The sequence below is a fragment of the Lampris incognitus genome, chromosome 17, assembly GCF_029633865.1.
Source record: "Lampris incognitus isolate fLamInc1 chromosome 17, fLamInc1.hap2, whole genome shotgun sequence".
Classification (NCBI taxonomy): Eukaryota; Metazoa; Chordata; class Actinopteri; order Lampriformes; family Lampridae; genus Lampris; species Lampris incognitus.
The window spans coordinates 30,112,465-30,234,964 of NC_079227.1; the positions used below are offsets into that span (position 1 = coordinate 30,112,465).

Consider the following 122,500-nt stretch of genomic DNA (forward strand, 5'->3'; position numbering starts at 1 on the left):
AAGATGTACATGGGGGAGGGGGAGTAGCCGGAGATGTGGAGAACGGGGGGGGGGGCTCGGGGTTTATCCACTTGATAACAGACCCCCCTCTCTCTCTCTCCTAGGCCAGGCTGCTTCTCAAGACCCCGACTTAGCCGACCACCACCGGGACCCAGTGGAACATAGATAGGCTGGGATGTCCGCCGGGGTCTCAAACACAGCGCGTCCCCCCCACTCCCCCCTCCGCTTTGTTTCTGCAGTGGGTGCTACTGAGCTCGAGGCCGCGAGCCCGCTGAGAAAAGTGAAATGGATAAGTCAGACCGAGGATCTGGGCAGCCGGCCAGCGCTGCCAGTAACACGGCCCCCACCACCGCGGCACCGAGCCCTGCTTTTACTGCTAATCATAATGGCCCCCGGTTGTGATGTCATCTCTGGGTGGGCAGTCTGCACCGTAGTCCTCCCTGGGTTGGTACGGGTCAGGGCAGACCGCTTTCCCGCTCCCTCCCTCCCCCTGTACTGTATGCCACTCTCAGACTCGAGGACATGTAAAGTGTACATAAATAGATGTAGATGTTTTTCATGCTGCGCAACATCTTAACGAAATGCTACGCACATCCCCCCCCTCTCTCTCTCTCTCTCTCTCTCTCTCTCTCTCTCTCTGTGTTTACACGTCCCCTCCCTTCCTCTCGACTGCACTCTCCACTCATTATTTTTCATTTCACCCTCAAACGTACAATTCTGTGTATTTCACACACAAAAAGCCCCCCCCCCCCCTTCATATTAAGCATGGCTTGGCCCATTTAAGACAGTAGTTAGTCCTTGAACGACGTTCCGCATGTTAGGCCTTCACCAAAGCAGCCAAACGCAGAAGAAGAAGTGAAGTCGGCAGAACAAGCTCGTGCGTATCTTTAGCAGCGGACGTGTCAGCATCAGATCTAAAGCTGTCAAGCTCAGCCACGTTTCCCCGTCTGGCGGCGCTGTTGCGAGCGCTGACACACTGGCACCGGCGACTCGCTGGCTTTTCAAATGCGTCCTAGGAACAAGCGCTTGTCAACAAGGGTGTCAATCAAACAAAAAAAAGACAGCCCTCAGGATTGCATCTCCGTGACAGATACAGCCCTGTCCAACGCAGAGACGACCACCCGACCCCCCCCCCCTCACGGTGATCAGCGTCACGCAGCCCTCCCAGCACCACGGCCAGCTCCACAGACAGCAACGACCGCCAAGCACCCTTTTCCCGGAACACCGTGAGCGGCCACCGTGGGAGGGGGCCAGTAAATAGATTTGGAGGGTCACCGGGGACGATGTCACCATAGTGTGTGAGAGGGCAACATCAGAGGAAGGCATGCCTATTTACCAATGCGGTGGCCGACATGGCAGGGGGAACACGGCGTGGCAATTTCGTAAACAAAGCAGACAAGCATGGCCTTCTGTCGTGGGGCCAGCATGCAGCCACCCCTCCTGTGAAGCCTGTTTAAAGTTAGCTGCACACTCCTGTCATGGTTTGCACAGGGGGACAGCAAAGCCACACAGGCCACTGTCCAGGCAGGCACCACACAGGCCTGCCTGGACGAGGCTGGATGACAGCAAGTGCTCAAAACGCCGCATTTGACTCCATAAAGCGGCTTTACGCACGTGAACTCAGATCACGTCAGCACGTAACAGGAGCCAGCGCGGGATATTCTCCTTTCGCTGTCCTCCAAATCCTATTCACTCCTCGCCGTAATTGGATTGCTTCTCTACATCCCTTATGTTTCCATTCAAGAGAGCCTCTTCTTCCTCTTTTCTTTTTTTTCCCCCTCTCTCTCCCAGAATTCCTCTCATCTGGCAACTCCTGAGCTGACCTGATTTCTGGACCAGGTCCGCTGAGAACAGTTTCTCGAGCACCGTCTCTGTGCGGACCGTGGTTCTTTGAAAATGTTCAACGCAGTTGTTCTCAAACAGTACCGCGAAACGCCCCACAGGAAAACTGGGCAACGGGACAAGGCAAACAGAGTGCGTGCGCGCGTGCTGACACACGCACTCACGCGCAATTTTATGTCAATCTCTCTCACTATCGCCGAGATACTCACGCTCTCACATACGCACACAAGCACACAGCCGGTTTTGCAGATAGGGACGGCACGTCGTTTCCGCGCGGTTACCCGTCCTGCACGGCTGCTCGCTGTGCGAAGCAGCCGCGCGCATCCGTCATGACCGACAGCTTTCTATGAAGTCGGGTGACAGCGGTTCAGAAACAATACGCATGCTTCTTCTTTTCTTCTTCTTTTTTAAGCGAAGGAATGTTTGCTCACCTGAGTCGAAATGGGAGGTGAGGGCAAAGCCGGGGCTGAAGAAGACCGATGACATCGTCACCAGTAACACCAACATCTTCCCTCGCCGTGTGGACGCCAGTGTTGCCGACAAGGGAGGGGAGGAGGGGGGGGGGGGAGGAACTGCAGGTTTTTTTGGTGTTTAAAAAAACAAAAAAAACAAACAAACTAGGCAACACTATTTCTTGAACAAAGCTTCAGTTTTTGCCTTTTCCCAGCGGCCGTCCATTTCTTCACAGTCAAACCAGCAGGCAGGGAGAAATATGCGGACGGACAGGCGATCACCTCCTCCTTTTCCTCTGTTGCAGAGAGATTGCAGAGAGATGAATTCATTGCACGTCAAGGGCAATTGCATCCTTCCTTCAGCCTTCTTCAAGTCCGGCTGTAAGGTAGCGGCCGCAGAGGGGGCCGGTTAAGTTGAACCGGCGCTGTAGAGATCCCCCCCCCTCCTCCTCCTCCTCTCTCTCTTTGCAGCAGATAATGGACAGGTCAGAAACAACATCCCATTCACTTCCAGAACTATCTGAATGCCTCGTCTAATGCCGAGATATAAACATTGATTCTTGTAGAAAAAAATAACCAACTCTTGCTGGGTGATGTATGTTTCCCCTCAGAGATGCTGCGCTGATAGCGGGAGCTGTCCGGGTGCTGACAGCAAGAGCGCCATCTTGCTCGGCAATGCCCCCAAACAGAATATCTGAGTGGGTTTTTTTTTTCTTCTTCTTAGGCTGCAAGCGTGTGTTTGTGTGCCTGTGTGTGTGTGTGTGGGGGGGGGGGCTAGCGGAGGATGCAAGACTCGTGTGTAGCTATCATCTATACTTTTCTGTTTCAATGCTTTCGTCTGTAACGTAAAATGACTCGCCTTTGCAGGATACAACGTGGCCGGGAAAGCACCACTTCATTTTATTTTATTTTTCATATTTGTTGTGCATCATGTCGTGGATGCTGCAGAAAGCCTCGGAGGCTGCAGGCTGATTCCATCTCAGCAAGCACACAGAACAAAGCAAAGGACTGAGTATGAATTTTGCATGATCAATGTCTGTGTGTGTATGTATATATATATATATATAATATATATATATATATGTTAGTGTGTGTGTGTGTGTGTGTATGACGTTCAAACTTTCAGACGCTGTGCGCGTAGTCATAACGTGCTTGCCCCCTCCGTCCTGACTATCTAAAACACCTCTCATGAGCCGACTGTGATGTAATGGCAGGGAAAAGGCACGCAGAAGGGCTGCTGGCCCCCTATCTCTCTCTACAGCATACAGTAGATCCCCACTGTAATCCTACTGTTCATACGGGTTGGATGAAGCCCCCTCCCCCCACCCCTACATCATCCCTCCCCTCCCCTCCCCACCCCCCACCCCCTTTCCCGGTCCTATTCGCCTTCCTGGCAGCAGCGGGGAATCAACTTTCTCCCTGGGCGGCGGGGTAATTCTTCACATGGGCGGATGTGCAGACATGTCCTCGTCCGAGCCGTCAAAGAAATCAAAACACGACAGTAACACAGGAAATGCCCAAGCCATTTTTTTTCTTCCTTTGGTTAGATTCCCCCATGTGTTGCATCATAACCACCACCCCCCCGCCCCGTTCTAGAGATGCACGAGTGTGCAATGTACCGTACATCATTAACATATATGATGAATTCCGAGTGGCCGTGTACCGTGGTAAACAGCGCGTCGGCACGAGGAGCACGTGCAAAGTGGCCCTGGTGGACTAACGGAAGCGCACAAAGCAGAAAACAGCACAAGTTTCTCGGTTTGGTTGACGTGTCATGTGAGGAACCAACCCAGTCGCACGGACTTTCGTGATGGCATCACGTTAATTAATTATGACCTGATTTACGTGATGTGGTCACGATCTGATAGAACCCTAACCCTAACCTTCGTGACCACATCACGTAAATCAGGTCATAATCGTGATGGTATCACGATCGAAAGTCCGTGCAGTGACTGGGTAGTGAGGAACACAACATTCAAGCGCATGCGTTTCGTCCACGTGCTCAAGCTGCTGTCCATCTTTGTTACGGAATCTCCTTCAAGATGAATAGGACGAGGAGGTGGGTGATTTATGGCTTGTCATCTCTGTCCCGGATACTATTTAAGACCCATTTACTTTGCAACGGAGCCGGTTTCTGACACACGGGCTCCTATTTCTGGACCTTTGATTGTCTCCAGCACGAGCGTGCTCCTCTTAAACCCCCGTTCCCTTCCCCTGCTACTCCCTCTCGCTGCTCCGTCTTATCACTTCATATTTTTCGCTCTCGGAGACACTGTGCTGCACGTCGGCCGTTTCCCTGGAAACAGAAAGGAGAGCAAGATGGATTTCTGAAGCAGAAACGCGGACGGGATTGCTTCCCACCCCCCCACCCCCTCAATCATTTTGCAACCTGCATCAACTATTTAGTGGATAAAAACCCAAAACATCATTAATTATAGTAAATAACAAGACATTTATGTTTTCATCTATATGTAAATTCACTGCACCCCGAGGACCTCATCCCAGTCAGGAATCACTCGCAAAAGCCATCGTACACGGGCCTCGTGCATCTCTACACGTGCGCATCCGGGTCCGTTTCCTGTGGACGAGCGGTAACGCAGTCGGATCAGATAGCAGGCAGCAGACGGTAACACCGGCGTTGGAATCCGAACAGACCCCCGTAAACAACTCCATCCTTAGCCCCCCCAACCTCTCAGATCTGGTCCCAGTGGTAGCTGGAGGGGGGAGGATAACAGCGGCCTTGGGTAGACTCTCATGCAAAACTTTTAACAGCTCCCCCTGGAGCCCCGGTCATTCTGCACCTGGGCAGCTGCAGCTGCTAATCACCCCCCCACTTTCTGGTTTCACCATAGAGAATGCCTTGGGACCCCAGCCCAGCCAGCTACTAGCTCAGGCTGGATAAACTCGTCTTCCCCTCAGGAGCCCCTGCAGCTTTGCAAGCCAACATTATGCAGTGGCGCTAATGTAAAAACCAACAAATGCAAATACCCCGGTATTTATGTTCGATGATGGTTCCCGGCGGTATACATTTACTAAAAAAAAAATCAGGGTATAGATTTAACATATGGACATGAATGTGCAAAGTTAATAGAGTGCTCGAGGCTGTGGTTAATACATTCCATGTCTCCTCTTTAATAATCTGCTCTTATCATACGAATGTGGACAACCCGGTCCAGAGGAAGAGGCTGGGAACCGGTTACAACAAGCTCGTGTAGTGCATAAATCCGAGCGCACAACCTAATAAAACATCCTGAACAAGATGAATTACTTGCCGATACCGGGGCCCACTGGGCAGCAACAATCAGCAATAATAAGTCTGCAGAGGACGCGAGACCTTCTGCTCGTGTTATGAATGGGTCTGATGGTCCGGTAGGGACGCTTTACATGAAAAATCACCCGTTGTGAGCAAATAATTAGGAGAGAGGAAGGGGGAATAACGAGGAGGTCCAATGGCTTGAGCGCATCTGTTCTTGTGTGTTTTGTGCAGCCGCGTGTCAGTTTGTGTGTGTGCACGTGCACTTTTTTTTTGGGGGGGGGATATCTCTGCATCCTGCAGGCCCTGGAAGAAGTAGCATCGGTGGGGATTTGAGACTGATTAACTCACAGACACAAAGTCTGCTAGGGGAAGAAGAGTTATGTGGATTATATTCTGTCAGGGGCGGTATGGTGCAGTGGTTAGCGCGGTTGCCTCACAGCAAGAAGGTCCTGGGTTTGAGCCCCAGGTTAGTCCAACCTTGGGGGTCGTCCCGGGTCGTCCTCTGTGTGGAGTTTGCATGTTCTCCCCGTGTCTGCGTGGGTTTCCTCCGGGTGCTCCGGTTTCCTCCCACAGTCCAAAGACACATAGGTCAGGTGAATCAGCCATACTAAATTGTCCCTAGGTGTGAATGTGTGTGTGTGTGTTGGCCCTGTGATGGCCTGGGAGCCTGTCCAGGGTGTCTCCCTGCCTGCCGCCCAATGACTGCTGGGATAGGCTCCAGCATCCCACGACCCCAATTGGGATAAGCGGCTTGGATAAAGGATGGATTGGTGCAGCATCAGCAGTAATGTGGACGTTGTTCCGGACCGTTGTGGTGAAGAAGGAGCTGAGCCGGGAGGCAAAGCTCTTAATTTAACAGCCAATCTTCGTTCCAACCCTCACCTATGCTCATGAGCTTTGGGTAGTGACCGAAAGGGTGAGATGGCGGATACAAGCGGCTGAAATGAGTTTCCTCTGTAGAGTCTCTGGGCTCAGCCTTAGAGACAGGGTGAGGAGCTCGGACATCCGGAGGGAGCTCGGAGTAGAGCCGCTGCTCCTTCGCATCGAAAGGAGCCAGTTGAGGTGGTTCGGGCATCTGATTAGGATGCCTCCTGGGCGCCTTCCTTTGGAGGTTTAGCGGGCACGGCCAACTGGGAGGAGACCCCGAGGTAGACCCAGAACTAGCTGGAGGGACTACAAGTCCCATCTGGCCTGGGAACGTCTTGGGATGCATCCCCCAGGAGGAGCTGGAGGGCGTTGCTGGGGAGAGGGACGTCTGGAGTGCCCGACTTAACTTGCTGCCACCGTGACCTGACCCCCAGAGAAGCGGCTGGAGATGAGATGGGATGAGATAATGGATGGATGGATATTCTGTTAGACTGTTATGTGTGTGTGTGTGTGTGTGTGTGTGTGTGTGTGTGTGTGTGTAACTGCATTCCAGCCATATCAAACGTGCCTAGACCACACTAGGGCAACGCTGTCAGCAACCTTATTATCTGGCCTCTGCAAATGGCAGCTTGTTACCATGCTGAATTTGATCCGAGCGCTCCTTCTTGCTTGTTTACAAGTTTGTTTTCGCTAACAAGACCTCCCAGGAGACTTCTCATTCAGCGGCCCGGTAAGAGTCTGACAATTTTATAAAAGCAAATGTACACCGAAAAAAATGCAAGGAGTCAAACGTGCACAAGCGTATTTCAAAGCACCGCAATTCAAAAGACATTTCACATGCAGTAAACCCAGTGGCTGCATTGTGCGCTTACACAGAGACTGGGTACACAGCGCTAAGTGTTCACACTTCAGTAAGAGGTTGTCAACACAACTCCAGCGCGTTAATCCACCACTTTAATGGGTGTCTCTTAAACGTGACGCCTCCACTGAATGGGTCTTTATGGAGCCAATTTCAATTAGGCCCCACGGCTTATCACGCTTGTCCAAGATCACCCCATTTGGACTTGTTAATGGGATTAACGCCACTCGCTTCGCTCAGTTTTGACATTCCGCCGTATTAAAAGGAGCGGCGAGATTGCTGGGATGGGGAGGTTTTTGTTGAACGTGGACACACGAGTCCCGTTGTATCGTTATTTTTGGTCGGCGTGGCTGCTGCTGAGAACGTTGAACCACTGGATCAATGCTGCGTCAGAGCCATCTTACTTGAACGTTTGAATTGTGGCCCGTCAGAAGCGTCACTCGGTATACGGACCTGACACAAAGAGGAGCTTGAAAGGCCCCCTAATAGCCTCTAAAGGAAACACCTCTTTTGTGTTCACACAAACACATGGCAGACTTGGCACACAGCTGTAGAAAAGAGAACACTTACTGCGACAAAGAATTGTATAAATGCTGTTTAAACTGCAATACAACAATCTGTTTCAATGGGATCAATGCACTCATTTACAGTGACCCACGAGACGGCATTGGATTGCGGGTCTGGCTTCCTTGTGCGGCTACACACAGCTGTAAAGCACTTGCATACAACTGCTTTGGTGAATATCCAGCCCTAAAAGTCACTTTCAAACTCACTAGGGCCCTGTAAGGTGCCCTGGATTAGCGATGACAGAAGTCAAGGGGATAGCAGGGATCACTTTGTTGTACAGATGCAGTCAGGGGTACGAGGGCTTTTGTGGCGTGCAAGGCCTTGTTGGAAACCTAGTGCGCCTTTCGTGGGGCAAGGCCACCAGTGGCTGGTTCTGTGTTGCAGAAGACAGCAGCCAGTCTTAAAGGGGTCTGATCCCAGCAGGAGGCCTCGGTGGGAACTGATCTGATGTACGATAGGGTGCAAGCAGTACACAGTGGGGTCTGTGCATGCAGTCCAAATAACTTCGATACCCTGCATACACGTCCTCTTCTATGAACAGACATTTTTTCCTCTAATATAAGAAAACATACGAAAGTAGGCATACATTAACAAAAAATAAGGATTGTTTGGTGTACAACCTGCTCAAATCGACTTAAATTTACTAGTCAAGTACAATTTCATTGGTGCATCATACTAGGTACCATGGCTTTGGCGCACGCTTTTAGCTTGATTTGAAATATGGCATATAGTGGGGAGGCCTCATTACTCATCTATGACAGAGCATTGGGGCCACATTGAAATCCAAGATTTCGAGAATAAAGTCGTAATTTTATGAGGAAAAAAAAGTCATAATAATAAAAACAGCCCCTAAAGGACAGGGGGATTCGCTTTCAAACACCGTACACAAATATGCGGATCCACTGGGATATGGGGGCTCGAACATACAGCAGTGCAGAGGAGGCGCAGCGGGAGCTGAAGAGACACGGACTCCCCGTGGAGGAGCCAGAGACAGCCGAGGGACAGAGCAGCCCAGAAACTTTGTGAGCTGTTGGTATGGCAGCACACAGCGGGTCTCAGTGAGGAGGGGCTGGCCGCGGCCCAGAGAGCGAGGGAATAACCCCAGGGGCTCCGGAAAGGGGCGCTCTGAGCGAATTTGAACGGGGACTTGAATTACACGAAACGGTATGACTTTTTCAATTTCCGAAACTCTAAAATCGTCACGATAGCTTTACTATATTTTGGCCGTGTATTGTTCAGTGTGTGTATGGGAGTGGTGGTGTTGTTTTCAATACGGGACACGTTGGACTCGGGGCGGCACGGTGGCACAGTGATTAGCGCGGTTGCCTCACAGCAAGAAGGTCCGGGGTTCGAGCCCCAGGTTAGTCCAACCTTGGGGGTCGTCCCGGGTCATCCTCTGTGTGGAGTTTGCATGTTCTCCCCATATCTGCGTGGGTTTCCTCTGGGGGCTCCGGTTTCTTCCCACAGTCCAAAGACATGTAGGTCAGGTGAACCGGCCATACTAAATTGTCCCTAGGTGTGAATGTGTGTGTGTGTCGGCCCTGTGATGGCCTAGCGGCCTGTCCAGGGTGTCTCCCCGCCTGCCCCCTAATGACTGCTGGGATAGGCTTGAGCATCCCCGCGACCCTGAGAGCAGGATAAGCGGTTTGGATAATGGATGGATGAAAAGTCATAATATTATGAGGATTAAGTATTCCACAGGTCCACACACACACCGGGGAGGTCAAAACTAAAGGTTCCATGTGTTATTCCACCAATCCAACTGAACGTTATGGCTTTTTTCTCATAAAATTACGCCTTTATTCTCATAATATTACCCTATTCTCGAAATCTCAGAATTTTTCTTCTCGATGTGGTGCTAATACTCCATCGTACTCATCCAAACACAGTTTGCCAGAAGTGTTCTAGTGCTCATTCATTATTGAAGACACACGTGAGCTCAAGTTATATAACAGTGCGGCGCTGTTTACTCTGCAGCGCACAATTTCCATCAATTCCACTCGGTCTCTTTCTCTCTTCTAGATGTTTGTGGTAGTGGAGTGTGGTTCAGCCTCGGCTGCAAGCGGAGAGAGAGGGGGTGCGGTCGACCTCAGGTGTGTGTCAATCTGACAACCTGCCCTTTATATTCTGCAGTGAAGCCGGGTACTGGACTGACACACTGACAACGCAATCAAGCGAACATAGGCGAGACGGAGGCAACAGAGACAAGATAAGCTAGGAAAAAGAAGTCTCCAGCACCGCCGAGCACCAGCCCGCGCAGTGTGTGGGGAAAAGACACTGGGTTTTGTAAACAGTGTAAATAAAGGAAAGCTTGTATTTTCACTAAACTGTATCTGTCTTCCATCTCACAACCTCCCCACTGACAACAGTCCTGTCACAATGTCATACTTAAGCGTGTGACAAAAAATGAGCAACCTGCATCACCTGCTTGGCGTGGCCTTAGCTCTAAATGATTTATCACAAGGGAGGCAATGCTCTGGTCAAAATTGTAATAATGGGTAATGTGCGAATGTGAGTATTTAAAAAAAAATCTCCCTCTCACCCGTGTTTGGGTGGTGTGTATCTTCCTCAAGCTCGGGTTCTCTACCAGAGGCCTGGGAGTTTGAGGGTTCTGTGCAGTAGCTTAGCTGTTCCTGGGACCACACTCCTCTGGACAGAGACCTCAGATGTTGTTCCTGGAATCTGCTGGAGCCACTCTTCCTGTTTTTTTTTGGGGGGGGGGGGGGTCACAGCCCCTAGTGCTGCTCCTACTACCACTGGGACTACTGTGGATTTCACCTTCCACATCTGATCTACTTCTTCCCTCAGCCCTTGGTATTCCTCTAGCTTCCCTTGCTCTTTCGTCCTGATGTTGCCATCGCTCGGGAGTGCTACATCGATCACTACTGCTGTCTTCTGTTCATTGTCGACCACCACAATGTCTGGTTGGTTAGCCAACACTTGCTTGTCAGTCTGGAACCTGAAGTCCCACAAGATCTTAGCTCTGCCATTACCACCTTTGGCCGTGTCTCCCATTTGGACTTGAGGACTTCCAGTCTGTATTCAGTACAGATGTTCCTGTACACTATCCCAGCCACTTGGTTATGCCTTTCGGTGTATGCTTCCCAAGCTAGCATTTTACACCCTGCTACTAAGTGCTGGATTGTCTCAGGGGCGTCTTTCCACAGCCTTCATCTTGGGTCTTATCTGGTGTGGTAGACCCTGCCCCAACCAATCTGGTTCTGAGTACCTGTTCTGGTGCTGCTATGATTAGAGCCTCTGTGCAGTCCTTCAGCCCAGCCTTTTCAAGCCACTGCTAGGATTTCTAGATATCAGCCATGTCTTCTACCTGCCGATGGCACATCCCATGGAGGGGCATAGCCTTCCCTTCCATATCTCTTCTTCTTTTTCCTCTGCACTCTGTCTTCTACTGCCTGAGGTACTCGATCAGCAGTACGTCCTGGGGGCCCTCTTTCTGATGTACTCATGAATGTTCCTTGTTTCCTCCTGGATAGTGGCCCTGACACTCACTTACCCTCGGCCCCCATCTTTTCGCTTATCATAGTCTCAGGCTAATGGACTTCAGGTGGAACCCTCCGTGCATTGTGAGGAATTTCCATGTCCTGATATCTGTGGCCTTTACCTCCTCCTTTGGCCATTTTATTCCAGCTGGGTATCTGATGACAGGTAGGGCATATGTGTTGACGGCTTGGATGATTCTTCCCATTGAGCTGGCTCCTCAGGACCTGCCTCACTCTCTGGAGGTATTTGGCTGTAGCTGACCTTCTTGCTGCCTCCTCCTGGTTTCAATTTGCCTGTGGAATACCCAGGTACTTGTAAGTGCCCTGTATGTCTATTATCCTGCCATCTGGTAATTCAACCCCTTCAGTGCTCACCACCTTTCCTCTTTTTGCCACCATTCGACAGCACTTGTCCAGTCCAAATGACATTCCGATGTTGTCACTGTAGATCCTGGTGAGGTGGATCATCGAGTCAATGTCTCACTAATTCCTGGCATACAGCTTGATCCATGTATAGGAGGTGGCTGATGGCAACTCCACTTCTGAAACTGTATCCATATCCACTCTTTGTGATGATCTGGCTGAGGGGGTTCAGGCCTATGCAGAATAGTAGCGCTTCATAAACTTCCCGCATTTGAAGTATATCCCAAGATTGTGAGGGTCAGTCCTAATAAGGATAATCTCATATGCGAGCACTGACTTCAGGTTATGGAGTGAGCTGACTACAAAGCGCTCAGTCATAAGAGAGGAGACCACAGCGATAGCTCAAAATCTTGACAGGGTGACAACACGCTCAAAATGTACTCAAACTCGTACGGCTGACATCATTGTCTTAAACAAACACAAAAATAAAATACAACAGATCTCACTCAATTATTTGGATAACTGTGGCACTGATGTATCATGACTGCGAGTAGTGCGGCCCTCGACAACAGCTTTTATTACAGGAAAAGTCACTGGGAAACTCTAGATGCACTGGACACTATGAATAATTTTCAATAACCGTGCCAAGGCTGACCTCCGGTTCAACCTTACCAACTGGTGGATGCCCTCCATTCAACCCTATCAACAGGCTTAATGCAGGGTCATGGTCCCGTACATCTGAAGAGAGGCCCACCATCTAGGACAGCAGAAGCCAAGGCTCTTACGGAGAATGGGTCCATCGGGGAGGGCAGGACAGGTGCAAGGCAACGGGCAGCTACATCTTCGCTATATATAAGAGACACAGCGAGGTGGGGGAGGTCATCTTCCCCAGGAAAGCTTGAATCTGGTGAGTACGAGCGGAGGTTCAGCTGTGGAGAGAGATCGTTTGAAAGGGGGAGAACAGATTAACGCAATAGGAGCTGAGTTGGCTGACAGTGAGTCTGCTCGTCTGGCTGCACAGTGAACTTCGAGGACCGGTAACAATTTACGATTTCTCAAGAGTTGCTTCTCTCCATGTCGGTATTCCATTAAAAGCGTGGTGGTAGCTTGCCATATGTAAACAAGTACAATCAGACTGTTTTGGGGTTGTGTGTTTTTTTTTGTTGGTGTTTTGAACTTGGCTTCAAAGCACAGCCGTCTTCTTTGATCTCTGAACTGATCTGTCTTCGTGACCCCCCCGGCCAATGAAAAAGTAATGGACACGTCCATCTCGATACAATGTTCTTGAAGTGTAAATGATAACGTGAGACTGGTGGTGGGATGGGAATGACGCAATTCAGGGAAATGCGGCACTACCCTTATGTTGGGTCCTTTCCAACGGCATTTTCACTGCCCCACGCGCTGCATGAGTAAGATGTAAAAGCTTATTTATAAAGCCAACACAGCACATACGCAATTATCTACCGAGCCACGCATCGCTCTCTCTCTCTCTCTCTCTCTCTCTCTCTCTCTCTCTCTCTCTCTCTCTCTCTCTCTCTCTCTCTCTCTCTCTCTCTCTCTCTCTCTCTCTCTCGCTCTGTATACAGCACTCACTCACTCACTCACTCACTCACACACACTCACAGAGGATTTCTGAGATTTCTGCAATTACGTGTCCTCCGAAGTCACCGAGCATCACGACTGATGTCATTATGAGGAATGCTGATAAAATTTTTATGAGCCACCCAGCCATGAGCAAACTGTCTAATTGCTGGCCTGGGTCAGTGAACTTCTATAGATTTGCGGTGGCTCACTGTGCGAGGCCAACACTAACTGTATTTAAAGGCAACATTGATCGCTTATAAGTGGGCCAAGCGGCGTTTGTGCTGAATGAACAGCAGGGGGAAGAGCCGCGGACGTCTGTTGGACATTTAACCGATCAGACTCGAGGAGAGTCACCTCATCCTCCAGTCCTCATTAAGAGTCAATGTCAGCTAGGCGTCCGGGTAGCGTAGCGGTCTATTCCGTTGCCTACCAACACAGGGATCGCCCGTTCGAATCCGCGTGTTACCTCCGCCTTGGCCGGGCGTCCCCACAGACACAATTGGCCATGTCTGGCGACTCCACATGTATCGGAGGAGGCCTGTAGTAGTCTGTAGCCCTCCCCGGATCGGCAGAGGGGGTGGAGCAGTGACTGGGACAGCTTGGAAGAGTAGGGTAATTGGCTGGATACAATTGGGGAGAAAAAGGGGGAAAAAATCCAGAAAAAAGGGGTCACTGTGGGCTACAAAGTGAGAAAATTATACGATATCTAACACACGGGATATGCATGCACTGTAGAACAGCGCACACACCCGACACAACACTACAGGTGACGTGTGAAGGCGTTAAACCCTGTCTTCTTATCTCGTCTCTGCCCTGCAGGCACCAACACCATGGCGAATGACTTTGGCCCGCAGGTGAAGAAAGTGGCTCTTGCCATGGGCACGTCTCTAACAGACCAAGACGTTGAACGCATGCCACGGGAGATGAGAACTCAGACTGAGTCCGTGTGTATGTGTTACCCTGCTGATAGTATGAGATATTTGGGAGTCTCACCAATCATATGAAGCACAGTGGAAATCCAACACATATTGTTCAGTGTTAGGAGATGTGCACGCAAGTCCCAGGGATATGGCTTGCTAATTGAAAAAAAATTTTTTTTTGTGTGCGTTATTCTTTGGTGCACTGCAGGCAACTTCAACTACTGCAAGTTTCTGGAGTACATGAGGCAGTTTAAGACTTCTGAACAGCAGGAGGAGGCTACTAGGAGGGCCTTTGAAATGCTGGACCAAGATGGAAGTGGCTACATAGAGTGGAACGAGATCAAGTATGGGCTACAAACAAAACCAACTTTACAGGAATATGAAATATCGCTGACCTCAGCAAGCCGACGACAAGAGCAAGTCAAGTGAATGGCTTTGAGTCTCTAACTTGAGCTTCTTTTTTTTTTAACTTTTATTTTCATAGGTACATTCTGTCAACTGTGCCGAACTCAACCCCCTCAGCGCCTCTTTCTGATGAGGAGGCGGAGGCCGTGATCCAGGCAGTGGACACAGATGGAGACGGACGCATTGACTTCAGAGATGAGAACCCCCTTCAGGTTTTCCGTGCACGGAGTGCTTTTATCTTTGCCTCAAAGCTCTCGAGCATTGTTAGAAAAAAAATCTAATTGATCTTAAATGTGCTTAAAGCTGCACTGAGCAACTATCACCACAAGAGGGCAGCAGTTAATAAAACTGCTGTGGTTCCCCGCAGGACCCCAAATGATTAGATATTAGATTATTCTGGTAAGAAAAAATAGTATAAATCCTGGCATTTTGAGTGCACCAGTACTTGGAGTGTACAGGTCCCCAGGAACCACCAGTACTGATTGTTCTCTGTTCTGCCTGAGGCTTCAAATGCATCTGTTGATTCAAGTAAGTAAAGTAAGGAAACTTTATTTATATAACACTTCTCGAAACAGCAGTCACAAAGTGCTTCACAGTTGATAATAAAAATGCGTAGCGGTACACAGCATGAAAACAGCAAGTAAAAAAAAATCAAGTCGGAGCGGTATCAGAGACGGAACAAAAGGTGACTGGAATGAACTGCGTGGCAGAATAGAAAACCAACAGTGCCACTTTTCCCACAGCAACAGATAAAATCTAACACCTTAATGCAGTGCAACAGTCAAACACACAATGTTAAGCTTAGATGAACTCTATCGAGTAGGATTAATTTGGGACTAGTTTGGGTGAACGTCATCTCTGAATGTGGTATACCCTGTAAACCTGTTGAAAACAGCATTAGGCACAAGTACACAATCATATTGTGTTTGCAAAAATTAGAACATGTATGATGTCATAGAACCAGAACTCACACTTATGGGACAGGGCTGAAAACTGTGGTGGTGGGGAGTCAGAATAATGCAAATGCTTTTTTTAGATTTTGCGATATCGTGTGTTTAGGAAAGTAAAAGCGTCTTACTTAAAATGAGATACTATTCCTGCAAGGATCTTCTATTACAAACATCAAATGAGAACAAATAAAGAATGGGTTAGACTTTGCAGCATTTCAGCAACTTAAACCTTTAGAGTCACACAACATGAAATTCAAATGCCTCTCTTTTACTTTGACCTATTTGACTCATATTTGAATATGCAAAATGAGATCCATAAATGAACTGCAAGTATAGCCTCTTTTTCTCTCTCTCTGACACACCTCGCTCTAACACACACACACACACACACACACACACACTAGTTAGCAGCAACGTCTGGCTGCCAGACATTTTGGCCATCTTTTCAGCTGTGCAATGTATGCATCATGACTCATGACCGAAGCGAGTCCCTCATGCAGTTCAGACCTCCACTACTGCTCATCTCTGGCTCAAACTCTCCCTCCTTACTTTACAGAGTTCTCAGACATGGTGAAGTCGGGGAGGAAACCAAGAAAATAGATGCTGCACCATTCATCTTTCATCATCTTTCATCCAAAGTGTTACCAGACAGACACTTTCGTGTGTATGTGTTTATGTGTATGTGTGAGAGAGAGAGAGAGAGAGAGAGAGAGAGAGAGAGAGAGAGAGAGAGAGAGAGAGAGAGAGAGAGAGAGAGAGAGAGAGAGAGAGAGAGAGAGAGAAAGAGATACCCTGAGTAATAGTTGTACTTTCCCCTGAAGACAGCACTTCATTTTCTGGACTGAAAAGCAATTAGTCCCAAAACGCTGTTATTGTTTCACAGAAATGAGGACAGATGGTATGTGCATTGGGTTGGTTGGGGGAGTGCAAAGTTCGGCTGTTTGGCTCCTTTATTGGCTGAATGTACATGACTAAGATGGATCATAAACCCTCCTTAAGTCTAAAGTGTGCTGTCGTATTTGCGTTTAGTACCTATATGTGTTACTTAACACAACTGCCATCCCTACAACAATACAGCTACAATAGATGGCATTACCTGAACACCTTTATATCCATTATTGCTTCATGCACATACACACACACATATTTTTATGTGCATGAAACGATCATTTGTATGAAGCCATTAGTGTACAACTGCAAGCAAACAACAAAGCTGTGGTGGGGGTGGCTGAGCCGGATAAGCACACGTCATAAAGACTCGGGCCTGATTGTGTCCTTTTGCTGCACGTCTCCCCCTTCTCTCTTCACCCTGTTTCTTGTCACTCAGACACATGACATTATGAGGTTGAAGTCTGTTGCACAAGCACACGAAAGAAAGGGAGGAGGTCACTTGACATCAAACTGCTTTGTGTCCAAATACCCATACTACAGCTGTAGTACGTACTATAGAATATCCACTTTAAGACTATACTAGATTAAACTGTGTGTGGAATCGAAAAATCTAGTACACTCAAAATGCCAGGATTTATACAATTTTCACAGAAAATTCAAATATGAATCAATTGGAGCCTATTCCAACATTCAACGGTGTCTCTGCCTGGTTGGCTATGGAGATATAGGTTGCGGGAGCTGTAACCACTTGTCATCACTTCCGCTAGTTGACTGGGCAGAAATGAGCAAAGATACATCAAAATGTATCTTGTTACAAAAAAACAAAAACAAAAACAAACCCTCAAATAAACGTATCAAAATAAAATACTGGAGCCAGTATAGTATCAAGATAAAATACATGTATTTTGTAATTTCACAATATAGGAAAATACATTTGTAACAATGGGCAGAACATTCAGATCTTTATAATGTACACATGGGTCTGGTGAGAGTCTGAACTCTACAGGAAGGAAGAACAGGAAGTAGAATGCTACTGCATGTGCATGCCTGCATTGTGTATGTACATATTTTATCCAGGCATAAACACACTTGCACATACATCACTTTGCTATTCAACCTTTCTTCTCGGACTTGAAATAAACAAATTACTACAAATAACAAGAAGCTGTGTTGGAATGCTTGAATTAAATGTTTCAACGGAGCTTTTTTGCCAACTGCCTGCTTCATTTATAATTAATCTGTCATTTAACTATCAAATATGCAGAGTATAAAAGGACACGCACAAATCCCACTGTAGAGAGACTACTCAGAAAGCACAACACAGCACATCTGTGCCCTCTGTATAACGAGGTACGGACCATGTAAAGTCAACCAGGAGATGAGCTCCTGAACCACAGAAATGCCGTTACCACAGCGGACCTCGTGATACAGCATAACAAAGCATAACCACTAGGCTAATGTTGTTCAAGGGAAGCTAGCCACTATTCGTTTTAAGAGGAACTCATCAACTGAGCAACAACTTAGTTGGGGAGGGCAAAGAATTAGATGGTCAGCATCTATTGATAAGGTTATCGGGAACATAAAATGTGTACAAGCTCCCGATCTCCACCTTCCCATACCATAGCTACCCAACTGACAAGCTAACTTGCTAACCACTAGCTATGCACCAGCCTACAGGGCTCCCTCCAGACTAACTTTTTACATCGGTGGCACTGGTGCGCATAACCTATTCATTTACGTTCACCAGCACATAATTTAGGTAGCCCCCCGCCAACATTTTTCACCGCTGCCACCAATGTAACCAGTTATTTTCTTGCCCGGTGTGGGATTCGATACGTAGTGTACTGCACCACAAGGCGACATCGCAAACCGCTCGGCTAAAGTGTCAGACGGTCAGACCCGTTAGCTAGGAGCTAACGTGTCTTATTAGTAATTTACAGTCGTCACCCTCCCCGGAAGCGCGCCCTCGCGCTTTGTTATTCCCGCGCTCCGAAAAGACTTCTGAGGATCTGCACACTTCCGGATCCCGCCGCTGCCACCAATGTAACCGGTTATTTTCTTGCCCGGTGCGGGATTCGATACGGGGTGTACTGCACCACAAGGGTCAGACCCGTTAGCTAGGGACTAACGTGTCTTATTAGTAGTTTACAGTACATTTTAAGCGTCACCTTTTTTTGTCAGTTCACATACATATTTGTGATTTCTTAACACACTATGTAAATGACCGAAGAGTCCATAGCTGTCTGAGGCACATTTACTGCTCCTTCGTGTCACCACAGCCGACAAAATAGACCTACACAAAAAGGGCGGGAACTCTGCCTTGCTCGAAGAACTGCTACGTTATTTACCTTTATCGCAAAATGTCTACGTACAGCTAGCTACATGGCAGTCTATACAGCTCACCCAGCTTTGCGCCGATCAGCACACCTCTGTCCGGGTCAGGGTTTTCTTGTCTTTCTTTTTTTAAAGGACCACTTCGCCGATTTTCGACCTTATTTCTATCTATCCGAATTTGGGGTATAGTGTGAAAAACGTCTGCAGTTGCTGCCAGTGTTTTCCGCGTCTCCGGGACGTAGTTGCAAGATCTGTTCTTCTTCCGGCGCAAATATCGTCATTTGACGCGCCAGTGACGTAGTTGGTGACGAGGGAGAACCGAACGCCTCCGGGGGCGTGCTCCAGATGTCACTCAATAACGAACCTTCCCCGTTCTCTTCTCCTTGTATTGCAGATTAGCTGCGTTTGTAACAGTGAAAATGGCGTCCCAAAACGTGAGGGCAGAGGATCTGCTGGACGAGGATACATTTTACAGGGTTTTGGCTGACTCAGGTATTCAACCGCATTTGTTCGAGCCAGAGTATGTGACCGAAGTGCTGCGGAGAGAGGCCGAGGTTGGCACTGCATTATCCGAGCAAGAGGAGCTAGCTTGCTGGCTCACTCACTTCTGTAGCTGTGGGGCCACGTGTATCGATTGTTTTTTATCTTTAGCCTTTACCTATGTCGTTCGACATGTGTATATTCTAAAAAGTAATATATATTTTTATAGTTGTGGCAGTTCACATGTTTAGCTTGACGGACGGTCCACTGCGCTGGCCGAGGCAGGAGGCATGTTGCTGAATTGCTTGGGTCCCGGGGGACTTCACAGAAGACCGCCTTGATTACGGCAACACTGTGAGTATAGCGTGGCCTTACAAAACCGCTGCGCGAGTGTGTTGCTCTTCATTTAAGATGTATTTACAGGACCTTTTCTGTTTTATGGAATCATGGAGAAAGTATTGTAGCGAATTTGGGGGACAACGCAACTACAGGAACCGCCGCGGCCGGGAAGCGAACCCGTATCACCCGCACCGCAGGAGTCATCGCTAACCGCTAGACTAAAGGGTCAGACTCGCGAACCATCGGCTAGCGTGTCTTCTTATCCGTGCACGTTACAGTATCTTGAATATTTTTAAAATACAAAATAATTCCACTCTAAAGTATCTCGTTACAAGTTACATTTGATTTTTTTTTTACAAAATACACAAAAGAAATTTAAATACTTTTTTCAAATACGAGTAGCAGAAATACTGTCCATCTCAGCGACTGAGGACAGTATAGGAGAATAACACAGCATGCAAGTTTTGATAGAACAGGACATACTAAACAGTATGTAGTACCGTGTGCAGTAAATACTGTCAGTATGTACATAGCAGAGCATTTGGGTGCAGCCATCGTCTTTTTGCTCATTGGCGATGGTAAAAAAAAATTCTACGTTTTTTGCATGTGTGACATAACTGAGAATAAAAGTACTTGGACAAGTAAGCATTCAGGACTGTACACCTATGGTAGATTTTTTTTGGAGTATATGCATACTTTATCATATTTGCACATAAATGTTGGAGTGCCAACCAGGAATGGTGTCTTTTGTTGAAATGAAGCCATATATTTCAGTATTTCACCTTAAAAAACATTTTATTGTGCAGTTAGTGTTTAAAGGCTAAAATGCCGTCCCGCCCCCACAAAAAAGTCTTAGAAAGTAATTAACACAAAATGACAACTGTTCCTTATCCTCACAAAGATTCCTGCTCTCAATTAAATGCAACAAAGGTAAGCTACAACCCAATTTAATAATAGATTCCAAAACAAACAAGGTAAAATCACAGTATACTTTGATACAGATTTGAAAAATCCTAATCTGAGTCAGAAATTGCACTTTGAAAGATTCCTCAGTCCCCTTTTCAACGGAATACGATCCATTATTTTGGTTTAGTGTATCGTCCCATTTGAAGTCTCATGATTTGCAACTTTAAAGTAAAAAAACAAAAACAAAATTTAAATAAACAAATATTCCCTGATCTGCATATTGTCTTTGGTTATTTTGCCCCTCTACTTCATACCGGAAATGGAGAGTATGTTGTCATCGGTGTGCGACTGTATATCCCAAGCGACTCTTCAGTGGTCTCATATAAGTCCCAGCAGTCACATCTGAGTGAGTAAAGTCCGAATAAAATTGACAGTGTAAAGATCTTCTTTTTTTTTTCTCCGACTCACAACTTTGACCTTTGCCGTCACAGTTTAAAGGTCTGTCCAGCTGCATCCTCTTTTGTGCTGTTGGAGAAACCTCCTCTTGTTTGCTCGCCGGAAACATCTTGTCCTAGCTTCCTGCGCTGCTGTGTGCTTCCTGGACTATGATTCACATTGAAGGCACTGAGGGTCTCACGGATTCCTCGCAATATTCTCATTAACATTGCACTGGATCCGGTGGAAAAAGTACACTTTTGTGCTTTAAAAGTAGCTGTTGTAAAACAATACATGAAGTACTAAGTTATATCTGCAAATCCACATGCCCTTTTGTTTTCAAAAACATACCAGTCCTCATGTTCTGTTCACAAATTGGCAATGGATGTAGTGCTGGCTGGTCACATTGACCCAGGTCACCTTCAGATTCTGCAGCCACACAACTGAAATGCCTATAAACCTCCTCAATATATCTTATCTTCATTTCAGTTACAAATAATACCAACAATATTTACAGTTAACAGTTGCCATTCAATATGGATCATTTTGGCCCAAACAGAACCCAACAATTAAGCTTTAGTCACACGGTTAATTGTATGTTCATCTTCAGTGTTTAACACAAACACATGTGCCAACCACTGTATGACCACACACACATACACACACACACACACCAACAGACAGAACATAATCTGAGTGGACATCAGAATAGAACATGACTACTGTCAGCAGAACTCTAACCAACTATTTAGGGCAGAGCAACAGGGTATTTTAAGAAAGCAGCCAACGGAATAACAGACTTGTCCCTTGTCACCACACTGCCCAACAGTAACACACAACCCCACTCTCAAGACCCAAAGCCTGAATGTAGCATGTGCTTTGAGTCATACCAAACTGATTTAACAAACCCCAGTTAACGTTTCATTAGGAAAAACAAAAACCCGAAATGTGTTCTAAACAGCCATAGCAGCCGTTGCTTTGCTTTGCTTGACAACAGGAAGTATGACAGTTATTCTGAAACAAGGTAGGCTTGTCTAGTCTGATTTCTTGTCGTGGGTGCTTGCCTCATCATGTGTCATGGGGTGGGGTACTGGCAGCAGAAATTAGGGTGGCTTGCAACACTGCAGAAGGGATGACATCATGTCAGGGTTGGCTGCTAATTCACTGCCGCATGTAAAGCTGGATGAGGCCTGCCTGCTGCAGCTGCTGCCACAGCTTCATCTCCAGACGAAAGTCGTGGTTTATGTAGAAGTGCACAGGGTGGTAGCTGGTGTCGAAGTAGTGATCCGAGTACTTGCTGTAGTCCGGGGTCATAAAGCCGTAGGCGCTCACCTTGGTCAACACAAAAACACAAAAGGCTTGGTCCCCTTATTGCTTTTCCCATCAAAACCCAGTATAACAAAAAGTGTTTTACGTTGCTTTGCCCAAGGCCACCTGAGATTCTGAGGGAGGAAGTTGCTTAGGCAAATTTGTAATTTGTGATATTGGGCTATACAAATAATACTGACTTGACCCATTATACCCCCTGCCCACATTGTCTGCAGCACAAGGTTTTGCACCATTCATATGTGGAGATTATGAGAGGGTGTGCCCTGCAAAGACTCACTGACTGACCTTTAAGTGAACTATGGTTGTGGTGGGAGAGAATGTTATGCAATGATGTAAGAGACACTGAAGGCAAATACATGAGAATAAATGCACTCAAACTATAAGACGGGCATGGTCTTGCTAGCAGTCGTCACAAATCTGTTTAATTCAAACACGTCTGTTAATTAGAAATGATGGGTCGATCATACCTTGTCACAGGTGTGCAGAGCAGACAACAACATCACAGCGCCTGTTGATGGACGGTATATGTTTCTGTGTTTACCGCTAACAATTGGAGATCGAAGGAATCTGGGAAAAAAACCCCAAAACATATAAAGCTTAGTTGTTTCTGAATCTGTTTTTTCAATGGCCCCAGACACAGTAATGGTGTATAAATGTGAATCCCCCCCCTTTTTTTTTTAACCCCGAATTGTACTTTTTCCAATTACCCCACTCTTCCGAGCCGTCCCGGTCGCTGCTCCACCCGCTCTGCCGATCCGGGGAGGGTTGCAGACTACCACATGCCTCCTCCCAGACATGTGGAGTCGCCAGCCGCTTCTTTTCCCCTGACAGTGAGGAGTTTCACCAGGGGGACGTAGCGCGTGGGAGGACCACGCTGTAGACACGGTCTATCGTGTCTGCGGGTGGGAAGCCGGATGTGGGTATGTGTCCTGGTCGCTGCACTAGCGCCTCTTCTGGTCGGTCGGGGCACCTGTTCGGGGGGGATGGGGAACTGGGGGGAATAGCGTGGTCCTCCCAAGTGCTACGTCCCCCTGATGAAACTCCTCACTGTCAGGTGAAAAGAAGCGGCTGGCGACTCCACATGTACGGGAGGAGGCATGTGGTAGTCTGCAGCCCTCCCCGGATCGGCAGAGGGGGTGGAGCAGCGACCGGGACGGCTCGGGAGAATGGGGTAATTGGCCAAGTACAACTGGGGAGAAAAAATGGGGGGGGGGGGCACCACTTTAACGAGGTCAGAGCTAGAAAAAAAGGGAGGGGTAATCAATGCTCTAAGGAAGATGTCATGAGAAGCCATCCAGGGTCCCTTGGTTCTCCCCATCTCACTCACTATGAGCCAGACAGTTCCTCATACTCAAACACAAGTTGTTCACAAACAGATAAGCATCACAATCGTCTTTTGCCCTGGTTTGTCAGTGTGTGAGAAGTCCCCACCGTGCAGTCCCGTTTGAGCCACATAACTGGTTTGAAAATCTCTTCTTTAAGCCGTTTGTAATGTGAGCCCTAATCTCCTGATCAGACGCGCCCATCTCTCAGATAATGCACTAACTCACCGGTTCCTGATGTAACGAATGAAATCAGGGTGGAACATCTTGAACTTTTCCGCTGATGCATTTTCTCCAAAGTAGCTCGGTGGACTACGGGGAAAACATCACAAGTGTTGGAAAACCACACGTGCTACTCAGGGCTGAGCTATAACTCAGATCAGAACACACACAAATACACATAGAAAAGACCCATATACACACACTTCCATACAAACACACTAAAACACAACTCCAGCAACGTGGCAGAGTTTGTCAGTGCTGAGCAGCCGCCCAAATAGGAGAGGCCTGCTTACCTGCTGCTGCGCTCGGGCCCCGTGTCTACTGGAGTGTGTGTCACCACGGCCTTTATCAGTATATAGTCACGGGTTTGATCTGGCAAGAATATATACCGTGTCTCCTGTAAGACAGAGAGAACAGAAAGCATGAGAAAGGAAGTGTGCAAGGAAGAGAGGAAGAGAGTAGACAGGAGTAGGATGAGACATGAACACATCACCTGACCACCTGACAGGACTGCCGTCTGTTTATTTCAACAGAAAACTGCTAACATACATGGCAAAACCCAGAGTGGCATTCCATCTAAATTCTTCTATTTTATTCCACTATCCAAACCCAAGTTCTATTTTCCCTTTTTTTTTTTGTGGATTTTTTTCCTCCCCTTTTCTCCCCGGTTGTATCTGGCCAATTACCCCACTCTTCCAAGCCGGCCCGGTTGCTGCTCCACCCTCTCTTGCCGATCCACGAAGGGCTGCAGACTACCACATGCCTCCTCCGATACATGTGGAGTCCTCGAACAGGCGCCCTGACCGACCAGAGGAGGCGCTAGTGCAGCGACCACGACACATACCCATATACGGCTTCCCACCCGCAGACACGGCCAATTGTGTCTGTAGGGATGCCCGACCAAGCCGGAGGCCACACAGAGATTCGAACCAGTGATCCCCGTGTCGGTAGGCAACGGAATAGACTGCCACGCTACCCAGATGCCCCAAATTCTTCTATTTTATTCCATTATCCAAACCCCGAGTTCTGTTTTCCCCTTTTCTATGTCTTTGGTGTGGCTTGGGTGTGGGTTTACAGTTCTCCCTATGAAATGCAGTCCGAGTCTATAGTAAGAAAAAAATAAAGAAAAAACACTTTTGCTAAAAGGCCACTTGGCACTTTTCCCTTTGCTGCTGGGCTGACCTCAGAAAGGGGAGGTCCTCTGTATCCGTGTTGGGCATAGCCCCTCATTGAGTTCCTCATTGTGTTGGTGGAGAAGATGTAGTGGGTGGTCCGTGACCCCACGTCCCGCTCAAAGCCCTGAATGACAGCCCCATTGGTTCTGAGGTGGTGCACGTGCGCACACACACACACACAGAAAAGAAAAGCAAATACAACGTAAGCACAAAAACATATACATGCACAGAGAAACACAAAGAAAAAGACAACAAAAAAGTAGAATTTGTGATATTGGGCTATAGAAATAAAATTGACTTGATTTGACATATGCAAGGCCCAGTCTTACAAGTCCAGATCTTGAATTTGACTCAGTGACAACACGCTCGCTGTCATTGGGGCTTCTGCTCTTTATTTGCCAACAGCAGCTATTCACAGCGGTCTACAACAACACACCTAGGGTTGTGATTTAAGAGCTGGGGTGGGGAAATGACTGGAGGAACACTTTTGGTGAAGGAAACTTCTTCAAACCATCCTCACAGGGAGACCCCTTTATGCTCGAGTGCTCACACAAGGTTAGGCTTAAAGGGTTAGAGTACGCGGCGTCCGGGTAGCGTAGCGGTCTATTCCGTCGCCTACCAACACGGCCTTGGTCGGGCGTCCCTACAGACAACTGGCCGTGTCTGCAGGTGGGAAGCCGGATGTGGGTATGTGTCCTGGTTGCTGCACTAGCGCCTCCTCTGGTCAGTCGGGGCGCCTGTTCGGGGGGGGGGGGGATAGCGTGATCCTCCCACGCGCTACGCCCCCCTGGCGAAACTCCTCACTGTCAGGTGAAAAGAAGCGGCTGGCGACTCCACATGTATCGGAGGAGGCATGTGGTAGTCTGCAGCCCTCCCCGGATTGGCAGAGGGGGTGGAGCAGCGACCGGGACGACTTGGAAGAGTGGGGTAGTTGGATGGATACAACTGGGGAGCAAAATAAAGGTGTGGGGGGTGGTGTTAGGGTACCACGCTACCTGAACACGTAGTCATGACCGTCGATCTCCTGCCCCTTCTTGGAATCATTCAGTATACCGCCATTTCCCACCACGGCGCAGCGGATACACGGGGCCTTGCCGCCCCGTGCCTTCCAGTCATCAAACATCTGCCGGTGTGCAGAGGAGTTGAGAGCAGACACTGCACCCATCACCACTGCGGGCACAGATAAAGAGCCTTGTCATGATTTGGTCACACAATGAGCACCTTCACACACTTCTTAAAAATGCATAAATCTGGGCACACCCTTCGAAAAGATAAAGAAAATAAGATCTACTTCGGTGGAAGCCGCTCAACCAGATTTTTTTACTGTCGGCTTTGTTCACCAGCAGATTGATTGTATTAGTATTGGTCTGAGTAAGGACGCGGCGGCGTTGCAGGCAAACAGAAGGAGGGCATTGTTCTCTGAGCGTGACAGGTGCTTGAACTGTGAGGAAGGTCACATGTCCTTTAAACAAACAGAAACGCAGACCTTCTGCCAGACAACCTTCTGTCTTGTCTCCAGGAAGTGGTATTTTCAGTGGCACATTTGCGAGGAAATATTTGGGACAGCGAGTTTTGAATATAAAAACAATACACATCAGCAGTGGAGGCGGTCTAGGGAAGTCCTCGGTACTTATAACGCGTATGGGTGCATGATGGCGAAATCAACGTGTGTTTTCAAGGCGAAAATTATGCGATTTGTGGCAAATAAACTCAATTATAGTCAGCAGAAAATAGAAAGAGATTAATGGCTCACTGTCGTAGTACCCTTCCCCCGGCCAGCCATGTGCCCCTGGGTAGCGGGATAGGCGCTGGTACTCTTCAGGAGTAGCATACTTGGCCCACTGGAAGAGCGGGACACGATGGAGAAAGCGTTCACGGAAGTCTGTTGCAGACACCTTCTTTCTTATACTGTCTGGACAGTCCTGGGAGGAGCAGATACCACAACCATGTTGTTATCATGGTGCGCACACATGCACAGAGATGCACGCATATGCACCCTAGCGTACTCTCAATCATAGACTTAGTCACATGCGTACTTCATCATCCGTCAGAAACGCAAACATGCACGTAAAAGATGAAGGTCACTGTACCCTACATGCGAGTCTTCGTACCAGTGTTTATTCATGCCTGCATGCACGCTACAAAGCCCTTGCTACTGACCAACAGCATCAGTTCAACTTGGCAACCGCAATATTAGCCCACAGATTCTCACCGGGGGCAATTATTTAGTGATTGAAAAGCTCCACCGGTGCAACACTAATGACAAGAGGGATGCTGAGAGGTTTCATACGGCAACGGAAACACTCGTTCATTTCAGATGGTAACGTGTTGCTGACACACGCCTGAAAACATGTTTATGTAGGAACACAAGGACACACATATATATATATATAGTGTATATACTGTCCCCCTCACAAACAACACAAGAGTTTTCAGTCAGTAGAGACAAAAAGACTGATATTACAGTCAACCCAGTCTGCAAAAAACCTCTTGTTGGCGAACGGTATAATGTACCTTGTCTTAGGTCTCTGTGGTTTTAATCGTTTTACAACCTCCCGTGTACGAGGCAGGCAGTTCCACTTATCTCAAAAGCCTGCAGTGCATTTTATAACAGACGCAGAAGTCTTCAAAACACCGTGCCCTGGCCATATAAACCTCCATTTTTGAGCATACATATGTAGCTGAAAACAGAAACCGCCATATCGCAGCAGCACACAGCTGATTGCTCGCATGAAATGTTTACTGTGCTGAGACAGAATGAAATAACGTCTCTGCTTTAGAGTGCTATGTGGGTTTAATTTGCCTCCATTGCGCTCGGTGAAGCATGTGACATACAGTTTGGCAGTCCTGGGAGACATGACTTCATCTTCATGAACGTTCACTCCCCCCCCAGATTCACTGTGGCATCCGCCCTTTATAAGTTTCCGCTCGCTTCAGAAAAGGTCATCAAGTGACGCTCAATCATGAAGCACCACAAGGCCTTAATGCTCAGTGGTAATCGCCGAGCAATCCAATACCCCAAATTAATTGAAGCAGATCGCAAGGTGGTATGAATTACCGCTTTGATTACTTATGGGCCTGTATAATCCCTTGTTCGTCAACAATATCACTCTGTATCATCTCACACAGCTGACCAGGATCACGTTACCCACCGGCCGGTGTTGCAAAAAAGGGTGCCCATGCTTTGACCACACATCACGCGTGACGGTTTGGGGGCATAAGCACCCCCGCTCAGCAGCGGAGGCTTGCCTACACATTCGATTACAATCTCGATAAGCAGATTTGTATTGAGTTGGTACTCACTGTTTGGAGTGGGAAGTCCTCGCTGCTGTATTTATCGCCGATGTAAGGAGGCTCTGTTATCCTGGCTGCAGGCAGATTAGGGCTTTTTGTAGTGGTCCTGTGATTTTCCTCGGCATTCGACTTGGAGTTAGGCTTTGCGGCATTTCCTTCCGAAGGCTTGGGTTGCCGAGTATTCAGAATTGTACTCTGTATGGCATTTGTATGTTCTTGTTGAACCGTTTCAGAGATTAGCTTTGGATGAGAGCTCGAGGTAGGGGGCATATGGGTCCATTGGTCAGTGTTGTTGCCCAAAAGCTGCTCAGAGTTTTGCAACCTGTTGGCATACAAAGCATTTGATGATCATCATGAAGGCAAACGATTTTTCATCCAACATCCCTCCTCTGACACAATATTCTTCTACACCTCATGCAATCTTTTTTTTTTTTTGCGTTTGTTTGACCCTAATCCCGTAGCTGTTAACACAAAAAGGGACTTTTTAATCATCATGTGGTAGATAAAAACGATTTATGTCTCTGTCAAACACCGCCCAACATAGCACTGCACACTTATTGTCGAAAGGAGGAAGCTGAAGTGAACTAGAAAATGAATATATGTTGTACACATATGAACAGCAACTCTGAGCTCTGCTTCTCATTCAGTTATCAAAACCTGGTTTTGCTATGCAAATTGCTATTGTCTAATCTGATGATTACGGAAATGTGCACAAACCTGATAAAACCCATCGAGAACCGTCTACATATAGCTAAGCCATTGTCTTTTTCACTGCAATGATCTTGCAAATTGTTTTGAATGGCTTGTAACTCATAGGTTAAGTATTAACTGAAACATGGTAATGTTCAACAGATGAAGAGTCCGAGGAGCTAAATTAACCTGGTGATATTCTTCATATGCAGAAACTGACTTGGCCGGTAACACATCTAATTCTGATTCGGGTTTTTATAAGGGGAAGAGAGCTAAAAAAAAAAATCAGAAAACTTCTCAACACTCGAAAGTGGTAGGTCACTTGGTTGTTGTCTAGGTCCGTCAAGACCACAGACTGCAATGTCAAGACACATTATATCATGCAAAATGCACTGGGCTAGAGAGCCATGACAGTTTGGATGTGCATTTAGATAAAACACAGCTCAAGATGACCCACCAGCTCTGGCAGTTCTCAATATGAGAGGCTTGCATTCAAGCTTTTCATTAAGTAGCCTACGTGAAGCATAACAGTGAGAGACATATTTTCCATTTCTCCCTTCCCCCTTGAAGCATTTGAACTTGCTGGCTTTTAAAGCTGCAAGACTGCCCATTATAGCGAGGCTTACATTTCACATATGTGTGCTAAAAGACCACCTCCAGTGAAATAACACTGGAGGCTCTTTTCATTAGCAGAGCTGGAGTACTGTGTGGCTCCTTTGTTTAGACCACAATGACACAACTTGAGGGGGAATAAGTACCGGTTACTGAAAAACCATGGAACTTTTTATTCCCTCTATGATCTAAGAGAATAACGCCTCCTTACAGGATTCCCCTATTAGGAAATACAGCTGACTAGCAATAGAAATGAGTAATGTAACTCCCGTTAATGTTGGATTTAATAAGTGTTGAGGATGTAAAACACAGCTGTTGTGTGACTTGGTTGTGAACAGGACGACGTGGTCGTAAATTTGTATTTGGAAGTAGGCCTTGTGTGGGCTGTACATTTTCAGCTGAGTAGCTAAAATTACATGTTATTTACATCACACGATATCCCGGTTTAACGCTAAATGGTGACATTGTAAAATAGATGCTTTTAGAACCGGTTCAGAAGAGCTAGTTAGCCCGTCTGAATGGCTTTTAGCTAACCAACAAGCCAGAAAAGCCAAACGACGCATCAGAAACACTTACAAACTTTTATCTAAAGGTCCCACTCGCATCCCTTTCGATAGGGTTTCTATGAAACCCCACCTGAATGAAACCACGTGGACAATAGATGATAGAATAAGGGAGAATTGAGGTAGGGGTGCTGATAAAGTATATTTTGCCATATTTTTTTTCCACCAATGAGGATTATAATATCAATGGGGAGGAGGGGGGGGGGGTGAAATCTTTATCATCCTATAATGGCATGTATTTTTAGATTGTACTCGTATACAGGAATTTTGGAGGGGTCACATTGTGGATTTAAAAAAAAAAATCACCATAAATGAAAGGACGTTTGTATTGGATTAGCCTTGCCTTGGCTGCTAGCTGTCGATGAGTCGGGACTGCAGATTCGCTCAGAATGACTGGGAGTCTGTTAGGATAAGATGCTCCAGTTGGTTCTTTCAGAGATCGAAAAATTTCCCACATGAATCGCAGTTTAGAAATCATTAAAACACGAATTAACCGGTATCTGTTACTTGGTCTCATGTCAGCCTGACCTACAACCGTCTCATTTGCACACGATTTTGAGTGTGGTAGCGCGAGCGTTACAGCTAACCCACGCTGATTGGTCGAGAAGGTCATGAATATTAAAATTTAGAGGCCGCGTCTGCATGCGTTACACAGAAATAACAGTGCCAAGGCGATGCACGTTTACAGTGATGTATTATGTACGTACTGCATCATTGTCAAGTTAAATTAATGAAAAGATTTCATCTATATGCTCTCTTGTTGGTGTTTGTTCATGTTCAGAGCCGTTTTTAGCTACTGTAAACTACTAATAAGACACGTTAGCCCCTAGCTAGCGGGTCTGACCCTTTAGCCGAGCGGTTAGCGACGTCGCCTTGTGGTGCAGTACACCCCGTATCGAATCCCGCACCGGGCAAGAAAATAACCGGTTACACTGGTGGCAGCGGTGGGATCCGGAAGTGTGCAGATCCTCAGAAGTCTCTTCGGAGCGCGGGAATAACAAAGCGCGAGGGCGCGCTTCCGGGGAGGGTGACGACTGTAAACTGCTAATAAGACACGTTAGTCCCTAGCTAACGGGTCTGACCCTTTAGCCGAGCGGTTAGTGATGTCGCCTTGTGGTGCAGTACACCCCGTATCGAATCCCTCACCGGGCAAGAAAATAACCGGTTACAGTACCAATTAGATCAGCAGAAGCTGCCACAGTACCTTATAAAACATAATATGACGATGCCGTCAAACTCATGAATATCAGATACCTGTCAATCATGGTCAGCGTTGTTTAGCTGTAATGCTTATTCTGCCACAGAATAAATCAATCAATAAATCAATAGAGATCGCTATTCTGTGTATTCTGCCAAACTCAAAACGGTGTTCACGCGAGGCAGGTATAGATCTGCGTGACAAAAATACTAGCGCTGGATACGTATACTAATTTCTAAACAGGGATTTATGTGGAAGAATTTTAGTACAATTTTAGAATTGTAGCCCAGTAGACTCAGCCATTCTGAGTGAATTGGTACTCCCCGTGTTCAGCAGCGCCAGTAGTGGCTGATCAGGGGTTACCTTGCCCTGACTCACCTGCTTTGTCTCTGGTCGCCATTTCCAAGGAAACGAATCCGGACCACCATATGCCAGGGGATAGATATCTCGAAACTCAAACACAGGATGTAGACAAGCAGCAGGGAGCTGACAGCCAAGAAGCAGAGCACCAGCCTCCTTTGGCGTCCCATGCTTGTCAGGATGAGCCAACCGCTGGCCGGCAGGCTGTGTGCGTGCCCCCTGCCCTCCTCCCACGCTGCAGGGACATTAGGAGGTGAAGGATGCAAGCTGGGCAGAGGCAGGAGAGAGCAGAGGAACTGTCCTTTATATTTGTTTTGTGTGAGATAATGTTTGTATAGTCAGTCACGGGTGGTGGTGGTGGTGGTGGTGGTGGTGGGGGGGGGTTATGGTAGGTAGGGACTTAATGAGCCTCCCTTGGCTCCACTGGGTCTCTCTCAACACACCTAAAACAGAAAGGGAGGGAGAAACAGTGAGAGAGAGAGAGAGAGAGAGAGAGAGAGAGAGAGAGAGAGAGAGAGAGAGAGAGAGAGAGAGAGAGAGAGAAAAGATGGAGGGGGAAACTTTATCTTCCTGTGTCAGCAGAGCTCCTCATAATCCCTTTTTAATGAAACCTCTGCCTGTGTACCCATGGAAAAAAATGCTTGACCGCCATCATCCTATCCTTTCTGCATTCATTTTTTGATTCGTTCCTTTTCTTTTCTTTCTATGTTGACTCCAGCCTCTCTGTTACATGGCAACTGCAGGATACAGAGAGTGGACTGAAATTCGATCAATCTCAAACATGACAAAGTTCAATGGAAAACACAATAGCTGAATAAGGCTGACAGGACAGACCCTCCAAACCGGACGAGAGAGGAGCGTGGATGGCGGCTGCTACTGAGGAAGATGACATAATCATCCCGAAGTACTGTAGAGAAATTTTACGAAATGTGTTCCCATGCTAGGCACAAACTCACAACCTTCACTGCCCATAGGTTCAAATAAGTCACTGCAACGGTGGGAAAATCCAAACTGGTCCTTTTAGGAAATGTTTTCTTATGCATTCTTTCTTTTTGTGATCACTCAGACAAGTTCAGTCTCTTCAGTTCCCACCAGAAATTAGAGTGCCACTCCTTCTCCACCTCTTTCTAAACAGTATAACAATGATGGCTTTATAGATTACTGCCAGGTGGAGTTTTAGTCTCAGTTTTAGAGAAAGTGGTTCTTCACCCTGCCACCTTTGGATTGTTTAACTATTGGTCATGATCCCATTCTCTTTGTAGTTCTGATTTGTTCAGTTTGCAGCGAACCACGTAGGACCCACATGCAGATGTGTCACATTAGACTCATGTATGACAGAGAATTGGCTGGGGTCCAGATTGGGAAGAATAAGTCACCACATATTTGTTGATAACCACACCGCTGCTACTCTGACAGACCTGGTGAATGTGCAAAATGTCTCCAAGTTTGATTTTTTTTTCCAGGTTGCCTTGTCAACCGGGCGGCAAAAATGGTGTGGAGGAGTCCAAGCAAACTAGACCATTCCAGTTTTCACCTTGACAGGTGAGTCAATTGTTTGCAACCGCTCTGCCTTCAGTCTCAAGGAAAAACAATCTCAAGCATAGTCCACAGAACCCTTTCATAAGCCTTCAAGTTATCGTCCTGATAGTAATTCAGAGAATGCCTTCCTACCTCCGTGATGACATCTTGTTAACCAAGTGGGAGTGTTACATTGACAAATTGGGAGGTAAAGTCACTCAGCTTGTTATCGCCTAAAACAAATATAGGCCATTAAGTTCTACAGCATTTTTATCTTAGCTTACTTGTACATCGTGGCATAACCTGATAGATGACTTAGGAACTTTACCACAAGATGGATGTGGCAGTTTTTGTATCCCAGTTGTAGAAAATCACTTGGGAGTGACTGTACGTGTAAACCCTTTGACAAATAGCCAGGCATAGAACTGTTAACATTTAAATGCAAAAGGGAAACTTGTGGTTGAAGCTGTTCCTTCCTGTCAACTTTTGAGTTTTTGAAAAAAAAAATGCAATAAATGCTGCCTGACCCAGGCAGCAATTTAATGTCCCGCACATCTGCTCAGGGGGCAGATACGATGTCTTCAGTGCTTACTATTCAGGATCACACGTTGTTTAGGTGAGATACCACTCACTTTGCAGTTAAGTCCACCCAAGGCGAGACCCAAGTCCAGACTAAGTCTTTAGTCAGTGAGTCTGGGTCAAGTCCAAGACCGAAGCTTATCAAATTTGAGTCAAGTCCAAGACTATAAAGCAAGTCCAGTTCAAGACCAATGGGGCCAAAACACCGGAAGAGAACAAATCCAATTAGACACCATGACTGTAATGGTAGAAGTTTGCCATTATAGTAAGTTAAGGTCCAAAATGGTATTAAGCTCTCATAAGATCTGGAAGAAGAGGGACTAGTCGTCTGTGAGGTTTCTGAGGCGAGCACAGGCTTGTACTTTACAATGTGGTAGTCCGTCATACAATTTGAGGTCCCTTAGCAGTACTCAATGATGGATGACAAGGGAAGTTGGTACCACTTTAGACTACCTGTATAAAGAATTTATAAATGGCTTATAGTTAGGTTATTGATTAGGTTGTAAATGCTTTAATAAACAATTATAAAAAAGTTATAACACAGTTTTCATACATCGATGCAGGCTCACTATTTGGCAAGCGCAAGTTACTGCTGCACTCATCTATCCTGTTAAATCTCGGCTCTTGCTTGATGCTAGCAGACCTTGCTAGCTGCTAACAAATTTTGCTAGCTGCTAGCAGATCTTGCTAAGTAACCAATGAGATCTGAGACTTAACAGTACGGATGGGCTCACTATTTGGCAAGCAACAGGTCACTGTTGCCCTTTTTATCTGATGTGTTATAACAGCTTATTAATGATTTATAAAGTGTTCACAACCGAATTAATAAACCCTTTATAAGGGTCGTCTTATTGTAAAGCGGTACTGGAAAGTTTATTTATATGGCAAGGCAATTTCAGCGGTTTACGTAAAGCCATAAAAATACATTAAATAAGATAGAAATACATTTAGATAACGAGATTAAACTATAAAAACAGAATTAGAAAATATATTTTAAAAAAGAAATCAAAAGATAAAAACACAGATAAGAGTAAACATGGCCAAGGTGCAGGAGTGAATAAAGAAAGGGTCAAGGTGCAAATCAGTAGGCTGAAGATTTACTACAAGGCAAGGGAGAATGTCAGAGTTTTTCTTTTTTTGCATCGTTTTAAAAGTGGTCAGCGTTGAATATGACTGCACTTTCCCTTCCTGTTTGCATTTCGCCCGTGTCACTGCCAAGAATAAAGAAACTGACAGGGACCGACGAACCACCTTCTCCCACATAAACCTATAGCTCGTCACTTTCGGCCAGTTTTTCTTTTCTTTGCTGCCTGTCGAGGAACATGTGCTTGGTGGACTTGATTACGTGGCTTATTTACTGAAAATCTCTCCTTTTGAATCGAGTACGTTGTGCCAACGTGATGTCCAGTGAATAAACAAACAAAAAAGAGTGACACCAAATGCATACTAGTAAACAGCACATCATAGCCCCCAATTCCACCCACTGTCCATCGTGTATATAGCAAGTATATATGGTTGCAAACGCCGACTTGGGCATGCAAAGTGAGGCACACTGCCAACTACTTCCTTTCTGAGCTGTGTGTTATTCAACATTATCTTTATTCCTCATCAAAAGTTGTGGCTCCAGTAACAAGTTCTGATGTTGTGCGTTTGATGAGCTGGTGCGAGTTAGAGGAAACGTTCTTGGAGCTCTGCCAAAAGTTTCAATGGAGACAGACTACCAACATATTTACAAGGGTAATAATGCTCTCCTTTGGCAAAGTGCTGGGGCGGGTTACGATTCACCCTGCGATGGCGAGAGATGGCGAGTGCTCTGAGCTGTGACCAATACCTGCCTACCTACCCACACACACAACCCCCCCCCACCCCTCCCTGTATGTCTCTCTGCTCCTGGCATCTCTGCTGTAGCGTTTAACTCTCAGAGGAGTCGGGGGCCGTAATCAGCAGACAGGTTTAAGCTGGATGGAGGTTTTTTTTTTGGTTTTTTTTTTTACGACTGTGTAAACTGATAGTTTGCCTCTCGTCTCTTCTCTCCCACATCTGGCTGGCTTTACGGTTTAGTTTGGACGGCACCATAAGACAGCCACCCTCATTTGTCACAGCCGCCGCCGGGTGCACGCCGGTACCGAGCGTCACGCTCCACGTGTTCTGATTCTGTTTTCCCGGACCCGGTAATACAATTTGGCAAGGCAGCCTCCATTTTCGTACGGTCTCCCTGATTTTGTTAGGACTTGAACAGTAACAAAATGGCCCGAGGCAGCACACATTCTGCTGGTGAAACCTCTCCTTTTAACCACCGTTCAAATGTGCAGTCTCCAGCTGCACAGCCGGGGCAACAACACAAAAAAATCCCCCCCCTTTAACGTTGTCACATCTGCAAAACGAGGTGAAATAGTGTTGCCGGTGTAAATAATACAGCCGGGTCGTCCGGTGTGAGCCTGGATAGGGAATGGAAGGAATGTCTGGTGAGGAGCCCCTGATAAGCTCAGCTCCCCACGTCTCTGGCAACTGACACAACACATGAAGTTTGATTTTTTTTTTTCCTTTTCCATCAAATAGTTTTCCAGCCAACAAATATTCAAGGCATTTCAACCTCACTTGAATTCAATGTCAGAATATTTCAGCCGAATCCTCGCCGGCATACTGCTTCATCAAATGAAGTCAGGACAGAAAGAATTAAGGAGTTAAGAATTAATGACCAAAACAAAATTAAAAGTAGTGGTTTCATTCAGTCAAGTTGGACACATGACACAGTGAATAAGTGGAACAACTCATGACTGTTCAGTCTCGCTCCTGCCCGGCCAGAGGACTCTGAAACTCACCGTGGCCCTTCCCTCCCTGTGTAACAACACACACTCAGAGCACAAGTTACGCTGCCAGCGCTCCCTTACCAATGTCCCGTCTCCGGTATTCTGCAGAGGCGGCCGGCCGTCTGTCCCTGCGTGGCTGTGATCACCGCAGTGTATTCCTCCAAGTTTAAGAGCTGTGTTGTGTGTCCCTGCTGTGGTGTGCTGTACTCACACAGCCCGGCACAGTATGGGCGGGACGATAGTGAAATGAGCAACAGCTGCTGGCAACTGGTCAACCCCCTCAACCCCACAGTGGGGGAGGAAGACGTGGGGAGAGAGAGCGAGAGAGACAGAGAGAGAGAGAGAGCGAGAGAGACACATTAACACAACATGAGAGAGAGAGAGACGGAGAAAGAGATAGAGAATGTGTGTGTATGTGTGTGAGACAGAGATAGAGACTTTAACAAAACAGAGAGAGAGTGAGAGAGACATTAACACAACATGAGAGAGAGAGACAGAGAAAGAGATATAGAATGTGTGTATGTATGTGAGACAGACAGAGAGACTTTAACACAACATAGAGAGTGAGAGAGACATTAACACAGCATGAGAGACAGAGAAAGAGATAGAGAATGTGTGTGTATGTGTGTGAGACAGAGACAGAGAGACCTTAACACAACATAGAGAGAGAGAGAGACATTAACACAGCATGAGAGATGGGGAAAGAGATAGAGAATGTGTGTGTATGTGTGTAAGACAGAGACAGAGAGACTTTAACACAACATAGAGAGAGAGAGAGAGTGAGAGAGAGACAACAACATGAGAGAGACGGAGAAAGAGAGAGAATGTGTGTATGTGTGTGTGACAGAGCGACAGAGAGACTTTAACACAACATAGAGAGAGAGAGAGAGCGAGTGAGAGAGAAATTAATACAACATGAAAGTGTATGTGTGACAGAGACAGTAACACAACATAGAGAGAGCGAGTATGTGTGACAGACAGAGAAATTAACACAACATGAAAGTGTGTGTGTGTGTGTGTGTGTGTGTGTGTGTGAGACAGAGAGACAGAGCGACATTAACACAACATAGAGAGAGCAAGAGAGAGAGAGCGTGTGTGTGTGACAGAGAGATATATTAACATGAGAGTGAGCGTGTGTGTGTGTGTGTGTGACACAGAGAGACATTAACAACACGAGTGTGTGAGACAGAGACAGACAGACAGACAGACAGCGTGAGTGAGTGAGAGAGCAAGAACAGCCTCTCCAGGTTGCAACTGTTTGCCATAAGCGGAAAGCTTTGCTAGAATCACAATGAGCAGGGACCCTAAACTACAAAACCTGGTACGTGTACACACACATATGTACACACACACACACACACACACACATTCACAGAGAGAAGAGGAGCTGTCAGGCGACAGGCAGGAACATGCAGGCCGGCGGTGGAAGGGGGCGTGCTGCTCTCACTGTAGACGGCTGGCAGCCTGTTTTTGTTTGTTTTTTCGATGGAAAGAAAGCTTCAGTCTTCAGAGAGGAGCCGTCTCTCAAGTGAGTTCACTGTAGGACATCAGAGGAGCAGTCAGATGACCCCCCCCTCCTCCTCCTCCCCTCCTCTCCTTCCTTCTCTCCTTTCCTTCTGTCAGTCACCCTTCACAGAGGCGGTCGCCAGGGTCCGGCGAGCCAAGCGGGAGTCAACAGCCAGCGTGCCTCTCTAGGTTTGGTTTCCCCTGAAAAAGACAGCGAGACAGGAAGAAGGGAAACGTACAGACGGAGAGGAGGGATGCATTACAATACGCACCACTGGTCGCTTTGGCAGGCAAAAGGAAGGCAGCTAGCTGGAGGGCGAGGGGGAGGAGGAGGCGAAGAGGAAGGGGAGGGGGGGTAAAGTGGGTCAGCTCTGGATGTTATTCCAGATGTATAGGCTACCACATCCCTCTGAGGTGCAGCTACGGCCTGCCTTTAGAAAACACGGAAAAAAAACAACAATTAAAAGGACTCGCCGCGTTCCGCCGCAACGTCCATTTCGAAAACCGAAGTTTTCAACCTCGGCAGGCTCGCTAATCAGCGGCGAGACCATGCATGAAAATAAATAAATAAATAAAACAAAAACTTTCCTTTTTGGCAACCACATCCAGAGTGTAAGTCACTCGGATCAGGTTCCAGAGCCAGAGCGGCGCTGGCTCGGCCTTCGGATTCCAGAGGGTATTGACTGGACGTGATTGAAGACGCTTCCACCAGCAGTGAGTTATGGTCCACGAGGCGGAGAGGGGTGGGGAGCAGGGTGGCGGGCCGGAGACAAGCGGACAATTGTTTTCTCTCATTTAAAAAAAAAAAGAAGAAGAAGAAGAAGGACAAACGCAGTCCGGTTCTCAACCAGTCTTTTTCCTCTTTATTTATTTAAAGATCAGTCCCCACTGTTCACAGTCTCACCCGTCACCGCGCACAGCCAGCAGAATAGATTCACCCAATGAGTGACATGTTACAGTCCAGCGCTGAAAGTCTGGGTGCAAAGAGTCATACAAAAACGTATACAAAAATGAAAGAAATATCCACAAACACACAAAAAGTGAAGCGAGAAGCGTGGGACTAACCGGAGCGGTTTGTGCACAAGGTCGAACGGCGACAGGGAAGTTGTATGTGTCTTCCCTCATGCAGGGTTTTATGCCTGGCTGAAAAGAATATAACTTGCAAAACAATGGGGGAGGAAACACACAACCACAAAGACACTTCATACTGGAGGAACGTGGGATAGGAACGAAGTTAACAATGCCAACCATGCTGCCACCCTCTTGGTATGAGCAACAGTCCATCTGAACTGGGCGGCAGTGAGGAAGCCTCGCCATTTCTAGACCCCGGAAAAATGACCTCCGTGACAGCCTCCAAGTCGTGTCATCTCACCTCTACCTTCAGCCGCTTACCGTGAAAACCGGGGCGACGCGAGGCGCCTCACAGGCCTTGACGGCCGAGGGAAAGATTTCTGTCCCGGTAACATTTACATGAAGGCCTGGAAACAGGTCACGACTCGGTTCAACCTCTGAGAGCTCAGCTTGCCTCCTCGCAACGCAAGAAGATGGCAGACATGATAGCACCCCATTTCAATCAATCAGTGTCAGTCAAAAACTGCAAAATCCACAATTGTGGGGCACGCACACACACACACACACACACACCACACACTGTGGACTACATAAACCCTCAAATTCATGACTAAGTTATACTTCACAGAAGGAACCCCTAAGATTGTGGCTCGGAAACCTACATTCAGCATCAGGAAAAAACTACATACTTTACTCAGTCCGTATAAAAATGGCATAGTTATTAAGCATTGAGAAAGAGTAAATCTTCTGCCAAACATTTGTCTTGTCAGGCTTTTTTCTTTCTTTTGGAAAGCTTGCAAACATGCAATCTTGTTGGCTGGCTTTCTGAAACCGTTACTTCAAAATCGTAACCTTGTCCACGGTTTTTGGACAAAATCACTACAAAAGTCAAGAATCATTGCTCAATGGGAAAAAATGTAAAAAAAAAAAGAAGAAAGAAATGGGACCGTCCGAACCACAGAACAGCGCCGTCTGTCACATGATATTACACCTAAATAACAGGTTTACTTCCAGGTTTAGTGTTTCCCACTGCGGCCCGAACGCTTGTTGAAGCCCCCAGTCACCCGCTGAATCAATGCTATGGACTACAACCATGGCCACAGATACTTCTTGTATTTGCGAATGGCACATCCGAATATCTTCATGTATTCTGATTTGTTATGGGTATAGAAATAACACACTGCGTGGAAACTACAAAAATATATTTACAGCAAACACAGTGAAGCCAAGTGTTGTGAAGTGGTGGCTCCTGAGAGTATGGCAGAAGGTCAGAGATCTCATACCCAGCACTGTTTAGGTATAGCGTACAGGTTTGTGTACTTGAGTCTAGTCAAGTTTCCATTTTACTCCATTCAGAGTTTGATGTATTTTGTCAAAGTGGACCCCCCTGAATTTGGTGTTGCGAAACCTAAAGTTTTACTTAATGTGTTGGGCTGGTCACATGAAACCAACAGCGTGTGTGCCCGCTCAACCCTTCTACCACCTTGCTCTGTCCCAGCCTCTGCCTGCTTTCCTAATCCTGTAAACACTTTCCATGCACATTCCTCCACTGCCCCCTCCTTTCTCCTTTCTTCTCTATCCCACATTCACAAACTCTGACTACTCTGCCATCATGGCCTCTCTGCTGTCTTTGACCTCAAACAAGCCTGCAGACATCCCAGTTAGCTTCTCTCCAGTCCTTCAAGTTTCCTAAATCTGCTCTCATTCTTTCTAGCAACATTCTGTCACACCCTCTAAAACTTTAGTGTCTAAGCAATAGCGGCAACTGTCTGCTAAGCTTGTTGTTAAGAGACAATTTTGGTTCAAGACTCGCATACAAACCTCTGAGCTATACAGTGTGGATCAGGGTCGGTCGAGGGAAGTGGTCAGAGCTGTGGGGTTGGTGTAGTGTAATAAGCAAGACCAGACCCCGTAATTAGTACTAGCCCAGAGGGGACACAGAGGACAAAAATCACATCTATGAGAATTGTACAATTGGGGCAATAAGAGCCCCCAAGCTCTAACGGGCATAGCTTGTTAGTGGATAGGTGTAAAAGAGTCACTGGGGAGAACACTCCTGCTCCCTCCCCCTCTTGGTCGGCCTCCTCTGAAAACCCAACACTGCCTTTGTAGGTCTGGGCTGGTTCTTATGAACATCTGGAACTGTTCTCTATGGCATCCGGGGCTCTGTGGGGAGCGAGGCTCTCCCTAGCTTGTACAGACTTCAGAAGGTGCAGTAAAGTCACAAAAATGCAGCTTTCTTCTTCCTGAAGGGAGAGAGTAGGCGAGTCCCTCACTCGCCTCCCAACTGGCTCCAGAGGGGCTGTCGAAGAAAGCAGCCACCTGGTCTGTGCCATTCAAAGAGCAGACAGTCCACAACAAACCTCCTGTTTTACAGCCAACTCAAGCCCCATGCACCCCTTCTGAGTCCCTCTGCATGTTCCACCTGAGGTAGGACGACGTTCGTTCTTTGGAGCACGCTCATTTCAGTCTTTGAATGTTTCCCAAGAGGTCCGTCTCACACAATGGATTGAGTATTGAGAAGAGTAGAGAAATATGGGGGCAGGGTAGTAGGAGAAGATCGACATCCCTCCCTTCTCGCTCATTTCTCCAGCAGTTGCTTCCTCTGCTGTTCCCACAGGGCCTCCAGGTGTTCCGCCCTCTTTAAAGCTGCCTATCAGAACACAGAGTCGGGATTATTCACTTGCTAAATCATTCCTATCCATTTCTGTTTACTTGGCCAATCATGCTCTTTTGCAAGCATACAGCCTTAGGCTTCACAGGCTTCTCACCTCATGCTGCTTCCGAAGGTTATTGACAGTTTCTTCCTTCTTCAAGATGGCCGTCTTCACTCTGGGGAAGAAAGGACAAAATGAAGTGGATACACATTAACACAGCATTGTTACTTGGCATTGTATCTCCTGATCCAATCCACCACATAAGGGAGAAAGAATCAATATTATCTCTTTAAAGTATGTTTTAGAGACAACACTCCATGAGCAGCTACAATACTGAGAAGTCTTCTGCATGTCTCTGAAACACCGCTGACATTGTGAATGTGTCCACCATTGACACTTTTTCCCCCCATTCAATCTGTGAATGTGAAAACTACACCCCTTACTTCCTAGTTTATCTCTATCTATGGTGGGCTATGTCAGAAAAGGCAAGAGAATGTGAATAACAATGCTACATATAGCCGTTGTAGCAAAAGCAAAGAAATGCTATATAAAGATGGTGATTCACAGATTGTCCGCTAGTGACGTTACATGTAGACACTTTTCTTCACATTTTTTGCAGCATTTTAGAGCAACACAGAAGCCCACTGAGGCAAATTTGTAATCTGTGATATTGGGCTATAAAAATTAAATTGACTTGACTTGACTGCTCTGTCTTATGGACATGGAGTATTATCTCTACAAAAATATACCGACAATGTTGAAAATTGTGATTGTTCCCCTTTAAAATACTATTGTATTTCTTAAGAGCATCACAGATACACACGGGATAGAATTCACAGTGAATTCACATCCGCAACCTTTCACACATTACCAAAACTCTTCGTCTGATCCTGTCGACTTTACCTTTGGTGGACCTCAGCCAGCTCTTCCTCTTTCTCCCTGGTGACCCTCTCCACCTCCAGCCGCAGCCGCGCTCTCACCTCCGACACTTCCACTTTCATCCTGCGGTTCTCTTCCTCCGTCGACACCAGGCGCTCCGCAAACTCCTGTCTGATCACCTCCGCCAGGCTGCGGCGCTCCTCTTCCAACTTGTCCCTGGCCTGAGAGGAGGTGCAGAGGAGGTGTCAGGGGACATTCAAGAAGCCCTACTTCAAATATAGGATGCTATATCTAGATTTCCCTGTTCATTCAAATAAAAGGGGAATTTGTTTTGGCTTATTTTTATCTGTTTATATTAAGCCCCTTCGGCTTCCTCAAATTCAACTCCCTTCCTGTTAAGAGCCTTTGTAGGCTCTTTACACGCCACCTCATCAGACACACAGTCATGGCCTGGTAGTACCTCAAGTCTCTAGAACGAAGAGGACAGTGTTGTGTGGTCTTAGGAATTTTAAGGTTCTACAGAGAATTCATAGGGTCCTCAAAACCCTGGCGGACAGCGGTGACTTGCTCCGTTACCTGCGTCACGTCCTCCACCTCCTGCTCCTTTTGTCTGAGAAGGCCCTGTACTCTGATCAGCTCTTCCTCCATCTCCATCTGCCGCTTCCTCAGCTCCAGCTGTTTCTCCATGGCCGCCCTCTCTGACCGCTCCAACTCCCTCAGCTCTGCCTCGTACTTCTCCCTCACACGCTTCACCCTGCCAACGGGAAACAGTTGGTGACATGAAACACTGTGTGCTCGGTGTCGATAGGAACAAGTGTAACATGTAACGCAGACTGGTTATTGACTGCCAGAGGGGAAAAATGAAATGTGTGGTCGACACTACAAACTTAAAGTGTGTGTGTGTGCACACATTTATTTTTCTATAATTGTGAGGACTCTCATTGACGACATTCATTCCCTAGTCCCTAACCTTAACCATCAGAGCTACATGCCTAACTTAGCCCTTAAATTGACCTGAACCTAATACTAAATCCAAGTCCTAACCCTAAAATAGACCCTTGAAGAAGTGTGGACCAGCCAAAATGTCCATACTCTTAAAGTTAAAAATTCAAGTTGATACTCACAAATACACAAGCCAGCAGGTGGGTGCATATATGCATAGGGTATAGTGGGGTACAAACACCTGTTTTCTGCTGCCCTCTCACACTCTTCTTTGGCCCCACTGGTTTCTTCCTCTAACTTCTGGATGGCAAGCTCAATTTCTTTGTCTCTTCCTTGACGCACTTCTTCTTTCAGCTCGCGCTCCCGACTCAGTAACCATGCTTCCTGTGGGGACATGCACGCACGCACGCACGCACGCACACATGCACACACGCACACACACACACACACACGTTTTAAGATAAGACCCCTCCCAATTGGTTTTGGCTACTTTGCTTGGAAACACTCAGTGTGTTTACATGCCGTCAGTAATCAGATTAAAGTGAACAATCAAACTGAGATGATGGTTCGATTAAGGATGTGTTTGCATAACAAGACATGTTCGAACAGCCGAGTTTACAAGACTCATTTGATAATCGAATTATGGAGTGCAAGTTATGTTGCGTGGGCAGACTTTTCAGGAAATGTCTCCGTTTCTTTTTTTTTTCACATGTCCAAAACTTTACGATATCGAGCTTCTTCATCTTATTGAACTTAAATGTTGTTTCAGTCTTGCTCCAGAAATGTGGCTGTTTACTGCTTCTCAAAAAGGAGATAAGAAGGGTATCTGGGTAGCATAGTGGTCTGTTCTGTTGTCTATCAACATAGGGATCCTGGTTCCTATGCCCATGTTACCTCCGGCTTGGTCGGGCGTCCCTACAGACACAATTGGCTGTGTCTGCGGGTGGGAAGCCGTATATGGGTATGTGTCCTGTTCGCTGCACTAGCGCCTCCTCTGGTCGGTCAGGGCGCCTGTTCGGGGGGGGGGGGGTAGCGCGATCCTCCCATACATTAAGTCCCCCTGGCGAAACTCCTCACTGTTAGGTGAAAAGAAGCGGCTGGCGACTTCACATGTATCGGCGGAGACATGTGGTAGTCTGCAGCCCTCCCCAGATCGGCAGAGGGGGTGGAGCAGCGACCAGGACGGCTCCGAAGAGTGGGGCAGTTGGCCAAGTACAATTGGGGACAAAAAGAGGGAGAAAAAAAATCCCCCCCAAACCCCCCCAAAAAATGGAGACAAGGCACACCTTTATTTTCGAGGCGCTTGCAAACGGGATCTGTAACCAAAGACTAAGAAAAGGAAGGCGCAAACCTATTTTATCTTGAAGAGAGCAACTAAGTTTGCCAAAACGCCAATCAATTAACATTTGCATCGGAGTTATGAGTGTGTAGCTTCTTTTTCTTAATCTTTGTTTACTGCTGCTCGCCATGTTATCCTTTCTCTGTCGTTTCCGGTTCAGATGCCAGTAATGGCTTTTGGTGCATGCGCACAACCAATTCCCAGAAAAAAAATCCAATTAAGCTGTATACAAAGCACAGTAAATCAAATATAGTATCTCTATTAATCACATTATGCTTGGGCCAATGTAGACCTTAATTTGAAAGTGAAAGATTGATTATGGTGTTTACATGCCATTTGCAATAATGAAAAAATGATTGCTTTGGTCTGGTTAAGATTGAATTTTTAACTTGCATATAAGCTGACTCACACAGCAGAGTCACTGACAAACAATGGGAGCTCACTGTTCTTATTTTTCTATCCCCTTTCCATCCATCCCTCCTCATTCCATGTGCATCCACCTCTGGGTACTGTTCATGTGACATTTAAAAGGGGAAGATGAGGTTGGGTGTGTATGGCGTTCTCTCACATCACTGCACAGACCACAGAGCCTTGGCACTGCACAATGACAAAAGGCCCCTCATTAAAAAATACTACTGTTTCAAATTAAAGAGTAAACATTTCAACTGTTTGGGCGTCCGGGTAGCGTAGCGGTCTATTCTGTTGCCTACTAGCACAGGGATCACCAGTTCAAATCCCCGTGTTACCTCCGGCTTGGTCGGGTGTCCCTACAGACACATTTCGCCGTGTCTGCGGGTGGGAAGCCATATGTGGGTATGTGTCCTGGTCGCTGCACTAGCGCCTCCTCTGGTTGGTCGGGGCACCTGTTCCGGGTGGGGGAGCTGGGGGACTGGGGGGAATAACGTGATCCTCCCATGTCCCCCTGGCGAAACTCCTCACTGTCCAGTGAAAAGAAGCAGCTGGTGACTCCACATGTATAGGAGGAAGCATGCGGTAGTCTGCAGCCCTCCCCGGACTGGCAGAGGGGGTGGAGCAGAGATCAGGACGGCTCGGAAGAGTGGGGTTATTGGCCGGATACAACTGGGGAGAAAAAGCAGGGGGGGAAACCCCCTCCCCAAAAAAATTCAACTATTTAATTTGTAATTTGCAGCTACCATTACTGAGCACACTGCTAAAGTTGCTAAACCAAGACTGAACGCGTCCCTTGGGCAAAATAATTCACATTTTGCAGTGTATGCGATCTTTCGCAGGACTTCACACAATGATGATTAAGCCTATCATCACCAGGTAAATCTCTCTGTATGTTGCAGTATACCAGAGTTTTAAATCTGGTGTCTGGGGTGACATTCCCGCGCTGGCGCGCTGGGGATGATGCATAGTGATGCCGTTTACGTCAACCAGCAGTGACGGCTTTGCCAGAGCTGAACTTCCGAGTGACGAAAGCGTCTGCAGGCCTCTAACTGGCTTGTCTTCGGGACTTTCTGCCACAAAGCTTTTGGGCTTGGAAACTATGATGGAAAAACCCAAGAAGCGTCCAAGAAAAGTTTCTGATGCTCCAGAGAAAAAAGAAACTCGGCGTTCAGAGGAAGGACTAAAGTCAACTAAAGAAAGCGATCGACGGCGAGGACAACACGGATAATCATCGTGTAGCGTTTCCTCGTTGGAGAGCGTTGAACGAAGAGAAGTAATTACTCTCACTGCCAGAAATGGGGGGAGGGGGAGACAAAACTCCCACACTGCAGGTTTAGACGCCACAACTGGGAAAGGGAAGGGCTGCGAGCAACCGCCAAGGATGTTCCCTATGTGTGCACACAGACACAGACACAAACTCACACACCTCTTTCTTCATGTAGTTTTCTTCCCAGGTCTGCTTTTCGATCTCGAGACGTTCTTGCAGTGCTTTCATCTCCACCTGGCCACGTGGACAACACACTCGGTTAGCCTGCTCCAATCCCTCCCATAATGACAGTTCTAGGAAACGCTCATGATTGACTCTCTCAGGGGTGGGCAACATGATCCAGAAAGGGTCCGTGTGGGTGCAGGTTTTTGTTCCAGCCAAGCAGTTACACACCTTAGTTACATACTTACACATTCTATTTAGTCAACAAGCAGTCTTTGCTCAGGACCTTGATTTGTAGACTCAGGTGTGTGTACCTGCTTGGTTGAAACAGAGACCAGCACCCACACAGGCCCTTTCCGGATCATGTTGCCCACCCCTGCAAGTAGCTGCTTAAAATAATTCATCACATTTAGTGCAATCAAACAGTACGACTGAAGAAAATAGAAAAGAAAAAAGAATCCTTTTGTAAATGTCACTACATTTGTGAGTTATGTTAAGAATGTGCCTCTCAAACCCCCCCCAAAAAAAGAGCTGCTTTGGACCCCGTCACCTGGTGTCTCCTCTCCTGTTCCTCTCTGGTCTTGTCCAGCTCCTCCCTAAGCGCTTGGCCGGCAAGAGAACTGTTGTCCTCCAGTTGCTTCCGTAGGTCCTCCAGCTCTGCTCGCTGTCTGCAAGGGGCAGGGGAGGTGGTGGCGAGCTCAGAAGATGATTCACGACAGTGCATCACTACATCGCAATAATAAACCCTGGGTGCCGCGGCAATGCAGGAGATACGCCATCAGAACCTGTTATCTTCCAGTCTAATTTTTTTTTCTCCAGGGAAATGTCACCGCCATTATTGTGGACCTTCCGTCAGTCTCGAGTGTTACCTGAACTTATCGAAGTAAAACTACAAGAAGGAAAATAACTGCTTTAAAGTTGAGTTTGGACTAGATTGAGCTGTTACTACAATACCCAGAATTCATTATGAACACATCAGTTTGAGGTCCACCCCCCACCCCCGTTCCTTCAGTTGCCCCATTTTATGTTACTTCAATTTTCAACCTATCCACAGCACTTCACAACGACAGAGTGAGTAGACAGAAATGGTGGCATCCTATACCAAACAGTCCCGAGGGCCTATGTATGGAGATAATGTTGAAAAACAATGAAGTTTCTCTTTAAATCTTTATTTCTACTGACAAAGGTGACTTAAGTGTGCCTGTGCAGATTCCCGCTTCGTACGGTTCTGTGGGAGGAATTTGGGGTTGGCCAAATGCCATGATATTAAAAAAAAAAGAAAAAGAAAGATAATGGGATTTTTTTTCACTTTTCTTTCATTGATTTAATTTCTGCCCTGATCTTAAGTCATCACCTGGATCCGCCACTGCCTGCCCGACAAACGGTAGCTTATGGAACATTACCGAACCGAAAGGATGATACAGTGGCATAATGACCGAAAACAACATCGGTTTCGGTTGTTATGCTGCTGTATTGTTTATAAGGGTGGGATACCTGCAGTCAGTTGGGACCGTGGAGGTCACTTAGGTGAGTGATGAAATGTTTCTCGATAAACATGTCCAGATGAGCTGACTCAACCTTCTGTGATTTCTTACCGGGATCATTGGGCATGCATAAGGACATTGTTTCAGGGGCCATTCAGGACTATTGTGACACCGGAGATTTCTGGTGAGGAACTGTTTTAGGTAGACAGTTCCTGGTTTGGTGGTCTGCGCGTGCTTTCAGTCTCATAGTGGCCATCATCTTGAGTCAGTAGTGTTAGAGAGTGTGTGAGATAAAGAGAATAAGTAAGAGAGAGAGCTTTTGGGCATACCTAGCAGCCAGCTGAGTCAGCCTTTCCTTCTCATCAGCCACTTCCTTGTAAAGGCGCCTCCGCTGCTGCTGCAAGGACACCTCCTCCTCTTGGAGATGCTTCTCATATCTGTCTCTCACACACACACACACACACACACACACAGGTCAGTGTGTATGTTTCTGGGTGACGTTTCCTATTTATTACCTCACTTCCTGTGTCCTGCATGAGCCTGACAAAGCTGTGAAAGCAAAATGCGTAGCTCAATAAATGCGATCACTTTTTCAGTAAGTATTCTTGTGGGGTTTGTGGTATTGTGGTGTTATTTTTTCTATTTACACACACACGCACGTACGCACACAAAGTTCAGTGTTAATGCACACAGGCTTAAAGAATAAATAAAAAGAGACAACTAGGGGACCATTTACAAGCCATGCAGATTAGTTGGGATAGTTGGATTCTTGGGATGTGAAAATGATCCGACTCTAACAGTGGCATCTTTTTACAATACATGGTTAAAATCTTCTGACGTATTTTCTTCAAATTCAGCTAGTCAATTATTAAATCCTCCACCTAAAAACAAAACTAGGTCAAATTCAGTGCCGGCAGCTGGGATTCTTAATTCTCTGTCCTCCTTTGCCCCTCTTGCCCTTTCCTCCTCTGTCTGCCTCGCTCTCTTCATCTGTTATTGTCACAGGACTATGATCGGGGAGCCTCTAAAAATAGCCACGAGGGCAGGCATGAGAAACGACAAGCTGTTCAGAGAGAGAGAGGGCCGTCTCTCCACCACCCCAGGCTTTGATGCACTCTGCTTCAACATGGGCTGCTTGGTTTTAAAGCAGTTTACCTCAACGCCACTTTCAGTTCAATTTTTCCCACTGCTTGCAGCGTTCACATTCCGCTTTCAGCTCTCAAATGAAAGAGAAGAGAGAGGTTTTGTACTTTGTGGGTTTCCATGTCTGTGTTCGTATTCGGTGGGCCCATATAGCATGTTTGTCTGTTCCTTAGGGGCGTAATGAAAAAAAAAAATCACAAAATATACAGGTAAAATATATTTTTTGTGGCTTTTTTCACCCTCTTTTTCTCCCCATTTATACCCGGCCAATTGCCTCACTCTTCCGAGCCGTCCCGGTCGCTGCTCCATCCCCTCTGCCGATCCAGGGAGGGCCGCAGACTACGACATGCCTCCTTCTGATACATGTGGAGTCGCCAGCCGCTTCTTTTTAACTGACAGTGAGGAGTTTTGCCACGGGGATGTAGCGCGTGGGAGGATCACGCTATTCCCCCCAGTTCCCCTTCCCCCCTGAACAGGTGCCCTGTCCGACCAGAGGTGGCGCTAGTGCAGCGACCGGGACACATACCCACATCCGGCTTCCCACCCGCAGACATGCCTGACGCCTGATCAAGCCGGAGGTAACATGGGGATTCGAACCGGCGATCCCCGTGTTGGTAGGCAACGGAATATACCACTACGCTACCCGGATGCCCTTCTTGATTTTAAGTTGAAATAGTTACACCCTTACTCTATCTACACACATACATGTATGGCCCTGAGGGCTCCTACGTATTAAGCTTGTTACAGGAAAAACATGAGTAAAAATGTCTAAAAGCTTATTGAGAATGGTATGGTGCAGATGCTTGTAAACTAGTCAAGGCCATTCCACCGTGTGTGAGTGCGTGTGGCTTTGACTACCTCTGCTTAGCTAGCTCCCTCTCTCTCTGACACTGCTCCTCCTTGTCCTTCTCCAGCTGCTGACGAAGCTCCTCGCACTGGTGGACGTACCGCTGGGCCGCCCTCTCGTCCGCCTGCAGCAGCTCCGCCTCGTGGAGTGCCCGCAGCTTCTTCAGCTCCTGCTTGTGCTTGGAGATCAGCTTCTGGATCTCAGGCTCCAGACCTGTAAAAGGGAAGGAAACCACAGAGCTCATGTCAGCTGCTTGGTATGAAAATAGAGACGCGTGTTCCAGGCCTATGAGGCATTCATTGCGTCCTAAACAAAACCTGGAAAATACTGATGAGGAAAAGTTTATGCAATGCTACCCCAAACAGTGTTGGTAGATCTTCATCTGTCTGTTTGAAAGGTTTCATCATTTTATATTCATAATTTCATAGGGTTCTTTCACACTAGGGACCCGGGCGTGGATCCGAGTACACTTGACCCCAAAGTCCAGTGCATTTGAGTAGTGTGAAGACTGCGTACTGTACCTGGGCATGGATCAATGAACTGTGCCTGGGTCCACTTAAAAAGGCGGTCTCGAGTACGTTTCATGTGTACTCTGGTACGGTTCACATCAGGTGTGAAAACCAACTGTACCAAAACAAGGATGTGGACTGATGCCACCTGTCTCTTAATGGCACCTGTCTCCTCCAAAATCGGCATACGTATGTGCACAGTACACATCAATCTTGTATGTAGATATGCAAGCGTACTCGGGTACGGAACAACATTACTAATGTGAAAGCTGACATGGAGGCGGCGTGGCGGCAATCGTACCCAGACATGGTACAAAGCAATTGCATCTAATGTGAAAACACCCTTATATACAAACATGAGAGACTGAACAAGCCATGTCGTCTTTATCAGTTATCCAGTTGATTTATGGTTGCTTTTCCCTTTTCTTCGGTGTTGGCTACAGGACAGCCAACTCTGAATGGCAGGGTGGACGCCATGGTTAAAGGCTGAACATTGCTCAACCCTTCCCTTTCAGTTTAGCAAAGGTTATTTGAAATTATTGAGCGGCCATGCAGAAATCAACCCTAAGGCTCCACATCTCATGACACGTTAACATAGTATACCAGTATTCATAGACGGCTGCGCTAGGGCATCAGGTCAGGGGAAGCTACATTTCCTAGGATTTTCATAAAACAAAGTTCGTTTAACCCAACAGCTAGACAGGCACTTAGAAATAAGGAAGTCCTCATCTTGCTAAAATACAACTCAATGAACCTTATTCAACTGTGAGCGTTTGACTCAAAATTACAATCAAATTTCCTATTGGCCCGTGTGTTGTTATTGGTGAGGTCATCAAACTGAGATGGTGCAGCAGAATAATCCCATTCATTCTTCACACAGACTGACAATTTATCCTGAGGTCAGTTTGCCTTTACTGGTCAGATATGTTTGTTTTGTTATTGTTTAAGAGGATCATAGTCAAACATCTCAGAATGAAAAGGGTGTTTGCGTGGGCCTACAAGCTGTGTCTGGTAGACAGAGGATCTCAAACCCGTATTTATTACAACCTTTTTCCCCCCCACGGCGCCACGCAACTGCTGCCATGGGCTACGCATCGCCGATTGTGCTCACTCGCTCGCTCTCACTCACTCACTCACGACCTGTGAGGGGCGTTTACCAGGACACCCTCGCGACTCGCATCAGCTGCGCCGTGGGTCTGGATGGTTTCGTGATTGTTATTTTACCAACACAGATACATAATTCATAGCGAGTTGAAAATGAAAATAATTATAGCTTTTTCCACCTCAATGACTAGGGTAGTACACCAGATACGAAACGAAATGAACAGCTAAACACGTATTATTTGTACACTAGGATAGTCTACATTGGTTGGTATTGAAATAGAATGAGCAGAAAAAAAATTCATAACAAGAATGCTCAAAAAACAATATGAATTTTGAAATAATAATGACAATAATAATAATTATAATGGGGCGGCATGGCGGCACAGTGGTTAGCGCGGTCGCCTCACAGCAAGAAGGTCCTGGGTAGTCCAGCCTTGGGGGTCGTCCCAGGTCATCCTCTGTGTGGAGTTTGCAAGTTCTCCCCATGTCTGCGTGGGTTTCCTCCGGGTGCTCCGGTTTCCTACCACAGTCCGAAGACATGTAGGTCAGGTGAACCGGCCATACTAAATTGTCCAGGTGTGAATGTGTGTGTGTGTGTGCGTTGTGATGGACGGGTGGCCTGTCCAGGGCGTCTTCCCGCCTGCTGCCCAATGACTGCTGGGATAGGCTCCAGCATCACCGCGACCCCGAGTAGGATAAGCGGTTTGGATAATGGGTGGATAATTATAATGTCCCTGCTTCTGGACCTCCGTCCTGCATCTTTCCCTGATATAAGTTAGGCTAGTAGAAAAGAATTTTAATGTTTGCCAGTAGTAGTTAGTGCCCAAAAAAAAAGTCATGATTTTGTTGAAGGTTACATTTTTCAGTGATAATTTCGGGGAAGCTTAGCCTCTTAATAGCATCGTCTATGCCAGTATTAACGGATAAAACACAATGAAGGTTGTTTTTCTTGGCGTAATTAGTCAGTTTGACTGCCAGCAGGAGCAGCGGCATGTGCTTGGCTTCTGTTGTTTACTGTGGGTGTGAATAATTCAGGACTTCTCAGGGGTTTTCCATGATTACGGACCAAATCAGCGATCAAAGTTGCCATCCTTGCCAACATACTGTGACCAGAGTCCTTTTGAGGGGAATGTGAAAACAACCCTGATCGGGGTTTTTCCACAGTGATCTTTTAATTTTATATAAGACAATAGGGACCAACTTAAATAAACAACAATAATTCAAGATTTTGACCAGAAAGAGTGGTGATTAAGCCTGTGACGACCACAAAAAAGACAAGCAGTTTTTCCTGCAGTAATTTTGTGTCTGTGGTGACAATAATATGGTGACTTTGTGATTAATTTGTTCAATATATTCAAGATCAATCTTACCCATTCTAAGCAGAGACATGCATTACAGTGTAAATATACTGGTGTAAGGAGAGGAGGCATACAGTGACACAGCTGTGTAACACTATTACAGAATACCCGTATTCCAATTCCACACATCATAATTACAGCTCCCAGCCAGAGCTGCAGTTACAGTTTTGGCTGATAATGTTTAAAGGATACCTCTGTTAAAATGCTAGGGGGCCCTCTTTCTAAGTTTGGCAGATGAGGAATGACATGTTAAGTTGCCCTGAGGTAAAATGGAATTACAGGTTTCTTTTTGGAGCTTAGCCACAGCTTTACTCAGATCAGGGAGCCAAAGCAGTGAAAAGAAAACAGTCTAAACCTTGGATTTCCAATATAAGCCGCGGCTCTTTACACAATACCTTTGACGGTGATCTCCTTGATCTTCTTGGTCTTCTCGTCAATCCATTTCTCCCGGCGGATCTTCTCTGTGGCACTCATCAGCTCTTTCAGCTTTTTGATCTCCTGTGGATGGAGCAGGTAGACGGCCGGTCACGGTTTTTGGTTAGGTTGTTACAAGTGGTACTCAGGTGATGACAGCTATTCATACAGTAGCAACATTGCCTTTTTCCTAAAACAAGAAGGAGTGGGTTGTGGGTCGAGGGGTATGTTTTGTTACATTGTGACAACAAAAAGAATAATAACAATTGAAAAAAAATAAGTATGGGCCTGAATTCAAATCAAAATCGTTTTTACTGGATCAAATGGCTCGTTCGGCACTGTCAGGATAGGGCAGCATACAGTAAGTGTTAGCCTAAACAAAATCGCCTATTGCATTGTAAGCAGCAATCTAGGACAAGGTTCAGTTCTGGCGTGAGACTAAAACTACAGACAAACTGGGCAGTGAGGGTTCTCTGGACACTCACATGCAGACAAGACCATCCAACAGAAGATGTGAAAGATGATCAAATGAAAGACAAAAGCACAGGTGGCGTGAGATAGATAGTATTGATGAGGATGTTTGGGTTGGGGTGGGGGGGTAAAGATGTTACCTCGCACAAGGGACCCAGAATTTGCCACACCTAAAGCCAGAGAAAAATGAGACATATAGACAGGGACAGAGAAAGAAAGTAAAAAAAAAAAAAAAAAAAAAGAAGAAAGAAAGAGAGGACAGTTAGAAAAAAGCAGCACTGCAAGGTGGCAAATACAGTTACATGAGCTGCAGAGATGCAAAGCACAAGCAGAGAAGCAGAGATTATTTACATAGAAAGATGTTAACCAAAAACACCGAAAAATAGAAGTCTTCCTTGTGCTATTAATGATTTAGGTTCGCCTCCTGGTGGTTAATGTCAGGCCTGCCGGGGAACCCTGTCCCATCTTACCATTTCGTGCTGCTCTTGCATCTGGGCGATCTTTTTGGTGTACTTCTGGTCCACCTGCTTCAGTTCTCCCACAACTCCCTCACAGCGCTCGCTAAGAGCCTTCTTATCATCGATCAGCTGAAGACAGAGGGGGACAGAGCATGGATACTTGTCAGACCAGAAACAGATATAAACAGCATAGAGGAACATAGAGATACATAGAACATAGAAGTGCTAGGACTGGGTGATATTGACAAAATTATATATCACAATATTTCTGACTAAAAAACATTGATAATGTGATTATTGATTATATGATTAGTTGATTTCACAAGATTTTTAAGCATAAGAAAAATCTGAGAAATGATCATTAGTAATGTGGATATGATGACCAAGCAGGTGGAGGTATTCATTGTTAATTTCACTCAGCTATAACAGTTGAATACAGTAGGTTCAGAAAATTGTATCACTTTACTGTAATGCAGCATTTAAGTTCAAGGGAATGACAACATTTAAATTATATCATAATAATTCGATGACCAAATTCCCAGATGATACCTAGTCTTGTGTCACGATATTGATATTGTGCTATTTAGACTTGAGGACAGACTGCAGTGGAGCTTGGAATTCAGAGAGCCTGTGACTATGTATATACCTGATCGATGAATGCCAAGTGTCTCTGGATGGTGGCTTCATATTGTTCCTTCTGGAGCTGGAAGTTTCGGGTCAGCTCCTTCTCTGTCTCCTTCACATGTCTCACCGTCAGCTCCCTCTGCTGGGCCTGAGACAGAGGAGAGAAGGACAAGAATGATATGAAATAGCCTACAGATATACTGTATGCTCAACACAAATCACTTTATCTTATCCAGCTGGTGTGGGTATAAAAGGAAACCCTCCACATGAAAATGTACAGAATTCACAGAAAACTGCATTTGTGTGTGTGTGTGTGTATGTGCAACTCCCCTACCAGTGCAGTCTGAAGCATATTAACGCTGCGTCTCTTCTCCTCCAGCTCTAGTTTGAGTCTCATCATGGAGCCGGAGATCTCAGCAGCGGTGGCCGAGGCCTGCTCCACACCCAGCAGCTCCTCCTCGGACAGCACTGCCTGAAAACAGAGAGGAGCCCATTCACAGCTAGCCTTCCCAAAAAGTCCATGGTTACTTTTATAAATATTTGTGGTAAAGAGATTTTATAACAGCGAACTTTTATTGGGTTCACTTATTCAGTTGGCCCTTTAATCCATGAACCAAGTCAAATGGCTATCCCAGGTATATTAGTGGCCACCAAAGTATATTGGGTGTCCCATTTTAACAGTTTTCTATTTATCTATTTGTCCAAGATAATGATGCCGTCAATGATCGATTAACCATCAGACAGTCTCCCCTTATCAAACCCTCCCGTCCCTGTTTGCTCTGCATTTGCATGCTTCGCACGAGCAAGAAAGGGACATACCAAATTGCAAGTGCTTTGCAAAGAGAAACACACAAGGTGGAAAAAACGTAGCTACTGTCACTGATGAAAGGCAGTTTGCAGAGAGACAATCAGAACCGTGTGAAGCTACCAAGTTGCAGACACTCACCTCTCTGTGTGATCCTGAGGTGACGGAGCGTGGCCTCTCCTGTTCGGACTTCTCCATCTCATCCAAGAAGCTCATGATGCTCTGTAGCTTAGCTTCAGAGAGTAGGGCGCCCCCGTCTGGTAGGGCTGGGTTATGGCTCAGTTGGCCGTGACGCTCCAGGTTGTCGGTGGTCAGAGAGTTGGACTCTCCGTCCTTTGACAAAAGATGAGAGGGAAGCATGCTACGGTCATGGCAATAATTCAGCTCCCTCAGCAGAGGACAAAGTGCAAGGTCTGCTACAGAACAGCAGCTCTGTGACTGGCCGAGCTCCGGTGTCTCGCACAAGGACACTTCAGCTGCAGGAATTCTCGTCATCAGTGGGTTTGCATCTGGTTTGTTCACCAACTCTGACCACTTTACCACCATGCTACCATTAATTTTTTTATACATGATCAGTCTATTTGGGCTACTTAATTCAAAATTGCCAAAGTGCAAGTGTCTTCTATTCAAAGTAAAACAATTTGGAATCTAAAAAAGTACCACCAAAGGTTCAACTCCACATTATTCCATTAGTTTGGGATTACTAACAGATGGTGCATATTTTCCAGTGCTGTCATTTGAAAACTTGGTTAAAAGCACAATTGTGTGTAACCACACACCTCAAGTGGTAATTATTAGTCAATAACAGTGCAAAGGTGTTGGTGTCACACTCCGGCTATGTGATATTGCTTGCTGCGATCAAGCTACAACATAGTCAGACGTCTCACGACAGCAAAGGCGTTTCCATACTGAAGCAAGGGATTTACATCGTGCAATAAGGATGGTCAACACCGCCCTCTAGTGGAAAACTAATACTGGTTTTCAGGGTGACAAGCGTAAAACTCTACAAGCAACCATACATTAAAATTAATAAATATGCTGTGATACAGCAGGAAGCCTCACCTCGTCTATCCAAGCATATTTGTCCTTGCGGTAGCTCTTGGGCTCTGACAGCCTCTCTGGTTCCTCCTCCAGTAGCTTCAGGGTGTCCAAAAGCTCGTTCAGGGTGGTCTTAGACTGGGCCCTGCTGGAGAGAGCACCCTGACGCTGGTCCTCCATGCTCACTGACCTCTGGAGGATCTCCTGGAGTACCAGAGATGAGACAAACATGTTGATGTGAAAGGGGCCTAAGTCCTGGGTATGATGACTGCCATTCAACATTGGCTCTGGTAGATGAATTTCTACCTATTTTTGATCATTATGTCAAAGGATGCGTCCAAAAAGCCTGCTCCTGCTTTGTTAAAATGTTTTTAATTGGGTCTGTTTCTTCCATTTTTTTCCTTATACTTATCATGATCTATCTATGCTCTCCCACTGTACCTGCTTTTTTCCCCCTCTTGCTTAACCTTTTACCATTTCCTCTACATTTCAAACTTGCTCATGAAAAACTAACTACATTGAATTTTAGTGTACAACATAGGCTATATAGAATCAGGTGTGACTGACTGTTTAAACAAATGATTTATTGGCTGGGCTCAAGATCCAAAATAGTTTTTAAAGAGATATGGATTGCCTGGTTACAAAAGATGTTTCACTTGAATGCACAGAAAATAAGACTAGGTTAAAACCAAGTACATGGCTGGACCGTGTATGGTCAATGTTTGAAATTGTGACCAGTTGTTAGAGGGATAGTCAGTGGTAGTCTCTAGTGTGAATTCCTGGATATTAAATGTTCATCTGCAATTTTCTTTCGTGGTCCCAGTAGTATTTGTTGTTTAAGTGTACTGAAGTAGCATATGACATGACATGGTTAAGCTATGTTTGAGTAAAAAAAAGGTTATAAATGCAGTTGCAAGAACAATACTTTCCACTCATATCTTGGAATTTGATTTGAAAGAGAACTCAATTTAATTGTCATTGTAACTATTCTTATAACCTGAGAATAAAGAAATACCTTATTTGTATTTAAGGAGTAGTAGAAAGACATTATTTGTGTGAAAAGCCTGAAAAGATCGGGTTTGGACTTTCTTGCTTGATCGACTGACTGTATGAATACTACCAATAAATGCTAAAATAAAATGTATCCTATAATGTAGCAGAGGATTACTTTAACTGATATCTTACTGATAAGACATATGTCGTCACCTTCTTAAAATAATGGCCTAAGTCATATTTTCAAGTTTTTAAAAAAACAGAATAAACTGACAAATTTTGTTTCAGTTTCAGTTTATTCTGTTTTTTGAAAAACTTGAAAATATGACTTAGGCCATTATTTTAAGAAGGTGACGATATTTAATAATAATAATTATCTGGCCCTGTGATGGCCTGGCGGCCTGTCCAGGGTGTCTCCCTGCCTGCCGCCCAATGACTGCTGGGATAGGCTCCAGCATCCCTGCAACCCTGAGAGCAGGATAAGCAGTTTGGATAATGGATGGATGGATGTAACTATTCTACTTATCTGGTAACGCCCCCTTCTCTTTCATCCATTTCTATCTGTGGATGTCTCTCGTTCTTCCTAAGACTCACTCTGCATTGACAGGTGAATTTACAAAGAATGCATTGCGGCCGCTGAGAGCACCATGAATTGCACATCACATGCAACTGCTATCTGTCCCGTCTCAAGGTCCGATTCACAAAAGATATTGCGTGAATATTACAGCACAGACACGCCCGTGTTTTGCATGGGCAAAACACGCCAACTCAGCTGCAAAACTCCCAAGTTTTGCAGCTGAGTGCAATTTGCCCTTGTTTTGCATCTGATTGCAGTTCATATGGAAAATGGTGGCTTTGTGCCAGGAACATAGTAGGCAGGCTCAGCATCATCCTTTATGTCATCAAGTATCACATGAATTATTTGACCTGGTAACCTGTATCTGCGAATGATTTCAGTCTAAGTTAAATCAAAAAGTGATATTCTCCTGCAAAATATCCGCTCACGAGCACGCTTGGCTTCAATCACTGCTGCCATAATCACTGGAAAGTCTGCGTGTCAGCTACCACCAACTCCCTGAAGACGCGAATAATTTTAACTCTAACTGCATGTGGCTATTAAAGCTGGTGTTTGTAAATTGGACTTTTTTTTTGCAATGAGGCTAATTTGCATAGAAAGGGGCCAATTTAGTGCAAAATGCATGCATATTACCTAATTTAAATACGAACAAATAGCACAATAGCACTGAGTCGCTGTTTGCTTGACAGCACAGTTAGGGGTCCATTTCACCCTTTGCGGGTGCTTTGAGAATTATTAATTTCTTTTTGTCAGCAAACGCTGTGCAACCCTTTTGTGATTTCGCCAGTGAGTCTTCTGTCAGAGTGATTGTTATTTGGGGTGCTTTAACTCTGCGCTCTCCCTCATGCCTCTCAGTACTCGGCCGACCAATCGTGTAACTTCAGTGACGTCAAAGGTCGTCTGATCCAGTGGCCCAATTGTTAATTTGATCACTCAGTCAGTCACGCTAACGTGGTTGCTCAGTCAGTCGCGTTTGTAGGGCTGGCCCGCCAGCTGGTCCAGCCAAAAATACCATAATGCAAAAGAAGCAATAGGACAATTTACATTCATTACCTGGGAGCACTGGGAACCTCTACAATTGGACAGTGCTGGAGAAATGGCTCTGAAGTTTGTGACATCAACATGGTCAGCCACAACATTCACGTTGGCGTCTGTGGAAATGCACAAACCATGACACAATGAGCAAGCTTAATATGACCAATATCAATGTCAAACAGATTCAAAAATAACTTTTCCCACAAGTGTGGTGTATTGAAATAAAGAAAGAAAGAAAAAAGAAAACTGGGCACAAAACAAACCTGTGTTCTTTGCTTTGACGTGACTGGGTGATGTAGGGTTGTTGTTGCTGGGGGACGTGGGACGATTGTTGGTAGGAGAGATCTTGGGAGTCTTCTTGCGGCCCACCTTGCCGCTCTGCCTGAGGCCGTCCAGCTCTCCCTCAACTACCTGTTGTGCCTCTGCAGCCTGTCGTGCTCTTTTCTGCTGCAATTCCTACAACATCAGAGGGACGTAATGGCTTTGGTTTTGGATAAGTGCAGCCCTGGCTAAAATGCATTTAGACAAATGGCTAAAATTCAGTTAGACGCCTAAAATTCATATACATTTGGTTAAAATTCACTTAGGATATAAATAGCTTTAAAAATTAAGTTCATAATGTTTAAATATGTTAAAAACGTATATGGAAGGATAAAATAGACTTTACAGTTTAAAAAAAGTTAGAGTTTATGCAGATGAGCATAGTTTGCTTAATATGTACAGAACCAAGCACGCGTAGTCAGTCTAAAAACCCAACTCAATTAGCCGCATTATGTCAATCTATGTTTTCCTTTGTTTTAATTGGCATGTTCTGACATGGGGGGGCTTGGTTGTAAGCTGAGTGAATGGTCACCGTCAAGTGAACAGTGCAGATTGTTCCAGAGCAAATGTGTACCTAACTTATTGGTTGACGAACAGTTATCCAAAAGGTTCGGATTTTTGTGATCTGCAAGAGGCAAATATGAGATTGTGTATTGCTTTTCGTACTGTGACTACATGTTATGGTGTAAAAACGCATTGTGTTGCTAATCGCGAGTAGCCATTAGCATTAGCGTAATAGCCGTTAGCTTTGCATTGTGCTGCTAATTGCAAGTGGCCATTAGTATTAGCATAATAGCAGTTAGCTCAGCTATGAAGAATTGGTTAAGACAAGTGTAAACTACTAATAAGACACGTTAGTCCCTAGCTAGCGGGTCTGACCCTTTAGTCGAGCGGTTAGTGATGTCGCCTTGTGGTGCAGTGCACCCTGTATCGAATCCCGCACCGGGCAAGAAAATAACCGGTTACATTGGTGGCAGCGGTGGGATCCGGAAGTGTGCAGATCCTCAGAAGTCTCTTCGGAGGGCGCGCTTCTGGGGAGGGTGACGACTGCAAACTACTAATAAGACACGTTAGTCCCTAGCTAACGGGTCTGACCCTTTAGCCGAGCGGTTAGTGATGTCGCCTTGTGGTGCAGTACACCCCGTATCAAATCCCGCACGGGGCAAGAAAATAACCGGTTACACAAGCTATTGCTAGCTCGCCCCGAAATGGTGTATGGACTTGTTGCTTAGCTGATCTGTTTGATTCAGGAGACGGATGATTTGGGACTGTAAGAGAGGACAGCTCCGTCGGACCACTTTGGAGAACTGTGTTCTGTTGGAGCGCTGTTTGACTGTCGCTGCTGTTTCTTCGCTGCTGTTTCTTCAGCGCTCTGCCAAGCGCCCATCACCCAGTTCCCCCTCGTCTGTCCCCCTCTAAATGTTCCCTGGATCTGTGAGTACTGAGCGCGTGCTTTTTATTTTGCTTGTGTGACCAAGTAGTGAAGCGGCCACTATGGTCTCTAGGCCTCTACGCTCCCAAGCCACGACTCAGGCCTGCTTCAGGGGTTTGGTTTACAAGGGGGTTGACCGTAGGTTGCAGAGTGAGTGTGTGCCTATGATTGATGTTATTTGATATTATTTTGTTTATTCATATATGGGATTTAGTCCTATTTGTCTTTATTCATGATGTGATTTTGAGAAATTCTGTTTTATATAAATAAATAGCCTACCATAATTTGGTATTACATTTAAAGACACCTTTTTGTGCTATAGCTCATAGGTAATTAATGTTTAATAACTGTTAAAAGGATAGATAAAAATTAGGACAAGCGACGAAACCAAAATCTAAGTGATATGTCTTTATTATATATCATAAATTTATTTGGAGGCACCGCCAGTTATTTTAGTTTAAAAGCGAGTACCATTAAAATAGTTTAAGAGCATACAGGTAATAGCGCCATTTATTTTGAAACCCCGGGGCTGTGGGCCCTGCCCACAGTACTACTACACATAACAGATTTTTTTTATAGCTACATGGGACGGGTGTTACATAAGGATGAATTAGAGTTTCTATAAACTAAAGTTTTACATGTTATTGTGACATAAATGTAGCTGATTGGTATCATTACATGGATAGCTGCGAGACGAGTCAGACGAGCCTTCTCTTCACGGACCCGTTTTCTGTCCTCCTCCTTTTTCTTTTTCTGCTGTTGCTGCCTCTCTGGAGACATGTCCTCCTCGGCTTTCTGTTCTTGTTCCTGCAGTTGAAAATAACAAGTGGTTTGTACAACAATAACTAGAGATACGTGTGTGAGTTCGAGCAAGAAAAGTGAACCCCTGGTAATGCCGATATGCTGGACTGTGCTTAAAGCTGCTATGAGGAGTTTTACACTGATTATTTATCGATCTCAATTTCATTCTAATGCCATCAGTGAGAAGCTCAGAAATATATTGATTCCAAATGCTTGTCTCTGGGTGAGATACATTACTTCATTGTTGTATATCATGCAAATCTGTTTTTGCAAAACACCGCTACATCTTTCACCACTACTTCTGTTCTTAAATAAACCATGAGCTACCAGAGGGCGAAAGTACATAGATCTTTGAACATGAGGCAATGCTTATGTGAAATGAAGTCTTTCTTCCGTGAAACACTACCACTTTTGTCCACAGGGGTATACAACAAAGTCAACAAATATCCCAAACTCCTCATAGCAGCATTAAGTTGGTGTGTGTGTGTGTGTGTGTGTGTGTGTGTGTGTGTGTGTGTGTGTGTGTGTGTGTGTGTGTGTGTGTGTGTGTGTGTGTGTGTGTCCATCCATCTATTATCCAAGCCGCTTATCCTACTTAGGTTCGGGGGATGCTGGAGCCTATCCCAACAGTCATTGGGCGGCAGGCGGGGAGACACCCTGGACAGGCCGCCAGTCCATCACAGGGCAAGTTGGTGTGTGTGTGAAACTGATAATCGTTTGAACTGTTGCCTTTAGTTTGCAGAGGTGAAAAAGGAAAATGAAAAAGGAATTTGAGCTTGATTAGGGCCCAGCCACCTGTAGCAGAAGAAAGCCAATGACGGGTGGGTTTGAGAAAGCTGGATTAGGATGGGTACCTTTTTCTTGGTGGCAAGGATGCACTTGAGGGCTGCCTGGCTGGTTTGCCCTCTCCCAACATGGCATCTGTACCAGCGCTGGATGGTGACTGCTGCCTGGTTCACCTGCTGAATGAACCTTCACATACATATACAAAAACAGAAGTTATAACACTTGGCAAACAGAGAATTCTAACAATAAATCTGAGGTCATTCTGTTAGGTCCCCCAAATTCCATTAGCCCTTTTAGTGCTAATCTTGGTGGTCTGTCAGGTAGTTTTAAGCAGGCTGCTAGGAATCTTGGGCTAATATTTGATGCTAACCTCAGTTTTGAAAAATCAAACATGCTATTCAGTCATGCTTTCTCCAAGTCAAGGTAATCTCTAAAATTAGGTAATTTTTATCAATTGCTGATCTACAAAAAGTTGTACATGCTTTTATCTAGTATCAGATTATTGCAATGCACTTTATTCAGGTATCAGCAAGGGCTCCCTCCAGCATCTGCAGCTGGTACAAAACGCCCCTGCTCGGCTCATTACTGGGACAAAGAGCCATGACCATATCACTCCTGTGCTTGCCTCCCTACATAGTCCATGGGCCAGAGCCCAAAATTTCCTATTTCGGTACACTCAAGGTGGCAAAACTTACTTATAATTTTTGAAAGGATCCATGTCTGTAGATGATATTTTGGTATGATAACCATTCCTGAGTGGCAGCTGTATCACAGTTATCAGCTCATGAAGTTAACCACCCCCTAAAGTAAATTGCATTTTAGACGCTGGTGCATATCCTGGTTTAGCCTCATGGTCAGGACATTTTTCAATGTTCTATAATATTGTCTTTGGTATCATTTTAAAGGGGACCTTCTTAGCTTTCATTCAAGCCCTGTTGTGGATATTTCTCACAAATATAGAGGTCACTTGAGCTCTTCAACCCGTCAATAACACACATCTTTCTGCAATGTTCGCCTAAACTATATACTTTCTTTTAGCCCTGTGGCATCTAGGAATATCAGGGACACAAAACACAAAAACTGGAATACTCACAGGACTGTAAAGATTCAGGAAATGTATAATATACCCATACTATTTCATTGTGTGAGGTGATTGTGAACCTTAAATTAGAAGGGCATTATTACTAAGAAACTAACTAGACCAAAGCCAGTTAGTCCATGGGTCAGACCAGATATCGATATCACCCAAGGTGACACAACTTCACTGGTGCCATTTTATTTGGTACACTAACAGAAGTAAAATAATACATGATAACCTTTCCAAATGAGCAGCTATTTCATTTTTCTTTCAGGAAACCTGTTTCTGTGCCTCTCACGATTGTGTATTTGCCCAGATTTTTACAAATATAGCATTTCAACACCCCTGGTACTGATTAGCCTAGCTTAAACTCTGGGACAGTTCTTAGTTGGCCAACAACCAAGGATAACCAGTACTGTGTACTTCCATTCATTGTGCTAAGCTAGGCTAACGTGCAGCCAGATAGCTTTCTACTAAACACATATAGAGGAAACTGGTATCTATCTTCTTGTCTCACTCTGGAGAAGATTGTAAGCTAATTTCCCATAATGTTAGCATGTTCTTTTAATGTATATGTTAATATGATTAGTTAAAGTGGCTACGAGGAACTTTCATCTTGTGTTGATTTTAGCGGCCTCATGTGGACAAAATACAGCTGTTGCATAGCAACTAGGTAATGTATCTATTTGTGGCTATGTAAGATAAATAATGGTAATATGACGCTGGTGAAGCAAAGTAAACTTTGTTTTAGTAGTGTTCATACACCTAAGTTACATGTATTTGTTTGTATGTGGCAGGTGAAAACTGACTGAATATGGCCACTGGTGAACAAGCAAGTTTTTACCCAATACCAAAGCGCCCACGGGTGGAGTGCATTATCCACTGTTCTGATGATACAGATAAGCTGGTTTCACTACAAAGTGTCGACTCATGGAGAACTCTGCTCAGGGCAGCTCACATACGAAATCATGCACCAGTTTTGAAACTGGCAAAAGACATTCCTTAGGGACAGATTCCAGCAATCTACTACCACAGAAAGTGTCGCAGTATCTTCACTATGAAGCAAATTCTTGATGGCCTCCTTGCAAAAGAAAAGAAAAGTTGTGTCTCTGCTGAAGAGAAACAATCTAAGAGAGTAGCTCGACATGCTCCAAGTACATCTAGGACTTATGATGCAGAGTGCATATTTTGTCAGAAAAACAGCAAATATTCCAAGAGACAGAATACGAGAGAAGTACTGGTGCAGTGTCGAGAACTGCGAGCTGATGCAAAGATCAGGAGTGCAGCCACAAAGAAAAGGGACAGCAGAATCCTTGCCATTGTGAGTAGAGACCTTGTAGCAGCTGAAGGGCACTACCACAGGTCATGCTATAGACTTTACACCAAAGAAGAGGTTTCCAAAGGAGAGGTTGCCAGCAATGAAGATGATGATGCTGCAGCCCAGTATGAAGCTGCTGTGAATAAGGCATACAATGAGCTGTTCCTCTTCATCAGGATGGAGCTTTTTGGCAATCCTCAAGTGATGACAATGACTGATCTCTCTTCTAGACTGGTAGCTTCAATGAACTCCCAAGGCATTGCCCAAGTCAAGGAATCAACCAAGAAGCACATAAGGCGAAACCTGGAGAGTGAGTTTGCTGGAGCCTTGCAGATATTCCCTGATGAGAAAGGAAAATTATCTATCTCTATCTCTATCCCGATAACTTGTCCATGAGGGAACTTGCCAAAGAAAATCAGTCTCTCAAAAGGGAGCTGCAGACCCTGAAAAGTGTCAGTGCACAAGATGTTATAGCCAAAGCAGCCATCAAATTGAGAGCAGACATTAAAAGTCAAGATGTTCCTCAAACCTGGCCGCCTGAAGTCAAACCAGAAGCAGAATGTCCTACCATTCCAGAGTCGCTCATTATCTTCCTGTACTCTCTACTCACAGGCTCAAATGATCCTGATCATGCATCCCAGAGAGTGCAGTGCCTTCTGCAGTCATTTGGCCATGACATAGTATATGCAGTGACATGTGGAAATACCAAGCCTTCCAAGCACATTGTTCTGCCATTCAGTGTCAAATCGTTGACAGGAAATGTAGAGTTGATAAACATCCTCAACCGACTTGGTCACAGTGTGTCCTATTCACAGATGGAAGAGATCAACACTGCCCTGTGTCTCCAGAAACTCTCATCATCAGGGAGTGGCATTGCCCTTCCAGCTAACATCCATCCTGGCATATTCACAACTTTAGCCTGGGACAATATCGACCGTCTTGAAGAAACTGTCAGTGGTGAGGGAACATCTCACAGAGTCAATGGGATTGCTGTGCAAGCAAAGCCAGTCAACCCACTTCCTGTCCAACCCATGCCCACTGTTCCCAAAACAAAGAAAAGAAGCATCGATGGACCCCCACCAATGTTACCAACTTACAATGCTGGACAACGGGTAGGGCCACCACAAAGCAAAAAGTCAGATGCCGATACTGCAGCCAATACTAAGCTTGCCAGAGAGAAAAACCTTCTTTGGGTCCTAGCACGCATGTCACAACAAGAAGAACAGTCAGTCAGCAGCTGGACAGGCTTCAACATCCTGACTCGAGGAGAGATGACGGTCATCCCCGACAATATAGGCTATCTGCCTACCATCAATGCTCCAGCGACACAAATGTCTACTGTCAACGAGGTGCTTAACCAGTCACTGAGCATCATGCAGTGCTTAGGCCTGAGGAAGACTGTCTGTGTCTTTGACCAAGCCCTGTATGCGAAGGCTGTCGAGATCACATGGAAACACCATGACAAGTTCCATGATATCATCGTTAGGCTTGGGGTATTCCACACCATCTGCACACTGCTGGCAATAATAGGAAAGCGTTTCCAAGATGCTGGACTCAAAGACCTCTGCATTGAGTCTGGCATGATTGCAGAAGGCTCAATTGCTGGTGTTATGGATGGCCGCAAGTACAACAGGGCAGTGCGACTACACAAGCTCCTGTATGAGGCTCTCATGCGACTGACCTTGAATGGTTTCCTGTCCTGGTTGGAAGAAACTCACAGGAATGACATGGTTCACCTGAATGACACACTGAAGACCATTGACAGCCTTGGGAAAGAAGTCTCACAACATGCTTTGAAGGAGGTCCTCGAGAACAGCTCTTGTACACGCATCATGGATCTATTTGAAGTCTACCGTGAGCTCCTTAGAGGTGGAAACGGCAGCCGCTCGAACTTCTGGATGTCCTATTTGGACATGGTTGAAATCTTGTTGGGGCTCATCCGAGCATCCAGAGAGGGAGACTGGATGCTACACTTGGCTAGCATTCGAGCAATGATCCCATGGTGCTTTGCTTATGACAGGATGAAGTATGCACGCTACCTCCCCTACTACTACGCCCAGATGTCTGAGCTGCCCATCACACACCCAGATGTGTACACAGAATTCATGGAAGGAGGCTTCTCAGTCCAACTGGGCTCCACCAATCCGTTTGGCCGAATCCCTGTTGACCAAGCTATAGAAGAAACGGTGAACAAAGACACCCAAACAGCTGGAGGGACAAAGGGATTCAGCTTGAAGCCAGGAGCTGTGACCAAATATTATCTCACAGCTGAGTATAGAAGCATGTACCTCAGACAGCTGAGAGACCTGACAGGTCAACGCAGGTGCAAATGGTCTCATCCAGATCTACAGAGTCCAAGGATCAAGAGAGATGAAGCAGATGTCCAGTCTCTCATGGACCTTATGGAGAATAACTGGCTCAATCCTATGTCCCCTGATGAGATTGATTTGGTTAGCCTCTCCACTGGCAACATGGCTCCACCTGATGTGACCATAGATCTCTTGAGAGCTCTTGAGAAAGGAGAAGAGGCCTACCAAGCATTCCAGCAAACAAGGTTAGATGCAGACCCACCACCTGTGAAATTCCACGACAAGATGACCAAGCAAAGTCTGAAAACATTCTCCAATGTCAGCACAAAACAAGCTCATGGAAAGAAAGCACAGGATGTGGTTCTGAAGGCAGATAGAAACCTTTTCAGTCACATGATCCTGGTGGCTGAAAGCAGGAAGGTGAATCTGAAGGATGTCCTTGCCTACCCATTGGGCCCACTACCATGGGCACTGGCAAATGCTGATGGGTCCTTACGAAAAACAAACAAGGCTGCACTTGCCAGAGCGCTTGAAAAGAATGTATCTCCTGCAGAAGACATCCCAATCCCATCTACTTCCATCATTGATGGGATGAGCCTGGTCCAAAAAATGAATGGCAACAACAAAACCTTTGCACAGGTGGCAGAGTCAGCCTTGACCCAGGTCCTCCACGAGGGAGCACAGAGTGGGAGGATTGATGTTGTTTTTGATGTCTATCACCAGACTTCGATCAAAGATGCTGAACGACTGAACCGGGGTGGAGACATCACTCTCCAGTACAAGAATCTTGCAGGGGGAAACCACGTCCAGCAGTGGAGAAAATTTCTGTGCAGTTCCTCCAACAAGACCAGTCTCATCAAGTTTCTGGTGGAAGAGTGGAAACTCCCACGATACAGAGCTATGCTGCATGGCAAGGTGTTGTACATGACCTGTGAGGAAACCTGCTACAAGTTGACAGAAGATGGGTATGAGGAAGCAGCAGAACTGCACTCCACACATGAAGAAGCTGACACCCGTCTGCTCCTGCATGCATTGCATGCAGCAAATGCGGGCTCAAAGTCAGTTATCATCACAGCTGAGGACACTGATGTCATGGTGCTTTGTCTTGGCTTCCAGAAGGACATCACCTGTCCCATCTACCAGAAGTGTGGGACTCAGAACCGCACACGGTTTGTCGACATCACCAAACTGGCAAGTTCACTTGGAGACAGCATCTGTGACAGCCTAATTGGCTTACATGCCTTCACAGGCTGCGACACTGTCAGTGCATTCGCTGGTCGAGGGAAGCTGAATGCCCTGAAGATAGTGAGAAAGCACACTTCCTGCCAAGAGACTTTTAGTCAACTGGGACAGACATGGAATGTGAGTGATGAGCTGTTCCAGAAAATTGAGCAGTTCACCTGTCGGATGTATGTTGCTAATAGCAGCACTGCTGAGGTGAACAAACTGCGTTACCAGCTCTTCTGCACCAAAAGGGGAGAGGTTGAGTCCAGCCAGCTGCCACCATGTAGAGACTGTCTCTTTATGCATGTTCAACGAGCCAACTATCAGGCAGCAATATGGAAGTGCTGTCTGCAGGCTAACCCTGTGGTGCCAAGCCCTACTGAGTATGGATGGACAGACGATGAAGGCAAGCTGGCCATTTACTGGATGCGCTCCCCACCTGCACCAGATGTGGTCTTGGAAATGCTAACATGCAAGTGTGTGCATTCATGCAAAATGCCAAGCTGCATGTGCCTGTCAAATGGACTTCCATGCACAGACATGTGCAGGTTACAGACCTGCAGTAACCAAAAACAGCAGGATGGTCCAGAACTGGACTTTGAACTTGGGGAGTCAGATGATGAGAGAAACGAGCAGTTTGATGAATGACAGTGTGATGATTCTGATGGTATTACTGTGGTAGTAGTCTATTGATGCACAGGATGTTGATTCTGGACTTGGTTACCCAGAGCTTGATAACAATAATGTAACCATATTCACATATACCCATTACCCTACCCATTACCATTACATATACCCACTAATGATATGGGATTACATGTATCATTGACTAAGTATATGTATATGTCAATGTTGTTTAAAATATTAAAATAGTTAATTACCTCACTATGGTATTCCTTTTTATCATGTATTTTGATTGTGTATTTAAACAAATGTATAGAGACCAGTTTGTGACCTAACTGGCTTTGGTCTAGTTCTCATTTAAGGCTCACAATCACCTCACACAATGAAATAGTATGGGTATATTATACATTTCCTGAATCTTTACAGTCCTGTGAGTATTCCAGTTTTTGTGTTTTGTGTCCCTGATATTCCTAGATGCCACAGGGCTAAAAGAAAGTATATAGTTTAGGCGAAAATTGCAGAAAGATGTGTGTTATTGACGGGTTGAAGAGCTCAAGTGACCTCTATATTTGTGAGAAATATCCACAACAGGGCTTGAATGAAAGCTAAGAAGGTCCCCTTTAAAATGATACCAAAGACAATATTATAGAACATTGAAAAATGTCCTGACCATGAGGCTAAACCAGGATATGCACCAGCGTCTAAAATGCAATTTACTTTAGCGGGTGGTTAACTTCATGAGCTGATAACTGTGATACAGCTGCCACTCAGGAATGGTTATCATACCAAAATATCATCTACAGACATGGATCCTTTCAAAAATGATAAGTAAGTTTTGCCACCTTGAGTGTACCGAAATATCGTCTGGCCCATGGACTAACACTGACTCCGTTACAGTTCGAATTGATTTTAAAATTTTATAGCTCACTTTTAAGGCTTTAAGTGGTCTTGCTCCTATATACATTTCTGATTTATTGACTGGGTATACGCCCTCTCGATCATTAAGATCTGCAGATTGAGACCTGCTGGTTATTCCCTGGTCACGGTTTGTCACAAAGGGTGATCGGGCTTTTGCTGTTAGAGCCCCCACACTATGGAACTCTCTTCCTGTTGAACTAAGACTAACCAAGTCTCTAGCTTCTTTTAAATCTCGTCTGAAAACTTTTCTTTTTATGAAAGCTTTTACAGATGTTTTGATTTTTGTTTTTATTTATTTATACTTTTTTATTTTTATTCCTACTTATTTGGTCTTATTCATTTATCATTGCTACCTCCTCTTTGCTCACGTTCTTTGGTCTTATTCTCATTTTTGCCTTGTCTTGTTTTATTTCTTCTGTAGAGCACTTTGTAAGTGTCTTAGGAAAGTGCTATATAAAGAAAGTTATTATTATTATTATTATGATAGCAAGTCATATTTATTTAAGGTGCACTATCACCACCAAAGATCTGAACACAACTCACATTCAACAAAAAAAGGACAGACAGTAAGGTTAAAAGGATACATATGTTAAGCTATACAGGGGAAACAAAGCAAATAACAACAAAGCAATTGATATAACATGTGAAACTGGGCAAACATATGATTGGGTACCTACAGTTACCAGTAGGTGTAGTCAGGTGCAACTTTTTTAAGTTAGAGTAAAGTGGAAACATACAGGGAAAAACCAAAAAAGCCTTTAGAAATAATCCCAATAATCTTACCATTGTACAAGGACTGTGCCAAAATCTAATACGGGCGTACTATATGTGCTATTCATATCACATTATAACCTATAACTGGATCAGGTGCACTCTAACCTCTCAGCCTCCTCCTCGGTGACCTCTCTGCGGCGGGACAGGAAGGGGCTACCGCGCTGGGTGGATGTGGAGGTCTTGTTGTTAGAGGTGGAGAAGTTCTTCTGGGACTTGGTGAGAGAGCCATTTTCCAGCGAGGCCTCGTCATTCACTGTGGCTTTTAGGATGTTACTTAAAGAAGACAGACATCAAGAATCGATTTGTTATATTTTTCCACACATGGTGCATGGAGGATGTCACTGAAGCAATGTCATGTGAACAATTCGTTTGGTTTGCTTTTTTTTCCCCTCGACTTACTTAAAAGTGGGCTTTTGGTTGGAGCTCTTAGGGGTGAGGGGCTTTTCAGAGTAGTTATTGTGTAAGATAGTGGTGACAGAGTTTCCCATGGCTCCCTTGTTGCTCCTAAAAAGTAAGGAAAACACACACATTCTCCAACAGACAGCTTTGACTGACACGCTCATGTGCCAGCATCTCACGTTATGCACATTTCTACCTTTTTCCACTCCACCACAGTAGAAGCAGCACAGTCATTAATATCTGTCCCAACATAAATTCTTACCATATTCCAACTCCAGCTTGCACTAATTTTGTTACACAATACAGTGGGGGGAAAATAGGCTCAGTAAGTGGGCGAAATGCCTCTGGGTACTATCAGCCAACATGATCAGCAGGTATGAAATATGAGAAGTGTAGAGAAATCCAGAATGCAGTAGAGCAAGTCATTTTTTTAGGCTTGCACACACGCACGCACACACTGAGCTGGGTAATAGGCTCAGTGGAGCCATGACAGGCCTCTCCTTACAGAAATGCTTGCCCACCTGTTGTTGGCAGTGAAGTTGGCAGCCAAGGCAATGCCAGGCTCCCTTTTCTTCAGGCCGGTGGGAGAGTCCACGCTGCCGGTGCTGCGGGAGCTGGAGGGCAGGGGGAACGCTCTGGGCTGGTCGTCCTGAAAAGGCAGGAAATCTAGTTGCTATGCCTGTTCACCCACTATCTGATTGAGATGAACGATTGTGAAATGTTTGTCGCAACTATAAATTGACCCTTTAGCTTACCCTCTTATCCAGAATGACTTAAAATTATTTAACAGCAAGGGGTTAGTGTCAATACTGCTACTTAACCACTAGCCCCTAGACTCATAATATAGCTTTCCTTAGGAAAAGCACTGAATATACACAACAATTAAAGATCACACAATACATACATATAATTTTGTACATACACATAATGACTATTGTTAATCAAGAACAAGTGAAAAAGAAGTTGCACATATTGGATGGTGATCGGTACCAGGATGTTCCAGGTGGTTCTGTCAGGTGAGGCCTTGCTGAAACTGGCCAGCTTTCTTCGTCCATCTGAGCTGCTGTCAAACAGAGCCAGGAAGTCATCACTCTGGTCCTCACTGCAGGAACAAACAAGCTAGCGATAGGTAAGCACAATCATTCTATATTGTGCATATACTGCATATTGTTGCTTGGTGCTTCTCTGGCATTAAACCCCAAACAAATATAAGCCCAGCCCCTATTTTCAATCATACACTGAGCATATGTTTGTGTGTACATGACAAAGGGTCACAGAATGAAACGGACGTGGTAAGGGCTGAGGTGGTGTTAACTAAACCAATTCAATGATTTCAAGTCTGACAAGGTCAGACTTTTTAAATGGGGAGAAAAGAAGTGCACAGCTTGCGGGCTCGGTTTTTGACCAACAAGGGCTTAGTGCTACACAACACACAATTAAGTAACTTTCAACACAAAGCTGGGGCCCTTTAAGCATGGCCTTCGGTGGCTGCTTTTGTGATTGAATGTAGTCATGGCAGCTGCACAGACGGGAATCATCGCCCTCCCACTTGCTGGAATTCTGCGTGGAGGAGCAGACGCTCTGCCAGGGGGAATTCCATTACGGACTCCATATGAATGCACACACGCATACGTTGATCCCAATGACCTGTCAGTGATCCTTCGAATAGCTTCAGACACCCCAAACATGCACCAACCACCCCCATCTTCAGGCACAGATGTAGAGTGACCTCCAGTCTAGCCTGGCCTCCACCGGCATCTGTGCTGGGGGCCTGACTGTGCTGTACAGGGTGTTGCTGTTGAAGTGAATGTCGGCGTGTGAGTGTGTGCGTGTGTGTCCTTGAGTGTGTGCAAAGGATTTTTTACAATTTTCAGCGGGGTGGGGTAAAAGCCAGCTGGCCCAATGAAAAGCGATCTGAAAACATTAATTCAAGCAGGGCATTCCTCTATATTTCCTTTGACCAGCCAGCAAGTGTGTGGAAGGGAGGACGCAGTGAAGGGGGGAGTGTTGTGACCAACCCAGTGACAGCTCAAAAGAAGATTCAAAGAGTCGGAGAGCGATATGGGGGACCGGGGTATTTAGAATGTCTTTAAATTTAAAGCCCCTCTGCTCAGCATCCTGGGAGGCAGCAAAGGGAAAGGGGGTTGGCGGCAGCTGCCTGACAATAGAATCAGAGTGGACATACGCACTTCTCCTTTCACTGGTTCCTGGTGGTGTGTGTGTGTGTGGGGGGGGGTGACTTGACCGGTTCCAGCCCTCCCCCCGAGACAAAGAATGGCCCTGCTGCCCTTAGCAGAAGCCCCCAGGCACCCTCCACTCTTTGTATTGAAGCAGCCGCCGTGCCACAATGCCCATTGTCCCCTCGTGATGAAGTTTCAGGACCCGCCAGCTGTTGCTCACAGAAAAGAGGCACGCTGCTTTACAGAGTCAAGACTCCACGAATGTCGGCTGAGTTACATGAATTGCTCCTGCAGCCATGCACTGCGGTTACAAGAAAAGTGGCTCAAAAGACAGGAGGGCACACATTAGGCCTTTCCAAAGAGTGGACAGTCTGCACTGATGTTTTTCACAAAAGTTATATATATGGACTCATATTTCAAAAGCTGGTGGATTTAATTATGATGAAAGACATGTGATATTAAACGTAATCCTAAAAAGCCAGCTTTGCCTGAAGCTTTGCATGTAGCGACACAAACTGTATGCAAGCACCTGTAGGTTAATGATTAGGAGTGAAGTGAGTAAGTTCTATCCACGGTGCTATTGAAACATTATTGGGAGCCATATTGTGCAAATATGACCATTATTCAAACAAAATATCACTGGTGTAAATATAAATGTGTTACAGCTCAAATAGTTCCGTTCTTATTACAGAACTGCAGTGTGTGTGCGCGTGCATCTGCAGTTGTGCTTAAGTACCTTAAACTGATGTTGGCCTGCTGGTTAACCTGAGTGGTACTGTTGGACCGCCGAAGGTTCTTAATGGAGCGGGCAGTCCCAAAGCTAGCATCACCCTGGAGTTTACAGATTTATGAATGGATGACAAAGGTTTGAGTGCAAATATTACACACTGAATAACAATAAACTTTATTTTCAGATTAACTGGATTAAAGGCACTACACTTTTCATTTGCTAAAACCACGTTTTGTTTGGATAATCCAGTCTGTGGATTAGATTTCAATCACATATCACCATCATCCTAGGCCTACACCATACATGTAATAGTGTACACACAATCGTTTACTTACCAGGGTGTTGCGTTTTCCCTTGCTATCACTGGCCACAGATACAGAGCGAGAGAAGCCTTTTCCAAAAGATGCACTGCTGGGCCTTTTGGACACAGTGAGCTGGGAGCCTGTTAAACTGAGGTCCAAGGTTTCTCCTGAACCCCCTGTTTGGATGGACGAGGGGCTCCGGGTTGTATGCATCCTTTTCAGGCCTGCAGAAGGAGACGTATGCCTTTTGTCGTAATGAGTATAAGGCACTATGGGTCTCAAAGGACAGCTACATTTCTGCAGGTGGTGCCAGCAGACAGCTATAGGCTGAAAACAGATTGTGTTTCCCAGGGCAACCGGCAACAAGGAAACCCCAACCGCTGACAGCGACGGTATGCCTGAAGGCAGAACGAGCAGGATTTTCCATACAAATCAACGCAAAGACTCGTACGAAAATGATCCCTCTCAGCCATCACGTAAGACCCGCTAGACTTGTGTGGCAGTGTGTGTATCTGCAGAGACCCTGTCCTCCGCCTGTATTTTCTTATTTTGCCGTGCACAGGACTTTTACGGGGCGTTAACCTTTGGGCAGCGGGGACTCTATATAAAAACGTAGCAACCAGGTGCCAGATCGAGAGCGCAAGCACGCGTCGAAAGCGGACGCTGCGGCAATGGCGGACGCAGTGGCGAAAGGAGGCAAGTATAGCGAGGCGAAACGCCAAGCGGACGAAGCCGGGTCCAAAGCGACAGTGAATCTGGGGGGTGGGCCGCCGGTGAGCGCCGAAGGATGGGGGATGACGAGCCGCGACGCGGAGTCGGCCCGTGCGCTGGGGATGCGGACCGGCCGCCGCGGTCACCCCGGGGGGGGAGGGGGCGGGGCAACTTTGAATGTTTTTGTTTAACAGCTGGGGACGGCTTGGCAGATGAGCGGCGGGCTCGCTGGGATGGGGGGCATCCCAACAACAACAATAATAAACTATTTGTATATCATAGCGCTTTTCTAAACACGGTTACAACGCGCTTCGCGGGACAGGATACGTTTGTTAGAAATTACCAAGGTAGGAGAAAAAAAATCGACGGTTGACAGGTCATAAGATACATGTAACGTGCATGGATTACTAGACACGCTGGCCGCTGGCTGGCGGGTCTGACCCTTTAGTCGAGCGGTTAGCGATGCCTCCTGCGGTGCGGGCGACACGGGTTCGCTTCCCGGCCGCGGCAGTTCCAGCGGTTGCGTTGTCCCCCCGAATTCGCTACAATACCTATCACACCGGCCCGCTGAGAAGGCCATTATGTAAACCCAGTGTTGCTGCGGCCGAGAAAGCCGCTCTCAACTACAACCGAGCGTGGACTTTCCAAAAACAGCTGTCTGGTTGGACTCGTGCCCGGCTAACGATGACGCTTTTAAGGACACTTTAAACAACAACAACGTATGATGGCTACGATGACTCGCAGGTGGACGTAGGTGTTATCATCTTCCTAGACGGGAAAAACAAGCCTGGCCGAGAGGGAGAGGTATGATGAGATAGAGGTAGGAAAACCCTCACATACTGCAGATGTGCTCAGCTGACGACAACTCAGCGCGATCTGGTTAACGGCGACATAGCGGCGGTTTACCTCGTCGATGGCCGGGGCAGATCTACGTTGATCGGACTGAACAGACGACGCGGAGCAGGGAGAAATCAGGAACAAACCTTCCACCGATCCCCCGACCCTTTCACTGGTCAAATCAACGCACCGCCTCGCCTCATCAGACGGGGCTGGACTGCGATCCCATGGCGGCGTTGCCAACGCCGTGTTGTGAAATAGTAAGATGCCCAGTTTAGTCTGGAAGAATACTCAGGTCTCGGGAAATGCTCCTCTCTTCTTCACCTCTATCATAACAAAAAGATCAGCAAGGATGTCGGTTACTAAGCAAAGTAACCACGACACGGTAGCTTGGTGACGCTAACGTTGCGTATCTAACCAAGGACACCGTTTAAGAGCGATAGCGAAATACCTTTTGTATTCCCTAGACGACCTTCTGCTTGGTACTCCGCTCGCACCGTCTACCGGATCGATCGGGGGACGAGAATAACGCGCAACATCTTCACTGTGGCAACAAAATATAAGGCTCCGCCCCTTAACGCCTATGATTGGTCACTAATGCCTGACGTCATTTCTTTAAAGCCTCCGATTGGTGGAGAGGGGCCTTCTTTTCAGTGCGTACAGCGCAGCGGGGCACGGCTCACACTAGACGTTTGGTTGACTTTGCAGAGGAGGCGTGATGAGGACAAGAATCAAAGTTTTTTTTTAAGCAACTGCTGAATAAGTGGTTGCAACTGAATCCAATTTTGAGATTTTTTTTCTAAAGCCATCTTTCCGTTTTTCCTTCCAACCGCAGTGATAAGGTCATTATAACACAAATACTATAATTCATTTTGTATTGCATTGGCCCTTAATCTCTTTATTTATGATCAAGCTTATAACCCCAGTAGAAAAACGACAACAAAAAAGTTCAACATTTACGAGGCAAGGCAAGGCAGCTTTATCTTTAAAGCACATTTTATGCGCAAGGCATACACAATTAAAAAAAGATTTAAAAAGTAGTTCATAAAAGATATTTAAATTAAAGAATAAAATCAAAATGCCATGCAAGGTCTATAGCTTTGCAAAAGTCAAAATGCAAGGTTTGCAGTTTAGCAGAAAGCAATGGTAAACATAAACGTTTTTAATATGGATTTAAAAGTAGTCTGTGTTGGAGCAAGATGTCTGTGAATGTTCTCCTTCATCCGGGTCATGGTTATCCAAAGGAGTTGAATCAAGTGCAACTGGACTTGTTGCACTTGATTCAACTCCTTTGGATGTGTTGGAGCAAGTCTCAAATCTTCTGGAAGTTTATTCCAGCTATTTGTTGCATAGTAGCTAAAAAGACATGCATGTTAGGGCCAACACTCTCACAATGCATTGTGAAAATAACACAAGACATCACAATTTTAGCCCTCTCATATCATATGGAATAAAGTGGAATCTGGAATCTGACTCATTATCATTGCAGAGTGACACCATGCAGTATAAAACGCAACTTCATTGATTGATTCTATCGATAACAATGTAATACAGCCTGTTTAAACAATACAATTCATTTTTTTATCCATGTGGAAAGATTCTACATTTTTCTAAACTTGACAGCAGCCCTCCACACATCAGCTCCTTTGTCTAGAGTGATGTCCCCTGGTAAAGAGTCCAGCTCTGGCAAAGCTGGAAGGTTCTTCTGCTCCAAGTAATTCTCTAGGGTGTTTCTGATGCTGGAGACAGCAGGGAGGGAGGGAAAAGAAGAAGCAACAGTTAGCACTGCATCCATTGTTCTCCTCACACACAATCCTATTCGCTTCCCTACCCAGCTGCTGGCTTAACAGAGATGACCTGTGCTCACAGAGGGTATGCAACACACCCCACTACCCTGGTTGATGGCTTTCGGCAGGGGTCACCTTCTGGCCCCAGGAGTCAAAAGGCCCCAAATCCCAGGGGACAGCCCCGAGCGACACGCTTCACTATAATTCAGATTGGCCGCTTTCGTAAATTCCTTTATACTGTGGTAATATTTCAGATAACAATAGGCACACTTATATGATTTTTGATGTCATGAAAGATTTTTATCTCCACAGGGAAAAAAAACCTACAGGCAAATGCAAATGCTTTGTAAATAATGTGTTTTTCCATTTGTTTGGTGAATTACCTCCCACTGATCTTTAACTCACAGATGGTCAGGCAAGGGGGTATGTTTTCATGAAAAGAAAGCGGAGACACTGTGGTGGCAGTATTGCGTATTTGGGGGGAAAAAAACCTTTTACAGTTGTACTCGCCGTCACCTACTTGATACAGAATGTACTGAATTAAGTCAAATGTGAAATGGCAGTTTCCTAATCTCAATTTAAAGCAACAAAGCCTTAAGTCAAGCTGCAAATGGTTTACCTGTTTAAAAAAAAACTTAAACAAACTTGATAAATGCAAATTAGCCATTTCTGCTCGAATACTGCTTTGATTTATCAGGTTAAGTCACCTGATTTCTAACAGCCCTGCATTCACTGCTTTCTTTTAAACATTTATTGAACAACTGTTAAAATGTATTAAACGACTGTGTTACTAAAATATTTGTCATTCTCTATAGTTGTACAGATTAGCTCAGTTTAAGAAAAGAAAAGAAAAGCTATTCAGCCCAAAATCAAGCATAAGGGCAAACACCAAGCCTGTCTGTGAGCAAGTCTTTACAAGGAACATGACTACCTACTGCAACACTGCAGTAAAACTGGATTTATCAGACTGCACATTTGAGACTGGATAACCTGGTGCTGCTGAATTAGTGCAGGTTTCTTAACCAATCAAAATCCAGGATTTATGAAGAGCTTTTTTTTTGAGGTGCATTCAACATGTGAGCGACTAAGCAAGGGCGTGAGAGCTAGAGAGAGTCATATCTTCTTCAGAAATCAGTCAAACTGTTGGGGGGGAAAATAGGAAGGACATTTAAACACTGAGAAACTGTTCAGAATAGCTTTGTTAGCTATATCACTAGATAAAGAAATTAGATTGATTATATTGACTTTATACTGATGAACTTAGTTGTTTCTTACTCCCAGTGTGGTGAGTAAACCTGGTCAGGTATCGAGCTGTTTGTCTTCAGAAGGAGAATTTCATGCATCTCCAGGGAAAATGTGTTGACGTCTGTGACCATGAGGAAACTCCTCAGACCTTTCCGGTCCTCCTCAGACAGCTTCTGCTGGAACTCTGAAGGTAGTCTTCGAAATGGGTCCTGGAAGAAGAAGACAATGGACTGAATGTAATCGTTACTTGGTCCACACCTCTTAAGTCACGATGCTGTACACTGCTTAAAATTTTTCTACACTCGTTCCAAAACTTCAAACCGTTTCACACCATGGCATAAACTGCAGAGGGGGTTGACGCTATTCATTCCATTGTTCGGGTCAAACATTAAGTGCCTGCCGTGTCAGATGGCACACTTTCCCTAGATTTACAACCCAGTGAGTTTAGCTCTCTGTCTTCTTTCAGGTCAGGTCACTGGCAGCTAGCAGGGGTCACATGAGTGAAAAGAATTACCCAATATACAAAACATGTGCTCACTGAAAGGGAGATTCATGTATGCCTTTTTTGTCTCAAGGTCTCTGAAGTGCCTTGCCCTTTTGCACAGATCCAATTATCATGATAGGTCAGTAGGGCTAAATCTGTCTTGTACTTTTTATTTTTTTATTTTATTATTATTTATTACTATGTTTATTATTCGTTATTATTCTTATTTATTTATGTATTTTTATCAATTTATTTTGTTATTTATTTGTTATTACAATCAATCTTACGGCTGCAATACCTGTAAAAATGCCGGCATATTATGTTTATACCCCAACTAACCTGCTTTTGGTTCAGCATGAGTTCAGATTTCCAACAGGTAAGGAGCTGCCAGGTGAATACGCTATGTTCCAGTCTACTCTGTCCGAGAGCCTGCAAATGAAAAGAAATATAAAGACTGAATGAATTTAAGCAAATTAAGTCAAGCGTTTATGTGTGACCTTATTTCCAGTTAGTAAAGTGGGGTGGTTTATTGCGGGGAGTAATGCCTTTCTTTAAAGAAAATGATAAGGGAGGTGTGGTGCAACAGTAACTCACAAAAAAAAAGAAGAGGTCCACATTCTTTGCATAACTACGTCAGAAGCCAAGCACAAATTGGATGGGTGAGCTCTACCTTGGCTACACAATTGGAGATCTGTGAACCAATCTGCAGGGAATCGGTAAGGAAGGACAAAAGCTGATGTTTAGGGTTCCCGCCCATCTTGCCAAGAAAGCGTAGACCAATCTCCACGACGAAAACAGCGTCACAGACGTCAGTGTAGGATCGCAGCACCGTCCTAATGGCACTACACACTGAACCCTGCAACGGCTCCTGTATCACAGAAAGAACAACTGTCAGCAGGACACTGAGCTGAGCGGTGCCTAGCGGGGGCGGTGGGGGGGGGGTGACTCTTGGTGAATGGAAACAGAGAGGAGTTTGGGTAAAGGAATTTGACCTCTAACAAAGTGCATGGCCTCTCCAAATCCTAAGGGAGAAACTACTGTGAGCATTTTTGTCCTGGCATTTAAACGGTGTTACCAACGGATGGAGTCAGAGTTGCCAGAAGGGTATGTGGAAGAATTTTCCTATAGCAAAAGAAATTCTCAAAGTCGGCACTTGTAGACTGGAAAGTTTGGTTTGCTTTAATCTTGCAATTGCGGGCAAAGGAGACCAGCGGCGTACAGTGGTTCTGATGGGACTGGCTCCCCGAATCTAAAAGAGCAATGCGTTTTTTATACAGTGAATAGCAATATATATAAGATGTGGTTTGAATTCACAGGGTTGTATCAGTCTCATTCACAATACTATGATAGACTTAACGGTTCCAACAGCAAGGTGAAAACTATGTAAATGAATTAACATTTAATGCCACTGGGGTTGGCCTGGGACATGGACTGGCATTCTTTGAATAAACAAGAGTAATTAGCATATAGAAAGGGCGATCGTCTCACACAGGACGAGAGAGGGAGAATCCTCCCGGGAGTAATTATCAAGTGACTGATAGGCTCAAATTAAGTAAGCACCCGTGTGAAGAGGTGCTCAGAACTTGGTGCCTTCCTGTCTGAAGGAAAGCCCTGGATTATAACAGAGGTGAAAAAATATACTCCCACGTGTGCTCAAGTCTATAAGTCAGAATGGATTTACCTGACGAATCTTGCCTCTGACCTCTGTGAGAACCACAGAGAAATCCTGTAGTCGTCTGTTCAAGAACCTTGAGGTGTCCTGATTGTGATCAAAGAAGCAAGTGATGTTGGTTAAAACGGTTGACATTATCTAGCACTCATTTGTGTGATTGCGTCACTTGCGATCTCACCGCTTGCAGAAGTGGTTTTCCAGCCAGGAAGCGATAGGCCAGTTGGGTTTGGATCCCTTGCAAGTTGTAATTGCGGTTCGTCTCCTGACCTTTCCTCAGAGTGTACTGGCAGTGAGCTAACACCAGGGGGAGCAACTCTCTCTCTGGTTGACACAGGGCTAGCTGAGTCTCAGATATCCTCTCCAAAGGAAGAAGGTATTCCGTTTCCCTGCAGGATGAATAAAGTTCATCTCATCTCATCTCATCTCATCTCATCTCATCTCATCTCATCTCATCTCATCTTATCTCATGTCATCTCATCTCACTGTAGTGCTTAGTAAATGCCACCTTAAAATGAGCATGTTCTGCTTTAAAAGAAGACATTTTAATCATAGCTGAAAGCTCTGTTTAGAATTCAAAATGTGCGAGGCTGTTGGAGCTGACCACAGACAAACTGGACCAACCTGTCTTCATGGGGACACAGTCTCCTGGCCTCCCGCACTAAACTGTTGTGAGTCTCTGACAGGAAATCTACCAGAGTTCGAAGACATGACCCCGGCCCATGTCGACATGGCGTTAGGAACTCCCCAGAACTGTCCATTGTCATCTCTTGCTCGCACAACCGCACCTCCACACCCAGGTCTGCGGCTATAGCATACAGTGCAAGGCATGATGAGTATGCCAGTTTAGGGATGGATGCGTGGAAGGAAGCAGATGTTTGGATTACACGCCCAAAACTTACTTAATAACACTACTCACTGCTCAAGAAATGTTCACCATACTGACATACGCATAGAAATACACAGATGTGGACAAGTTGACAAATATGTGCTTACAATTTCTGGCAACCTCCAGTCGAAGGAAATTCCACACCTCTATGAATTTCTTCATCCTCTCAAGCAGTTTGTTCTTCTGGTATCCTTTGAATATAATGAAATGGGGAAATTGTGTGAGTGTATGTGTGTAAAGGCAGTTTTTTTTTTCTCACACACTTTCAATGTGGTTGTTGTGCTTTTAGTTAGAGGTGTGATGTGGTGTTAATATACCTGCTGGTATCTGCTGTAGCATCTGTGCAATACTGCGGGGTAGCGTGTCTGACGTAGGTGGAAAAACCCTCAAAAGGTCTGACTGTAATGCAGCCAACTCAGGTAGGTGATGCAACTGTCTAATGCATTGTATCTAGGAACCAAAACACACTCAGATGTACCATTTTTATGGTAAATATGGTTGCTTATTCCATAGACAGCATAAAATATTGAGGACATATTTCTCCTGTAAATTAAATGAAGTTTCCTTTATTAATCCCCTTGGGGAAATTCATTTACTGCAAATTAACCCTTCCTAGCCATGATCTGTGTAGCTAGGAGCAGTGGGCTGGTGCCTTCATGCTGTGCCCAATTCCAGTTCTTTTCCCCTTGCTTTGGTCAGGGGTACAGACAGGAGTATTAACCCTAACAAGCAGGTCTTTTTTTTTATGGTGGGGGAAACCGGAGCACCCGGAGGAAACACACTGTAGCCATGAGGAGAACATGCAAACTCCACACAGAGGATGACCTGGGATAACCCCCAAGGTTTGAACCCAGGACCTTCTTGCTATGAGGCGACAGCACTAACCACTGGGCCACTGTGCTGCCCAAAAAAGGATGTGTCGCTACTGTACCTTCTTGAGAAACAGGCTAAGCAGGGGTAAGGAGCTGCGTTCCTGTGCCTGTTCCACCAGCTGAGAGAGGCGCTCCACGGTCATCATCTCTGGAAGGCTCCAGAAGGAGGAGCGGTGTGTGGGACAGTCGGAGGGGAGGGACAGCATGGATCCGGGGTCAGCGTAGAAAAGCTTCATCAGGGGGTTTCCAGCGACGCTGTCATCACTACTGATTCTCTCCTGGGCTCTAGCCAGCTGGTTCCTCAGATCCTGAGAAAGAAGCAAGTCTCTGAGAGAATATTGCCTGGCTATGTGTTGAACAATATGCGTGTTCAGGGACTACTGTAATCACTACCTTAATGAGTGGGTCTATGGCGAAATCACAGACTAACTTCTCCCACTGCTCCCGTCCACGTCTGGAGGACAGGTTGGGTGTGGCCCGATGACCTTGGGTAACATTCAACAGGGTTATGTCTCATGACTTTATCCAAATAAAAACAGCAGGTTGATAATCACTGAAAGACAACGTTGTCACCTGCACTGAACTCCATGCATTTGTTGAGGATCAGATGAACAATGACAGCAGTGTCATCCATGTTCCGATCCAGTGTCCGTCCCAACATGTTCACGTCCTTCTCAAGGTGACACCAGAGGAAGCTTGAAACGTTACGCGTGTTGGGGTGAATCATCTCGCTGATCCCCTGCAACAAACGGAAAGGCAGCACAGACACATGCATCACGACATACTGTTTTGTTCTCAAAATTTTCTAATTAAAACTTAATTTCTTGATGGAGATTTTAGAAATCGCACCCTGTTATTGCTTATGGATCCTTGTAGCATGGCGAGGTGAGTAAAGAGCCGAAGAATGTGGGACTGGGCAGACGTCATCTGCCTTTCTGGGGCTTCAGACCTCCGCCGAGCCTCTCCTAATACATGCCCGGTCCTAGTTTGATCACCACTTCATGCACATTAGAACAGACATCGATTGAATTTATTGAGAATATACAAATGCTATACTGAGATGATTAAGCCATAAGATGGTACAGACAGTGTGTTGGTTAGGTTGATACCTTATGTTTGCAAGGCCAAATCCTGAGACTGGGTTGTGTTGTAGCCCACCAACAGGTATTCCACAGTCTGGGCACTTTGACAGAGCCATTGGTTTACCACACTATGAGACAATACATGAGCACATTGTTTGAGTGGTTTGTTTGTTTTGTGATTTGTTTGTTTAACCCCCCCCCTTTTTTCCCCCAAATTGTATCCGGCCAGTTACCCCACTCTTCCGAGCCATCCTGGTCACTGCTCCACCCCCTCTGCTGATCCGGGGAGAGCTGCAGACTACCACATGCCTCCTCCGCTACATGTGGAGTCACCAGCCGCTTCTTTTCACCTGACAGTGAGGAGTTTTGCCAGGGGGACGTAGTGCGTGGGAGGATCACGCTATTCCCCCCAGTTCCCCCTCCCCCCCGAACAGGCACCCCGACCGACCAGAAGAGGCGCTAGTGCAGCGAACAGGACACATACCCACATCCGGCTTCCCACCCGCAGACACAGCCAATTGCATCTGTAGAGACGCCTGACCAAGCCGGAGGTAACACAGGGATTCAAACCAGCGATCCCTGTGTTGGTAGACAACGGAATAGACCATTATGCCACCCGGACGCCCTGTGTGTTTGTTTCATCTTAAATAAATGTTAAGAAATAATGCAAAAGAATGACATAAAATAAAAAAAGAAACTTATACCTCCCCAACAAAGCATGGATGGCCATTGGCGCACTCTGCAAATGATAAAAAGATAAATCTGAATAGTCATGGTAAAGTGCCACATAACATTATTATACAGCATTACAATCAAAATATCGATCACGTTCTATACAATCAAAATACTCACTATACATCTTGAGGCTTTTCTCGCCGGTCAACCATTGTGTAGCTTCGCTTGTGTGATCATCGGGCATGGTTGGCAAGAAGGAGCGCTTGGAGGTGAGATGAAATTGAATGAGTGCACAGTTTCCTTAGCGTATACTGATGACAGATGCTGTCGCAAACGCAGAACTTGAAACATAAAACAAGGAAACGCGGGTCTTACTGTAGCACTCTGAGGCTGGAAGGCAATCTGGTAGAGAGGAGCCAGAAGAGAATTTCTGCTGATGAGCACCGAGTCCATGTGGATCAGCAGCTCAAGCAGGGCTCGTTTAGGAGCCGGGAGACCCTGGCTGATGTGGAGAGGGGAGCCCGGTCTACCTATCTGGTTGTTTATAAGGGCGAGGCAGAACTCCCTTATATTCCCTGACAGGATGGTTTTCAGGACATCTTCCACCCTTTTAATGTCCTGCGGGCGTCAGAAGACAATCATTTTATCGTTTAGTGATGCTAACATCCAAGCAGGTTTACAACACAGGAATAAAATGCTAGAGGTGGTGACCTGTGGAGACGGGCGCATCTTGCGGTCAGATGACACACATCGACAGGTGACTTGTCTGAACAAGGCCAGTGTAAGGAGAACATGGGCGGCCTCAGAGCCTCTCAGGTTCTATAGAGAAGACAGAAAGCAAATCAACCAAATCAGGACTTGGCGTAAATCCAGAGGGTTAGTCGAGGATGAGAAGAAAACATGATGCTGATGATAATACTGTTGCAAACTATTTATAAGAATGGAATAATAAACTATTGTGAATCATGGTAACTCATGTTTTATGACATCAAACATCTGATTTATGGTTTATGAGACTGACCAGTATTGTTCCTATGCGCTTTTATTCAGACCATGCACTGTTCATAGCAAAAGTGAATTTTGACTCTTTGTGTGGCTTTTATACAATTACTGAACATGATTTTGATAACAAGTCCACTAATTAAAAACTTTCACATTTTTTTCTGAAGCACATTGCTTTTTTACCCTTTCTCTCACTACTTTTGTTTAACATGCTAAATAATAAACCAAACATAGCCACCCTGCAGTACTTCTCCACTGTCTACCTTAGGGAGGAGGAGGAGGATCTGTCCCCCCCCCCTTTTTTCTCCCCAATTGTATCCGGCCAATTACCCCACTCTTCCGAGTCGTCCCAGTCGCTGCTCCGCCCCCTCTGCCGAGCCGGGGAGGGCTGCAGACTACCACATGCCTCCTCCGATACATGAGGAGTCGCCAGCCGCTTCTTTTCACCTGACAGTGAGGAGTTTCACCAGGGGGACGTAGCACGTGGGAGGATCACGCTATTCCCCCCAGTTCTCCCTCCCCTCCAACAGGTGCCCTGACCAACCAGAGGAGGCGCTAGTGCAGCGACCAGGACACATACTCATATCCGGCTTACCACCCACAGACACAGCCAACTGTGTCTGTAGGGATGCCCGACCAAGCCGGAGGTAACACGGGGATTCGAACCGGCGATCCCTGTGTTGGTAGACAACGGGATAGACCACCATGCTACCCGGATGCCCGAGTAGAGTCTGTCTTACCTGTAGTCCTGTCTTGAGTGTGTCTGTTTTGTTCTCCAGTAGAACTTCGCCGACTCCGTCCCTCAGGGTCCGGTACGACGGTCCACAGCACATGAACTGGTCCACATCGGTCACAATCAACCTCTTTGGGACAAAAACATTAGTGAGTTTGTTCTTATTCAAAACACAGTTCAGCGCTCTTTCTTGTACATTTACAAGTATCTGCATATGTGGAAACAACTGGGATGTCCATCTGTGAGTGGAGCTTACAACGCAACACAATTCTTTCCAATAATCTTTTCACTAATAATTTCCAATTATTAAAACAGCGTATCAATGAAGAAAAGCAGGTGAGACGTGTAACCAATAAATAGGGTGCAATGTGAAATCATACCTCATATTCATTTAAATGTGGGAATACTTCCGTTTGACAAAATTTACATTCAATTCAAGCAGCAAAATACATCAAATACATGGTACCACTTTACCGTAAGGCAGCCTTTATAAAAGGTTTATACGTGGTTACTTTATTAATACTGCATGACTTATCTCGCATTATAAATCAGTCATAGGATGTTATAATACATGAACAAAAATACTTTTTTTGGGCTGACAAATTGGGAGCTCACATTTTATCAATACAAGAGAGTCTACAAAGACCAGTGTGACTGGCGAGGACTGCTAATTCACATCGTCGGTGAACCGTGTATACACAACACGACTTGAAAACGTTTACGGAGACTCTGCCCATGTAGGCTCCCAACCTGGCAACCCATAAAGTACATGTATTAATGCGGTATATCATCTCGTTACTTAATTATACAGCAATGTATTGTTGAATGAGTTATAAAGCAGTAATAAAAACACCACTAACCAGTTATAAAATCTTTATAAAGGGTGCCTTATTGGTAAGTGCTAGGATATAGGTTTAGGGATAATCAAGTTTCACCTGAAGACGAAGGACCTCTGGAGGGAAGAGCCATTCCCACTGGGAGCTGTTCATCAGGGTAACAACGCCATCTAAGCCAGCCTGCCTGTGCAGCGCTCTCAGCAGGTACACCCTGTGCCAGTCATTACCACAATACTTGAACACTGCCTTCACCTGCTGCAGATACTCATCAGCCATCACCTCTGTATTTGCACCTGCATTTTTTAAAGAATTAAAAAAAAAACAACAACCCCAGTATGGGTTATCAATTCTGGTGGGGTATTTTTTGTTAAAGCAAAGTAAATATACCTACCTGGCTGTGTCAGGTATGTGTTCATTGCGTCCATTACCTCGGGTGCTGGTTTTCTGCAGCAGGTGGGCAGCGGTGGCCAGGCACTGCCGTAGCTGGGCCATATTAAGCAAGAACTCCGCCGGGTCCTCTTGTCTGTTTGGAATCTGCTTTCTGGCCAGCCTGCTCAGGAAGTTGATGTCCTCTTGCCATCTCATCTGCCGTTTCTTCCCCTGCTCCACTTTTCCCACTTCAGAGCACAACAGAGAGTCCTGAAAGCAAACCACCACAGCATCAGAGGGACGTGATGACGTTCATAGTGACTGGTGGTGTAGATCAAACAGTGGACGAGGTAAGAGAATCCAGTGACGTGAAGGGCAAGTTGGCATCTGTTACCTGGAAACAGTTGACAAACAGCAGATACAGCTCAGTGCAGTCCTCTTTTTCTAGGATGTTCTTCTCCAGAGTCCTCAGGTATTTCTGGATGTGAGTCTTCACTTGGTCAAAACTGCAACACAAGTTACTGTTTAAGTATACATGCAATATTAAAAAAGTGTGTGTGTGTGTGTGTGTGTGTGCGTGCACATGCTTGATTCATGCATGTACCTATATTGCAGCAGGAGTTTAGGTAGTACAGAGCGAACTACAGGACTGTTGTCCACACAGTCAAGGAATGGCGTTAGCTCTCTGGTCCTGTACACATTTCCTGTATCCCACAAGAAAAGAAAGGAGGAAGACCTTATAATCACAGTATTACATCCCATCATTTTAAAACGAAACCCTCTTTGTAGCCATTATTGTGTTGTCAAGCAGTGTTACTTGTTCCACTGACCGTGGGCAGAGATGAGCAATGAGAAGAGCAGCTCCACCATTTCCTCGTTGGGCCTCTCTCCATCAGACAGACAGAACCTGGACACCACCTCCAGGAAGAAGGAGTTACAGCAGGCCCTCATGTCCGCATGCTGCTGAAGCACTGCCCTGAGGCACAAGAAGGAGAGTTACTGGGAGGGTAGCTTTTTTGGGGGGGGGATTCCCCCCCCCCCTTTTCTCCCCAATTGTATTTGGCCAATTACCCCACTATTCCGAGCCATCGCGGTCGTTGCTCCACCCCCTCTGCCGATCCGGGGAGGGCTGCAGACTACCACATGCAGCGTCGCCAGCCGCTTCTTTTCACCTGACAGTGAGGAGTTTCACCAGGACCAGGGGGACATAGCGCGTGGGAGGATCATGTCATTCCCCCCAGCTCCCCCCTCCCCCTGAACGGGTGCCCCAACCGACCAGAGGAGGCGCTAGCGCAGCGACCAGGACACATACCCGCATCTGGCTCCCCACCCGTCTGTGGGGACGCCCGACCAAGCCGGAGGCAACACGGGGATTCGAACCAGCAATCCCTGTGTTGGTAGGCAACGGAATAGACCGCTACACTACACGGATGCCCCCCTGGGAGGATGCTTATACTGGGATTAAAATCCTTGATAAAAGCCAAAGCACTGGATACTTGGACATTTATCTCTGCAATTCATTGGGCTTGGTTTTGCTGCATTAACGGATGATCTCTCAACTAATTACAGTGATTGTAAAACAAGAGAAAAATACCTTTTTTTGTGGCACATTAAAGATAGCAATCTTTTCTGAACTCACTTAATGGCACGAGAGGCAGATAGCTGGAAGTTGGGTGGCAAGTCTGCTCTGCATTTAGGGCAACACTGCCGGCCTGTCTGAATCCATTGTTGGACGCAGGGCAAACAAAAGACATGCTCACAGGGTAGTTGGCATGACTCTTTGGGCTCAGATAGGCATATGGAGCAGTTAATGTCATACCTATGAAGAAAAAAAAACACCACGAGACAACAATTATGTTAATGCATATCAAATGGATGCCTGGAAAAACAGACAAAACCTCAAGGTCAAAATACGTCTCGTGTTCTCAGGGTACAATAGAGGCAGAAATTTACATAATTTCACTCATGAAAGTCTGCACTTTACTCAATACAGATGCTCAGTGACTGTGTCTGACCTCAGGTCCTTGCTGACACACTTAGCATGGAACGAGTTTAGGATGCGGATCAGCTGCTTCAAGGTGTCCACACTCCTCAGGTCAGGAGAGTCCCGCATTAGCTGGTAGAAAGACAACAAAAACTCATTAAGCAAACACGGTCCTTCCCCCGAGACTCTGTCATATCCACACTGCGCTCATGTGGGTATTGTTTATTTGCCAAGGAGTCCCCGGCTTGTGTTATTCTTCCTTGCAGTGTTCTTTCTTATTGCCTGTGTGAAAGATCCTCTTTTCTCTGTTGACTGTGGTGTTACATCATTGTCCACTGAAATTGCACAATGGACAAAGTTGTTTGCAACTATTTTTTTATTTTTTTTTATTTTGAAATACTTCATTGATCCTCGTGGGGAAATTATGCTTTGCGTTTAACCCATCCTAGCTGCATAGCTGGGAGCAGTGGGCAGCCGCCGTGCAGCGCCCGGGGACCAACTCCAGCTCTTCTTACCATGCCTCGGTCAGGGGCACAGACAGGAGTACTAACCCTAACATGCATGTCTGTTTCATGGTGGTGGGGGGAACCGGACCACCCGGAGAAAACCCACACAGATACGGGGAGAACATGCAAACTCCACACAGAGGACGACCTGGGATGACCCCCAAGGTTGGACAACCCTGGGGTTCGAACCCAGGACCTTGTTGCTGTGAGGCGACAGCGCTAACCACTCCGCCACCGTGCCACCAATGGGAATCGAAGGTTAATACCATTTCCAAATGTTTCAAAAACCAAAAGCTATTTTTGTTATTTTTATTTTAGACGTATGGGAATTCTAATCCTAACTGTATGCAGATTCGAATTACTGGTAATTTATGATCATGGCATGTTTCAAAGGACTGCGTCGAACCATTTCTCTTACATTTTGAAGAAGGTTGCAGTGTGTTACAGACAGCTCCTCGAGTTTGGTGTCATTCTGTTTTACTTTGAACATGACTTGCTGGATGAAAGATGTTACAATCAGTATCCCATGCCATACTGATCTGAAATGAATATGGAAGAGCAAAGATTAAAAAAAAACAACAACATATCACTTTCTCTCTCTCTCTCTCTCTCTCTCTCTCTTTATTTTCATATCCAAGTTAAATGCATGAGTATGAGTGAAGGAAAAATATATTCAGTACCTGATAGAGTCTAAATGTTGTGCGCAGCCCACACTACAGACGGCACGGTACTTCAGACCGAAGGCTCTGTCTAGGCATGGCTTCAACAGCTCTACTCTGCACACAAAAGGCTTGCAGTCTTGCAAGGACGTCACAGTCAACAGCCTGGTACTTTCAACGCAGGTACCAAGTGCCAGAATATCTTCAACCTGACAAAAATAGAAGATTTCAACATGCATTACCTAATGTTCAAATACCTGATGCGCAGTAAGTCCAGAAGACTTGCTCTCGGCACTCATGGACATCTAGGTAGACTTGACAGCAATGTAATTCTACTGTTCATGGAGAGTGTGCTGTATTTACTGCTTTGTATGACAGCATATAATGGCTAGTAGAAGGAAAATGAATGGATCAAGATCTGACAGAATAACATGAAATAAAAGCTATCATCTATCTAACCAGGATATTAACAGAATTGGTAAGTTGTTTTTTTTGGGGGGGGGGTTTGGATCCCCCCCTTTTTTTTTTCTTCCCAATTTCACTTGGCCAATTACCCCACTCTCTGAGCTGTCCCAGTCGCTGATCCGGGGAGGGCTGCAGACTACCACATGCCTCCTCCGATACATGTGGAGTCACCAGCTGCTTCTTTTCACCTGACAGCGAGAAGTTTCGCCAGAGAGACATAGCGCGTGGGAGGATCAATCACGCTATTCACCCCAGTTCCCCCTCCCCCCTGAACAGGCGCCCCAACCGACCGGGGGAGGCGCTAGTGCAGCAACCAGGACACATACCCACATCCTTCCCACCCGCAGACACGGCCAACTGCATCTGCAGGGATGCTCGACCAAGCCAGAGGCAACATGGGGATTCGAACTGGCGATCCCCGTGTTGGTAGGCAACGGAATACACCACTACACTACCCGGACACCCCAGAATTGGTACGTTTTAAGAGGGTACATACACCATCTATGTCCCCGGTGTTATCAGAATGGTATAATTTATCATTCCTTACATTTTATTTTCACAAATACATACAGTAATTTAACAAGTTAAGCTCAGAGGCTGATCTTGAATCAAGATAAAATACGATCGTATTAAGGTGCTTTAAAGTTTTAGGTTAATACTCACCATTTCCATGGGCTCACTCTTCGACACCTGATGAAAGACATCCATGGCTAGCTGAGGCTGAATCACCAGGATGTGAGCAAGCGTATCCAGTCTGAGGGTGTAATGTTTGGCACTGGCCACGATCCAAGCAGGAGAGAGGTCAGGGGTTGTGCTTATTGACTGCTGGAGCTCACGCACACAACCCAACATTGCCTTAGCGAGTACCTGCGTATGGCAGAATAGAATAGAAGAATACTCTTTATTAGTCATTTTGTACATACATACAAATGAAATTTATGCTCTGCTTTTAACCCATCCTAGCTGTGTAGCTAGGAGCAGTGGGCAGCCGCCGTGCAGCACCCAGGGACCAACTCCATTTCCTCTTTCCATTGCCTTGCTCAGGGGCACAGACAGGAGTATTAACCCTGACATGCATGTCTTTTTGATGGTGGGAGGAAACCGGAGCACCCGGAGGAAGCCCACGCAGACACAGTGAGAACATGCAAACTCCACACAGAAAGGACCTGGGACGGCCTGGGGTTCGAACCCAGGACCTTCTTGCTGTGAGGCAACAGCACCAACAACTGGGCCACCACCATGCCGCCCAATGGGGGTAAAAAGCGAAAGACATGTATGCAAGTTTTTTGACAGTCTATTTTTTCATAAACATGTAGGCCATAATCCATACCCTCAGCCCATCCTTTGATTTGATCTTCAGAGAGAGCATTAGAAAATCTTCCAAGTAGCGGTTGCTATACTCCAATCTCTCCTGGTCTGAAAGTTTCCAGAAGTGGCTGCCTAGCTTGCTGTTTTTGAAGGTGCTTACAAACTGGAGAATCCTCAGTTTGCTGTCCTCCCTTGTCGCTGGGAGGCACAGGTGAGAAAGAGACAAAAAAGGCAGTCAAACCGTTTAAGATTGTACATTTATGGGATCTGTCACTAACATATACATGCAGTCATTCCAATGAACAGACAGTCAATCCAAAGCAAACCTGGTATGAATTCAGATTCATCCCAAAGGCTCTGGAGGTGCATTTCAATGAGCCAGCTGAATGGGGCAGCACAGGAGCATCCTTCACCATCCAACACAAAATAATGTTGCACCAATATCTCCTGATCTGACATACTGAAACAAATGGATTTAAAATGAGAAAACAAATCATGACATTTGTTGATTAAAATTCAGATTACTAATGATAGAAACATTACAAAGAGGTAGTCTCCGGTACCTGACGTTTTGGGGAGGGGTCAAGTCTAGAATCTGTGTGTCTGCCAGAATGTCCATCCAAAGCTTTGTCAGACCCTCGCTAAGCCTTGTACTTAAGAGCAGGTCCAGGTTACTATACCTGTCCAGGACCTCCAACACACCAGCCAAGACTGGAGTGAGGGTGGACTGAAGACAGCGCCACAGGGTATGTCTGATGGATAAAGATAATACAGAGAGCCCTTTTCCCTCAAATCACTGACCATTACATCTTTTGAAACCTAAATTAAAGATTAGTGTAAGGTTGCCATCTGAAAAAAAGGAGTGGGCATTCTCTCAAAACAAAGCAAGTAATGTCTTAAAGCTAGTCAAAACTGTCACATCAGGGGATATTTGGAATATTACCTCAGAGTGCCCCCCTCCTGCAGAGCCTGGCGTTTCTTGGCCTCTGTATTTATCCACTCCTCCGGAGAGAACATCATCTCTTCCCTCTGTGCCAGGGCCCCTGCCAGTCTACCTAGCAACACCTCCCTGAAACAAGCTTCAACAAATTTCATCATGTTACCTTTTTCATTCTGACAAACTGTACAGGTGAAAAATATATTGTCAGGTGTGTTCTTATTTATTCATTTAAAAATAGTGTAAAAAACTGTGCATTCACCTCCTATGTGCCCTTGATCTTTTGCCATGAGAGTCAGGAGGATGCGCATGCGTTGCATGCTCCTGGGGGTCACATCACTGGGGTCTCGCAGCAAACTCACAGCTTTCTGCATGCATGATTTCACCAAGGATAGGCCATCAAGGTGGGCAGTTTCTTCCTTTGCCTAAACCCAATTAAAAGATGAATGTGTATAGTAAAAATGTAAGAGAATGAGCTTGTATTTTGAAACTATTTGAGTAGTCACTAAATTTTCTGTCATTTTTTTTTTTACAAATAATAAAAAAAAACATAAGCTATTTATCTAGTCATAGACTTACATGGGTATCCATTTGAGTGTCATGTCTTTTCTCCTCTGTTTCAATGTCCTCTGCTTAAGAGTAATAATATTATATACAGGAAGAAGAACTAGCTGCTTTCATTCTCTGATATTTGGACTTTGTAGTGCCTTTGCATAAAACATTAATTATTTAGGGAGTCTACAGTTATTACCTGATAGTGCAGGTTGGAGAAGTTTGCTCATAAGCACTCCAGAGAAAATGGACAGATTCAAGCTCAGGTCCTCTGTATCTCTTAGGTCATCGATATGCACCGAGTGCCAGACTCCTTCGAAACAAGAGGACAATTCAGGCATTAAATATCTATTTTTTTTAATAAAGCAAAAAAACACAAGTAAGCCATTACATAATACATTTATCGTGTACAACTTCAGACTCACCTCCTTGGAAGCCAATGTACTGAAATCGACTTAGGATCCTAGAAATCTTGGCAATGAACACCACGAAACAGGTCTGATTGGCCAGTGGCATCATGTTATTCATGGTGCAGTACCTGGATGCCGATGGAATGATTAAGTATGACATTTTTCTATATATTTACCAAGGAAAATTCTATCTCTTCAGAAGCCTGGCAATGATCCCTACTTTGCTGATGCTATGAGCTCGCCATTGACATGGAATTCCTCTAGGTCCATTTGAACAAGAAGAATGTGAAGAGAAGGGCCAGTATCTTGTAGGAAGCTCCTTAAACAACGAGACAAAGTGAGAGTAAATCAAAAAAGAAGAAAAAGAATCAATGGTAAAGCCATGTAAATGGCATTTGATCAAAAACAGAGGTAGAGTACCGTATCTTGTTGCAGAAGGAGGCCTCTGTGTCAAACTGGTGGAGGGAGAGCAGGACGATGTTGTCTGTATTAAGCCCCAGATCCTGAGCTACTTCCCTCACATCTGACCTAGTTAACAAGCCGGAGAATGTAGTAATCTTGGAAAAAAATAAAATAAAGACAAGACAGTTAGGTCAAAACAAAAGTAAACGAAACCAAAATATAATTTGAGCTGGGGTAAATTTTATACCTCAAGAAACTTGCTGGACTCTTGGGGGTGTCTCAAATAATCCTCTAGGAAATCTCGGAAGGAGTGATGATGCTGTTGCTCAAAGTATATCTTGCTAAGGTCCTCCTTCTCCTGAAATGCTAAGTCTGAGTACTTTAGCCTCAGTACAGAGTCAGGGGTGGCACAGTTCAACAAGAAACATTTGGCTAACTCAAAGACCTCTTCCTCATTTTTACTAGCAGTCACAACAATGTTGTCGGTCTTGAGCTCATCTTTTTTCTTTTTTCGGCTAATTTTCCCCACTCTGTCATCATCCATCACCTCCATAGAGATGTCACTGCTCTTTCTTACTGACACACTTTTTTGATCTTCGCTTTCAATCGCCATATCCATTGAATCAGAAACGTGATCAATTTCATTGTCAGGTTTCTCTCTGTGTGCATTAGCAGATGACTCAGGTGTTTTAGTTCCTTCAACTTCCTCCAGCAATTCAATTTTTCCACTCTCTTTCTGTTGTTCTATAGCATCCATTTTTTGTGCTCTCCATTCTAGCACCTGCAACAAAACACTGGCGCAGGCATCTTCGTGGAAGCCCACAAATATATCAGATGGTTGGAAATCTTCTGAGGCCTCACCTGAGTAATCTTTCACCCACTTCTTCAGTTTTTCCAAAACTCTGCGCTGCCAAGTAGTCAGATCTGTGCCTCTGTCTAGCCTGTGTTTTTCAAGCCTATTGATGAGTGGCACTGGAAAGTTTTCATAGACCTTCTTCTGGTCCTCCACTACCACCAGCCTGAAGTCCCTGTGGACACGACATTTAACTCTGTGGGAGCCCAGCCCCAGGTCTACATATTGCTGCTGACTGAGGTAAACATAGTACTGATTCAAGGCATCGTACAAGCTTTCATAAAGATTCTGCATGTTGAGCAGAATGACAGTATGCCCAGTCTCCATGCACGTTTTCACCCTGTTCACATTTCTACAGATCTGGGCATATTCCTGGTCCTTAGGAAATCCTGAGCCAAACACAATTTCAGGGGGAGGGTGTTTTTGTCTGGTAAATATGTTTTGCTGAAGGATATGGAGAGCTGCATTGTTAGTAGTGAGCAAAAGGAGGTACCGGCTCTCTTGGTTATTGCCAAGTTCAAGATTCTTTTCTACCATCGTCAGAGTGCTTGGCCTGGGTATTTCTGCACGATTCTGTAAGACCTCTTGGAAGAATGCAACAGGGTCAAACCCCTCTGGTTGTCCACTGAAGTTCCGCAAAATGGCTTCTACCAACTGTCTGTCATCTGGCTCTTGTTGTGAGGATTTGACAGTGGCAAAGAGCATTTTCACTAGACTGTAGTAATCCCTGAGACCAAAGAACTGATTCTTTGCCGTCTTGTCACAGATACTCAAGAAGGCTTTTGCCAGAGGTAGGAAGAGGTGTTTGATTTTAAGAAGTATTGGCTTGGAGGATGAGCAAATTCCTTTGGCAGTTTCCACTAGTTCGTTCTCAGTCGGATCCCATCTTGACAAAAATATTCCTCGATTCATCTTTGCTGGGTCAAGCGCCCAGTTGGAGATACCAACAAAGCCAACCTTCATGTGTGGATCTGGTTTGTCAGTGTCAATGCAACCATCCTCCAAAAGGGGATGAAGGGTCTTCAAGGGCATCTGAGGGGAATCTTCAGCTAGACCAATTTCATCAAGTACCACCACAGACACGTATTCATCCATGCTTTTGTCTCTCTGAAATCGGGCACAGTTTCTGAATGTCCCTATGACACCCTCAGGACTTGAGTGAGGACTGCATTGGAAGGACACCATATGAACTTGCTTGAGCTTCTTGAATAATTCACAGTGGGAGTTCTGGCCCTGCATGGCATCAGCAACCACTGTCTTAGCAAGGGATTTAGAGCTACCTGGTTTGCCAACCAGAAAAAGTGGGATCCTGAGTTCAATGCAAATAACCATAAGGAACACATTCTCTTTCAGTGCTACATTTTTAGCTATGGTTTCCCTTGTCTGGATGTTTTGAAGGAGGAAGTCTTGACATCTTGTAATTTCTTGATGCAGTGCCTCTGCAGAGCAGAAAGGTTCAGGAAAGTGTTTGCTGATTGCAAAGAGGTACTCTTTTTTGGACACGAGAGATGGATAATAACACACACCTACTGCAAGAGCCAAGCACTTTAATGTCCTCTGAGCCTTGCTGAGATCCGTGCAATTAGGGAACAGGTCACTACTGTGCTGGTAGAACCACAGTAGCACTTTCATTGACCTCTCCACATCTCTCAGACTCACAAAACTACACTCATTTTTGCGACTTCTCATGTATCTCTGAGAGGCTGCCAGCACATTTGAAATTATATTTTTGCAACCAACTGGCAAACCATCATTCTCAACTGTCTTCTGAACTATCTGACTGATGTAGCATAATTCAGTTGAATCGCTCAGTTGACCAAAATCCCAGACTAAGGAAGCCATGCTTGCAGGCAGGGGATGAACTCTGTATACCAATTGCCTAAGTGGGACTCTACCAAGACGGTCTTGCGTTTCCTCTGCCTTTACTCTGTATCCTAAGCCTGCACGTTCTAAACGTTCCACCATTTCAGGTGAATGTTTCCGGTAAGGATTGCAAGCAGCTATTATTTTCAAGCCACTGTCTACCTTAAGTGGATGGCCTTGCACAGTTCGATCACACAGGATTTCTTTGATGGCAAAAATGGCTTCTGTGGTGTTGGCTTCATCAAAGAATAATATGGTGTCTAGTTTGTGAGTTTTCTTGTTCTTCTCAGCAAGTTTCTCTGCCTCTCTCACCTTTCTGTAGATCATCTCAGCTGATGTTCCACCATGAACTTTGACCAGTTTCATGTTCTCAACCTGTCTTCCCTCCCTCTGCAGATCACAAAGGAAACGGACTAATCGAGTTTTTCCACAGCCTGTCTCTCCCATGATGATCACTGGAATCCCACATCTGAATCTCATGTGAATTGCTAACATTTTCATCACATTATCAGCAGTGAGTTCATATGTTGGGTCTGGATCAAAGCCTCCACTCATCATTCCTCTCTTGGCACCAACGACATATGAGATCCTCTTGATTTTGTCTGATCGGGACAACAGATTAAAGTCTTCAGCAAGAGAGAGCTTTTGGCGCACCAAACCCTCATATAGATTTTGAGACATCACATCTTCTATCAACACCTTATCACTGTGAGGACAAACTGCACATAGGGTATTCCTCCTAGGAGTCTTTTTCACATGAAAGCCAAGGAAAGACATCGAGAATCGGTCTGCATTGAAAAAAATATACGGATGTGACTCATTTTCCCAATGCTTACGAATGGTGAAGCGGGTTAGAAGGTCATCCTCTGCAATGTTATCAAAATCCAGCAGTTGGCTTTGATCAGATGTGGCCATAGATGGTGAAGCAAAATCTCGAGCCATCAATATCATAAACTTCACAATGAAGCCTTTGAAACCAGGCAGTTGGTCAGCAAGAAAACCTGGATCACAGAAAATGGAATGTTCACAGTCTTTGAGCTGTACATTGAGAAACCAAGAAAAGTTCTTCAACTCTGCCCAAGATGGATCTTGCATTCCACAGTTTGATATGAAGTGGTGAAGACAATCATGTGGATCCCCTACTTTGGACCCTTCTTGGTACTTAAATGGATCCAAGTTTTGTTTCTTGCTGAAGAGCTTCAGGAACTGATAAGGTCTCTGAATTCCCTCACTGGCAAATTCCTGCGCATCCATGAGTGGGTCTAGGGTTCTCCTAGTAGACATGCTTGGTTTGGCCAACAACTGTTTCACTTCTTTCGGAGGTCTACAATGGATGGTAGGAAGAATGTCAAGAAGGCCAAATTTCATCTGTGAACAAATCAAAAATACACACAAATTAAATCATGATAATTTCTTGATCATCTGTCTTCTACTTTTCCCTGGCATATTTTTTGTTGTAAACAATATGTTCATTCACAATATTACCTCCTTTGAATGGTTATCAGCAGTTGGTCTCATAAGCTCAACAGTTATCAAGTGAGTGATGTTCCTTCTCCACAGTCTTCCCTGGCTGTCACTTAAACAACTCAGAACCAATAGACGAAACAAGAGCTCCTCCATACCTGAGTGAACCTGACAGTGAAAAAATGGAAACAATACACCAATTAGGTACAACCTGCCACTGTAATGTCGATAAATTCTTCAAATATTCAATTTCTGAATACACCTTCTGTAAAGTCGGTGAAGAAGAATTTCAATGAGTAGCATCTATGGCTGAAGTAAAAACTCTTACAGCAGTAATGTCAATGTGAAGGAGCACAGTGCCTTGCTCTTTCAAAGGTCCTAGTCGGTGTGATAGAGTCTGAACGAAGTGGTCTACATCAACCTTTGGTTCAATCACTCTCATCCTTATGTGTCGAACATTGGGAGATATCTGCTGGAATTTCCCAAACAAACGGTCCACATAAAGGGATTTACCTAGATAGAAAGAAAATGCATCACTTCCACAATGCAATGTTAGGAAAGATTAATCTTGACTTTTAACTTTCGTTAAAATGATGTTTTACATATTTGTGAGCATGAATGGTCACAACACTGGCCAAAAAAAGAGTTCCCTTACCAACTGCAGGGCGTGTGGATGACACAACCCAGACTGACATTTTCTCTGGAGAAATCAATGAGATGGGGCAGTGTGGCAATGAGACGGTGAAATGATGGTGTATATATTTCCTAGCAATGTCTGCTGTCACCCCCAATCCTGTTTGCACTTTGTGGTTACTGAAGAAAGAGGGCACATATCTATGCTGGTGCACAACTGAACTGATCATCACCATACAATAATGGGGGCTAGCGCTCTTCTCAAGGCACTCATAGAGCTCTCCCAGGGATACACTGACATCGTAGCCCAACAATCCAGGATTGACCAGGGAATAGATCCTCTGCCCACTGCTTTTGGAGTCTTGACCCATTGCTCGACGAAGGAAGATCTCCACCTGTTCCTCTGTGGTCTCCTCTTTGCAGACCAGCACCTCATCATCAGATGGCAGAGGCTGCTCTGGGCTCTCCATGTACAAAGACAGGGTGGTAGAGAAAACCTCTGCAGTGTGACAAAGAACAAGATTCGGCTTTCCTTCCTGGAAACCAGGTGGCAAATTTCTCGTCACATACCGCTGGTTTGTTTCAGAGAGGTATGAGAGAAAGTGGGCCAGAGTGGAGATGTCCATGTGCTGATCAAGATAATGTGGCATGTCATCCTTGAATTGCCTCCAGAGGTCCACAAGGTTATCCTGTGCACCCTTCCCACTGACATCATCTTGGATCAAAGGTGAGTAGTTCCCAACATCGTTTTCAATTTCCACAATGGTGCTGTCATCTTCATCCTCTGAGGAAAACTGAATAAGAGCCTCCTCCTCCTCCCCCATGCCACGGTAATGCTGTCTTGGCCAACCTGATATCAAGTATAGAGTATAGTGAGTGAGGATTCATTGTCATCATCATAAACAAACCCATCACATTTCAATATATTTAGCTCAGGTGGTGACTTTAAAGACATATCTATTATTGAGCATGCATAAAGACACATACCTGTCACATTAGCGAAGGCAGTTCTCACATCAGACAGGGAGCACTGGGGCTTTATGGGAGAAAGTAAATACCATAACTGTGGAGGAACTGATGTGTTGTGTCTACATACAGTGTGTATCCAGTGGCATAGGTACACAATCTGCTCTGAGGTGTAATGGTTCAATGTGTAGAAGCGGGAACGCTTCTCACTGATGTAGGAACACCATTCTTTATGGCAGGTCTCCATAGAGCGACCCAGCTTTTGTAGCTGCTCTGTCACCTCCCCATTATACATCATTACTTTGCCATTCAGGGACAAGAAGGTAACTTGGATACATGGCTGCTGTTTATGGCAGCACTGGACTTGAGCATGCCATTTCCTGAAAAGCATGTTGCCTGATGATAACATTTGGAGGAGGACAGTGCCCATTCTTTGAACTCCTTCAAAAACCTACAAAGGGAAAGGGAAATTTATATAACCAATCTCAACACTTACTCGAAAATGACCTCTAGACAATTAATTTTGAAATTTTGCAACTTTGAGATGGATATTATAAAGTTATTGACCTGTGTGAATCTATTGACTTGTTCTTTTCCATGTTCTCCTTTGGATGACATAAGCATGAGTTTGTTCTGGAGCTCCAGGAGGTCATCAAGTTTGTAGCTTTTCTCCTCATGGCCATTTTTCACTTTGACCTGCAGAAGGCTTTGTAGACATCGCTGCAGACAAGTACACAACAGCAACAAAATGCTTCATTCGCAAAACAAACCATCTTGAACAACGGGATAAAATGGCGGCCCAAGTCTGAGAGTATCAAAATTTTGATTCATATAAATAATGACTTTATTGAAAATATTAAGATGATAATTGTGCTGAGCTAAGAATGGTTTACTCTGACTATGGGGAAAGATGACTGTCATCAGCTCAGTATACCTTTTCCGCAATATCCTCAGACAATCCTATGTGATAAATCCCCATGGAATTAATGGAAGAAGCAAGGGAAAGAGAGGACTGCTCCACGGAACCATGAGTCTCCTTCAGCCCCTTTAGCCAGCTCAGCAAACGGGTAGAGTCTCTCTGGATAGCAAACACAGTTTCACCATTGTCAGTTTTCTTAAGCAACTGTGGTTTACAGACTGAAGACATACTGAAGAGATACATACAAGTTTGTCTGGTAGTTTCTCATCTCTGTGTTGGGAATCCCACACCTGCCTGGCACAGCTCATGAACTCATTAAAGCTGGCATTGGGTGGGAGAGAGTAGAGCAGTGGGCCATAGCCCATCGCTGCATCATGGAAGCAGGCCACTTGGTCTATTTCTTTGTCATTCTCTCCAGCAGAGATAGAGGCCAGCTCAACATAGACTTTCACATCCCTCATATCTGTTGTGGAAATGAGAATAATAATAACAGAGCAGGCAAGCGTTATCTTCGATTTTGACTTACAGAATACAAATACAGTGGACACTGCTTATGGTTATCATATCCATCCAGATCAATATGTTCAATGTAAGTGTGGATCACTTTAAGTGCAGTCAAGTTTTTTTCCCCCAGGTGACCACCTGACTGACATGTGTATACTTGTTAAATAAATCTAATGTAAAGGGACAGGCAACTAGTCTGTTTTACTGGATTTAACTGACTGAACTACAGTAGCTTACTGTCAGCTATTTTACTGTAACACAATATCATATTATATGATATATTTCAAATGCTTCAAACAGGAATTTAACAATACACTACGGACTACAGTAACATTGTCTACCATTGCCTGAAGTACCCCCCCCCCTTTTCTCCCTAATTGTACCTGTCCAATTACCCCACTCTTCCGAGCCGTCCCAGTCGCTGCTCCACCCCCTCTGCCAATCCGGGGAGGGCTGCCGACTACCACATGCCTCCTCTGATACATGTGGAGTCGCCAGCCGCTTATTTTCACCTGACAGTGAGGAGTTTCACCAGGGGGACATAGCGCGCGCGGGGTGTAACAAGCTGTGGTTACGTGTAAGCTGCGTTAGCTTAGTACTAGCTAGGCTGCACCAGGATAGCTAGCGCAGAATCATTCAGACGAAGTCAATAGTCGGATTTCGCACTTGTGTCACTTTAATAGCCTATACTTGCCACCATACAATGCCTGGTTACAACGGCACTATGATCTTTCAACATACATGTAGATTGATACACAGCTGTACACGAACCGAGCTGTTACTAAGGAGAGACAAGTTACTGTTGTACAATAGACAGGTAGACTGGTAGTGACGCTGGCTCCAGTGGTGAGTCCAGTATATCCAGTGACCAAATATGGTACTACAACCAAAATACTGTCCCAAAACACAGTAGGCATATTTCTGACTGTTACAGTGGGAGGATTCCGCTATTCCGCCCTGACCGCCCAGAGGGGGCACTAGTGCAGCGACCAGGACACATACCCACATCCGGCTTCCCACCTGCAGACACGGCCAACTGTGTCTGTAGGGATGCCTGACCAAGCCGGAAGTAACACGGGCATTCGAACGAGCGATCTCTGTGTTGGTAGGCAACGGAATAGACTGCTACGCTACCTGGATGCCCCCTAAAGTACATTTTTAATAACAGCAGGCCAAGACCAAAAAAGCCTACCCCTCTTGAGGGTATCTGATGATTTCGGAGGTGGACTTTCAGAGCGGAGGTGGCGCCGTTCATTATCATGTATTATTCTCAGTGCATGAAAGACCCAAAATTATCACTTTAAGTAGAAAGTTTAATCACCATAATAAATTACCTAACAAATCCATTATAGGAATGATTCCATCTTGTGACTTTTGATCAGTATAAGCAGTTCATCTCTATAACGCTATCTATTACTGTAAGTGGTTTCCACTGCACTGAAAAAAATCAGCAGCAGTTGATTAAAAGACAATTATTCAAATGCAAAGACAAACATGTCTTTATATTAGTGCCTTACCCTTGAGGTTTTCTTTGACCCAGTTGATCAGAGTTTGGCTTTTTAAGAACTCCTCCAGACAGGCAGCATTATGTGAGGTGACCGAGGACAGGAGTCGCTTGGCATGAAGTAGATCATCGGTGAGGGACCCCAGAGCCCTCCATTTAAACTGGTCTTCTTTCTGTTAAAAGTATGTTTATTAGAATGTGCATAAAGGTATATTTATATTTAAGCCATGCTTTAGTAACTGGAGTCAATTTTGTGGCCATATTGAAATACCATACCACTTGGGTGAGGCAGATGATTTCACTGAAGTCTCCAGAAAGCTTCATTTTATCAGCAATAGCGAGCACTGTACTGGCTGTGGCAGCTGCCGAACAGAGCTGTCGATATTCCCAGATCTGAAAGAGCCGCTGTTCTATCCAGTTGTGCTCAAGGTTAAGCTCTCCACAGCTACCGATTGACATCAGCTCGAGCTCCTTCTTCAGCAGTTTCCCATCTCCCAGGTCTCCTATGTCCACCAAAGCCTGGTCAAGCACCTCGAAAGTGATTCTTGCATTAGCAATGTCACGGCCAAGCTGATAGAAATGACTTAGTATTGGCTCCCAGATCATATCGTGGACTTGTATTAGGTTTACTGGAACAGATAATGAGTGTGACTGTCCCCTCTGTGTCACTGCTGCTGTCGTTTTGACCCAAGAGGTGAGGACCAGGTTGCTCTGACGGAGGGAATGCATTTGACGGGCCATTTTGAGGACCGTTGGACTGGCGCTATACCAGAGGACCTGGCCACAGCCTATCTCCTTCAATGTCCTTTGGTCATCACAAGGCTGAACCTGAACCAGTTTGTTCAGGCTTATTGACTGGATGTCTTCTCGGTGCCGATCATCAAGAATGGACATCTCAGCGACTAGTTGAAATAAGACCTCAGGTTATGGAAAACCGCCTTACTATAAATCTACAATGACATGACAAACCAGCAAATCCTATACAATGCTTACACATATTAAAAAATTAAAATGTCACAAGAAATTAGTAAAATACCAAATACTTGTCTTGTCATCCTCACCTGTTATGCTTTCTGTGACCTTCCCTATCATCTTCATCAGTGTATCAATATGTTCTCTTTGCTGCATGAACAATTTTAGGTCTGTCTCTCTTCGAGACAATATACTGTCTGCATCAGCAGGGATGGCTTGCATGGGGGCATTTTTCCTATCTATGGAAGATATTACATAACCAGTATTAATGAATACATTGTTTTTTCCTTTAAGTGTGGAGATTTAAAATAGCAATCACAGAAAGCCATTGCTCACATTTGTGCATGTAAATATTAAAACAGATATAAAGGTTCGTACACTGGTGGTAAAGTTGCTTGAATTGCTTTTTGTGTGCCAGGGTGGTTTGCAGATGTCCCAGTGGGATGTATCCTTGAAGCAGTGACTCCACCAGAGATGCTACTGTACTTTGACAGGCTTGGATAACTTGTGCAGCTGCTTCATCCACCTGTATCGCCTTCCATTCTTCTGCATCATAAGAAGGCATCACAAAAATCATAACCATCAAAACCCTCATGAGGAAAATATAGAACTAATAGTTATAATGAGCCAATTAAGTTAAATACCGTGAGAAAGAAGGTGGTTGATTGCAGACTCAGGAAGAAGCAGTTGGACCACAGAATTGCTCTCAAACTGTGCTGCTGACTCAATCACAATGGAGGACAAGACTTTGACAGGGACAGCCTTCATTTTTAAGGCCAGAGTCCTCATCAGGTCCCCAGCTTTCCCAGACTGAAAGCATGCAAATACTTAGTATCACCCTTCTCTTGATAACATGAACATATACACTACCCCCCCTCCTTTTTCACCCCAATAGTAGCCGGCAAATTACCCCACTCTTCCGGGCTGTCCCAGTCACTGCTCCATCCCCTCTGCCGATCCGGGGAGGACTGCAGACTACCACATGCTTTCTCTAATAACATGTGGTGTTGCCAGACACTTCTTTTCACCTGACAGTGAGGAGTTTCACCAGGGCGACGTAGCGCGTGGAAGGATCATGCTGTTCCCCCCGGTTCCCCCTCCCCCCCGAACAGGCGCCCTGACTGACCAGAGGAGGCGCTAGTGCAGCGACCAGGATGGCTTCCCACCGGCAGATCCAGCCAATTGTGTCCGTAGGGACACCTGACCAAGCAACATCTGGCTTCCCACCCGCAGACATGGCCAATTGACCTTTCGCAAAGTACCGCCCCAGAACGGTGCTTGTCCAATCCTACCTTAGCAACGGTCCGTCAAGCTTTCAAACACACAACAAAATGCTGAAACGGTGTGCCTATGGGATCTGCAAATCGGATACTAGATATCTGAAAAGTTTGGAGGGGTGTCATTTTCTTTCCCTTCCCGAAACCCAGAATGCAAGAAGCGCAATGTCGGCAATAGATTTGGCAGTATAGCAGACCCCATGGCCAGCTTAATCCATCCAAAATCAACAAAAATACCTGTCTGCTCCAAGCTAAGCTTGCTACTAGCTAATACAGCTAATGTATTATTATTACTGTTACTTTTACCCACACAATGCGCTGATTTCTTCCTTCATGTTTTGGTGTTTTCCGGCTACTTCCCGGATAGTTCTGAAATGCTTGACGGGCATAGCAACAGTAACTAAGGGGGGCGGGACTTTGCGAAAGGTCAACTGTGTCTGTTGGGATCTCTGACCAAGCCGCAGGTAACACAGGGATTTGACCTGGCGATCCCCATGTTGGCAGGCAATGGAATAGAGCGCTACGCCACCCGGACGCCCATCTAAAATTACTTTTATTGAAAAGTAAGAGATGCAATCTAGACCTCAGCAGATCACCCAGCTTTCAATTATATGTACCTGGCAGATGCTCTTGATAGCAGACTGGCACAGTTCATGGAGACAGTTTTGTAAGACATCATGTCGTCTTGTAGCGTCCGTGGATGACTCAAGACAGTACACGATTATTTGATCCACCTCAGTGGCCTGTACAGAAAAGCAAACACCTCGGATGTAACAGCAAGCCAGTGAGTGTTTTATCACAGGAAGTTGAATCAGTTCATCTGGACACGTTTATTGAGAGAAACATTTCATCACTCATGTAAGTGACCTCTTCAGTGAGTGTTTTAGTTTTTGAGTGTTCACTTGTATGGATGGCTTCCATACGTGCTGTGCATCAGGGCAGTGGGGTGTGTGGTAATTCTGACAATTGCTCTGTAGGACTGGCCCTTAAGCCAACCCCACTTTGCTGAAGTGTCCATAAGAAAGACACTGAATCCCTCAAGGCGAGTGGAGCGGGGTTGTGGAGCTGACTCTAAATTATGATCCCCTTTGGAAATAGGCAAGTGAGAAAATAATTTTTTTTCTTCTCCCTTTATCGTCACAATTGTATCTGGCCAATTACCCCACTCTTCCAAGCAAATCCTGGTCACTGCTCCACCCCCTCTGCCGATCCGGGGAGGGCTGCAGACTACCACATGCTTCCTCTGATACATGTGGAGTCGCCAGCTGCTTCTTTTCACCAGACAGTGAGGAGTTTCACCAGAGAGATGTAGCGCATGGGAGGATCACGCGATCCTCCCCAGTTCCCCCTCCCCCCTGAAAAGGCATCCCGACTGACCAGAGGAGGCGCTAGTGCAGTGACCAGGACACATACCCACATCTGGCTCACTGCCTGCAGACACGGCCAATTGTGTCTGTAGGGACGCCCGACCAAGTCGGAGGTAACACGGGGATTCGAACCACCGATCCCCTTGTTGGTAGGCAATGGAATAGACTGCAATGCCACTCGGATGCCCAAAATAATTTGTATTTAAGGGGTCAATAAAATCTCTTACATTGGAAATCCTCTTCCGCAGGTCCTTCCCAAGGTTGAGCTGCCACTGTGACATGACTTTCTGAACAGAGCACTGCACTTTCAGCATTGCATCCCATACCTACCGAAATAAGTTTGTCATTGTGTGTTAAGTCTGGAATGTAAGACAGGGTATAATCTCTTATAGACTCTACATGACTTAAACTATGCTGTGATTGGTACTATAGACAGGCAGAGAAAACAACAAAATGTATGAAGTCTATAGGATGAGATGACTGAGAGATGGAAACCAAGAATAAGAAGTACAGGTAACTGTTCCATGGTATGCACCTCGATTTCTCCAGGGTAGCTGAATGATTTGTACTTTGTTAGAAGAGGATTTTGGAGAAGTCTGTCTCTCCAGTCGTTGATTTCCCGCTGTACTTTCCCTATCTCGTCGAAGAACCAGTCATTAGAAGTCTTCCCCTCATCGTCCTTGGACATGAAAGTGCGTAAAGAATACAATGAATTTCAGTTACGTTCTCATAATATAGCAGCCCTAATTACTTAAAAAGGGATCCATACCTCTTCTCTTGGTACAGCATCCACAACTTCTGCCAACTTTAGCACAACTTGGTAGGCCAGCACAACAGCCTTGTACAATGGGACAAGTCGCACCATTCTGCATGTGCTCTTGACCACGTTGATGCCACTCGCGAAGACTGACATGATATTTCCAGATTCTATCATTCTTTGAATAAAATAAAATAAATTACATGGAGCGAGCATAATGTTATAGCATTAAACTAGTCATATCAAAGAAAGTTGAATCAGTTCATCTGGACACAACGTTCAATTAGCTGAGTGATGAAATGTTTCTCGTCCAGATGAACTGATTCAACTTTCTCCCCTCCCCCTTCCCTTCCCTTCCCTTCCCTTCCCTTCCTCCCCAGTTGAATCTAGCCAATTACCCCACTCTTCCGGGCTGTCCCGGTCGCTGCTCCACCCCCTCTGCCGATCCGGGGAGGGCTGCAGACTACCACATGCCTCCTCCGATACATGTGGAGTCACCAGCAGCTTCTTTTCACTTGACATTGAGAAGTTTCACCAGGGGAACGTAGCATGTGTGAGGATCACGATATTCCCCCCAGTGCCCCCCCTTAACAGGTACCCCGACCGACCAGAGGAGGCGCTAGTGCAGCAACCAGGACACATACCCACATCTGACTCCCCACCTGCAGACACAGTCAATTGTGTCTGTAAGGATGCCCGACCAAGCCGGACGTAACACGGGGATTCGAACCGGAGATCCCCATGTTGGTAGGCAACAGAATAGACCACTACACTACCGAGATGCCCCCTTCCTTTGATTTTCTTACCTGGATTATTGAGCATGCATAAAGACAAACCAGTCATATATTTGAAGAATATTTCAGGAGCCATTACCTTTTTGGTTGCTTTGTTACTTCCTCAAGAATATGAGTCAAGACTGTTTCGGCCCACTGCATGTTGAGGATAGATATAGTCACAATGAAGAATTCAAATATAGTATGTTTAATTCTTTCAAAGTAAACGTAATTGTCAGTTTTGCATCGCTCACCTGTACATTCAGTTTCTCTTTGTTGTAATCCTTTAACTCCCCATATATTCGAAGCCTGTATAGCAGGCCCTGGATCAAATGCTCTGGATGTATTCCAGTCAGATTGGAGAATTCTGGAATGTCCTCAAATGCGACCAGGGACAGCCAACTTATCAAAACCAGGGGCATCTCTTTAACCAGAGATAACTTTTCTTGGATTAAAGTCAGCATTATCCTGTGGAAGAAAAAAAAAACTCTCTATGCTTACTGAAATAAAAATGGTATTATCGTTTCAGTAATTGAAATCTGAGGTTGTTTGAGAAGACTCACCTTCTTTTGTCGTGACAATCTCTTATATTTTCTCTGAAGTTGGTAAATTTGACCTTGTCTAGTCCTGACCAATCCTCTTCCTCAACAGTTGGTCCTAGCTTGGCAGCATCAGCCCCTGGATGTCTGAGTTTGTGGAGTAGCGGAATGAGCAGGATCACCTCGGATACCTTTTGCTCTGCACAGTGGTTTATCAGACCCACCACAGTGCTGAGGAGGCAAAAACAGAGGCGATGGGATGCAGCTTGTATATACTGACTTCATGAAGTAAAGAAAGAATCCTACGTAATTTTTGAGAAATAGTGTCTTCTAACTTGAAGCTTTGGAATAACTTACTACTGAACAGCTGTAAAGGCGTTGAGAATCTCCTCCAGGTTTTTCTTCTCCATTGCAGTGTCAGAGGACACCAGTTGACAAAGCTTTGCCAAGCCTGTCACCCCAAGATCTATATTGCACTTTCTGATGATCATAAACACATACAAGCCCAAACAAAGAGGACTGATTCTCATCCAGCTTTCTGAGTTTCCCCCCTCTCCTTTTAAGATGTGAAGCAACTGCTCTGAAATCATCTCTGATGCCTGTTGATCAAAATTGAGTTATTTGGCCATGCAATGGATATCAAGAACAATAATGAATAAATGATAACAATATTCAATATTATCTCTAAAGTTGTTCTACCAACCTGGATCTGAGGGGGCAGAGAATTGTTTGGGTAATGCACAAATTTATAAGAAAAATCAAAATTTCCCTTGAAATGTTTCAAGTCCTGACACAAGCCTTCAATGTCCTCTTTGCTGGATGGGTGCCGTTTCTCAAAGATTCTCCCCAGCAGCAAATTAGCTGACACTAGCCAGGCATGTGAAATGTCCTTTTCCTTTGGCTTTGTCCAGCCAAGTGCATTAAGACCGGTTTCAATCAAATTTGACATCATCGACCCCGCTTCAGTGCAGCTAATGTAGCACTCATAAAAGTGTAGGTCTAGATAAAACAGAATCATGGTAGATAATCAGTGTATGAAATATGCAAACTTGTGTTTTTACTGAGACAACCTGTGGCTTCATGGATGGTCTTACCTTTAATTTGCAAATGATATGGAATAAGCATGACTCTTCCAGCAATCTCTACAATGGTTTTCTGTTGTTGTTGCACACCAAACTGGTAGAACAACTTCCGTCCCCTCAGAAAGCTGTCCTCTATGGAAAGATTTGCCTCTATCAAATAGCCTTGTTGCTGGTCACTGAATATAAAATATATAACACATGTCAACATACATTCAGGATTCATAATATTAATTATCAGACATATTTATGAAACTCAATCTCCTGCATAAATAGACATCTTAAGTACTCACACAAAAGATGTCATTTCAAGCTGAAAGGCAATTTTTTCCATACATAGCACCAACGTGTCATGCTCTCTGTTGAATCTGAACTTTTTGTCTAGCACAGCGTAGATGTGAATGGTAAAGACTGGAACTCCGAGGGGAGGTCTAACTGGAATGCGATAGCTATATATAAAAGAGAAAAATTGAACATTGTGTTAAATTTGGTTTTAATAACAACACAAGTAAAGACAGAATTTGGTCAAATTGCAGAAAATAGCGATTCATATTCGACTCACCAACTCTTGTTGCTTTCAGATGACTTGCTTTTGTCTGTTGTCTGAGAGACAAGAAAATTTGACTTTTTTTCACCCTCTACCGTCTTCCCAGTCACGGCTTTGGCATAAGACATGGGCTTGGCGTCTCTCTGCATTTGGGAGACTGTGGAACTGTCTGGGACATTTCCAGAGGGATGTGCTTCTTCACACTTTTGCTCATTATTGTGATTGGCACTGTCCTCCAACGGAGAATCGGAAGATGCACCTTTACCACTCGCATCATCATGTATGAGTAAAGAAGTACCAGACTGGTCGTTTTCGTTTGTCTGAGTCTCAACAGTGCTGTTGTCTTTCTTCAGCTGGGTGTCTGGTGTGTGGTTATCTTGGCTTAGCTGCATCATGGCAGTATTATTGTTTTCTGTTGGTCGGGCATCAGGCATGTGTTCATCTTGCTTTGGCAGAGTAAGGTCAGCAGGTTCTGTTTGGGTCTCCTGTGTGCTCTGAACAACTACTGGTGTCTGTGTCGCCATGTCTCTCCTTTTAGTTTTTGTTGTCTGAGTCTGAACTTCCACCACCTCAGCTTGTTTGTGGCATTGGACTCTATTGTCTTTTAAATTATGCACAGAATCATCTTCTTGGGGCTGAGGTTGTCGAGTCTCAACTTGGGGGTCCTCCTGTTTTGTCTCTAATTTCACAGGTTCTTGGGTTTTTTTGTTTGTGTTCTCCATAACCTCCATCTCGCCTTTCTTTGTATTCTGATGTGCTCCCTGGCTGGTAACCTCTCCATCTCCTCTTTGGCGTGGCCTGTTCCTTTTTTTCCTGCTTTTTATTCTCTTATTTTTCACATCTTGAATTTTGCTGCCAGGTTCACCATGTCCTTTTGTCTTAAAAAGACATAAAGTGTTACAAACTGATCTTTCAGTGAGGAAAACACATTTGTCTGTAGTAAAATGACTTCAGAACTGCAGAGTTTTCCTGTAAATGAACATAGGTTTGTTTACATTCATAATATCACTCATATCACTCATGAAGAGGTGGTATATCAGCACTGTCCCCACTGCTGTTCTGCATAGGCCTGAACCCCCTCAGTCAGATCATCACAAAGAGTGGATATGGATACAGGATCAGAAGTGAAGTTACCATCAGCCACCTGCTATACATGGATGACATCAAGCTGTATGCCAGCAATGAGCAAGACATTGACTCGCTGATCCACCTCACCAGGGTCTACAGTGATGACATCGAGATGTCATTCGGACTGGACAAGTGTGGTCAAAAGGTGGCAAAAAGAGGAAAGGTGGTGAGCACTGAAGGGGTTGAATTACCAGATGGCAGGATAATAGACATACAGGGCAGTTACAAGTACCTGGGTATTCCACAGGCAAATGGAAACCATGAGGGGGCAGCACGGAGGTCAGCTACAGCCAAATACCTCCAGAGAATGAGGCAGGTCCTGAGGAGCCAGCTCAATGAGAAGAATAAGATCCAAGCCATCAACACATATGCCCTACCAGTCATCAGTTACCCAGCTGGAATAACAAGCTGGCCAAAGGAGGAAGTAAAGGCCACAGATACCAGGATACGGAAATTCCTCACAATACACGGATTCCACCCGAAATTCAGCAGCCTGAGACTGTACGATAAGCAAAAAGATTGGGTTAGTGAGTGTCAGAGCCACTATCCAGGATGAAACAAGGAACATTACACCAGAAAGAGGGCCCCCCCAGGATGAACTGCTGAGTGAGTACCTCAGGCAGCAGAAGACAGAGAGTGTGGAGGAAGGAGAAGAAGAGGAGGTATCATGAAAGATCAAGCCCTTCCATGATGTACCATCGACAGTTAGAAGATGTAGCTGATATCGAAAAATCCTAGCAGTGGCTAGAAAAGGCAGGACTAAAGGACTGCACAGAGGCTCTGATCATAGCAGCACAAGAACAGGCACTCAGGACCAGATTGGTTGAGGCAGGGGTCTACCACACCAGACAAGACCCAAGATGCAGGCTGTGCAAAGATGCCCCTGAGACAGTCCAGCACTCAGTAGCAGGGTGTAAAATACTAGCTGGGAAAGCGTACACTGAAAGGTATAACCAAGTGGCTGGGATGGTATACAGGAACATCTGTACAGACTGGAATCCCCAAGTCCAAATGGGAGACACAGCCAAAGGTGGTTGAGAATGGCAGAGCTAAGATCCTGTAGGACTTCAAGTTCCAGACTGACAAGCAGGTGCTGGCTAACCAACCAGACATTGTGGTGGTTGACAAGGAACAGAAGACAGCAGTAGTGATCAATGTAGCAATCCCTAGTAACGGCAGCATCAGGAAGAAAGCACATGACAAGCTAGAGAAATACCAAGGGCCGAGGGAAGAACTACATCAGAAGTGGAAGGTGAAATCCACAGTAGTCCGAGTGGCAATAGGAGCACTAGGGGCTGTGACCCCAAACTGGGAAAGTGGCTCCAGCAGATTCCAGGAACAACATCTGAGGTCTCTGTCCAGAAGAGTGCAGTCTTAGGGACAGCTAAGATACCGCACAGAACCCTCAAACTCCCAGCCCTCTGGTAGAGGACCCAAGCTTGAGAAAGATACACACCACCCACCCACACACACACACACGCACACATACACCAGTTATATACAGCCATACAGTTAGATGCGGGTACTACCATTTACATACAAACATACATGACATTTAATGAGACTGGCATTATATAGTTGTGCCTCATTCCTGAGTGAGCAATGGGAGATTTGGAAAAATCTATTGTACGCTCGATAAATGTATTTGCATGTTTGTTATTAGCCATATAAATGTGCAATGTGTTTTACTCATATGCCCTCTCACAAATTTTTGCTCGGTGCACTGGCAGACCGCTGCACACCTTGTCTGTCTGTCTGTCTGTCTGTCTCTCTCTCTCTCTCTCTCTCTCTCTCTCTCTCTCAACTTTTCCTGCACACTCTCTCAACCTAGCACATTGTTACACATGTGCCACAAAATCAACCAATCGGAGAACTGAAGAAGGTAAATTCTGATCGGGCTATTTCGTAGAAGTATCCCAGATGCATTATGAAAAAATGACAACTGACAAAAGTGGAGTTGTTCGAGTACAACTGGATTAAAACCCATTTTCAGTCACTATTTTTTTATTATTGACTTATATTACAGAAATGTCTCGTTAGTTTTGTGTATTATAGTGCTGTAGTGTCGCGTTGTTTGGATTAAACGTTACATCTCCATATATTTGAGACATCGATCGGCTGTTGTGTGACTACTTTGACTAACCCTCTATGGTATTATGTAAGGGCAAATATGAGTATCTGTCATTTCATGTGACTAGAGTGACAAGCAATTGCGGCAAGTAGCACAAGGCCATATAACCAGGACAGAACGTTAGTAGAAGATAAACTTGTTTATGCCCAAAAGTAGGACAAGTGACATTCCATCACCTAAGTGTAACCATTATTATGCAGAAACAGTAGCAGCAGTAGTAGCAGCATATCAAGACAACCATTAGACTGTCAAAGGGGGATGACTGAAGACATCCTAACGTCATCCTTGCGTCGATAGAGAGGTTCCTGCTCCGCCAACATGTCCTGATCAACAAGGTCCCTGATTAAAAGCAGGACATTGACTGACGCAAGTAGATTGTTCAATAGATTTGTAAATGGTATAAAGACAGGGAGGCTTTTGTCTGATTTTCAGTCACTCTGCAGACCTGACTCAGACTTTGTTGATATGTCAATAAAAGTCTTATTGTGAAGGATTCTCGTCTCACTGACTTTTTTTTTTGCACTTTCTCTGTATCACTGGCCACCACAGAGAAAAAATTGGCGTCACGAACAGGATTGGACAAAGCAAGCTGCCTCGACGCAGAGTGGGCCCCGGCTCTAGACTTCTCACAGAAAAGTGGCCACTAAGAGGTAAGCAATATTTTGCTTTATCATAAATATTTCTGTGAGGAGATTGGTGCTGAGATGCCCATTATCTGTGCCGGTAAGAGCTGCTTCTAAAACCTTACCAAATTTAACGAACAAATCAAAGAGACAAGGGTCCTTCTGCATGGGGGGGTTAACATGGACATCTAGCTTAGAAAAGATAGGGACGAGTCATGGTACATTATTTTGTTTAACAGCATATAGGGATATATGGTATAGTTTTCAAAATACAGTGTCTCAGGGCACGGTACAGTATCAAGAAACAATAAGAAACGTTTGATACCGTGTCAACCAAGACCAAGCTCAGGGGAGTTAGGCGCCTGTTTAGGGAAACAGGGACAGGTACGGTACAGCATCAGGGTGTAATAATACATCCGGATACAGTATCTGAATCCTCCAGCCTGAAGGATAATAAGCCTGGAGATACAAGCCTGGGCCTGGTTGAGCCCTAAACCGATCCGCAGTCTTGTAAAACCAACGGAGGGGCCGAGCCACACTCCAGGTTGACTCTCGCTGAGGGACGTGTGACCCACGACACCCAATAGGGTAGAGCGCCTGTGGACGCCCCTTCTGAAGGCTGGAGAGAAACAGGGGAAAGGCGACAAGGTTATCCGAGCCAGCCCGATAAGCCTGTGTGACCCACAGAAACTCCGGGACAGAGCCGGCGAACTGACCTCTAAAAAAAACCCCAAAACTTCTCTCCACAAGACTGTAGGACCTTTGAGTCAGGCCCCTTATAGATAACACGCTAGTATAAACGATAACAGGGGAGGAGGGAACAAAAATAAACCAACAGACAAGATTAGGGGTAGAAACTCTTTGGAGTCTTTGTGATTTTGTTCTGTGTAATAATATGGAGAAGAGTGCAAGTGAAGATGGAAGAGTAAAACAGACAAAAGGCATTGCAGGAGAACAGATAGCCGAGGGATTAATTGAAGGAAATAATAGAAAAAAATTGTTGATAAAAACAAAAGGATTTAGAGACCATTTCTGGAAAGAGCAGTTTTATTCTGACGTGGGATCCTAAGTGATGAAAATAAGCGATCACTGTTACAGAATCTCACTATATTAAGAGGGATAGCTCAATTGGAACAAGAGTGGCCAAAATTCCCGTGGAGTGCATTATTAAATTATTTGTGGAAGCCCCATAAGGACAGGACCTGTATCAGAGAAAATAATATCAACAGGGTGTGGATCGTTGACGGGAGATTTAACTGGAGAAGTCTTCTCCTACCTAAAACCACCAGAAATTGGCTATGAAGCACAAATAGGGGTGACTGGAGCATCATGGGTAAATCTAGTTGTGACAATTACAGTAGAAACACGAACAGTTAATTGACTAAGATCCGAAGGCAGGATTTGCATATTAAGAAAGAGTGCCTGCTGGAACAGTGAAACAAATAAGAGCTTTATTCAAGATAGAAAACAGAGGAGATGATACAGTGAGACATGAGAGCCCCGAACAAGGTACATTGGCAACCCCTCGAACAGCAGAAAGCATACTGATGACGCAACAGCCGCTGATGCAAGATAAGATTAAAGATGCAAAGAAGAGATGGCATCGAAGAACAAGCGGCTCGGCCACTCCATGGCCAGAGAAAGGCACTTTTGGTTTGAGCATGTGTAAGGAGATGGAGACGCTGATAAAAAAAACCATAAACCAAAAGAAAAATCTCAGAAGAGAAAACAGAAAAGACAAGAAGAATTAGAAATAATGAAACTGTATAAGGAACAAGGGGGGAAATTAGGTAACAAATACAGGGGATTACAGAGAAGAAGAAAAAAGGTTAAAAAAAAAAAAGAAGATCAGGTGTCTCCACCACCATACAGTTCCCAGATGATGTTAACCGGGGCACAAACTAAGAGATTCACATTTAAAGGAGAGGCCATTGAGGAAGAGAATAATGAGGAGCCATTCCTTTGGTCTGGAGAAAGTAGACAGAAAGATACCGTAAGCAGTCAGAAGGATGCCATAAAAAGCAAAAGTCAACAAAAGGAGGCATATACTGAAGTAAGAGAGGACTTGAGAAGAGCAGAGAGAAAATGGGGGGAGAGAGAAGAGAGCAGTGAGGCAGCTGAAAGCTGTCTAGATATGGAGGAGTGTTACCGACAGGGAATAAAAAAGCTGGAGGAGGAGTTATGAATGCAACAGGAGTATGTTATGAGGGAAGCAGAGGAGATAGCAGAGCAACTAAAGCAGATAAGGTTCAGAGGAGAGAAAGGAACTCCTTATAGGGTGAAAAGCACCTGCACCACTGGGACCCTGACCGGCTCATTTACATTCACCCCAGGGGAGGGGAGGGGGAGTGCGGGTGGAGCGGGGACTGGGCTGTGACTGGACCCCTCTGCCTGGAGTCTTCATTCTACCGAGGAGGGGGGAGAAAGTGGCGCTATGGCTCCTATATTGGTAAAAGGGAGAGTGATGCGGTACACTCCGTGGAAATCAATGGACATGGATGGTCTTAACAGGCTCCCTGACCTGCATGAGGGAGCAGGAAAATGGATGCAAGCCTTTGAGGATGAGACTGTGGGTCAACTCCTGGCAGTAGGAGACATGAGGGCTATCCTAGGAAAGATCCTAGGCAAAGGGGCAATGGAGGAATTGGTGAGCTCAACTGCAATGTACAAAGCTGCCACATCCCAAGCAAATGATGAGGATCTGTTTAACCCCTACCGACCATGTCTGTGGGACAGAATGCGAGAGCAGTTCCCGGCCCGCATTAAACCCGGACTGTTACGTGGTGAACCAATTGATGCCAAAGACTCTAGAAGTGTTGTGATTGGAGACTGTGAGGGTAATTCATATTTGATGTTTGCTTACTTTTAATCTTTCACCATGACCTTGCATTGCTTAGATCAGTGGTTCTCAACCTTTTTGGGGTCCTGGACCCCCTGCGTATTTTTGATCTACCCTGAGGACCCCTCCACCTGATCTTGGGGGAGGGGGGTTGCAATTTGATAGAAACAGTAGAAACTGCATTTTAAATTGCATTATAGCATTTATTCACTCTTTGGGGCAAAAATAAGAGCTTTCAGTTGTAACTTAGATATAGTTAACAAAACAGAATTCTTATTCAGTAACTTTCAGATATATGTAACAAAACAGAATATGTATTCAGTAACTTTCAGATATATGTAACAAAACAGAATATGTATTCAGTAACTTTCAGATATATGTAACAACAGAATTTTTATGCAGTAACTTTTAACAATGCAAACGGGAGCGAGATCTCTTATTAAAATACAACAAATTAAACTTGTGAAACAGATGTAATTAGAGAAAAAAGTCCTGTTACCCTTTATAGTTTAGGTAGATAAAGGTCTCAGTCACATTTGAGTAAAATAATCCTATTTCTATAAATGTCATAGGATCTTTTTTTAAAGATATTTTATTTTCACGGACCCCTTGCAATTACACCACGGACCACTAGGGGTCCGCGGACCCCCGGTTGAGAAACACTGGCTTAGATGGATGCTTGAATTCCATGTGTAGTAGAACAAAGGTGCTCTTATAAAGTGTCTTCTCCGGGTGCACAAATAAGGGCCTATTGTTAATTGTTGACTGTAAGGGAGACTCACTGAGTGTAGCAAGTCTGTACGCAGTAAATTGGAGAAGTGGCCTTGGTGTATGAGAGCTGGAAGACACGAGATAAGGAGGGGAAGAACAGACAACTGTCCTATAAGAGAGACTGGACTGTATTGATCGGCGCGCATTCAGGCACCTGGGCTTGGATCCGCCCGTTCATGAACACATATTAAAATCGTGTGACAACACTCTAAGAGAGTTTTGTCTCGGTCCTCATTTCTGTCAGCGTGGAATTCAATAATTGCCACGACAGAGACGAAACAGCCAATCAGAATTGACCTTCTCCAATCCTCCGATTGGTTGAATTTGCGGTACGTTTGTAACTCTGTGCCAGGTTGAGCGAGCGTGCAGCAAAGTTGAGCGCGCACAGAGAGCGAGCGAGCGAGCGAGCGAGCGAGGGGGGGAGAGAGAGAGTTTGAGAGAGGACGTGTAAAACAGTGAGAGGGGTTATTATTACACGTCATTATGGATAACAGCAAACTGCAAATACATTTATTGAGCGCAGAATGGATTTTTGTTGCCTCAGACAAAATCGCTTTTTGCTTGCGTATAATTTCTCTTCAAAATACAAATGTGTGTGCGGGCAAAACATACTTTTTTTCTGTGCTCCAAATCTCACATTGCTCACTCGGGAATGAGGCCCAGATATAACGCCGCACGAGACGGGGTAAACACGACAGACAAGGATCATGTGTATATGCGCCATATAGGAAGTTATCGCTACCTGTTGCCTTGTCTGGGGGTCTTCATCCCTAACATCCCGTCCGGGTGCACGGGCATTGTGGACGTCACTGTCCTCTACACCCTGCTCCATTAAATGGGACCTTTCTGAGGGGACTTCCCAGATCTCCCTCCTATTATCTGTGTGTAAAGGCGCATATCATCCATAACCCCCTGATCAACTTAAAAGCCAAAAACGTTGCAAGAGCAAAAACAGGGGTTAACTTGCGAATTAAGGGCAATCGCAATTAGCAATATGCGGAGATCGTCAATATATTGACCTTGTTTCCGGGCTTTGTAAAAGAGAATATCTAACTTGGTTAATTAATGGCAACGCCCTCTTCGACCTAAACAACATAGTGTAACCGGTTATTTTCTTGCCCGGTGCGGGATTCGATACGAGGTGTACTGCGCCACAACTAACCGCTCGGCTAAAGGGTCAGACCCGCTAACTAGGGGCTAACGTGTCTTATTAGTAGTTTACAATAGCTTAGCAAATAAGACAGTTGCCGTTTTATTCAGCGAAGAAGATCGTCTCGGTTATAAAACCTGTTCTTGACTTTAGTAACACGGAGAGGCACCCTTCCGAGTTAAAACGAAAGAAAATGAGGGAGTCATGTGTCGCCTACCTTGTCCGTATTTCCCTTCTCGATACAGCCAAAGACCAACTGAAGCAAGTCGGGGTTGCGATACGAGAGAGACCGCACTTGTCGGCTCGTCGCCTTCCAGCTGGATACTTTAGGGACCGTCGCAGAATGTGTTTTTCCATGGTGAGTGGTGGCGGTTATTTCCTAACAAAATTGCGTACGCCGTTCCAGCTCTCTCTAGCTCAAAAATGTAAGTGGTAAAATAAACCAGTAATATTCTAGCTAATAATTAACATTTTTCACACAGTCCGCCTCAATTATCTGTTCAATTTTATCTTGACGTGCCATCGCGTTTATTTAATGTTTAACATGGAGTTTTACGACGGTCTCTAACCTAAATGTACGCTTTCACTTTCGATTCCGTGGCGTTTTTATGCGAAAGGAAACTTATCCATGTCAAAACAAATGAGTTCATCAGTAAATGAATGACCCAGTCAATCAGTCAATCAATCAATGGATCGATCGATCGATCAATTAATCAAAAGCTTATTTATAAAGCACATTTTGAACATTAAAATGCAATGTGCTAAAAGAGAGGGCACACACAAAGGAAGGCAAAGGTAACAGAAAAGGGGACAAAGCGGTTTGGTTGACGACAGTGCCGGAGAGGCAGTGTGCAGGTCGATTTTCGTGTCAGTTCATAGACATGTAGATTAACCACCATTACACAGGGGAAGCTATATAGCTACGGTACAACCTGGAAACAGAAAAGTCCGACAAATGCTTATTTACATTTGTTTGTTTCCCATTCCTCACGACCCATTTAAAGCCAGATCCCATAGTGATGTACCGAAGTATTTTTCACTCATATTACTCATTACAAATCAAATAGCCTCTTTTTAGACATGGGTGTGCCACACCTTATGATAGACATCTGTTGAAAGCTTATCTCAAGTGACATAGAATAGAATCACCATGATGCAGATATTTACAACCCATACAAGTATGCATGCATACTGCAGGATGCAGGATGCAGCCCCTCCGCCACCCTGCAATGACCAAAAAGGATGAACTGTGAATATGTTCACCGTTAAACATTTAGAAATAGGCTGATGAAATAATCAAGATTGTGCTTCTGGTTTTTTTTTTAGTTTTGTGGGGGGGGGGGGTTTCATGCGAGATGAGCTTATTCACACACTGAGCTCAGGAGCCAGCAGGTTTCTTGACTCGTCGAACCACGATCCTGTTTCTCCTTCCTTGAGATCTGCCTCCCTCCTCTGTCGGTGTGGCGTTCTCTTCCCCGGCCAGGAGCCCCGGTGGTCGTGGTTCAGCTCTGGGCAGTGAGGGGGGTCTTCCTGCTCCCACGTCATCCACGAAGGCCTCCACGCCCTCGAACTTGCTTGTCAATTCACCAAGCCGCTCCTTCAGCACGTTGAACTCCTTGTAGAGGTCACCCAGGGCATCTGACAGTGGCTGGATCCTGAGACACGGAACAACAAAAGGAGAAAGTAAAAGTTTTTAAAAAAAATCCTAAGGTACAAAATCTTAGAAAAGCTACAGACAAAGCTCTACTTTGAAGTCGTAAATATGCAGTCAGGGTCCCCATATGTCTGGGACGCCCTTTCTGACAGGATAAAAGTATCGACCCATCTTTAACCCACCTTTACAAACTTCCACATCTGTTAATAGTGTAACGTGCATGGATAAGAAGACGCGCTGGCCGCTGGCTCTTAATCCCAGAGGAGTTTGCAATTACATTACTTTCTGTGCAATGTGTAATGACCCTTATCCTTGGACCCTCAATTCAGATGAGGATAAAACTCCATGGAAACAAAAAAAAAACAACTTGTAGCAGAGGTGTGGACTTGAGTCACATGACTTGGACTCGAGTCAGACTCAAGTCACAAATTTTATGACTTTAGACTTAACTTGAGAAACTTGCTTCTTTTGTTGTTATTATCATTGTATATCTGCTATCCAATGTTCCATTCTACTCGATGCAAAGCACTTCATAACTTTGATTTAGAAAAGCGCAACAGGGACATTCCTAGCATTTGGTGCCATTTGAGGACCCATGACTCTTTCTCCTCCTCCTCTTTCTTCTTCTTTTCTTCTTTTTTTCCCCCTTTTTTTCCTTGGCTGCTCCTGTACCACAAAGGATCATCCGTTTCCATCTCTTCTGTCCTCTGCATCCTGTCGTGCCAACCACCTACATGTTCTCCCTCACCACATCCATAAACCTCCTCTTTGGCCTTCCTCTTTCCCTCTTCCCTGGCAGCTCCATATTCAGCATCCTTCTCCCAATATACCCAGCAGCTCTCCTCCACACGTCCAAATCAT

The 122,500-nt window shown here is 45.3% G+C and overlaps 5 protein-coding genes across 8 annotated transcripts in view; 1 reads left to right on the forward strand and 4 right to left on the reverse strand.

Annotated features, from left to right (window-relative positions):
• The first annotated feature begins 14,120 nt into the window (after positions 1 to 14,120).
• On the forward strand, positions 14,121 to 14,896 carry LOC130127181 (parvalbumin-like EF-hand-containing protein). The gene is made up of 3 exons (XM_056296751.1): positions 14,121 to 14,224; positions 14,417 to 14,554; positions 14,695 to 14,896. Exons 1-3 carry the CDS (start codon positions 14,121 to 14,123, stop codon positions 14,894 to 14,896), a joined length of 444 nt encoding a protein of 147 aa, XP_056152726.1.
• A 5,496-nt stretch (positions 14,897 to 20,392) lies between these two features.
• Positions 20,393 to 36,848, reverse strand: st6galnac (ST6 (alpha-N-acetyl-neuraminyl-2,3-beta-galactosyl-1,3)-N-acetylgalactosaminide alpha-2,6-sialyltransferase). Of its 2 annotated transcripts, none has more exons than XM_056296947.1 (10): positions 36,704 to 36,848; positions 31,734 to 31,982; positions 28,302 to 28,614; positions 26,752 to 26,920; positions 25,994 to 26,168; positions 25,006 to 25,144; positions 24,117 to 24,220; positions 23,830 to 23,913; positions 22,747 to 22,846; positions 20,393 to 22,282 (listed from the first exon to the last, which is right to left on the reverse strand). In XM_056296947.1, exons 2-10 carry the CDS (start codon positions 31,883 to 31,885, stop codon positions 22,112 to 22,114), a joined length of 1,407 nt encoding a protein of 468 aa, XP_056152922.1. In that variant the 5' UTR covers positions 31,886 to 31,982; positions 36,704 to 36,848; the 3' UTR covers positions 20,393 to 22,111. The 2 variants fall into 2 exon arrangements, with proteins under 2 accessions (XP_056152922.1, XP_056152923.1); XM_056296948.1 differs by having other exon boundaries at positions 31,734 to 32,158.
• A 1,996-nt stretch (positions 36,849 to 38,844) lies between these two features.
• cep131 (centrosomal protein 131) lies at positions 38,845 to 76,954 on the reverse strand. Of its 3 annotated transcripts, XM_056296853.1 has the most exons (27): positions 76,912 to 76,954; positions 76,530 to 76,786; positions 74,946 to 75,136; positions 74,617 to 74,711; positions 72,691 to 72,802; positions 72,222 to 72,349; positions 71,701 to 71,805; positions 71,407 to 71,574; positions 63,125 to 63,242; positions 62,148 to 62,276; positions 59,980 to 60,172; positions 59,735 to 59,832; positions 57,136 to 57,315; positions 56,215 to 56,406; positions 55,603 to 55,740; positions 55,291 to 55,416; positions 54,657 to 54,773; positions 53,697 to 53,799; positions 50,342 to 50,543; positions 48,670 to 48,777; positions 47,407 to 47,524; positions 46,854 to 46,928; positions 43,919 to 44,061; positions 43,312 to 43,489; positions 42,760 to 42,956; positions 41,971 to 42,031; positions 38,845 to 41,852 (listed from the first exon to the last, which is right to left on the reverse strand). In XM_056296853.1, exons 3-27 carry the CDS (start codon positions 75,123 to 75,125, stop codon positions 41,781 to 41,783), a joined length of 3,336 nt encoding a protein of 1,111 aa, XP_056152828.1. In that variant the 5' UTR covers positions 75,126 to 75,136; positions 76,530 to 76,786; positions 76,912 to 76,954; the 3' UTR covers positions 38,845 to 41,780. The 3 variants fall into 3 exon arrangements, with proteins under 3 accessions (XP_056152828.1, XP_056152829.1, XP_056152831.1); XM_056296854.1 differs by having other exon boundaries at positions 72,691 to 72,760; positions 76,530 to 76,938; XM_056296856.1 differs by lacking the exons at positions 38,845 to 41,852; positions 41,971 to 42,031; positions 42,760 to 42,956 and having other exon boundaries at positions 43,372 to 43,489; positions 43,860 to 44,061; positions 76,530 to 76,938.
• Positions 76,955 to 77,415: 461 nt separating this feature from the next.
• Positions 77,416 to 112,080, reverse strand: rnf213b (ring finger protein 213b). Its single transcript, XM_056296752.1, has 64 exons — positions 111,359 to 112,080; positions 111,090 to 111,245; positions 110,812 to 110,975; positions 110,421 to 110,716; positions 110,075 to 110,316; positions 109,742 to 109,948; positions 109,433 to 109,646; positions 109,279 to 109,334; positions 108,418 to 108,583; positions 108,184 to 108,327; positions 107,876 to 107,974; positions 106,899 to 107,024; positions 105,649 to 105,814; positions 105,383 to 105,550; positions 105,094 to 105,243; positions 104,309 to 104,934; positions 104,046 to 104,205; positions 102,270 to 102,487; positions 102,040 to 102,183; positions 101,673 to 101,825; positions 101,134 to 101,556; positions 100,162 to 100,954; positions 99,835 to 100,019; positions 99,528 to 99,674; positions 95,574 to 99,410; positions 95,345 to 95,481; positions 95,145 to 95,243; positions 94,940 to 95,052; positions 94,714 to 94,827; positions 94,542 to 94,594; positions 94,225 to 94,387; positions 93,969 to 94,104; positions 93,589 to 93,777; positions 93,352 to 93,485; positions 93,048 to 93,223; positions 92,381 to 92,584; positions 91,274 to 91,461; positions 91,012 to 91,132; positions 90,119 to 90,219; positions 89,743 to 89,922; positions 88,934 to 89,079; positions 88,708 to 88,807; positions 88,498 to 88,609; positions 88,163 to 88,373; positions 87,834 to 88,027; positions 86,906 to 87,028; positions 85,875 to 85,982; positions 85,539 to 85,781; positions 85,341 to 85,425; positions 85,193 to 85,227; positions 84,516 to 84,616; positions 84,256 to 84,403; positions 83,980 to 84,145; positions 83,800 to 83,891; positions 83,466 to 83,714; positions 82,852 to 82,984; positions 82,642 to 82,725; positions 82,270 to 82,453; positions 81,827 to 82,034; positions 81,658 to 81,735; positions 80,647 to 80,844; positions 80,316 to 80,405; positions 79,523 to 79,701; positions 77,416 to 78,199 (listed from the first exon to the last, which is right to left on the reverse strand). Exons 1-64 carry the CDS (start codon positions 112,072 to 112,074, stop codon positions 78,061 to 78,063), a joined length of 15,270 nt encoding a protein of 5,089 aa, XP_056152727.1. The 5' UTR covers positions 112,075 to 112,080; the 3' UTR covers positions 77,416 to 78,060.
• Positions 112,081 to 120,710: 8,630 nt separating this feature from the next.
• The window catches only part of LOC130127183 (uncharacterized), a 7,989-nt gene continuing 6,199 nt past the window's right edge, over positions 120,711 to 122,500 (reverse strand). Inside the window, exon 4 of the mRNA XM_056296753.1 lies at positions 120,711 to 121,640. Coding sequence (XP_056152728.1) covers positions 121,364 to 121,640 — 277 coding nt within the window. The 3' untranslated portion in view covers positions 120,711 to 121,363. The remainder of the gene's footprint in view (positions 121,641 to 122,500) is intronic.

Coding starts and splice junctions, on each gene's coding strand:
- LOC130127181 (XM_056296751.1), top strand. CDS start 14,121: ATGGCGAATGACTTTGGCCCGCAGGTGAAGAAAGTGGCTCTTGCCATG. Junction 14,225..14,416: donor CCACGGGAGATGAGAACTCA/GACTGAGTCCGT, acceptor TTGGTGCACTGC/AGGCAACTTCAACTACTGCA. Junction 14,555..14,694: donor ATAGAGTGGAACGAGATCAA/GTATGGGCTACA, acceptor TTATTTTCATAG/GTACATTCTGTCAACTGTGC.
- st6galnac (XM_056296947.1), bottom strand. CDS start 31,885: ATGGGACGCCAAAGGAGGCTGGTGCTCTGCTTCTTGGCTGTCAGCTCC. Junction 22,847..23,829: donor ATTCGTTACATCAGGAACCG/GTGAGTTAGTGC, acceptor TTTTTTTCCCAG/ATTCCTTCGATCTCCAATTG. Junction 22,283..22,746: donor CTCTGCACACCTGTGACAAG/GTATGATCGACC, acceptor GTGTTGACCAAG/GTGAGCGCCTACGGCTTTAT.
- cep131 (XM_056296853.1), bottom strand. CDS start 75,125: ATGCATACAACCCGGAGCCCCTCGTCCATCCAAACAGGGGGTTCAGGA. Junction 56,407..57,135: donor AATATGCTTGGATAGACGAG/GTGAGGCTTCCT, acceptor CTTTTGTCAAAG/GACGGAGAGTCCAACTCTCT. Junction 55,741..56,214: donor CCTCAGGATCACACAGAGAG/GTGAGTGTCTGC, acceptor CTCTGTTTTCAG/GCAGTGCTGTCCGAGGAGGA.
- rnf213b (XM_056296752.1), bottom strand. CDS start 112,074: ATGGAGGTTATGGAGAACACAAACAAAAAAACCCAAGAACCTGTGAAA. Junction 104,935..105,093: donor GGTCACAGAAAGCATAACAG/GTGAGGATGACA, acceptor TATTTCAACTAG/TCGCTGAGATGTCCATTCTT. Junction 82,454..82,641: donor ACTGGAGGTTGCCAGAAATT/GTAAGCACATAT, acceptor TGTATGCTATAG/CCGCAGACCTGGGTGTGGAG.